The 132987-nt window shown below is 36.5% G+C and overlaps 10 protein-coding genes and 3 pseudogenes across 13 annotated transcripts in view; 2 read left to right on the forward strand and 11 right to left on the reverse strand.

The window, feature by feature from the left end:
* Positions 1-3722: 3722 nt before the first annotated feature.
* LOC109047180 lies at positions 3723-9195 on the reverse strand (annotated as a pseudogene).
* Positions 9196-12838: 3643 nt separating this feature from the next.
* Positions 12839-21758, reverse strand: LOC122141635 (annotated as a pseudogene).
* Positions 21759-28402: 6644 nt separating this feature from the next.
* On the reverse strand, positions 28403-41308 carry LOC109047179 (annotated as a pseudogene).
* A 1380-nt stretch (positions 41309-42688) lies between these two features.
* On the reverse strand, positions 42689-43980 carry LOC109047177 (protein BTG1-like). The gene is made up of 3 exons (XM_019064885.2): positions 43811-43980; positions 43513-43649; positions 42689-43281 (listed from the first exon to the last, which is right to left on the reverse strand). The coding sequence occupies exons 2-3, from the start codon at positions 43628-43630 to the stop codon at positions 42944-42946; spliced, it is 456 nt and encodes a 151-aa protein (XP_018920430.1). The 5' UTR covers positions 43631-43649; positions 43811-43980; the 3' UTR covers positions 42689-42943.
* Positions 43981-44542: 562 nt separating this feature from the next.
* On the forward strand, positions 44543-56184 carry LOC109047457 (ATR-interacting protein-like). The gene is given in 16 exon segments (XM_042749072.1): positions 44543-44787; positions 46234-46531; positions 46664-46743; positions 46954-47033; positions 47035-47122; positions 47206-47321; positions 50176-50295; positions 50389-50438; positions 50527-50615; positions 50618-50655; positions 51879-52511; positions 53552-53694; positions 53771-53862; positions 55381-55467; positions 55668-55926; positions 56084-56184. Coding segments are annotated over 15 exon segments (2235 nt in total). The 5' UTR covers positions 44543-44787; positions 46234-46245; the 3' UTR covers positions 56158-56184.
* Positions 56185-59351: 3167 nt separating this feature from the next.
* On the reverse strand, positions 59352-66959 carry LOC109092827 (protein shisa-5-like). Of its 2 annotated transcripts, XM_042749277.1 has the most exons (5): positions 66580-66950; positions 65472-65631; positions 64998-65122; positions 62759-62968; positions 59352-59764 (listed from the first exon to the last, which is right to left on the reverse strand). In XM_042749277.1, the coding sequence occupies exons 1-5, from the start codon at positions 66638-66640 to the stop codon at positions 59643-59645; spliced, it is 678 nt and encodes a 225-aa protein (XP_042605211.1). In that variant the 5' UTR covers positions 66641-66950; the 3' UTR covers positions 59352-59642. The 2 variants fall into 2 exon arrangements, with proteins under 2 accessions (XP_042605211.1, XP_042605212.1); XM_042749278.1 differs by lacking the exons at positions 59352-59764; positions 62759-62968 and adding an exon at positions 64190-64627 and having other exon boundaries at positions 66580-66959.
* Positions 66960-71462: 4503 nt separating this feature from the next.
* Positions 71463-110086, reverse strand: LOC122134670 (protein shisa-5-like). The gene is made up of 9 exons (XM_042749788.1): positions 109492-110086; positions 108123-108263; positions 78041-78205; positions 75970-76103; positions 74974-75158; positions 74583-74739; positions 73579-73700; positions 71956-72147; positions 71463-71877 (listed from the first exon to the last, which is right to left on the reverse strand). Exons 5-9 carry the CDS (start codon positions 75032-75034, stop codon positions 71714-71716), a joined length of 696 nt encoding a protein of 231 aa, XP_042605722.1. The 5' UTR covers positions 75035-75158; positions 75970-76103; positions 78041-78205; positions 108123-108263; positions 109492-110086; the 3' UTR covers positions 71463-71713.
* Positions 81937-86723, reverse strand: LOC109083530 (protein shisa-5-like). Its single transcript, XM_042749787.1, has 5 exons — positions 86609-86723; positions 83616-83760; positions 82914-83074; positions 82667-82828; positions 81937-82585 (listed from the first exon to the last, which is right to left on the reverse strand). The coding sequence occupies exons 1-5, from the start codon at positions 86667-86669 to the stop codon at positions 82428-82430; spliced, it is 687 nt and encodes a 228-aa protein (XP_042605721.1). The 5' UTR covers positions 86670-86723; the 3' UTR covers positions 81937-82427.
* Positions 90777-97739, reverse strand: LOC122134365 (protein shisa-5-like). 2 transcript variants are annotated; one of them, XM_042749790.1, is made up of 5 exons: positions 97603-97739; positions 97259-97418; positions 95035-95138; positions 91681-91872; positions 90777-91601 (listed from the first exon to the last, which is right to left on the reverse strand). In XM_042749790.1, the coding sequence occupies exons 1-5, from the start codon at positions 97661-97663 to the stop codon at positions 91438-91440; spliced, it is 681 nt and encodes a 226-aa protein (XP_042605724.1). In that variant the 5' UTR covers positions 97664-97739; the 3' UTR covers positions 90777-91437. The 2 variants fall into 2 exon arrangements, with proteins under 2 accessions (XP_042605724.1, XP_042605723.1); XM_042749789.1 differs by having other exon boundaries at positions 95035-95141.
* LOC109083533 (protein shisa-5-like) lies at positions 99359-101195 on the reverse strand. 2 transcript variants are annotated; one of them, XM_042749793.1, is made up of 3 exons: positions 100543-101195; positions 100298-100462; positions 99359-99646 (listed from the first exon to the last, which is right to left on the reverse strand). In XM_042749793.1, exons 1-3 carry the CDS (start codon positions 100649-100651, stop codon positions 99492-99494), a joined length of 429 nt encoding a protein of 142 aa, XP_042605727.1. In that variant the 5' UTR covers positions 100652-101195; the 3' UTR covers positions 99359-99491. The 2 variants fall into 2 exon arrangements, with proteins under 2 accessions (XP_042605727.1, XP_042605726.1); XM_042749792.1 differs by having other exon boundaries at positions 99359-99649; positions 100543-100792.
* On the reverse strand, positions 101993-112740 carry LOC122134363 (protein shisa-5-like). Its single transcript, XM_042749791.1, has 7 exons — positions 112599-112740; positions 112288-112430; positions 111192-111339; positions 110487-110641; positions 110240-110401; positions 110116-110156; positions 101993-102261 (listed from the first exon to the last, which is right to left on the reverse strand). Exons 2-7 carry the CDS (start codon positions 112346-112348, stop codon positions 102154-102156), a joined length of 675 nt encoding a protein of 224 aa, XP_042605725.1. The 5' UTR covers positions 112349-112430; positions 112599-112740; the 3' UTR covers positions 101993-102153.
* On the reverse strand, positions 112475-121653 carry LOC109083527 (ubiquitin carboxyl-terminal hydrolase BAP1-like). Its single transcript, XM_042749794.1, has 17 exons — positions 121431-121653; positions 121147-121176; positions 120992-121059; positions 119741-119875; positions 119531-119650; positions 118441-118502; positions 118180-118322; positions 118019-118097; positions 116650-116788; positions 115969-116113; positions 115722-115885; positions 115514-115641; positions 114513-115009; positions 114201-114421; positions 114020-114112; positions 113841-113913; positions 112475-113463 (listed from the first exon to the last, which is right to left on the reverse strand). The coding sequence occupies exons 1-17, from the start codon at positions 121465-121467 to the stop codon at positions 113330-113332; spliced, it is 2268 nt and encodes a 755-aa protein (XP_042605728.1). The 5' UTR covers positions 121468-121653; the 3' UTR covers positions 112475-113329.
* A 5488-nt stretch (positions 121654-127141) lies between these two features.
* The window catches only part of LOC109046883 (helicase ARIP4-like), a 15388-nt gene continuing 9542 nt past the window's right edge, over positions 127142-132987 (forward strand). Inside the window, 9 exon segments of the mRNA XM_042749941.1 lie at positions 127142-127297; positions 127491-127746; positions 129515-129627; positions 129715-129828; positions 130746-130981; positions 131064-131246; positions 131335-131489; positions 131768-131964; positions 132054-132396. Of these exon segments, the coding sequence (XP_042605875.1) occupies positions 127180-127297; positions 127491-127746; positions 129515-129627; positions 129715-129828; positions 130746-130981; positions 131064-131246; positions 131335-131489; positions 131768-131964; positions 132054-132396 (1715 nt within the window). The 5' untranslated portion in view covers positions 127142-127179.

Below are 132987 nucleotides of genomic sequence, written 5' to 3' on the forward strand. Positions count from 1 at the left end.
AAAACTGAGTGAAATAAAAGCTTTATTGTGTTGGCAAGCCGTATTTTTCAGTCTCTGATAAACTTCAGCCTGGCTTATTGGTTGTAAATATGTGAGTTTATAATAACATCAAGGCTTGGGAAAGATGAGCAATTGCGTGCAATCTACACAAGCATGGGCAACGCTCTTTAGCAATATGCAAATATTAGAATGGCTATTGCTTCTGGGAAAAATGCAAATGCACATATGCATTGCATTTTTATTGTAACACTTGTGCTTTCTTGACTAGGAATTGCAAATATATGTTTGCAATCACATTTGAGTTTTTACTGCATTGCTTCAATGCCTGTTAATCTTAATGATGGGTGTTTGTTAATACTATAGTTGATTCTAATTAGTTGTATCTAAACTTAGCTAATATAGTTGAAGCATTGAAGAAAGAGTCTTAGGGTGCTTTCACATTAGCGCTTTTGGTGCACACGCGTAAACCGTACCCGAGTCCACTTAAAAAGGGTGGTCTGGGGTACGGTTCAAATGAACTCCAATACGGTTCGCTGCTGATGTGAACGCAATCGTACCAAATCGCAGAAGTGAGCCGCTATTAATGATGTGTTATTTGATAAAAATATGTGTTTGTGTTTGAAAAGCGTGACTAATGCGCTGCTATGTGAGCTGTATATCTCATTTCTGTTAACCTTCAGCATTCTTTAGAGCATTTGCAGTACATTTGTAAGACAGATGTAAGTGCCGTTATGTACTGAGGATTTGGAAACAAAACAAACGGTTCAAAAACATAAATATATAAAAAAAGAAGTGAGCACCTATGCATTTTTCTGCCTTACTCCTCGTTACTAAGCATCGGATTAAACAGCTGCTGGTTTGATGACGCAAACGAACTGCGGTTTGGACCCAAATAAAATAATATGTACACAGTCCAGCGGGGGCAGGGGGAGTGGGGAGCAATCGGACTCGGGTTCGGATCAGGCAGGCGAACCAAGTGTGAAAGCGCCCTTAACTTAATGACTTGACATTATATAAGTTCGATGTGGTGAATATGGGATATTTTTCCAGCTTAAATGAGTGTCTCAATCCTGATAGACGCAAAAAGTAGTCTTGGTGTAAACACCATTTGTTATAGTGCAAGTACCATGAGTTATATTTTATGAATCATTTGAAACTTTAAAAAACCCTGAATCCACAAATGTGTGACTGAACAAAACTGAAGTGTTTTATAGATATTAAATGGAAAATGTTCCGGAGGAGGTAAGTCATCTGGTGGCCCTCTTGAAGTGGGCTGATAAAAACAAGCTGGGTGGTTGTTTTCTGTCTTAGTTCAAAGGTATTTACTCTGAAGGGAAATTGACTGGGAGGGAAAGCATGAGGTGTGTTTAAGAAAGATCTAAACTAGACCTAGATTCAGTTCTTCATAGTTCAGACTTCACACAAGTTGACTTCACGTTTGCAAGAGTTCATCCTCACGTACTGTTTGAGACCCCAAGACCAATAACTAGCTCCAAATAAATGAAAAACTAAAAAACATAAGTTTGATTAATCTGATGGATCAAACTATAATAATGTCTGATAACATCACATATGTAATAATGACTGATTGATCACAGAAGTGGAAACTGTGCAGAATTGTTCACAACTGAGGGTTTACGCTAATTGTGATGTATTGGGGTAGCTTTAAAGCGTTTCAAATCTGTGTGTCCGAATCCCTCAGGTGTTTTCTGGGGCTCAGAGATCTAAATGATCCAAACCTGTTGTGAGTTTTTTGGAGACGCCGGTATGCAAGACGTGGCAGCAGTAGATCAGGCCAACCTGAAGATTTGTTCCATATGTTTCCTGAGCAGAGCCTCTCTCTCTAGCCTCCACCCCTCTATGTTGTTTTTTCCCCCACTTCTTAACCCGTTCAGACCCAAATCAAATTCCAGGGATACAAAACAACAAGAAAAAATGTTATTAAATAATATAAATTATGTAATATTACCCCACTATTTACACTACTATTTATTACTCCACTTGTCTGTTTGTGCGTTTGTACCTTTGTTGTTATACCAGTAGGTGGCAGCAAGTAACTGTCTTTATGAGTGAATCATTAAGTATGCTTACATGTACAGTTACAGTTGTAGGGCCTTATGATTTCCGCAGTGCAGAAAACGCAGAGCAAATCAGGGAATCCAGTCATAAAAACAGAATTTACTGTATAATGGGGAATGTCACTGACTATGCCAAATTTTGGCTGGAGACATGAAAAGTAGGTCAGTACACTTAAATCAAAACTCAATATGGACTAGTGTCTGAATATTAAGCTGCAGATATACTATTTAAATATAAATCCTGCATTTTCTGTGTCTTTGTGTGAATGAATACTGCAAATTGAAGAAAATTTTCATTTACTACACACATACTGAAGTGCCCATGATGCTCGCTGTGTTTTCAGCCTGACAGTACATGAACACATGAACATAATCTCTAGAACTGCTCTGAGAGTCTCTTCTTGAGCATTTTACCATTTCTTTTGAGAAAAAGTATCATCATATCATATACAAACAAAAACTTACAGATCTTCACAGCAAACTTTCAAAATAAAAGTTTTGTTGAACTTGAAGAAATTGTGACAGAAATATATTACTTAATATAATGATACTACTACTGCTACTAATAATAAAGTTATTATTAAAAATAGTTTTATAAGGAATATTTACTAGAAAAATAGAAATACGCAACTGTGTATTTTCTTTAAAAAAGAAAGAAATCAAATAATAATACATTCTTTTTTATAAAATCAATTATTTAGAGATGCATTTGGTTATTAAAATTTAATGAAACCATTATAATTGAATCTAGAAAATTAATAGAAAACAGAATTTGGTTAAAAAATTTAAACGTAAAAGAGTTTTATGATTTCAATTTATTAGACATGCTTTCTGATTGATTCACTTTAACTGAACTATTAAAATAGAAAAAATGGAATCCAGAAAAATGAAAACAGAAAAAATAAATTTTGAAAAAAAAAAAAAATTTTTGAAAAAAATGAAATTTGGGGAATAAAATAACACAGGGCCCTACAGTTGAGCCACAGCAGATTTTTATGTAGTTGAGCTATAGTCTCAATGCGAAATTAAATAATTAATAAGGAGTGATTGTATACTTTGCTTGTGTTGCATTCGCTGTGCATGTTCTTTGTTTTTAGTGTGAGTGCACCATGCAATTTGTAGTATGATTATGAAAATTGAGCTACAATTACATTATCCAGGACTGGTTCGATTTCTGTAGGATTAAAGAGTTGACAGGTTGCCATGCTTTATTCAGTTGTATACCTTTGTATACCTGTATAGTTATATAACATAATGATGTAACTTGATTTCAACAAGACATCACTATTGCCTGCCTACATTAAGCCCAATATCCTTCCATGGAGTCATTATTTTCCTGGCTTTATTGAATTATCCAGTTGCTGCAGTGTTTTTCCCCCAGTCCTTACACAAGTCTCCATCTGCTGGTATTTTGTCTTATTGCTGGACAGATGTACCACATTCTGAGGCCAACCAGATGTACGGTTTTATTTGTTCTTTATTCTAATAAAAAAACAACAACATAATAATAAAAAAAAAACAAAACACCACCGCCTAATAAAAAAATCACTCACTCGCCGCAAGTACAGTTTTGCAAATGTCAGGGACGCTGTTGTGTAAACTGTAACGGTGGTCCATACAGATCAGTTTTTCAGAATTTCTGAGATCTGACGAGAATGTCTATGTCCAATATTTCAGAGAAAACACTGGCAATGAATAAAAAGTTATATAAAGAAAATTTAGCATGCAATATTAGATTTGTTATCACTAAAACTGTTAATAAGCACCAATGAATAATGCCCGTTCTCTAAAATACAAGAAGTAGAACAATAAACAAGCTGGCCTTGTAAATTTTATTTATTTTTCTTAGGTTCTAGACAGTCGTTCCTTTTAAGCAAAAAAATTAGAGACCTTCAATACATGGGGACAAATTTATTTAGCACCTGATCTGAATTAAACGGTTTCTTCGGTCATTATAAAGTCGAAAAGGTTTCAGTGTAAACATTAATAATGAAAGCCTATGTAACTATTGCACACAATGTAGTTGATTCTGTCTTTACTGGAATTCAAAGTCTTCGAAATCCTCACCAAATTCAAGTAACGAGTCTGTAGCCACTGCGCATACTCTTGGATTTTGGATAAATTACCTTCTGTACATCACCATGAGGACATGAAACGATCTTTTATTACATTAGGATGAAGTTCTTGACTAGTTATAATGCTGCTCTCTAGTGGTGCGCATTGGTAGTGCTTCACTCACTTTCTGTGGTTACCTAGTTGCACTGAATTGTGGCTGGAAACACACCGAAAAGTAGGTGGCTGAATCTCCCAGTATTTCACTGGGTTTGCATATAAACTGATCCTAGTGTAGAGGGATTTCTTAACCCGGGTTCTCAAAGGGCAAAAGTCATTTACTCCAACATAACCGATGCTGTTGGCATGTAAGTACACCACCTAAAAGAGGAAGTGAAGTTGATTAAATCTCCATGCACATCATGTGCACTCCATGTTCCAGTTGCATGCATATTTGTGTTTTACCTGCAGATATTTCAGGGTGTTCAAGCCTGGGGGAACTTTCTTCAGTTTATTGTTATCCAAATGAATTTCTCTGACTTTGGAAATGGCAGCGAGGCTTCCGTTCTCCACGTTCTTGATTTGGTTGAAGTCAAGCCACAGCCTGTAGAAGACACAGCTTCTTTAAGTCGTGCTCTCTTTTTGACCACAAGGTGGAGTTTGTTTACCTTACCTTTGTAGACGTTTTAAACGCAAAAAATCCTCCGACTCTATTTTGGCAATCTTGTTATAGTCCAAGTGAAGTTCAGTGAGGGAGGATGGCAGATCTGTGGGATTTAGATTAATAAACATCTCTATTATGAGACTTGTAACGGTGTGTAGAAACCGTTTTTACTCAGAAATGGCAATTTAACATTTAGTTTTGAAGAAGAAAGGCATGTTACATCAACAAATTTGAAAGCACTTTTTAAGACTTTTTTTTTATATTTTTATAAAAGATTTAAATGCATACCTTTAGGGATAGCTGTAAGCCTCGCTTCAGCTATTCTCAAGTAGAGAGTCGCCATGTCGTCAAAAGCCTCTGGGTCAATCCCGCTGTTTGCAATTGGATTTGCACTCAGTTCTAGAGATGCAAGGAAAGGGAACCACTTGTTTTTCTAAGCAAATAGTCATTTACATTGAAAATGTGACTCTGTGTTGGGTTTGAACCAGAACCCTTATGGTTGCCAGTCGTATTTTTAACTATAATCTATTCAAATATAATCTGTAAATGCAGATCATAATATAGTAGACAGCAGAGGGCAGAGTTTTCTTTAACTGTAAGTCACCTGAGATCAGTTGATTTGAATTGAGCTTGTTCTTGTCAGACATAAATAGTGCACAAGATCATTCATCTCATTATATAACCAGATTTAACGAGGTCATGACGATCATCTCAATGCGTTGAAGCATGTGCGCTAACTGCTTAGCATGACTCAGACCGTGTTTATTTAAGGTCGTCACTTAGGAGACCTACCTAAAACATTTAGGTCTTGCATTCCTCTAAATGCTCCTTTTGGAAGTCGGCTGATCTTGTTGTCGTGCAGTCGCAGGGACTGAATGCTCGTGGGAAGGTTCTCGGGCATTTGTGTCAGCAGGTTGTATGACAGATGGAGAATCTTGAGTTTGTTCATGTTGCGAAAGGCCTTTGGGTGAATTTTTGATATCTGGTTGTTGAGCAGAAACAGGGCCTGCAAATACAGAAAGGGAATAATAGAGGTATATAACCACAAAACTTCATATCTGCCGTTTTTAAAAACAGAATTCCTCAATCAGTCAATCAGAATTGTACATTTTTGATGACTTTGAACTTAAACATTTCTGTCTTTCTACCTGGCTACGTTTCTGAGGAAGTTCCAGCTATTATTGCACATTAAATATCATTATTTGAAGTATTTTTGGTAGATGACATAACCATAACAATACTAATAGTTTAAAATATGTTGATAAAAATGGTTTTCTGGTTGAACCATTAAAATATTACCAGAGAAGTAAAATTCTGAACTCTTGGACTGACCAATCATTAAAAAATAAATAAATTTATATATATATATATATATATATATATATATATATATATATATATATATATATACGTATATATATATGTGTATATATATAAAATTATTTATTTTTTTTAATGATTGGTCAGTATATATATATATATATATATATATATATATATATATATATATTTTATCATTGAATAATCGGTTCTGAATATTCTGTAATTTTCTGGAAAAGTCTGAAAAGAATTTTGTCTTCTTGTTTGCAAGATGTGGGCTCTGTTTTTTATATTCTTGGTATTTTATTCCCTTTCTAGCTTTCTTGCTTAGCAAGGACATTTAACCATTTTACCACTAATCATGAGCAAATATTTACCACAAGTATGAAACAGTCCCCAGTAAATGCAAATATCAATAACACTCAAATATGTGTCCAGAATTCCACATGATCCCGCTACCACTGCACGTCTCCAGATGTCCTTGTGTGAACCCAGTAAAAAAACACACAGCTCTTAAAATGCCCTAAAAGCATTTGACGAGGGTGTTTACTGCTCACATAGAGATATCCAAGCCGTTGAAATCATCTTCCTTGATTTCCGTGATGTCATTGTTTTGGAGATCGACGAGCAACGTGTTTGCAGGAATGTTCTTTGGTACCTTGGTCAGACCTGTAAAGACAGAAAGAAAATGAAATATAAATAAAAAATGAGACTGGTATAAAATGTTCAATTACCTCAATCAGGCTGTTCTTCTTGAATGATTCATGTGAGATTTTATACACAAGAAATTCTTTATTATAAACTCTTTATTATAGTGATGTGCAAAACTGCACATGTTTGTGGGTTGCCTGAGATACTAGCTGATAAATGAGTCTTAAGAAAACCCTAAGTAATTATAATCCAGTTCAGATGTGTTTTTTTCTAAGACATGTTCTTGCATTCAAAATCAACAAGACAGAGCAGAATGGGACCTAACACAACATAAATGTCTTGAGATGTTTTTTTTTTTTTTTTTTTTGTAATACATGTGCCACTTTCTTATGGAAGTTTGTTTTTGCCTCGGGTACAAAAAAAAAATAAGAATAAAAAAAAAAAAAATTATATATATATATATATATATATATATATATATATATATATATATATATATATATATAGTATATATATATATAAATTAAGATAATTTAAATTTTAATCTTAATTCTAAATCCTGACAATTCTGATTCTTTTTTCGCTCTTAATTCTGAGTTTACATCTTGGAATTCTGAAAAAAAAAATGTTTATTTGTGATTCTGACTTTTTCTTGCAACTGCGAGTTTATATCTAACAAATAATACATATCTCACAAAAATTAGGAGTTCAGAATTGCGAGATTAACTTTTTTATTTATTTATTTTTATTCACGCGGCCGAAACAAGCTTCCATACTTTCTTAACACATCTTAAAGCGTCTGTCTTAATATGCATTGACACAAACCGTCTAACAGCTAAAATACAGTATGCTGTTAGTCCATTAAATAAAACATAAAAACTAAAACCAACTAAATCGTAGCTATGTAATACAAGTCGACCTCCTAAAATGACGGGTTGGACTCATACCGTCTTTGTTGTTTAAAGTAGTTTCATGAAGTTCTTACCCTGATCTGAACACTGCAGAACTTTCTTTGAGCACCGACACCCTTCGGGACAGTCCGAAATAAAGTTATCATCATAGTTGTCGTAGTCGTCACCGTCGTCGTCATCATCGTCATCAAAATCACCCGCGTCTTGTTGCATGATGTCATGATCCTTGATGAAATCCATGACGTTGATAGGTGTGTATGGTTTGGCGTGACATAACGTCAGCAGGGTGAGTAGTAAAAGTAACTTCATGGTGCAGCTTTAGTCATAAATGCTTTAGCCCTGCGAACATGAGCACAAGCGCTTTGTCAAATTGTTCACATTTTGGCATGCAAATGTTACATTGTTTTGTATGTTTCACAGGATGAAAAAAAAGTGAATTGGATCCCAAGGCTCCTGATTGGATTAGTTAGCATCACAATGAAATGAGCCAATAGTAATTGATCACAGATTAGAGATATATTCTTACTAAATGACTTACATATCACTTTACAGTAACTATCGCTACCCTCAGAGTTGTGTAATATTTTGGGCATTGTTTAATTGTTTTTCATTTTTTTTCTCTAGCTGCACAATGTTTGAATCCGATTCAGTTCAGTAGCATTAATAATTAAGAGGGCAAACTGTTAGTGACTGCTGTAATTGTTTGCAAAAGAAGTTAAAATGAACCAGCTGCACTTGAACAATTGTTTATAGAGCGATCTAGTTTATGGACGCCTTTAGGCATCAACGAATGAGAAGGTTGCTCACAGTTTATAGATATTTCTGACGCCATCCACATGTCATTTAATGGCAAATCTAACTCATCATTTGTTGTATTTGGTATGATTTTTATATTTTAAAACCATTTTATTATTTAAAATAGAAAAGAAACTCCTTTAGTAATAAATAAGAAAAACTTAAATATTTGTTTTAAAACAATTTACAGATAAATTCTTTCATCATTTATGATGCAGAGCAGCCCAAGTACTTGCAACTTTGTTTCTCATATGTTCAGAGAAAGTTGCATGTTATTGCTCAGCATCATAAATGATGAAGAATTGATCTGTAAATGTTTCACCGCAGCACTTTTAAATTCATTTCTACACCCCCAATTAGTATAATAATATGTTTTCTGGTTTATTCAAACATTTTATAAAATGGAGCCAACTTAATGAGGTGAAATCACTGTTCCGAAATCTAGAATCAGATAAAAGCAACTTACCTGATGAATCTGTGTAATCCTGCTTCAAGTAAGCCTCCAGGGTGAGATCAGTTTTGCCGTGAGGATTTGTTGAGGCACAGGTTCTTAAATGCAGCGTGCATGAAAGCCCGAAAGGTGGAGATCACACTCGTCAAAGCATGAGATCCTTGAATGAATGGGGATGGAAAAGATGCTGCTGGATCAAGGAGCAGATTGGGAATAAGGGGTAGGAACTCCACGCAGCTCTGCTGGATGCTTAACTAGCACTGAACACTCATTGTTACCAGCCGTATGTTTCTCATCAGTGCTTGAAACCGAATTGCTTTTGTACGCCTAAATTTTCAATGGCCAGTCTGGGATATTCTCACTCTTTACATTGCCAGTGGGTGGACTTTTGACATATTGAAATATTTTAGAGTGTATGATATTGCATAATTTGTGGGGCTATTTCTGAGTTTCTATCTTTAGATTAAAACACTAAATCTTGTGATGTAATGGCTTGGTTGTGATATAAAATGCCAGATGAAAATGGGTTTTTAGTGAGAAATATAAATAAAAAACCCTTAACCTTAAATTGTTAGGCATTAAAAATAATTCTGCTTTACTTGAGATGAATCCCATCAGATTATTTAGAATGATTGATTGATTGATTGATTCAAGAACTGCCAGAAAGAGCAATAATTCACAAAACGACATCATTCACTTTTTAGGACTGGAAATGCATGTTATCGTGACTAAATCATTCTTGAATCAGTGTAAAATCTTGTAATTCCCCAAGTCATGGGGGGCTTTAATCTCAACCTAAATGTTGGATAATAACTTTTCCCAGACTTGATGGTTCTGTTTGCTTACAGCAGCACAAATTGCAACCCCTCTCTATTCACAGGGCAGTACTGGTGGCGCCACATATGCTTGGTTTTGGCTGGGGGTTTTGAGATGATGGAAGTTCCTATGTCTCATGGTTTCTCCGTTCTGAGTCTCACTGGCCCGGCATTCCTTCCGAAATGATAACCAACCTCAAAACAAATAAATGTTTGTGGTACTGTATGTCAAGTTGGTGCCGTAAATTAAAAGGATGTAGATACTATTACATATGCAACATGTGAGGGTGAACCAGTTCAGGAAAGTTTCAGAAAAAGTGATTAAATTCCAATAATTTGGCTCAGTCGATCTCTAATTATTAGTCTTTCACACCCTCAGTCTTATTTGTTGTAATGTTATGACTTGCAGAACCATGTTGGAAATATCTCAACCTTGCAAACACTTGTGCAGCCTTGAGATATGTTGGCGGTTTTCACAGATTTGCTATTTAATGTTTCCTTTTCTTACGCTACTGGAAATGTGTTTTTTATTGGTATCTGCTTTTTTGGGGGGCAGTGTAGCTGTGTGTCTATGGCTTATTTTATCTAGTTCAAGGAGGATGAAATACTAATAATTTCCCTCAATCTTTCACTAATTCTTTTGTCATTCACGCCTTCAATCATATTTGTTGTAATGTGTGGGGATCTCGTTGGTAATGTCTCAACCTTGCAAATACTCGAGATATGTTGGCGGTTTTTCCACAGATTTGCTTGTCCTCTAAATATAGAGCAAGATCTAACAGTACCCAGACACTAGGAGGGGGTGGTTCAGCTGTTGATTATTTACCCCTCAAAATAAGATTGAATAAAAAACCATGTGACTAGTACTTGAGTCATGGACAGCTTCATGGAAAGCTTCTGAGATGATTCCCCTTCCAGGTTTTTTTGTTGTTTATTCTTTCCCCCTCTTTTCAGTCGTAGCCTAAAATCAGTGAAACCCCAATTCAACCTCAGAGGCATTTTTCAGCAATCGTCCCCATTACACTGGCGATGATGGAGCGAGAACTCTGAATCTTAGAAGAATCTCGGAAGGAGCGGAAGACTATGAGGTCATAGTCAGATCATTTACAGGGGTCATTAATGTGTTTCGGTCCGCAGAGATTCCATTAGCACAGGATTTCTGTTGAGCACAGATGTTTTATACTGGGATATTTTGAGAAAGAAATACAATAGGCATTTTAGGAAATCTATTTATGTGATAGTTTAATTTAACACTCACATCTGGGTAAAATAAGTGATTACGTGAAAAGCAAACTACATACAGTAGGAAAATGTTTCATCGAAGCTGTATTGGTTTTCCCACTCAATTCTAAACTTGAACCATGTAGATATCTTTCAATTATGCATCACAGTTCTCTCAGTAGTAAACGTCCTTTATTGGTCCTGTCTTAGTAAAAAAAAAAAACATTATGTAAGCATGTTGATTTTGGCTGCTTTCTTTTATAAACGCTTAAGAAAAGCCATGCATTCAGTTTTTCTTCGCTATGACAGACGAACTTAATACTGTTATGACAAGAATAAGATACAGCCCAACATAGAATACAAAGTTATAGTCTGCTACTTTTTTCCTCTTGAACTATTATACAGTTGATTCATGCATCTTACAAAGACACGTCTAGACAGGAGTGAACAACGACAGCGTTCTGCTATGAGCCTCGAGGTGATGATCATGTTCAGTCTTATCTGACTTATAAATGGAAGTTTATAAAACAAGACTGAAAATAAGCATACCAATTAGAGATTCAATGACATTTTTGGGACAATTTCTCTTTTTTGGGACAAAAGAGTTATATTTTCATGATAACTGCATGTTTCACAGGAATCAACTTTAGTTTTATATTTACGGTCTTTAGTGGTTTATAATAGTAGAACACAAGATTGTAGTTACTTGATCCTCTGAGGCTTTAAAACAACACTAGAGTAGGAGCGGACGCAGGAGAAAGCCGTGGGTGGGATTTTCCCGGGGGTCAAGGAAATTGTTCTCGAGGCGAAGGGCAACTAGATGAGAGTCATCCTTATTCATGGGGTCACAGATGGCATCTTCTGATATGTGCCTGTTGGACAAAAAAACACACAGGGATCTCAAAGATTTTCATACATCACAAAAAAAAAAAAATTCTATATTTTGCAGAAAATGTATCTTGAACTGGGGAGCATCAATACAAAATTTCTGCGCTGATACCGATTGTTTAGAATAACATCTGCTGATACTGATAGTTTGGTGCTTCTGCTTTTTGATACCTTGTTTCAAATTAAATGATAATTAATTGGATAATTTTGAATGTAATTCCAATCATTTGATTCAGATCGGGACTTCAAAGCATGTATCGCAAATCATTTGATTTAGATTGAGACGTCGGAATGGGTTCATGGGATGTTTTTGGGGAGCATATCGCACCCTGGTCATATGTGTGTTCACGAGAGAGTGATGTCCAGTGGATGATGTAGGATGAAGGTGTAGTGCAAGCTCTGGTGAGAGGTTACAAATGCGGAAGCGAAGAGGAGAGAGCAAAACAAAACAAAAAGTCACGAATTACCAAACAAGGATTTGTTAACAAAAATATTGGAGGATTTCAATATAATCCAAGAGGAGACTTTTTCCTTTGCTGTAAACAAAACTTGCTTCTCATGATTAGTGTATTCTCACCGGAGCTTTAGGTATGCCTACATCATCTGCTGGACTCGCTGAACACAAGTATGATAGTTAGCGGAAGCTAGAGATTATGGTTTATTAAGTTTAAATATAGATATTTTTCTTACACAAACGCATCAATTTGCTTCAGGAGGTCTTTTATTCACCCCCGAGGCACTTTTTTGGATGGATGCACTTTATTAGATTTCTTTTGGACTAATAAAAAAAAAAACACCCATTCACATCATTTGGCAACTGGAAAGGAAAATAAACTTATTTTTCAAGATAAATTGTGTGAAGTTGCTTTGAAGCTTTGTTATTTGTGTCAAGTGTTATATAAATCTAAGGTAGTACTAAATGGTGATAGACCATTGCTTCAACAGGAATTATGACAAACTCATACTCCTTTGCAGGAGGCAAGCAGTGTACCTTATTTTGTTGTTGTTAGGTCGTAGGAAATGTAATGTTTGTCATTCTCATTAATTCCCATCGGAATAGATGTAAGCTGGTTATGGTCTAGACAGAGTTCGGTCATAGTGTTGAAGGTGCCAAAGAAGGACTCTGGCTCAAATAGCATCACCGTCCAGCTTGTTGGTAAGAGAGGTAGAGGTACTCCAGGCCAGGCTCCAGTGTTGCAAACCACGTATCCTGGAATGCGTTCAATCTGATTCCCGAGCCAGCACCCAGGTGAACCAGCGACTTTGGAAGGAGGATGGAACCAGGTAGAAGTTGTTGTGCGAGAGATCCACAGATTCCAGGTTCCTTTTAGATACAGTGAGAAAGGGCTAAGTGTTAATTTTTTTAATAAAGGAGGAAACCCAGAAAGGTTTTTTTTTTACTTTTGTAAAATGCACCACCTTTCAGTTCTTCCGAAGGGCTATTGCGCTAAACGTTTGCACTACTTTAGCATGTAATCTTTCAGTGCAAAAAACATATTTACTAACACCCAACAATTCATTGGAACAAAATGTCTGCTATTTTCATTTTCCATTCTTTATGCACAATAAACTTTTTATGAAACAAAAGTGAGCCATTTTTGCTTAAACAATGGTTTCATTGTTAACCTTTTTGAGAACACACACCTGTGATTAATCCAGGCTAAAGGTGCAATGCTTGACCTCATCAAATTTCTAGTTTTTGTCGTAGCACAACGACGTTGATGTTTGTGGTGTGGTTGAATGCTGTTTCAGAGATATCTTCAATCCCAGATTGTTCTCGAGGTACAACTCCTGAATGTCAAAGAGAGTATGAAGTAAATTGTACAGTTTGCTTCATTGAATAAAATATACAGAAACCGTTGTTACTTGACAATGCAATTAAATTGGACTTGAGCAGCTTCAAATTACTTTGTGGTAAAGTTATAGGGTTGTTTTGCCATAATTGCTGATTAAGTGCCACTGATTTCCCACAGGTACTGTAAAACTAGTGCTGCTTTATAGCCTACAAACTTGCAGTTAAATGAACAAGATTGTTTGACATCTTGATTTCTTGATGTTCCTTGACTCCAGAAGTAGTTCTCCATTTCGAAAACTCACCAGTAGAGAGGCAGGGTAGGGCCCTGGAGGAATGGTACGGAAATGGTTTCTGCCAAGGCGAAGGTAAGTCAGCTCTTTGAGGGGGCTTGTAAAGGCCTGTGGATGCACGTTACCTCACTGAGCAAGTTCCCCTCCATTTCCCAAAATAACCAGACTGCTGAGACCCTTCCAGGAATTATGGAGTTATTGAAAATATTGTGGTTTCATAGTACAACATTAGGTAAGGAACATTTCAGGCTAGTATTAGTTGATTAAATGTCAGCATTTTATATATAGATTTTTAATTATGCTAACCTAATACATAGCAATTTTGCGTAACTGTTTTACTTTCAAAGTTGTTGTCCTTCTCAATTTCTTTTAGATTGTTCTCATTTATCTTGAGCTCCTGGAGTGTTGATGGGAAGCTCAGAGGGAATTTGTTGTCCAGAAGGTTTCCATCCATGTATAGGCGAGACAGGAATTTAAGACTCTTAAAAGAAGTTTACATAAAAATCACGTTCATTAATCGTTAGGTGGAAAAATAAAAGGTCATATACAATATGCTTTCGAATCCTTCAGTGAAAATTTTCCACTTTCTGCCAATGCTTTGGATACTTGTCTTTTGTTAGTGACATGTATCCAAATGCCGAATCTATGTCCGTATCTATTGTATATCTGATCGTAACTCCAATCTTTCTGATGAATTAACACATATTCTGGGTTTAAAAAATTGTAATAAATATTACATTTGTTCAGATGATGGGCATATTTCTACTGGTTAGAGCCCAGCGAAAATAGGAAAGACTAGCATAGCATACCCTCTGTTGTTTCTCTTGAACACATGCCATGGAATTTTGTTTTTATATGAACGTCTGTGCAAAAAAAGCATGACTACAAGTGTCAGGTACAAGTGGGTATAGTGTATTAGAGTAGGATTTGTGACTCCTGTAAAAGCCATATGGCTACGAACAGAGCGAACTGTTGGAGCTCAGCACTGTTAGGTTTGCAGATGGTACTGTTTTTGCATGCTCCAAAACCATTATGGAAGAAACATTTGCTTCTTTGATTCACCTAAAGTTCAGCTGGAAGACATGAAGTAATTCATATGAATTCTGAACAAAAGGGCAGCATCGGAAGGCACATTATCTCAATTGCCAGAATGCTGCATGATCTTTAAAAAAATCTATGTACATGTCAGTGTAATTGAGCAAATTTACACTCAGAATGGGTCCATTTCATGTCAACAGTCAGATTATTTACATTTCTTATCTGTCTACATTAAGCAGACTTTTAAGAATTCCAAAAACAATGCAACAAGATTTCGGCAGCCTTGCAGATCACACAAAGACATCATTCACATGTTTTGGGGGCCTTTAAGATCTTTTCACACAAAGTCTGATGCAATTAAACTGGCATGACCACATACAGTATCTACACCATTTTTTGCACCACAGCCATTCAGTATGGCACTACATGTGTGGCATTTAAAAAAAATAAAACAAACTTTCAAAGGGTGATTGTTTGGCCATCTGAGCAATTGCAAATTTGGCTAAAAAAAAACAAACAAGAAAATTGCAGTTGGATCATTTGGGTGGTCACAGTGTTTCTCTTGCCGGAAGGATGTTTATGTGTTTGTTATTTTGCAGTATGTGGTAAACTAGCATTTTGAACTTACTTTAAATGTTTGTGGGTCTATGCCAGATGACACGATCTTGTTTTTCCCCAAGTCTATCCACTCTAAGTTGGGAATGCCATTGAAGCTCCAGCAGGGATGGTTTTGTGATTTCATTGCCTGTAATTTCATAATGCATGACAAGTTATCAAAATTAGCCTCACTGGGATCTGTATACATGGACGTGGGACTGTGTAAATACTGGCGTATGCACTGATTTAGACTTAATTTTTTGCAATGTGTCTTAGGTAAGTGATCTAAGTTCCATTGCAGTGCCTGTATCTCCTTACAACCTGTGAAGGGGTTATACAGGGATGCAGCCTTACTCACCCTGTAGGCTGAGTGATTTGAGCTCAGGGATGGACAGTGGAGGTATACCCGTCAGTTTAGCATTTTCACAGGTGACAGTGACGTCAGAGATCGAACAACCTGGAGGCAGCAATGTGGTTACCATCTCAGATTCCTCCTCGACTACACCTGTTTCGTCTTCGGCCGGTTCATGGGTCCTCCCCCTCGCCCGGTTCGGTTGGCTCTTGAAGAGCTAAGAGAGAAGGAGAATTTGCTGCTCTCGTTGGTGGCACTGGTGGCATTTGGAAAACGTCCCCCCTCAACCAAACCATGTCCTCGTCTTCAGTGGCCTCGTCTCCGCGGAGTCCTTCCTTGGCGCGTTCAGCTGCTTCTTCTAGAGCTCTTATCATCTCTCTTTGCTCCATCTCCAGCCTACGAGCCCTGTCCTCCTCAACCCTCCGCTGTTCTTCCATCCTTCTTTTCCTCTCTTCCGCCGCTGCTCTCTCCTCTTGCTCCTCTCGTAGCCTCCTTAGCTCCTCCTCTTTTTCTCTGGCTTCTTTCGCCTCTTTTAACTTCCTCTGTCTCTCAGCTTCTTCTTTCTTCTGCTTCTTCCTTTGCTTGCGTTCAGCGTCTTTTTTTCGAATCCGTTCCTCTTCATCCTTTTTTAGTTTTTCTTTCTTATCTCTCTGGCTTTGTGATATTTCAGTATAGGGATCGCCGAGATCGATGGGAAAAGGAGGGTCACCGGAAAAGTCAGGGGCGTCGACAACTGAGAATGTGACAATTTTGAGTTTATAAGACAAGGAGAAATTAAACATCATAATTTATATATAAAATACACTGGCAGTTTCTAATGCCATGCTTTGGTATAATTTAAAATTGTTTTTTTTTTTTTTACGAACCTGGGTCAATGCAAATTGGGCAACACTGTCCGATTGGTTGAAATTTGAGTTGGCAATGCAAGGCGGGACACAGTATTCGGTCGCAGACCACCTCACCGCTGGAACACAGGCAATTCACACATGGCTTTGGCGACCACACTGTTTTATCGTACATGGTGATGCCTCGAAATACACAGTGCTCTGATTTTGCTGGAATAATTATACAAAAAAGAAGGAAATGTAGAAATGTGATCAATATACAACCTTTCAGGAACATAAAATTAGCTTTGCTTAAAGTGATAATTCACCCAACAATGTCATTAATTTCTCACCCTCATGTCGTTCCAAACCCATAAGACCTTTGTTCATCTTCAGAAAACAAATTAAGATATTTTTGATTAAATCCGAGGGCTTTCTGAGCCTGCATAGACAGTGACGCAACTACCACATTTAAGGCCCACAAAGGTAGCAAGGACATTGTTGTGACATCAGTGGTTCAACCGAAATTTTACGAAGCTACGAGAATACTTTTTCGAAAAAATACAGTTGAACCAGTGATGCCAATTGGACTATTTGAATGATGTCCTTGCTTCATCTCTGGGCCTTGAACATGATAGTTGTGTTGCTGTCTATGCAGGTTCAGAAAGCTCTCAGACTTAAAAATAGTATGGAAGCCAATGGTTACCATTGACTTTGTGGTTACCAACATTCTTCAAAATATCTTCTTTTGTGTTCAAAAGACGAAAAAACTTATATAGGTTTGGAGCATCCTGAGGGTGAGCAAATAATGACAATTTAAATTTTGGGGTGAAATTGAGTTTAAATTGAGTGAAGTTTGGGAAATGTTGCAACTAAATCATTACGAAGAATCAGTTCAGAGCAATGAATGGTTTAATGGTTTAATTACAATACCTTGAAAATGTCTCAAGGCTGCAACTTTCTATGTTGATTTGATTCATTATTTTTCAAATAATGATTAAAACTTAAAAAATTGGCACTGATTGACAACAGAAGCTGCATTTTGTGTTTACAGGGCTATTAGACGATTTTGTAAACCAACTCCTGTTAATGACAAGCTGGCTTTGTTGTTATCCAGTACGATAATCAGGCTGTTAAAATGGCTATGTAGATCAGTTTATCGCAACATTGTTTTCCACTTGGCATATAGAGTAGTAGCTTTTCTACATCTACATTCTCATGGAGGGAGATCTTAGTAGTCAATGGTCTACACATGCTAGCAATACAGTAGTAAAATGAGTCTGCTGGGAAGTAGTGTTTCTTTCTATTGTTTTCTGGGTTCTTGCTGACCACATATGTGCTTTTTTTCACTCACACTTCTTTGGCTAAGAATTACAGATCTGTTATTGACTCTAATGCTAAAGACACTTAAAGTGTATTGTTTTCTACCAGTGATATCTGGTGGCACCATCTGTGTTTTTCACTGTGTGGTGCAAGCAGATGTTTGTTTTTTAGAGAATTGCAGGTTCACACTGTCACATGTTGCCAGTGTATAATCATGTGGTCAGTGTTCAGAACCTTGGGCAGAATGGTCATGTACTATATCATATAAACTAACCAATATGGTCCTAAGCTATAAGGCAATTTGAAGACTCTCAATGTATACTTGAATTTGTATTACTTTTTTCAACCTGTAGAAGGAATGAACATGCTTTCACAACATCTACTGTATTTAAAAAAAAAAAAAAAAAGATCTTGTATACAAAAAACTCTTCGCTTATAATAGACTTCATTGACATTTTCCATCATCTATACTGATGAATATAATAGCGCTGGTTGAATGCTAGGTGGTGCTTTTGGTGATTTTTGTTGTTCAGTTGCACAATATATATTAAGGCAAGTCAGTTCAATTTCAATAGATATACACAATGGATATTTTATGTTGATTTTTATGTTTAAAAAGTCTGTTTTAGCAATAAAAGATACATCAGCTACTCATTATTCAACTTTTTGTAGAATGGTCCGATTTAAATTATGAATTAGTTTCTAAATTGGCAAATGACTGTAACTTTCTTTACACTGACCTGCAGTCACTTCGTAGTTTGGCTTTTGCTCCTTTGAATTCTTGTAAGACTCAGCGAAAATAGATCCATCTTGTCCATTGCTTTCTGCTGTTCTTTCCCCTGCTGCAAGGCGGTATTAGATGTCTGTTTTCTTGCTCGTTTTGGTCCAACGCCTCGTCTTCTACCTCGTGCCAAGGGACGTCTCTGATCATTTGCGAGGCTGAAGGTCAGACAGGCGAGGAATGACAGTGCCAGAATCAGGTTTAGTCTCATGGCTGAAACCTGTGGGATAAAACAGAGGCATTTCAGCCCTACGTGTTCCTCATATAACTCTGTTAATGTATACTGTCAGCGTACATATTTCCATAATGATAAGTTACGGCATCACAGGTGATCCAGCCTTTAACAGCTTGACCCTGGAGAGCCAGACAGCTTTGATGGAATAGTAGCCTTTAACACCTTTACTGTAAGAGTAAAGAGTAAAACTGTTATTTGGGTGTGTGACGGGGTGGTGTTTTAGAGGACTGCAGGATGCTTTTAAGTGTTATGTTCAAATGTAACAATCATAGCACAACTTTTAGTAAGAACAGACTTGGTCTTGATGACATTCAAACTCTCAGGTTGTAGCGATGGGAACTACAGCTCATTTGTGCAAATTTCTTTTTTAGAAAGGTTTGTATAAATGTTTGGATCCGCATCATTGACTCCAGATATTCCAATGTGCCATATTAAATGATCTAAAACGTTCCAATGAAGCCATATGTGCGCACATATCGCTGTTCATTAGGTTGTTTCAAGTTTTATTAATAGTGTTTATGGTCAATTCAGTTCAGTTTGTTGCAGCCACAATTCAGCTCATAAAAACAGTCATTAAGAACTTAAATATGATTTGCAAGACTTGGCTGAAAAAGGTTTTGGATAATGTAGCAACATTCAAATCATCATTAAAATCCTATATGCGTCAGTTCTTTCAGTCAAACGTCTGAAAGGGATGTTTCTTGGTTCAGTGAATCGAGTTTGAGATATTAACCTGGATCATTACATTTCAATATGCAGAATGGTAATGGAATCTCTTTATGGTGTTTTTTAAAACGTTAAACCTGGTAGCAGTTTCTGAGTTGTGATCAAAGTATTAATTTAAATGTAAATTACTATTGGAGTGGTTATTTAAGGTAAAAATTTAATTATTATCAGAATAGTAACAAACTCTTCATGCTGCGCTTAAAACTTTAAATCTGGTAGCAGTTTCCAAATTAAAAACATTTAAATTATTAGTGGAATGGTTATTAATTTAAGTTTAAATTTCAATTATTAGTAGAATAGTAATAGGAACTCTTTACATTGTGTTCAAAACAAAAAGCTGGTAGCAGTGTCTGAATTGCAGACACATTTTACATTTAAATTATTAGTGGAAGGGTAATGGAATTGTTGTTAGTTTAAATTATTTTTTTTTTAATTTAAACTTATGACCTCCAAACAAATTATTACATTTAAAGGGATAGTTCACCCAAAAATAAAAATTCCATCATTAATTACTCACCCTCATGTCGTTTTAAACCCGTAAGGCCTTCGTTCATCTTCGGAACACAAATTAAGATATTTGTGATGAAATCCGAGAGCTTTCTGACCCTCCATAGACAGCAACACAACTGAAACGTTCAAGACCCAGAAACATTGGTAAAATAGTCCATGTAACATCAGTGGCTCAACTTTAATTTTATGAAGCAACGAGAATATTTTTTGTGCGCAAAGAAAAAAAAATATAGCTTTATTCCAACAATTTTTTTCTATTTCTTCAAAAATATTTTAATTTACATTCCAAAGATAAAAAAGGTCTTGCAGGTTTGGAACGACACAATGGTAAGTAATTAATGACAGAATTTTCATTTTTGGGTGAATTATCCTTTTAAATTATTGGTTATTAGTTTAAGTTTAAATTTAATGGAAAGTCTTTACATTGTTTTCACATGGTAAGAAATTATTAATTAAAATCTGATTATTTGGGTGAATAGATTTTTTGTCAGTTCACAAGACAAAAACTAATAATTTGTTCGTAATTCAGAAATACAGGTTTGAAGTTTTAAACAGCAAAGAGTTTGTTACCATTCAACTGTATTTTATTTGAAAATATATCAGTGCATCATGCCTCCTGCTTTAAAGATTTTAAGCCTACATGCTGAAGAATCTATGTTTTTGTACAGATCTGTTACTTGCATCACAAAGTTTAAATATCTTGCAGAAAAATCAAAGCCAGACGAGGAAAAGATGACGACACCGGTTACCCTGACTTACAGTAATGGGAAACGAGAATAAAATCAACAGCTGAGCAATGCTGATATGAGTGCAGGGGGCGTCTACAAGCGTCAGTCCGACCCTGAGGCAAAGTCATACGGTTAGCATTAAATCAGAACTGCGGTGAGATGAAGAAAAGAAAAAAACGAGGGGGAAAACGTTTTAATTAAGCTCTTTAGGATGACCAGGCTCAGATGGAAAGAATCTATAAAACCTACAGCTTAGACAGAGAACGAGAGGGCTGAAATATACTGCCATGAGTAAAAACATCCTAGCGGGGCGTGCATGATATGGGGTCCCCCTCTCTCAACACTGTAATGGAAACCAGGTACAGTAAAGCAATAAGCACTTTTACAGTCCTGCAGCTGTACGCTAGTGCTCCAGCGATGAGACAGACCTATTTCCGAAGACATTTGTCGTCACTCCATCTGCAAGCGTCTCAATGTTTAGCGAAGAAGTTCCCAAACTGCATGCAATGAGAAGTTTTAATCTGTAAACCCGTAAAAATTAAAAATGCACCACACACACACCGAAAAAGCAAAAAACAAATCAATTACAAAAGAACAAAAAAGTGTTTTACGACATTACTGAGGGTGAGAGCTGAAAGAGAGGAGAGATTGGTTTGTACGTTACCACTGGTTTCGGGCGGTTTTGTGAGGCCAAATATTTCCGCTCTTTCCCCAAAAGCCAGCAACGCAAGAAGTGTGTCAACAACTGCTCCTACCACCACCCCGCAGCAAGAACGCTGATAAATGTCAAAAACAGACAGGGGCTGCTCTAGCGTTTAGTCGGGACTTGCTCGAGCAGAACTTCTCCAGTTCTGTCTCTGAAAGTTTCAGTCAAATGAGGGTCGTGACAGGACACTGCCTCTCTCAGGCGAAAGAACTTGGTGATTTTGTGACCTAATTACTAGGCTAGGAAGGGTACTGTACTCAAACAAAGAGGTGGCATCTGGCTTGTCATTAACGTCTCTGTAAAAACATTGTGTAAGTGCAGAAAATGGGCTGTAAATGCACACAGTGTTGCTTGAATAAGATGATCAGAGGACGTCTGAACTGGTTTTCGAGCTTTTCTGGATGGGTCTTCAAGTCAGCCCCCTACTGCCCAATAAGACGGCCCCATCTCCCATTTCAGAGGGTGAGCCGAGAAGAAAGATCTCAGCTTTCTCGTCTTTCAGTTTTGTATACGGAGGGGTTGTGGTCAAGCAGCCGTTTGCTATAATTAGATTGGTATGCTCAAAGGTTTTCTTCTGTGGTCCATTATTTCTCATAATGCCTCAAAAGAAACCAAACTCTTGAAGGATATATTAAGGCAATTAGTATCTGTATAATATATGATAGAAACAGAAGCTGATAACAAACCAACTTAAGTTTTAGACAAAATCTGGCCAATTAGTTTTTGTATCTTTCCTCTGCCAATGACAATGTTTCCAAGGGAAGCTAATCATGCTTTGCGTGACCTACCTGTTGTGTAATAAGATTTATGAATATAAGATTTAAGTGAAGATTGTGTTCCGGACTAGGTAGTGTATTTTTACTGTTAGAAATATTAGAAGGTTTGATTCATTGTCTGTAGACAAATACGTTCAACTCAAGTTGTGCAGTTTAACAGCAATTCGTTATGAAGATTTGTCGAATCAGACAGCCAATTAAATTTAACTCGATGTTTATGAATGAAAGTATTAAAAAGTTTAAAACAGTAGTGCAAATACACAATACACACTATAAAACTTTAAATTTTGAAAATAAAAAAAAGCTTATATAAAAAATAAATACATTTTCTCTTTTTCTCGGGTTAAGTGCGGAAAAGCTAGCTGGTGAACAGATGAGTTTTAGACATTTTCCAGAGCTGTCAGAACTAAACAACCTCCAGATTTTTGGAGATGCTAAATTGCAAACACATCCAGCCTTCGATTAAAGCTTATATCCCTCTTTACACGACCGAAAGTGTTGTCGTTCCTTGCGACATCTCATCCAGTGTAAGTAACCTACGAGTTGTAATGTGTATGTTAGCGACAGAACTATAAATAGATGAGTTTTATGAGACGTAGATCAAAAGAGAGTTGAACTGTAGTGTGAAATGAATGGTGTAAGATGTTTCAGCATCGTAGGATGTTTTGACTTGCCATCAGGTAATGACCGGAGCTCAGTGACTCAACCAGCTGGAATGAACAGCTGCGACTGTTCTTTATACTTGAACTTTCTTTATACATTTTCCTTGTCTTAATTGCGCATGATTCATTAGTGTATTTGAATCCAAAGGAAAATACCATCTTCAAACAAATGTACTTGCTCCGCCTCTGAAATGGTTTTCCTTTTCAGATGACGCTAGCAAGTCAATCCCACCCTTTTAAACTACCTGTCCTACAGAAACCACTTTTCGACATCGAGTCCCTCCCTATCTACTTTTTTTCATGTCCGTAAAATGGTTCTTAAATGGAATCCTCATGCATTTCCACACTTACTGTTCACATCTGGTTGAGTTACGAGGATTGGACGTTCTTCTAGTTCTGTTTTGTTGTAGACCCAACCAACATGACGTTCTTTTTGTGAAGAAACTCACCAGAGGATGTTGAATTTAGGATGTCTTTAAAAAATATCACTCTTTCCACACATGAATCTCATTGGTTAGAATAGTCTGTATAATATCAAGGACCATTTGAGATGTACTCAGAAGACTATTTCACACACATGCCTTGCACCATGATAATGTTTTTTCGTCGCGTTCAGACATCTCTTTCCACTGCGGTAATGTCGGTTTGCTTCAGCATCTGGTTCAGTATATTTCCTTATGGAACTTTTAACATAATGGATGATTTAATGTTGTGCCAGAGAGCTAAAGCACTCAGCAGTGGCATGTGTGTAGTCAGCGGTTTTGTATTTCTTTCCTTTTTGCAGGGTACCTCGAAATCACCCTCGAGGCATTTCGATTAACAATTCAATTTTGGGTCATCCTCTGTTAACAAGCCTTGGTGTAAATTAAATAATGATTGAATATGCAACTCCAGTGTTTCCGAAAATGTACTTAGGATCGCAGCTTTTCTGATTTCTCTGGTGAAGTTTTTAAACAATCCAGTTTTGGCCTCTGAACAAGCCCAGAGACTCTGGTTGTCCTGTCTGGTGTTTTAATAACTGTTGACAGAGATCCGTGGGGAGTATAACATGTCGCTCCAGGATCAGACAATAGAGGTATAGAGTTCAAATAATGGTTGGGTTGTGTAACGGATCCTAAATTAATGGCTTAGTTCAAGGAAGCCTTGAAGCCTTTGGTCAGGCCTCTGTCACGTTTACTGAAAATAGTGGTGTCTTTTAAATTACTGTTAAATGTTTTAGGTTAACACGTTGACAGAAAATGCTTCATGAAGTTATATACAGTATTTATGGGGGGTGGGGGTTGAAAGTCTTGGCAAAGGCTTTAACGATATGCTAGTTTTCCCAAACAGATTCAAAATCTTTCATGTAAAAAGTAAACAAAAATAAAATTTGTAAAAGCATACAACAACAATAAAAAGTTTTGCATAAGAGCCCATTTATAACTACATATTTGAACAAAATCAAAATTAATCATCGAAAAAATTGTGAATAAAAAAAAATTACTGTGAACAAATAATCGACTGACCTGAATCAATGTGAAAACAATCAAAATTATAAACGTGTAAAATTAAACATTTGCAAAAAAGTCAATGTCTCGCTCTAAGAACATAACAGTGTTTAGTCTTCACAAGGCCATGAGGAACATCACAATCACAAATTCAGACAGGTTTCCAGATATTCTTTTAGAGAAAGTCTCAGTGTTTACCAGAGGAAACATCAAGTTAATGGTGTAACTGACAGCATTTCCCAAATGTGTAATGTGGGAATTAGGAAAAAATTCTGGAAAGTCTGATGGGTTTGTCTAAGGGATTTGTGACGTCTTTATTGGTTGATTGTGGAAACACGGTGTGAATTATCATATGTTTTTAATTACCTAGTTGAAATGCAGACAAATGAGGAGTTAAATTTAAGAGCAGTTTAACTAGATGTCGTAATTACTTATTAAAACATACTAAGTATCTTTACATGTTTTAATATGTAATTAAGGGACAGGGTAAGTAAGGGTATAATTTCTAACTGTATTTAGTGGTTTCTACCAAAGACAGAGAGATGGAAACATTTTTCTTCTTTTATTTTATTATTTACTGTCAGTATTAAATGGTTCTGTGTATTCAATCTTCTCTTCTGCGGTTTAGAGTCCTGAAGGCATGCCTAACAATTGGTGAATTAAAGGAATAGTTCACCTTAAATGTCTGTGTATTTCTGTGGAATATTCAGGATTGAGTTAGATCTGCAGTGAAAAATTATCAATGAATAATGAAATTTGTTCAATGCATTCACTGCAGTCAAAAATTTATCAATGAATAATGGAATTCGGGTTCTGTTTTCTTACATAAAAAGTATTATTATATTACTTCAGAAGACTTTAGAATTTACATGTATGCATGTAGCAGGCGCTTTTATCCATGGCCACTTATAAAAGAGGAACAAAAGCAATTTGTCAAGAGATTTTGTGACCTTTATGTTGCTCTTTAGTGTAGTAGCTCTTGTCCTAGTTCACTTTGACTGTATTTGAATATTTCATTATGAAGCAGCCAGGACATTCTTGAAGAATTCTTATTTTGTGTCACATGAAAGAAAGTCAAAACCCTTGACATGGCGGGAATAAATCATAACGTTTTTGAGTCATCTATTCCTGTGAGACATCAAAGCACTGTGCAGACAGTCTCAGACTGTGACTTCAGTGTATTCTTGCCTTGTTATGGAGCAAATTCCACTTACAATTACGCAGATCTCTAATATGTAAATTTCTCCACATATTTTGTTCATATGTTGTTTCGTTATGGGCCGGTGTTTTGAAACCAGGTTGCTGTGGGTCAGATGGAATCTGTCGGGATTTTGATCCCTTTAACAAACAAGTGGTTTGTTTGGCAGGAGACGTACCAAGATGTGGTCAGCCTTCCAGAGGGATGCCGATCCGAACTCATGATTATAAGAAGTCCTCAACTTTCAGGGTAGATTGCATCAGCTAAGAAAGTGAAATGGAAACTGTGGTACGTAACTTCTGCTGTTTTCCATCTTTTGATGGCCCATGAAACATATTATGTGACTATTAGTTCCTGTGTCTTTCTATGGTGACCACGACGGATACATCCAGATTACATGCTTGAAATACAGTACAGGTCAAAAGTTTGGAAACATTACTATTTTTAATGTTTTTGAAAGAAGTTTCTTCTGCTCATCAAGCCTGCATTTATTTGATCAAAAATACAGGAAAAAAAATTGTAATATTGTGATATATTATTACAATTTAAAATAATTGTTTTTAAATTTATTATACTTTAAATTATAATTTATTTCTGTGATGCAAAGCTGAATTTTTAGGATCATCACATGGTCCTTTAGAAATCATTCTAATATGATGATTCATTATCAAAGTTGGAAACAGTTCTGCTGCTTAATATTTTTTCAGAACATGTGATACTTTTTTAGGATACTTTGATGAATAAAAAAAAAAAAAAAAAAAAAGCTATGTTTTTTCTTTAAAAAATATAAATATTTTGTAATAACAATATACACTACTGGTCAGTAATTTGGGGTCAGTAATTTTTTTTCTTTCTTTTTTTAAATAAATAAAATCAATACTTTTATTCAGCAAGGATGTGTTAAATTGATAAAAAGTGATAGTAAAGAAAATATATTATTAGAATATATATTATTAGAATTTTTTTATTATTATTATTTTGAATTAAATGCAGTTCTTTTTAACCTTTTATTCATCAAATATATTAGACAGCAGAACTGTTTCCAACACTCATAATAAATCAGAATATTAGAATGATTTCTAAAGGATCATGTGATAGACTGGATGTTACATGTGACACTGAAGGCTGGAGTAATGATGCTGAAAATTCAGCTTTGCATCACAGGAATTTTTTTTTTTATTTTTTTTTTTTAAGTATATTCAAATAGAAAACTATTATTTTAAGTTGTAATAATATTTCACAATATTACTGTTTTTTCTGTTTTTTCTATATTTTTGATCAAATAAATGCAGGCTTGATGAACAGAAGAGACTTCTTTCAAAAACATTAAAAATAGTAATGTTTCCAAACTTTTGACCTGTACTGTATAGAAAAGAGTCAATGGCTGTATGTTTCTCAGGATCTCCATGACCATATTCTGGAAGATCGATGTGTCCATGGAAGGAGTGGTAAAGCCATCGCTTGAGCTCCTGCTGAAAATGCCAGACCAGGGTAAGATTAACTGTGTGAAGAGTGAAAAATACATTATGTAAGGGATAATATTGCATCAGGGTTAACCAGCTTATTAAATAGATTAAATAGGCCATTTTTACTAGACTCATAAACTAGACATTTTTTGATTAGCATGATGCCATCAATTAGCTACTCTAGAAGAGAAACATGAAAATAGTCACGGGAATGGTTAAAATATCAAGGAAGTCCTAAGAGGCCATGGAATTTTTTTTTTTTTCTTGTTTTCTCCTGATCTCTAACTGAAGTTATTATCTTAAAGTTACACAACTGAAACACTAGTTGGCAGTAAATATAACTGATGGGATATAAGTTTGTCGAGATCACAAGAAAATTAAATTATGATCACAGGATAACTTTTATGCTGATATCACGAAAAAAGTCTGAAAGTTCAGTCACGATAACGAGAAAACAACTTTTGTTAATTTGAGATGAGAATATAAAAAAACAATTAGTAAACATGAGAAAACTTTTATGTCAAGATTGCGAGAAAATTAAGTTGTGATTGAGAAAACTTTTATATCAACACATTATGTGATCACAAGTCGTGACAATGAGAAAACAACTTTTAAAAAAAAATTGTGATTACGAGAAAACTTTCGTTATGTTGAGACCACTAGAAAATAAAGTCATAATCATGAAAACAGCTATTATGTTGATCACAAGAAAATTAAGTCATGATCACAAGAAAACAAGAATGAAAATTAATCCTTGTCCTCATAAGGCTTCTGTATAATATACAATTTTGTGGTGGTAATACAAAATTGACACGATTGACCCATCAGAATCAAGTATTTTATTATTTTACATGTGTACAATTCATAATAGTGACTTAGAATGTGGTACAATGATCTAAAGTGTTTTATTTTGTTTTCAATTTGGGAGTTTGACACTAAAAAAAGTGATGGAGAATGGCTGGGATTACTTTCAGAGCCTCCTGCGGGTTCTTGGGGTGGAAGCATCTATCGATAACTTGATAAAAACTATGTGTTTGTGAGAAGTCAAAAAACAAGCCAAAGTTCACGTCGTGGGAGCTTCGTATCTAATCTTTTTATTCGATATAAACACCTGTACAATCACCCGTTAGGAACTACATATTGATGCCACCTGTACGTGTCAATCATCTTTACGCATGATATGCCCACACTGTATGGAAATATACATCATTAGACAAGAGCTAGAAAAATAAATAATTTTAAATACAAAATGTTTGACAGCAAAATCCACTTTGTATTTTCAAATAGTTACATTTTAACATTAGATTCCATCACAGAAATGGTGATCTTCCTTTCTTTTCTTGCTTAATAACAGAATTAATGTCCATTCCTACCTACATAGTGATTACAGATCTTTATTTTATTAGAATAACACAATGTCACCACCTCAGACTCATAATATCTCTGGTTCAAAAGGAGAAAGATGTTGTTAAAACAAAGGCAAATACAGCAATGTCTGTTGTGGAGAAACTGCACTTTTCAATCAGTCACAAAAAAACATGACAGTCAAACAAACGCCATCAGTTCCACAATCAAAGTGTTTTCGCTCACAGGTAAAAGGGGTATTAATACTTCTTTTGACACCAGTTCACATTAAGACAAAGGGGAGTGTGAACACAGTTTGGCAATGTTAAATGTTCATCCATGTAAAATGCAAACATTGTTCGCCTGATGGGAACTGCATTGACGACTTTGAGTTAAGCAAGCCGACGCAGTTTGCATCACACTAAAAGAGGTAAAACAGAAGCGCGAGCATCACTCACGCCACAGTACATTGTAACAGTAATATTCCCGCATAACAGAGAAAGGCGCCCATGAGGTGCCATCTTTAGTGTTAGTTACACCATAAAATCTGCGCAAACCGTCTAACTGTGGTTTTTACGATAAAAGACGCCAAACTTGCAACTCGTGTAACGTTAACTCAACACTACCATTTCTGTGGCCTATACGGCTTCTCTGAAAAAAAAAAATCACTGTTGGAAAAAACTGCTGGATCATGCTTTTTATTGTGCTGACAAAAACTGGCGTGCTGTCCATCTTTGGTCGACTTCTGAAATATGTCTGGCTCTGCAACCAATTACAGCCATTAAAACCAAAGCCAAATGTAACCGTAGTAGTGTTCAAGCTGCTGGGGATGGATTCCTCTGGTTGTTTTCTGCTCTGAGATTTCAAAACAGATCACAACTAAGCATATCAGTGTCAAATTCAGAGACAAAGCCATCGTTGATGGACAGACGCACACGAGTTTTCATTTTAAAGCAGTTTTTCTGGGGAAACGGTGGTGTTTTATGTTTGAGATGATGGCCTAGCTTTAAAGTAGTAGTTCAACTAAAAATTTGCACAACATCATGTCTATACTGATGTTTTCCAAATGTTTTTCCAAACTTTTAAAAGAATGGTTACGTAACTTTTGCCATGCAACAACCGTTGTGACCAAAGGCTGTAAAGCTCCAAATAAAGCACCATAGGACTTGGGCACTGTATTTCATGTCTTCTAAAGTCATACAAATTTCAGTCGTTATTCACTTATGATTGTTCAAAAATGTTGCATTCTTTCACAATACTTGGTCAGAATGAACTGACGAGCTGCGTAACGATTTTTTTTGCGATGACATGAAGGTTAGTAAACAATGGACTTTTTTTTTATTATTATTATTGTGAACTACTCTTTAATAAGACACTTCGATGTGTATATAGCGGTTACGCCAGCTGAGCGTACGTTACAAAAATAAAATTTCAACAGCGAGTAATATCATTAGGCTTATCGTCTAATTTATAAAATCTATCTTACGGGTAGTGACGGTGTTATTGCGACCTCATTCGCTAGCATGCAACAGGTCTGTGCTTGTCAGTATTACTCCCGCTACTGTAGCTCGCCGAGGGTCAGAGGTTTGAGGAGCTCTAGGGATGAAGCCGCGCTAAAAACTCAAGTACTTGTCTGTTTTTGAATTCCAAACTGCCTGTACAGCGACTGCAGACACGGCCAAGCTGATGCGCGGTGAAACGTTCATTAGGGAAAATCGCTGTAAGCCACTTTTGGCACTTGGAAACCACAGGAGCGCCGCTGCGTGCTAGAATCACCCAACACACACACCCTCCATGTCCTCCCTTTTTACAGCCAATGACTGACTCATTCAGGTATTCTGTGCTTTAGGAGACCAGCCCCTCAAAAAGAAAAACAATTGTGAACGCCAACTTCATGTGGCAGAACGCTGTGGGAGGGCAAACAACTAGACAGACCAGCAAACAGAAAGAACAAAATTAAATCACTATTTCAGCTTCACTTCTAGGCATTTCCCAAGCAGCACTTGTAGAGGTGTCTCATACAGCATGGAAGAGCAGCGTGCACTCCTGCCTCTCCTTATATAGGCTGGAGGGGGGCGGAGCTTGCGTGCTCCGCAGGTAGTAGTTGACGATTTTGGTGTCCAGCTTGTGCTGGTGAGGGATGCCTTCATACGGTTTGGGGTCCAGATCCAGGATGGAGACTGAATACGTGAAACGAGGCTTCTCCAAATTCAACTGGTGTCTGGAAACAAAGCAAAAGAGAATTAAAATGATGGCAAATGTCAAGGAAGATCATTCGACCAGGGTGAAAACTAACTTACTCCTCATTTTCCTCACAAGGTGCAAACGTGATCATGATTGAGCAGTCTTTGGCAGTCATTGCGACTCTATACTGATGAACCTGGAAAGTAACATCTGAGAGTTAATCTTTACCTTTTTTTTTCTTTTTTTTTGGAAAACGATTCTTAATTGCAACCAAAATACATTCAAAATTAAACTTCTCAGCATCACACGTGCACGGCTTTACCTTCCCAACTGCATATTCTACAGAGCCGTCATCTTCAGCAGGACAGTTTTTCACAGTGTCCATGAAACTCTCATTATAAGGCCCATCTATCTGCAATCGGTTTCTGGAGATACAACAAGTGTTGATTGGATGTTAGTTTATTCATAAAGATGATGTGGCTTTGCATGGAAATCACCTACACCCACATGAGGCCGCAGTGCCTCATGACTTGAACTACTTATATTCACAAATGTGTCTTTTGCACCACCTAGTGTCTGTTCAGTCTTTCAGGGAAAGTAACAAGTCTTACAAATATACAATGGAGTATATTATAACTGGTTAGGATTCATATACTGTTCTGTATTTTTTAAAAATGCTTTCAGTACATGTGAGCGCTGCATAGATCTGAAGTATTTGCCCAGCAGGAACACTGGAGTACTGATCTGATAGATGAGTAACGTAGCACTCAATATCAGTCAATATCCCCGATTAAAAATTCACCTTTCTCTTGGGAACTCTTCTAGATACTGCTCCACGCGTTTGTACAGAGGGTAGATTCCTTCAATATCCAGGTTATCCAGCATCTGGACTTGGAGGATTTTTGCGAGGACACTGTCTTTAGGGAGGCCGTGGTTACCTGTGAACACATGAAAATGAGCTGAACATGTTCTACTGGTAACAGATTTATGACTACCATTATTTCTGTGCCACAATAATCCGACCTTTTATACACCCCTTAACGTGTCATTTAAAATGCAGTTTATTTTCTTAAACTGTGTCCAGCACTTTTGCTCCAGTTCACTCCTACGCATATATCCTGACTCATCAGTGAAGTGATTTCCATTGCACTTGTTTAGCAATATTTTAAAGGAGATAAAACCATGTATTCCCAGCTATCCAGGGTCACTGGTAAAGTGCTCACCATTGCGGAGCAGGTCTCTTGGGAAGGGGCTGGCTTCACAGTGCGGCTTGCTCTCGGACAGATGCACCTTCCTGGGCTCTCCCGAGCGATTCGAGTCCCCGCCGCTGAGCAGAGCGGAGCAGATCACCTGAATGAACTCGTTCAGGACAGCTTTGCCAGGCTGGTGGCCGTTATAAAGGCCGTTACTATGAGGGAAATAAGGCCGAAGGTGCTGAATGAGATCGTTCAATTCGAGTTGCTGCTTGGCATCATCTTTACAGCTAAATATCAACTCTCCGCCCTGAGAAAAAAGAAAAAAAAAAGATGTGAGAAACAACAAATTAATGCAACTTTTCTATTTATCAACCATTTCTAATGGATTAAACCAATATATATATATGTAGCAGCTAGAGTTTAAATATTTGATCTTTTTTCCCCGCTGGTTTGCTGGTCTTTGGTGGTTTGAGCTAGTCACAAATCCAGGTTAAGCTGGTGATCAGCTGGTCAGCAAAGCTAGTTTCCAGCTAAAAACTAGCCAAAATCCCTCTAAAAGCAGCCTGACTGGGCTAGGAGACTAGTTAAGACCAGTAAACCAGTTTAAACTTTTGTTTATTAGTACTATGATAGTAGTACTTCCAAGTTAAAGAAATGTTCTAGGATAAATAAAAAAGTAAGGCCCATTTGCACCAAGGATAAGTATAATGATAAATGTTTTAATAATTGTTCTAACTCTAGAATGGGGAAGTTCACACCACAACAATAACGTTATTGTTGGAATCACTTTCAGAACGATTTATTCCAACGAATGAATGATAAAAACACTGACAGCCAATCAGAATTCACTCAACTTTAAAAATTAAATCAATCAAACATACAAGGCAGCAGACGTCAAAAAAACAAAATTTTACACTCCACTGGACTCTAATATAATATATTCACCGTCTGTTTCACTGTCAGTTACATTTCGAATGCTGAGCATTCTATCAACGGAAGTCGAGGGAAGATTTTCAAACTTTTATCTGAAGTGTAAAGTTCCAAAAATAGACATTTGTTTTCAAGACGTTAAACGATTCGGGACTGAATTAATTACAGAAACTCATATTTACCTTAAAGATTTTCAAGTTGTTTTGTGGTTCCTCTAACAGATTCTTCAATGCAACATACATTCGCTGTTTGCTCCTGGAATAAAAGATATTGCATAAGATTTAGGTGTGTAAAATTAGTTCACTTTTGGAATTAAATTCTTTGAATCTCATTTTAGACATTACAAACAACTAAATTAGAGATTTTTAGCATTTCTGTGACTTGAGCAGCAGTACAAAACCTTCATGCATTACAGATTGTAGAGCTGGTCTCACAGTGGAAAGGTGAGTCACAACTTTTGGGAAAATGTTGATTATACTCCTTTTTCGAGTGAAAAATTCCTTTAACACAGGCCAGTGACGCAACCAGCTTGGTGAATGTCTTTCTCAGTTTGTTAAGAATGCTGGCTAAAGGTCATACTATCAGTGAAAGATATAAATCCAGCTCTGATTTCCTGCATTGAGCGACTGAAGCAGTAACTCACCCTGAGAAGAGATCCAGAGGGCAGTATCTGCTCAATCGCTTCCACTTCCCATTGGCTAACTGTAAAGATCAAAACATGTTACTATAAACTTTACAAACAGTGTCGCTTCATGATGAAACTTTGGGATTCTTGTATTTTCAGCAACATAAGCTCATCTTCTGTAGCCGAGCCTTACAAAGAATTGATTATATGATAAGGTAGAGTACAGACGGCAGGATGTTTACACTACACCATCCTCTTTTCTTTTTTTTTCCTCTTTTTTTAAAGCAGAAGTTAGCTTTAATAAATCTGGCTTCACTTCTTTAAAAGTTTGGCAATGACTAGATTTTTAATTGGTACTTGCCTTGTAATGCTGATGCATGCAGAATCTACAAACTTTGCGCTTGCATTCCTTGGTTATGTTCCTTGAAAAGGGTAGAAATCCACATTTTGGCTGGGGGGGAAAAGGAGAAATATGTAATTGTATCTTTGCATCTCAAGATACACAATGAAGTGTTGTGAATAAGCTTTATATAAAGAAGTTTAGTTGTTTTTATGAACACAAACAAGCCTTTCAGATCAGGTTCACACCACCTCCCTCTGTTTGACTGACCATGTGATTAAAATCCACACAAATAGATTTAACGAGTCATCCAGCTACTTCCCCAAGAACAGACATTCACACTAACTCCTAAAAAACAGTTCAGACTCAGATCTCGCAGTTTAACAACTGACACTAATCCAACCCAACAGTGTTTACACTCTAACACCATGAAGATACAGAAAAACTTATTAACACTGTCAGCAAGTTTAATAAACAGACATGCTTAGACATGTAACACCCAAGTCAACACATTCAAGGCGAGGTTCTTGGCACACTTGCATACAGTTTCGAAAGTCAATGTTTTGGAAACGTGGGTATAACAATTCTGTCACTATCATAACTTTGAGAAAAACTATGTAAATTAGGCTTATTATAGTTCATGCCTTATTTACAATGAGATTTAATATAGATTTGTCTTGTGTTCATGGCAGCAGTTATTCATTGAATGATCAAATGATGGAGAAGAAGGCTGAAGGAATAATTTGCTCAAAAATTAGCTGGAAATTTACTTAGTAATGGGCCATCAAAGATATAAATGATTTATTTTTTTTTTTTATCTGAACAGATTTGGAGAAATGTAGCATTGCATTACTTGCTTAACAATGGGTCCTCTGCAGTGAATGGGTGCCGTGAGAATAGGTGCCTTCGCACTGGAGGAACCTTTTCAGAGTTCCTAGAACTACTGACAGAAGTTACAGCTTTTAGGCGTGTTCGCACCACATGATATAGGAATGGTTTTAGTTCTAGGAACTCCATTTAGGGGAACTAGTTTAGCTCTTTCTTCAGAGTAGGGTTGTATAGGAAATACCAGTGAGGTAAGTGTACGCTGATTTGCCAAATGCAAATGAAACCTGGCATTTTTTAAAAGCCGAGTAAAAATATTCACTCCACGAACATGAAAACGGTGATAACGGCATTTACCTGCTGTCTGCAGCATTATGTTCTTTTCTCAGCCTCGGTGATAACACTACAAGTTGTCATAGATGTAGTCAGATTTTCATGGTCTTTCAATCCTGTAAACTACACGTTTACATAACACCCTCCTTTATTATGAAAACCCACGACACACAACAAAAACAGCTCCAAGCACGGCGTCCTCCATTGGGGAGCAAAATGGTTGCTTCTGGCTAAAGTATGAGTCTTCTATTCATAAAACTCAGTTTCAAAACAAGTATTTTGGTGGATTTTGACATTGCTTTTTCAATGGAGGAAGCGTTATGGATTATAGGCTGGTATTTTGGCGAGAAATGACAGTTTAAAGTTAAAACGTCTTAATGATCTGTTTCTCACACAGCTTTTCACTTCACAAAATGTTAATTGATGGACTGTGGATTATTGTAATTATTTTATCAGCTGTTTGGACTCCCATTCTGACGGCACCCATTCACTGCAGAGGATCCATTGCGGAGCAAGTGATGTAATGCTACATTTCTTTCTGATAAAGAAACAAACTCTTCTACATCTTGAATGGCCTTGTGTTTTCAGCATATTTTCAGTTTTTGGTCATTCATTTAGACATGCATCTAAACAACATATGGTTGAGCGTTTAAATGTCGCACAACCTTGCGCTCAAAACCAATGAATAAATGGTAAACATCACAACTGCATGTGCAAATTCCCCCACCAACACGATCGCACCAGAAGAGATGTGTTGAGACCATGTCGAACCGAACATGGAGTTCACCTTAATCTCAACGCAGATTGGAGGTCTGTGGTCTCTGAGGTGGTGGAGGGGAAGTTGGGTCAGGTTGGGAAGGCATAAACCACACCCGCTGAATGTGTCCATGACCTTATCACAGCGCAGTTCTGAGTAAAGGAAGGATCAGAACACATCACGCAACATCAGAATTAAACCATTTTTCCTATAAATTGTAATTACCATAATGGACCATGTTTTACTTTTGTGGTTTTTAGTAATATCCATTCATCTCAATGTTGAAATTACTGCGATACAAGGATTTCGCTATCAAAAAATTATCATAACACTGTTGGTTTTTGGGGGGCATTACAATGTCACTGCAAAAAAAAAACTTAATTGAAGCAAAAAAAAAAAACATTCGTACCAGGTCGTTCTTGTTGGACCTTTAGCGACAGCTGTCTCACAAAGTCCAGCGGTAGTTTAACAACCTCCTGTGAACATTCAAGCCATTATTTTCATCTCATGGCTTGTGTTAAAGCACCACAATGTAATAATGTACATAAACTGTGACTTACTCCACTGTGAACGTATTTCTCCCCCAGTAAAGGCTTCATGACATATTTACTATAATCCACGATGTTGGGGATGTGTCGAAAAGCTTGTTCTGCGGTCTGGCAGGAAAGAAGTAGGAAAATGAGCTGACACTACGCTGTATCTCAAAACAAACAGACCAAGACCAAACAATTGAAGCAGATTTGCATTTACACTCTTGCAGATACTCTTCATACCAAGAGAAGCACATAACTTCTAAGAAAACACACAGAAATATTTTGTTTAACCTTAAACATTGTGGAAATTGTTGACCAAACGATGCTAAAATTGAAAGTAACTATTTACGTCAATGAAACTTGATAGAACAATCGTTTGTGCATCAATACTTGAGTTACATTGATAGAAATATGTCAAATCATACAATAGTGAGTCATAAACACAATCCATTTTTCCAAGTAATGGAAATATTTATCCATCTGTAGACTTAATGAAAGTCTTTCGCGCCATGTTTTTTAAATTTTGGTCACAATATGCATCCAATAAATCTTTGTCGGAGGTTAAGTCTGTAGCCAGTTCTCTCGCTGGCTTCTAATAGCATGGTATCTTTCACAGTTTGATAAAAGTTACCTTATAGAGTGCACATTGGGGAAGTCATTTGGGAAGTAATAATGTTCAGTGGTGTTGATTTGGGGAAGTTTTACCTGTCGTGTATGTGCGGAGTCTTCGGAGGGAAACTTCAGCAGACGAAGAACCCGACAGTGCTGTAATAGGAAGTGATGTGTTTAAAACCACAGAAATCAAACGAGTCATTTCACGCAGACTTTGAAAGCTGTATGTATCCTTGTCTTATTTTTGTTCAAAAGGGAATTCTTTGAGAAGGGTTTGCCTGTGTGTACAACAAATACTACATCCACTCAGCTGTAAACTGAATACACATTACGTTTTTCCCAGAATGCTCTTAGACATAAATAAGTCCATGAAGGTAAAGGTGACATCACTGCAGTGTCTGGTGGTTTGTTTTATGAAGTGATGCAACCGACGGCCGCTTAAACGCAAATGCAGTTTCTAAACGCACTTGCTCAACGCTTACAAACCCTACTTCTGCCTCACAAAATGTTAATCATAAAGGGATGAAGCTCATAAGTAAATGAATTCACATCAAATATATAAAGAAAATAAATGATTGTACACATCAATAAAACAAAAAATCACAAAATCAAAAAATAAAAAAAAAACCCAAACAATAATCCAATATTTTTAATAATTTTAATCAATATATATAAAAAAATCTTTCAATATATATATATCTTTCATTTTAGCTTTAGTAACTTTGTTGTGTTTTTGTTATTTTTAGTAGTTTTTGTAAAATGTCTATATAGTTTATATTCATTTTGACTCCAGTTTTAGTTATTTTAGTACTTACATTTTAATTAAAAGAAAATTAGAAATGTTAGCTAGCAACAAGCTGAAATAAGCTTAAAAATAAACTTAAAGAGGTCATATGATGCAATTTCAGATTTTCCTTTCTCTTTGGAGTGTTACAAGCTCTTGGTGAATAAAGAAGATCTGTGAAGTTACAAAGACTAAAGTCTCAAATTCAAAGAGATATTCTTTATCAAAGTTAAGACTTGTCCACACCACCCTGAAACGGCTCGTTCTAACACGCCCCCACATCTCTACGTCAGTATGTGGGAAGATTTGCGTAATGCCGGTTAAATGTTCACGCAAAGAAAGAAGGCGTGCTTTCAGCAGTTATTGTGGAAGCAGCTGTCAGGGAGATGCTGTGTGTATCTTGGCGAAAGCAAAAGCACTTTATTTGGCCTTCCGTGAGTAGATGCATTTAGGAATCTTTAAGATTACTTACAACAGAACAGCAATGCATTTTATGGACGGCCGTTTCGTGAACCTAGGAGAGGAGCTAATTCTGACTCTGCTACGACAATCTGGCGCTACTGAATCAGCTTCTGTATGTTTTGTTATTAGTTTAACTATTTAATATTGACTGTTCAAATCATCGTGTGTGTGTGTGTGTATGTGTGTGTGTGTGTGTGAGAGAGAGAGAGAGACAAAGTCACACAGTGGAGTCTGCTGTCTTAACCGTCAGTGGCTTGTGTACTGCAAACACATAGGAGCTTCATCACTGTGTCTGTCACGCGACTATGTTCCCCTTTCTGGCTTGAACTGGGTGTTCGGCCAATCACAATGCACTGGGTCAGTTGGCCAATCAGAGCAGACTGCTCTTGTCAGAAGGAGGGACTTTGTAGAAAACGATGCGTTTGAGAGAGGCGGAGCATAGAGGACCTACAATAATGTACAGTATTTGAAAAATAATGTGTTTTTTGAACATTAAAGCATGTCAACATACTACACGTTACACCAAATACACAAAATAGCGATCTTTAAAAAAGCATCATATGACCCCTTTAAAGTCCATGTGAAGTCAATATTAATTGCCTGTTCTGAGTTCATCACACCACAGGAAAAGTGTTATTAACCACCAGGCAAATTTGAATGCTTAAAAAAAACACCAAGTGAGTAAAATAAGCGATCGAAATCTTGAAAAAATAAGCAGTATTCTCTGTTCTCAAATGCTGTCAACGCTTACACTGGTACTGCTGAAACCACGCCCACTCGCAGAAAAGCTGCGTCTCTCTCTGGTCTTCCTCTACAGCCTATTTAAGTGAGGATACCAAGCTGTTTTGTAAATTATTGCAACCTGGAATTATGCATTTACGTGCGTAGAGGCAGAAATGCGACAGCCGTGTCCGAATGTCACGTGCAGTGGAAAGATAGCTTTAAAGTGTTAGGGGAGGGGCCATGCGACTCCGTTTCGTCATCAAGTCATGATTTTAGCCCCACCCAAAAAAATCCTGAACACGAAAATGGTGAAAACCTGTTTACCTCCACAATTAAGTACTACATAGTTCACAGTCTTTGTAACATGTTTCCGCAATGCATTTCAGACATTTATGTGTTTAGAAAAAATTCTCAGAATTGATTTCACATGGACTTTAAGTCTTCCATTTATTATTATTGGAGTTAAAGTTTATTTAAAACAGCACTATATATATATATATATATATATATATATATATATATATATATATATAATATATATATATATATATAATAACCCAACTATAATACAACAATGAAAACCATCCTGTCCAGACAATTATTTTTGTGATAATAAAACTTGTTAATTTTTTTTTTTTAAATACAATTAGAAAATATTACTTGTATACAACTTAAATATTTTACATAAATATTTATATTACAATAGCGAATTTTATTATTCCAGCAAGAACTTCTAGGGGGAAAAGTGTTTAATTGTCATGAAAAAAAATTCAAGAATTTCTTTCATATGTCATTGTGCATCCGAAATGCCTTTTTACAAATAGTTTTACAAGATACCTAACTCTTTCGGGCTGATTTGATCAAGACGACGTGGTCCAGCTCGTACTCCAAGAATGTAAAACCAGACCAGGCAACAAGACAAAAATCCACACGAGAGTGTGGGAGCGTGAAAGAATGTCAGTAAACAGCACATAGAGACGGACAAGCCCTTGCAGGACTCTAAAACTGGCTGGAAAACTGCATCAAAGCTTCACCCGTTTTCCCCACACCCAGTTTTGACACGATTACATGAACATATTGGCCAGTGTTTTCTCAGGCAGCTTCCTGTGATTGGACGCACAATTCCGTGTTGTAATCGGTAATATATATCCAGCATGTTTTATGACTCCACCACGCGTTTTTTCTGGCAGCTTGTTCTCAGTTTATTTATCGTATGATGGTACAGATGATCCCAAATGAACTGGAAGATCAGACAAAGGTTAATCCGTTTGCATATCCTTGATCTTAACAAAACAGGACCTTGATATTGCCATCCTAGTGACCAAAGGAGTCAACTACATGATAAAACCAACTGATAAATGAATCATTTACATATAGTTTCCATTACTTAGAATACCTAAGACATAAATTATGACTCAGATCTTATATGCAATATATTTAGAATTTCTCTCCTTTGTCCAAATATAGGAGAGTTTCAGACAAGAGTGCTTAGACCAAGTTCTAGCAAAGTAAAACAACCTTAAAACAATATAACATTGTTAAAAATTCAGACGTTTTGGTCTCTAATCGTGCTTTTTATCCCCAAAGAAAGTGATAAACTTCTATATTCCCTTCCATCATGATGGTCTAAAACCGGTCTAGACCAGCATTATCTTTCACCCAATGAAGGGGGAACTGTTAAAAGTTTCAATCTGAACTTTGAAGCCTGGATGAGGAAGATGTTAAGTGTATGTAATCACAGAAACCCAATTTTAGATGCTCAGAATCATCCAGAAACTGAAACATCTCCACTGACCATTCATTCAAATGGCTCTCAGCATTAACTTACATATCCTATTTTTGCCACTGAAATAGTTTATTAAACTTTCGAGCTCATAAAGTGGGTGTGGCATGGGTAACGCGCATGTAGTACATTGACTTTATCAATGAATCCTGGTTTAGCCTGCTAGGTGGCTATTAGCTTTGAAGCCCTGACAATACCCTTTTAAGAAAGGGAAGAGGGTTATTTCCGTCTAGTGATGGTATAAAGCGACCAGACTTTGTGTTTAGGTCCTTTCCGAGAAGTTTGATTCGAGTTCCTGTTGACTGGCTCCGATTTGATTGAGTTTAAATTATTCTCGGCTAAGCTAAAAGCTAGTAACTATTGAACACTTACCTGCAAATGAGACACGACCAGACTCTTATTGCCCTCGCCGTGATATTTCCAGTCGTTTTTTCGTCCATTTTAGCCAGTTCCATAACCTAGAGCAACCGTAAGCTGATGGGGGTTTTGGCGAGGATTTGATACTCCGGGCGAGAGGACCGTGGTCAGGCTCAAAACTTCTGAAGGGTCCTCGTCTGACACACCGGACGGGTGTAGCGCCACTACCCGCTTTCGCGAGGACACGCCCCCTCTGCGCTCTCATTGGCCAAGAGCAGGGATCGCAGTTTCTCATTGGCCAGAAGTCTTTGCCATTGTTAAATTCGTCCGCTGATTGGATGTTGAAAGTGACAATCAAATGGTCGTTCTCTACTGAAAGCAGTTGATGATGTCATGAACGCATGATTGCTGTTTTCCTTCCCTTTTCTGTTCGCTTGCACATGATTTGCTCAGAAAAACTTGAGATTTATAAGTATAAATGTATTAATCCAATAGTAAAATGATATATGTAAATGTATATACAATTTTCGGAATTACTGAAAATAATTTACGTTTCATTTTACCAGAATACTTTTCAAAACGTATATGTTATATGAAAAATTATAGACTACTATATCTATAAAATTATGTCGTGAACACGATTGCTTTTTTTCTTTTCTTTTATGGTCGCTTGCACATGATTTGCTCAGAAAAATTATATTTTTGTTTTCATAAGTTATAAATAATGCGAATAAATAAATATTTATTTTAACCTGAATACATTTTAATTGTGTACCTTGTGAGTATTAGTAGTAGTAGTAGTTATTGTTGTATATAATTTGCATTTAAAGAACTTTAAAAAAAAAATAATAATAATAGGTTGGGATTGTAGGGGTTTTCTGTACTGGCAAACAATTAGAAAATGCTTAAATTAGGTAAAAATCCAAAACTAAAAACAAGAAATATGTGAGAGACATTTTTAGAGCCCTAAGTTTGTTGTATTTGGTCAAGTAAGACAATAAAACCTTTTTAAATAATTAAGTGACTACTAAAATAATACATTTATGACTATGCATGATTTCAAATGTTTATGTAAATATAAGGAGACTAAGAAAATGAAATGAAAAGGCCTTATAAATATTTAAATACAAAGAAAATTAAATGTATCTCATTTAAGATCATCCATAAAAAGTATTGCCAGACAAAAAGTTATAATATTGATACATTTTATTTTGTGATTCACATCCAGAAATTTCATTCTTTGTTCTGGACTTTTTTTTATTTTTTATTATTCAGTTAAGAACATGTGACTTAAATATGTAATGTTTGATGTCCATTTCATCGTAATTAATATTCATTTATTATTTAATTTAATCCCATATACATAAAACTTTAGGAAAAAATCGTTTTTATAGATTTTAAGAAAGATGCAAAATCTGTAGCTTGTCTAACTATAGTAAAGTGCTTGCTTGTTAAGTATTAAAAATGAACATTGTAGGTATGAAAAGTCCTTTGTATGGCTTATGTTTTGATCAAATCGATGTATCAAATATAGTTTCATGGAATAACCACAAAAGGCCATTTATTTTTTTTAAGAAATTCATAGAAAACTTTTAATAGAAATTTAAAAAAAAAAAAACATGACTGTACAGGGAGCTTAAAAGACATTTAATCAAAATACATCTGTTTTCAGCATGAGGTCAATAAGATGAAGAGTTCACCGTTGATTTAAAAAAAAAAAATCTCTTAAAAATACAAGGTTTAAAAAGAAATCGAACGTGAGCAATGCCTGATTTACTGTGCTCACGAGAGAAGCTAAATACACAACATCGCTCTTCAGCTGGAGCAGGTCATCATGCCGTAGGATTTGGACGGACTCGCCCGTCCGATCCTCAGTTCATCTTTGCAGCTGTCTGCCTGGTTTGTGTCCGACGGAGGCGCGGACTCATAGAGGACGCATATGGACCCGTCCTCTCCGATCCGGTAGGACACTTCATAAGGGTCGACCCACATGGTGAGCTCGCTTGGCAGCAGTGAAAAGAGTTGCTCTTTCGTGAGTCCGATCGTACAGGCCGCTTTGCCGATCAAAGGGTCCATCTTGTGGTTGATCCGGATGCACCTGTAACCCGAACCTCGGTAGGGTGCATTTGGGAACCAGTGGTGCTGATAATGATCTGCAATGAAAAAAGAAAAAATTAGGTTTTGGTGCAATGAAATATGGCATTTGCAATTCTTTGCCAAAGTCTCTGGTGCTTTAAGCCACAAAAATGGTTCAAGTTTCAATAAACCTTCATCTGCTTTGTTTCCAAACAATGTTCAATTTGATCATAAACTACTTAATTTGTGCCATGATGCGGTTGAATTACTTCTAAACAATGGAAAGCTCACGTCCGATCCTTTCTTACCCCCCAAAGCTTCTTCCAAAGAGGATCTGAACTGTTGCAGCTGTTCTTCTGAAAGCAGCCGTGTTCCTCTCAACAGACGGGTGACAAAGTTAGCAGCAGTAGAGACTTCGGTTTTCATCGTGAAGTTTTCGCATGAGCTGAAAGGGGAAACGCACGGAAACCGTGAAATACAACCAAAAGTGAAAAACAAACGAGTTTCTTCAGATCAATTAGCTGAACTCAACAGGCCCAGCTGCTGTCTTTGGCACGTTCCTTTGTTCAAAACAACACGAAAAATCGCCACGTAAACGCCACCGACCTGTTCCAGTGATTCAGAGTAGGGGCACAGAGTGTTCCTGCAGCTGCTGTGAGTGCTTTTATCGACACAGTAGTGAAAACGAACAAATAAATCTGTATTTTCGACCACGAACTTCCTCCTTCGTCGGTGGCTCGCGCTAGTACGTGCAGCTCCAGTTCTGAGCTCTGATGGTAAACACTGCGGCCACGCGCCTCAGCCAATCAGAGCGCGACCTCGCCGTGACGTCACCGACCAGCTCTCTCACATCAAAACAAGTGAAATGCAGTTGTTACATTTAGTACTTTTATATACTTGTTTATAGAGTGTGTTGCATATAGTTTATTATATGAGCAATTTATATATGTATATTTATTTCAGTTTCCTCCTGTGTGTCTCGGTAGCTTGAATTGTTTCGTACTGAACAAGTTCACGTACTCGACTTGATTGTACTGATTGTAAATGTTTTGAGATCAAAGAGACCGCGCAGAGGAAATTACGGATACCTTTTTAAGTGGCCCTTCAAACTCCAAAGCAACAAAAAAAAGTGTGTACTTAATGTTTTTATACTTTGGCAAACTTGATGAGATAACTTTTAAATCACTACTTTGAGTTGTTTACTAAACGAAGTCGTTCGAAGCGCGTTTGTGTACGACACTTGTCTCACGAGCGATTCCGTATTACGTGCGCTGTTCAGTAGACCAATCAGAGCGCGCTGTAACGCACCAGGTCGCTTTTCAGCCAATCAGGTGAGGTTTTACTACCGTATGCGGTTTCGGCTGGCCGCGTGGACCCTCCTCCTCACCGAATGAGAGGCAAAGCTCGGAAATGCTTCTAACTTCACAAGTTTTCTGTTATTTATTTGTTTAGTATTTTATGTTTCTGTTAATAGTTCAGAGTGGCACTTTATTTGGAGTGTGTACAGTTTGTTGCTGCATGCGGAGAGTTTGACGAGCCGCGGCAGTTCATGCAGGAGTCTGAGAGAGACACTGGAGCAGCAGGTAACTGATCACCCTGAGCACTGTACCACAATCTTACCATGGTAAACTCAGTGTGTGATGTTCAGACGACCGTTCAGTGTAGGCTAGGTATTATTGTTTACCTGTGGTAGGAAAATAATTGAATTATTTACTTTGACCAGTAATATCAGCATTATGATGTTGTCAGTTGGGTCTTTGGTTTATACTACTGATGTTAGTTTCTTTTTCAAATGGCTAGTTTGCCCAACATTCAATTGTGTGTGTGTGTGTGTGTGTGTGTGTGTGTGTGTGTGTGTGTGTGTGTGTGTGTGTGTGTGTGTGTGTGTGTGTGTCTGTCTGTGTCTTTTCTCTATTATAGATCAGTGGCCAAATCTCAAAATTGTCCTTTGGTGTGACTGTCCCAAGCATGGTTCGATAAACTTTTAGAAATTTAAAAGAAAAAACATAAAAATGTTAATAAATACCTCTGGCATAATTGTACAAGTGTCTATTTTAATAAATGCTAATCTTTTTTTTTTTCATCATATATTTCTGAAAACGTAGGAATTTGATACATGTTGTCTCTGAAAACCATGTCCTCTGGAGTGACACCATCTCCTGATTTTAAATCGGCCAATCCCAGAGAAAACTGTACTTAGCTGAAGGACTCAATTCATGATCGTGTTACAGAAGCCCATGACAGTTTTCTCTCAGAACTGTTCAAATATTTAATTCATTTGGTAACACTACAAAAGTGTTATGTTTTGTTGTCCTTTGGTGTGACACCCTGAAATTATATTTTTTAATTAAAAACTATGTTAAACTACGTAATCATGGAAAATAATGCAAATGTGTCTTCCTGACCTATAATGACAGGTTAGCTCAGAGTAGCAAGGTCATTAATTGACAGAAAAATGCTGAAACGTACTCCGGAGTCACACCACAGGACAAAGACATCACACCAGAGGACAAGCTCTCTTTAAAAAGCATTTTAAATGAAATAAGAATCGTTTACTCCTTGTCATTGTTTTTTGATCATTTCCACTGTTCTTAAATGCAATACTTACATTAATTAAACTCTTTTCTGATGTTTTTGCAGAAAACTTGTACTGTTATAAAGTGTCATGAAAATAAGTGATCCTTTGTTTTTGAGACGGAAAGAATTGAGTGAGAGAAATCAGTGCAAGAAAGAGGACACGGTATATATATATATATATATATATATATATATAGAGAGAGAGAGAGAGAGAGAAAATGAACAGTGATCCACGCAGACACTTCCTACTGATGCACTAAAGCAAAAGACAGAAATAACTGACTTAAAACCATTTTTAGCTGCTGAAAATACTATTTATCTTGGCCAGCACTGTGTGTATGTATGTATTTATTAAAAAATATGAACACACATACTCATTCTTGATCATGACTACTTTCATATTAAATATCTACTGAACATTAATGGATAATGCTTTATTTATTTCCCAAAAGCACCTGGTTGACATGAACTTCCCGCCAAGCAAGAGACTGAAGGGCCATCAGGTACCAGCTGAACCCGACCCGTTCGACGATGACATCGGTTTCACCCAGGACGACCTGGAGCAGATTGACATCATCGCGTCGCAGGCCGTCCCCGGAGACGGCAGGTCGAAGAGAACGTTTGCTTCTGTATTCGCTTGCGCTGATGAGGAAAGCAAAGCACCTGTGAAATCCGGCCGGAAAACATTTGCCATCGGAGACGGCTGCAGCCCGAACAACAATAAAGAAGTGCAAAGAAAAGATGTGTTCGGTTAGTAGAAGACCTTTTGGATGCTCCTTTCTCAAACGCTTCCCTGTCTGATTTCGGACCAGCCATTTTTGTAATATGGGTTAAACTAGAAATTGAGTTGAAGTTTTACGTGTAATTTTGTGTCTCTCACAGCGGACGGACGTTCCAGTAAAGATGGAGAAGATCTGTTCTATAAGCAGTTAGAGCAACAGCAAGCAGACCTGAAGAAAAAGGTGCGTTCTTCAACACAACATGCAGCTCATTTGATTGGTTCTTTGTAGTTTGCAGAAAATTTCTTTATTTGTGCTCATAGGTGCTCCGTTATACAGTTTACTCCTAAATTTCGGTCAAGGTTGGGTCACCAAAACTGCTGTTGTTTAGTTTTTCATGACTCGAGATTTAAAAACCAGTTCTCATCTCTCTGCATTTCTGTTGACACTCAGCTGAAGGAGGTGGAGGAGGAGATCCTGATGAAGAACGGAGAGATCCGAGTGCTGCGTGACTCCCTGAAACAGATCAATCAGGAGGGAGCAGCAGCAGCAGACCCAGCTCGCCCTGGAGAAAGGGAAAGCTCGCGCTCGGAGCGAAAGCGAGAAGGAGCTGTCCAGGAAGGTACGGCACGCGAGTTTGACTGACAGCCTCACAGAGCCACCCAAACATTCATGACATCCAGCTAAATGCTTGTTTCGCTGCAGATGCAGTCGCTGCAGTCAGAGTTGCACTTTAAAGAAGCCGAGATGAATGAAATGAAAGAGAAACTTCAGAGCGCTGAGCGCGGAGGAAAGAAGCCCGGCACACCTGCACCAAACATGTAACGCAGCTTCCTTTTGTTTGTCTTCTAGAGAAAATGGCAATGAGAGACAGCTGTTCTGTGGTCTGCACTGTCTGTTACAACATTGTGTTCATTTAGGCATTTCTTTTTGTTCATATTCGTATGCTCTCTCGATATCACGTTTGAGTTCATGAGTTCGCCCACCAATGTGTGAGAGGAACACAGCTTTCACTCTCAACCAAACTTGCATTACTAGCCCCAATCAGATATTTTTGCTCTTATAAACACGAGATGCGTCATATCTGATGAATGGAAAAGAAGCCTTGGGTCTCAAGTGCGACATGTTGAAAAAGCTGCGAGGCGCAATGGTCAAAGATTTCCATATTGCGTCATATTTACATAGAAAAGCAGCAGAGCTTTGTAAACCGCTCAGAGTAATCACGTCATCTCCAAAAGAACAAAATGATTGCCAGAACGAATTTACCGGGATTTCTGAAAGAGTCATTTTCAGAGTCATGATACCATAAAAGAAACTTCCCGGTAATTTACCAGTAAAGACTGTATGTGTGAAAGGAGCTGAACTCTTCCTCTGCATATGTGGTGAGTTTGGGTTGCTTAATTAACGTTCATCTGGGAAAACTCACTTGTTTTGTAACATAAATCATTCAAACCTATGCCAACACAGGAGAATACATCAACATATTTCTAAATATGTGATTTATTGTACATGCAATTTCAAAATAAAAGTTTCTGACTTTGCATGTGGCCAAATATTAAAATTAAATGGGGTTGAATCACATGAAACATCACCAGGCCGTTGGCGCCCTCTGCAGGTATTTGTTATAATGTGTACTTGGTTTTGATACTTTATAACAGTGTTGTTCAATAAAACCATGTACTTGGTTTTGATACTTTATTATTGCCTCATGCCTCATATATATATATATATATATTTTATATATAATATATATATATATTATATATATATTATATAAGTTATATACCCTAACCCTAACTAAAAAATATATCAGATTACTTGATTCGCAAAATAATCATTAGTTAAGCACTAGATTATGTAAAACCCTTCAAAATACAACTGCATTGTTTTATTTTTTGTGATTTTAAAAAAACAACTTTTTTGTCATTTGAAAAGTTCTTAAGTATTAAAACACTGTCTCGTTCTAGTGAACCAAGTATCTGCATTTTGTCTCACCTTGTGAGCTAAGTGTATTGTCACGCCCCTAGTGTCTATGAGTGTGATAAAGCTCAGAATTTTCCAAGCGTATGATACAGCTTTCATTCTTCAGGTCAATCATATATTCATGAAAATATATTCAGTTTGAATAAGGAAAGCTTTAACTTTGCCATAGTATCCTTTCATATGTTAAAGTTGCCACAGTCATTGCAATTATTTTAGTTTAATTTGAAAGATAATAACAATATTGATTTATTAGTTTTATTTGCTTAGTTTAATTGATTAATAAGTGAGGTCTGATTTTAGTCCTTGAAAACCAAAAAAGTAGTGCAAGTCCTTGAAAGTCCTGGAATTTTATTTTGCAGTATCTGTACGAAACCTGATTAAGTTACCAGTTCTTGGACCATTTTAATGTTTTTGTCATTGTTAATTGAACTGAACTGTAGTTTTCTGTAGTAAACTGTCTTTGCATATTTCCTATTTTATATTAATTTCCTAGTATTCAATTGACCATTATTTCTTTTGAACAAAACAGTTTCAGAAATGTCATGTTTTAGATTGTAGGTCGTCATGTACCCGGTCAAGGAGAAAGCTAACCAGCAAAATTTGATATCAAAAGCATCCTAAATGTTTGTGTGTTTGCACTGTTTGTAGTGAGTAACCTTTCTAGGTATTGCTGTTTCTAATATCCCACCATAATCTGTAGTCTGAACCTGTCATGGACTAATGGCTGATACGTTACTAATTAGTTTCAAGGAAAATCGTTTTCTTTTTTTGTTGTCCACCCCCGGTTCAGGAATTTTTTTTTTTTGCTTTAACCCCTGAGATTGTAAAAATATTGGTTATAATTATCAATTATATATATATATAAGCAAATCTATATATTATTATATATATGTATATATATATAATATAATATATATAGTATATGTATATAGAATATATCTATATTTATATATATTTTGCATAGTAACTAAAGTAAAACACTTTTTATTTTTTTGATTTAATAATATAATAATAACAATGTTATTAGTAACATTAATTAGTAACATTAATAGTCATAACTATATTATTTCATTATAAAAGTAATAATTGTTATTTGGAATGTTATTGTATCGTTATTATTGGTGTGTACATGTAATTTTTTTTATTATTATTATTATATTAATTATTAGTATTATAAGTGATAGTAATACTATTATTATTAAATAAGTAAACAATTATTTAATAATTGTTGTTATTATTAAATCTAATAATTTACTATTAATGAAAATGATTAATAATAATAGTAGTAATAATTATTCTTATTGTATTAACTACTATTATTATTAAATAAGTAAACAGTAATAACATTATTGTTTTTTGTTTAATATTTTTTATTGTTTTTTTGTTATTGTTAAACAGTGTAATATTAAAGTAAGTGTTATTAAAAAAATAATATTAATAAAAATTGATTGTTTATTAAAAGTAAGGTATTACTGTATTAATAAGTAAAGTATATATATATACATATATAATATATATATATTTTATAATATATATATATATATATTCTTTTTATACTATTAGTATTATAATACAGTGTTCACTCTCCTGCGAGTCATTTTTTAATTTATTGACAGAGTAAAAGGTTACCTAAAATCTGATCTAGACAAATATGAGTTTATTTTATGTGGTGTTTTTGTTGTGTTAACACAGTGTTCACTCTCCTGCGAGTCAAGCGTTCATGACTAAAGAAAACTTCTCAGCCAAATTCTCCAAGAAAACATCTCCTGTCAAAAAAGGCCATTTATTAGAGCACATTTCCTGTCTGCTGACATATTTCCATTCTCACATTTTCAAACTCTATCAGACGGTAAACCAGCTCTCCATCAGACGGTAAAACCAGCTCAGTCCAAACGTTTCCCTCACAGAAGAGCCACGATTGGACCGAACCCTTGGCTCCGATCACCAACCAGAAGGTAGCCGCTGATCAGATGTCTTGCACTGATCTTCTTGTTTCTGTTTTCTCAGTGTGTTGCAGTGATGCTGTGGTTTGTTCTTCTGTAGGCTGTGTGTTACTGAAGCTGCTGCTGCAGCAGCCGCTGGATCCGAGCGCTTTGGGTCTGTGTCACCTGCTGTCCATCAGCCCGGACGCTCTCTGCCAAACATCCCGTCACAGCACGGATACATCAGCCTGTAAGCCACTGGGACCCAGCATCCGAATTAAACACATCACACTTCTGAGTGTATTTGTGCGTGTCCTGAAACATGAGAAAACTACTATAAACATCAGTTTCCATTACATGCAGCTGTTTGTGTTGGGAAATCTTCGGCCCACTTTTACAACATTCATCATACAATGCTGTAAGGATGGAAATTTCCATTGCATCATTTGTTTGGTGGTATTTTCCAGTGGAAAGTTTGAACAATGTCAACTGTTTAAACACTGATCAAATATACTTTATAGTCACATGAGCAGAGATGCATATGGTTCATTAACAAAGCCATACAGAACACGTCACTTTACTGCTTCACATTCATTTCAGAAATTATCAGTATTTTTTAAGACATTTTACAGACATTTTTATATTACTATTAATATTGTTATTATTATTATTACATTATTATTATTATTTTTATTAAAATTGCATTTGTAGTATGTACTAATTAAACTAAATAGAACAGAATACTGTACTTTGATAACAGTAACTAGTATTATTATTATTGCTAGTTGTAGTCATAGCAGTCGTTTTTTACATCATATTTGCTTTGTGCATTTTTAAACATTAAAATATTATTATTTGTTGTATTTTATTATTAAACTAAATATAGAATATTGTTAACAATAATTATTATTAATGATAATATTTTAGATCACATTTACTTTTTTCAATAATAAAAATATTATGATTTGTTGTATTTTATCAAATTATATTTAGAATATTGTATTAATAACAATAACTATTATAATATTGTATATATTGATCATCATTTTTACATCATGGCATTTGCTTTTTTTGCATTTATTAAAACATTTTGTTATTAGAATTGTATTTTATTATTTATGTTAAATATATTTTATTAATTACAATAACTTTTGTTATTATTGCTAGTAGTAGCAGTACTATCATGACGTTTGAAATATAACTTTTGAATTTCTTAAAGTATTATTTGTTGTTTTATTATTTATTACATTAAATATTATAAAAAAAGTACTAATACTAATAATTTATTATTTATTTCTGAAAGTAAAAAAAACAACAACAGGAAGAGCTTAAAATATAGTGGGAAAAATCTTAAATTGGCTGATCTTCAGGCCTAGAAAACTTGTGTGCAATTAAATGTTTATAGTATCTTTAAATATCTGCTTGAAAAGGTTGGACTGTAGTGAATTTCTTTCTTCTTCCCTCTTTCTTCAGGGGATCTTTGGCAACTTCCAGCTCGTCCTCCACAGAATTCAGATCGTTTCACCGTCCTCAAGCTCAGTTCCACCAGCTGCAGAGTCTGGCTGCGTCTGCTCTGTCCGCGTTAGCTCTCCATCACCCCCATAGTGTCCCACATAACCCAGACGCTGCTCTCCAAATCACCCAGCGCTCCTGTCCGTCCGCGGTGCACTTCCTGCCCCTGCTCAGCTTCCACATCAGCACATACTGTCAGTCGCTGGAGAGCTCAGCGAGGGCCTCGCTCCACGGCAGCTCTCCGTCGGGATCGTCTGACTCCAGTCTGGAGGAGTCTCTCAGCGGACAGGAGGAGCTCGCCCTGGCCGCCCTGAAAGCGCTCTGTCATATAGTGTGCTACAGCAGCGAGGCTCTGGAGGGGGTTTTGTGTCATCAGGAGGACGTGAACCAGCCACAGGGTTCGAAAAATCTCCTCAGCGCCTATGAACATCTGAACGGGGAGACGCAGACACAGCTGCCTCTTCTCAGGAGGATCCTACAGCTGGCAGATCCGGCCTTCATTACCTCCGCTGGCCAGAGGCAGGCGCTAGTGAGCGCTAGTTTGAAGACGCTTCGTTTGCTGGCTGAGAGAGCGCAGGACAACCAGCTCTTGAGGTTTAGCATCATTCATATACTGTTAATAGTTTTTGTTCATATTTTGAATTAGATTTTATTTTCCTATTTTCTGTTTGAAATTTATTTTAGTTAAAGTTTTAATAATGTTGATTGTTTTTTTTTTTTTGTCATTTTTATTAGTTATTTTTTGCTTTATAGTTTTTATTTTTTAGTATTATTATTATATTTTATTTACTATTTATTAGTTTTAGTTTATTTCGTGTTTGGACTGCTTAAAATTAAACTAAACAAAAATGAGAAATATTGCTAACTAGCTAAAACTAAATATATATTTTTAAGATTTTATATTATTACAATTAATACTTATATTAAGTAACAAAAGTTTTTTTATTGTTTCCATTTTAGTTTACTATAATAATCCTTTTAAGTGCCCATGTGAGTGTCATCTATCTATCTATCTATCGATCTATCTATATAAAAACAAAATATCCAATGAGAAATAATGTATAATAGCACTAGATTTTATTTCAGTTCTTTGGTTTTAGCTTGAATTGGCTACTACAATGCAGCGTTCTCAACATCTGTCAATTTTTATTATGACTAATAAAATTAACAATTTGTACCATTTTTGCATAGAGTGCGTAATATTAGACAGAATTCGATTGAATATAAATGGAATACTTTTTTTATGCAGTAAATTAAATAAGCAATGTAGTGAGGTCGTGTGAGTAACTATTTCACATGATACTTTGAATGTTGCATACTATATACTGTATTCATGTTGCATACTGTATTCTATTTCACATGATACTTTGAAGAACATCAGTTTTTAGGAGCACAACAGTTAATTTTATAATGATTACTTCAGAAAATTAGACATCCTCAGTGCTGTATGAGACCAGCAGATGTGACCTCTGGAGGGACAGCTTGTATATACTAGTATGTAGTATGTAGTGCAGTAGTTTCAAACAAAGCCCTTTTTAAAAAAATAGTATTATTTGTTTATTTTTAAATATTATTTTAGTAAATCGTAATAATGACAAAACTTATTAAACTGCTGTCTTATTTCTCAAATGTAGACTCCAGGTGGTGATGTCAAGTCAAGTGTTGTCTAAATGTCTGACTCTGGAGACGTCCTACAGAACTGTCCATCTGTGTGTGAGATTTCTGTCGTTTATCATCTATAATGAAGAGATGGCCACTAAACTCTGCTCACATGAATGTAAGTGTCTTTTAGTGCTCCATTAAGCGTCTTGTGTTGGCATGATTTAAGAGGATTAACCTCCCTCTTCCCTTAGATCCATGTACTTTCCTCAAAATGTTCCAGTACATCACCTCTAGACCGGATAAATCCGCTTCTGAGGATGAGTGGTCTCGTTTAGAACTAGAGGTTATTATCTTGTACAAACCTGATTCCAAAAAAGTTGGGACACTGTACAAATTGTGAGTAAAAAAGGAATGGTATAATTTACTTATCTCATAAACTTATATTTTATTCACAATAGAATATAGATAACATATCAAATGTTGAAAGTGAGACATTTTGAAATGTCATGCCAAATATTGGCTCATTTTGGATTTCATAAGAGCTACACATTCCAAAAAAGAGAATAACCAGTTCCCCCAATGCTGTGGCTAAAATAGTGGAGCAATATCAGAAAGGAGTTTCTCAGAGAAAATTCGCAAAGAGTTTGAAGTTATCATCATCTACAGTGCATAATATCATCCAAAGATTCAGAAAATCTGGAACAATCTCTGTGCGTAAGGATCAAGGCCGGAAAACCACACTGGATGCCTGTGATCTTCATGCCCTTAGACGGTACTGCATCACATACAGGAATGCTACTGTAATGGAAATCACAACATGGGCTCAGGAATACTTCCAGTAAAACATTGTCGGTGAACACAATCCACCGTGCCATTCGCCGTTGCCTGCTAAAACTCTATAGGTCAAAAAAGAAGCCATATCTAAACATGATCCAGAAGCGCATGGATTTTCTCTGGGCCAAGGCTCATTTAAAATGGACTGTGGCAAAGAGGAAAAACTGTTCTGACTAATCAAAATGTGAAGTTCTTTTTGGAAAACTGGGACTCCATGTCATCTGTACTAAAGAGGACAAGGATAACCCCAAGTTGTTATCAGCGCTCAGTTCAGAAGCCTGCATCTCTGATGGTATGGGGTTGCATGAGTGCGTGTGGCATGGGCAGCTTACACTTCTGGAAAGGCACCATCAATGCTGAAAGGTATATCCAAGTTCTAGAACAACATATGCTCCCATCCAGACGTCGTCTCTTTCAGGGAAGACCTTGCATTTTCCAACATGACAATGCCAGACCACATACTGCATCAATTACAACTTCATTGCTGTGTAGAAGAAGGATCCGGGTACTGAAATGGCCAGCCTGCAGTCCAGATCTTTCACCCATAGAAAACATTTGGTGCATCATAAAGAGGAAGATGCGACAAAGAAGACCTAAGACAGTTGAGCAACTAGAAGCCTGTATTAGACAAGGATGGGACAACATTCCTATTCCTAAACTTGAGCAACTTGTCTCCTCAGTCCCCAGACGTTTGCAGACTGTTATAAAAAGAAGAGGGGATGCCACACCAGTGGTAAACATGGCCTTGTCCCAACTTTTTTGAGATGTGTTGATGCCATGAAATTAAAAATCAACTTATTTTTCCCTTAAAATGATTATGTTGTATTCTGAATAAAATATTGAAATTTCATCTATGTTGTATTCTGAATAAAATATTGAAATTTGAAACTTCTACATCATTGCATTCTGTTTTTATTCACAATTTGTACAGTGTCCCAACTTTTTTGGAATCCGGTTTGTATTATTGAATTTGAAATGTATTACTTGCATAGAAGTGGTATTAAAAATCTAATTCCTTTGTCAACAGTTCATCCGGTTATTAACCAAACTGTTCACACAGAAGACAGGAACATGGGCGGCTCTGTGTGAATCATCCTGCCAGTGTATTAATGAGGTATGATTCAGACATAAACACCTTTTTCCCCCTCAAAATCTGTTCGTTTGGAAGTGAAACCACCAAAAATATCATTTATTTTTAACAAATAATAAGACAAAAAAATAGAGAAACACAATGGGAAATTATTATTGTTTATAGGGCATTCAAAACAATTGCTATTGAAATCTCTGGTACTGACCACATTTTCTCCTCCTCAGGTGGTGCGGACAGTTGTTGTGGTTTTACACAAACAATGGCTGAAAACAAAAGGCAGAGGAAGTCACACAGTGGGTAATCGGAGCTGGACGAGTCCTGGATTGCAGGTACTGCGAGAAGCTCTGATGTTACTGCACTGGCTATTGTTGAAGGACTCGTCTTTTTCCGAACACTGTCTGGACGTCCTGCACATGTACGATCAGGTTATTCCTGCCATCAGAGACACGTTCCGTCTGGTCCCAGATCTGTCTGAGAGCGAAGGTGGGTTCGTGTCTCTACATTCAATTATAGTCATTGATGCCAACGTCATTTTGATTAGCTTGAACATTTGTTATAGCACATTTAACATCCTTTATATAAGACATTTATCTTGAAATTAGTCCGTTGCAGTGCATTAAACTGCATTATATCGTCATAGAACTGGCTCTGGAGGAGATCTGCAGATCTGAAACGGAGTATGTTGAAGACATGGATATGGAAACAGGGTCATAATGATCAAACACAAAGTCAATTTTCCCTCCCGAAACATTGTGCTCGTCTCGTGTCCTCAGATTTTTGTTATTCTTTTAAAAACTGATCACCAATGATCCGAATTAAAGAATTAATTCTATTGAACCAGTTTCATTATTAATAATTGTGTGGATTAATGCTATGCGGAAATGGATCCTCATGAACTGTAGTAATTTGCATGGCTATTTGCACGCTCAAAAAAATAGTTACGCGGACATGTATTTTGATTTTAGGTAAAATAATTTTATAATTTCACCTGTATATTATCCTAAAACAAAACAAACAAAAAAACTGATTTTAATGTACAAAACAATCAGCATTAGCAACAAGTCGAATACTAGGACAATATTACAGGAATATTAATAGCGAAGTCATCTGAGGTAAGGCAAAATGGTGCCAAAATGTGTTTTGTATTTAAAGGCAAGGCAAGTTTATTTATATAGAAAATTTCATACACAATGGTAATTCAAAGTGCTTTATAAAAGGAAGTAAAATAATCATAAAAAATATAATCACAACAATAAAAACAAAGAATTTAAAATGTTTAAAATGACTTAAAACAGTTAAGAATAGAAAAATGATTATACATAAAAACACTGCGGTCAGTTCGGACGTAGCACAGTGCCCATTCAGTAAATTCACAGCTAAACAGATGAGTTTTGAGTCTAGATTTAAATCTGGCTATTGTTATAGCACATCTGACTTGATCCTTTGATCTGAGTGGTCTGTTAGGTTTATATTCAGTGAGCATATCTGCAGTGTATTTAGGTACTAGTCCATTGAGTGATTTATAAAGGAGTAAAAGTACTTTAAAATCAATCCTAAATGTAACTGGAAGCTAGTGTAAGGACCTGAGGACTGGTGTGATATGTTCAGATTTTCTGGTTCTAGTCAGAATTCTGGCAGCAGGGTTTCTGGATGAGCTGCAGCTGTCTAATGGTCTTTTTGGGAAGGCCGGTAAGAAGACCATTACAATAGTCCACCCTGCTGGTGATACAGTCATGAACACGTTTCTCCAAGTCTTGACTGGAAACAAAAACAATCTAATTCTGACTTGATTTTTTTAGATGACAGTATGCTGATTGAGTTACTGCTTTGACATGACTACTGAAACTAAGGTCTGTCTCCAGAATCACACCAAGATTCCTGACTTGATTTTTAGTTGTTAGACTCCTAGAGTCAAGGTATGCATTCACCTTGAAAACATCATCTTTGTTTCCAAATGCAATGACTTCAGTTTTCTCCTTGTTTAACTGAAGAAAGTTCTGGCTCATCCAGCTGTTAATTTCATCAATACATTGGCAGAGGGAGTCAATGGGGCTGTAGTCATTTGGCGATAAGGCTAGGTAAATCTGTGTATCATCAGCATAGCTGTGAATTTGGTGATTTGGTTCTTTCTCATTATTTGACTTAGTGGGAGCATATACAGGCTAAACAAGAGCGGTGCAAGAATTGAGCCTTGTGGGACTCCGCATGTCATGGACGTCCACTTAGACTTAGACCCTCCTATACTCACATAATAGCCTCTCCCTTCTAAGTATGACCTGAACCACTTGAGTACCATCCCAGAAAGCCCAAAGATCTAGCTACCAGTCTCTGTAGAAATATGTTATGATCGACAGTGTCAAACGCAGCACTGAGATCTAGTAATACCAGCACTGATATTTTTCCAGAATCAGAATTTAAGCGAATATCATTTATTATCTTTGAGCGCTGTCTCTGTGCTGTGATGCGGTCGGAAACCAGATTGAAGATTGTCCAGGTATCCATTTGAGTTTAAGTAGTAGTTAAGCTGATTAAAAACAACCTTTTCAATAATCTTGCTTATAAAAGAAAGATTTGATATTGGTCTATAATTGCTCAATATGGTGTTATCAAGATTGCTCTTTTTCAGGAGGGTCTTTACAACTGCAGTTTTCAGGAAGTTTGAGAACGACTGCAATGCTGCGGAGTGATAATACAGACTTGAATGTAGCATCGGCTTCAGCAAAGACATTGAAAGGGACTTTGTTTTTCAGCTCAGGGTACTGATTAACGGCATTGCTATTAAAAATTGGGAAATGGCTGAATCCTGCTATTGACCAATCAGAATCATCAAGAGCGCTGCATAGTAAAATAAGGTAATGAATTTACAAATTTAAGACGTCTGCGGTTTCAAGAAGCTACATGGAGTGTTGTGTACTTTCTCAAGATGACCAAAGTATCTTGAAGCGAAAATAGTTTTTAATTAGAATTATTCAACAACACGAGTATGCTCACTTCCTCTAAACCCTTTAACTTCCTGTGTAGGTAAACAAATGTTCTGCCTAATATGTGAAATGAGAATGTCTGACAATTTAACAGTGATTCCAGCACAATTTATTTTTATTTGCGGTTGCAAACATGGAGATGCTTGAATACATAGAACATTTTAACGTAAAACAAAGATCAGTTTTAACATACAATACAGTTAATAAACCAAGAATATCTCAAAAATGTGACCTGACACACCCAACAGGAATCTGTAGAAGATTGTACCTATGACCCTAACTTCATAACATGGAAGAACATGTCGCAGCATTTTCCAGAGAACCAAAACAAAGCAGCCAAACATCTTACAATTTCACCCTCTTTCTGACCTTCAGTGGCTTTTACTAAATGTTTAAAAACAAGTGTTTCACATTATTTAAAGTCATTTGGCTTCCAGTCAGGACCGTATTACGGCCATGCTTTCCTCACACAGCAATATTCAAATCCTTTTCAGACCCTCAAGGAAAGAGTTCACAAGGGAAACATACAAAATGTGTTGACGCCTCCCTTCATAAACATGGAATTTCTACAACATCCAAAACCCAAATAACATAAAATTATCCGAAACACACAGTGGGAACGTTGTGTTTAAGGGGTCCACATGTAATTTGGCCTGCAAAAGCTGCATTAAATAAGGCATATTCTGGATCTCTGAGCATGAGGACACTGTTACAAACATTCACAAATTCATAAACCTGAATGCTACGTGAATCGTGAAAACATCTAAACAGCATGCTGGCGTTATTCAAATGCACCAACTGATAAAGTGTCGACGTTTTGTGCAAATTCCCAGGATAAAATAAAGCTGGTGATATTTAAGGCATTTCAAGACGTATCATATTGTCAGTTCTGAGGCTGATAAAACATATTCCCTTTTGCTTGGTGGACAAAAAAGCATTATATGGCTTGGAGTCATGCACAATGGCTGGAGTAAATAAAAATATATTTATATAAAATTAAGTGTAGAGAAAACAATGATAGCACCACAAGCACACAATGATAGCGAACGCTGATCATTTAATTCCTGACCCAGATTTATTAGAGGATGCCGTCAACAGTAGATGTACACTGCGCAATTGTAGGATAAAACTACGTAACAATCAACAATCCAGGTTGTGGTTTAGTAGCCGGTCTTTGGTTGCTCCATGTAGGCGGGGTTGTAAGCCGGTTGAGTCGAGCTAGTCTGTTGGTGGGGGTGGTGTGTGAGCGAAGCCGGGCTGAACTGGTGGTTGTATGGGGTACGCAGCCTGCCCACCATCATACGCAGCCTGGCTGTAGGAAACAGGATATCCTGGGCCTCCTGGAAACACATGCAGAATTACAGCTTCACTATAAGTCGATGAAACCTCTATCCCACACACCCTTTTTTTTTCAATTTCAATGTAGAGCGAAACTTTATAATGAAAACCATGCAATTATTTTTAGATTCTAGCAAGCAAATTGAACCCTAAATCAGTTATACTTGTTATTTTAATGCTATGATTCAAAAGTTTGGGGTTATGGGTTTTAAGAAATGAATACTTATATTCAGCAAGGATCCATTAAATTTATCAAAAGTAAGAGTAAATATTTCCTTTAGAATGTTACAAAAGATTTGTTTTTCAAATAAATGCTGTTCTTTTAAACTTTCTATTTATCAAAAGAATCCTGAAAAAAAAATCTGTTTCACAAAAATATTAACTGTTTCAACATTAATATTAATAAAAACCATTTCTTGCGCAGTAAATCATCATATTAGAATCAATAATAAACAAACTATTAACATAACAATCTCAAACTTTATAATCAAAAACAATAACAAAAAAAATACAAAAATAAATCATAACGAGGACAACATTTTCAACATTTTAAAACAAATATCTTAATCAAGATAAATGCAGGCTTGGCAAGCATAAGACACTTCTTTCAAACACAAAAAATCTTACCAACCCCAAACTTTAGTGTAAAAAAACTGCTACGAAATGGTTTAATTTTTTTTTTTTTTTCTTTTCATTTTAACAAAATTTTCATACAGAATATTAAAAACAAAAAATACAAAAACAAAAAAAAAATAAAATTCAAAAATAAAAAAAAACAATTTTACAAAATGTCAAAAGGGCATCTCTATAAAGCAAAATTCACTTGATAGATGTGGGAGATAATGCCACCCATTTAAAGAAAAAGTAGAAACACAAACAACTTTTCAGTGCTTCAGGTCTCATCAGTGACAGAAAGTGATGATAGATGTGGGAGATAATGCCACCCATTTAAAGAAAAAGTAGGTACAGTAACAGTTGACGCAAGATTTATGGACATTTTTATATGAAAAATGTTATTTTTAAACAATTTAATGTTGTAAAATAATTGACTCTTTGGGGCTTTTATAAATAAAATGAACATCACACTTTACCAGCCCCCACCCACGATTGGTGACAGACACTGCCGTATTTTCAGCTAACCCCCCCCCCCCCCCGAGTGAGCCGCACACTATCCGCTATGTTTATCTTCAGCTAGGAGCATTTCAAAGCAGCATTCATGTAAGAAATGTCATCTTATTACAGCGATAGAAGTTGTTGAGTCCAGAGGAGTGAGTGACTATCTGCTTTTATTTTATTGTTTGGGTCATATTAACAGCGTAGACAGCACTATAGGGAATTTTTTTTTTTTGTAATATTATTTATAGAGCACTTTTCAGGCTCCTGTACTGTGTATTACGCTGCTGTCGCGTAATACGTAGATCTAATATAAAAATGCGATGTCTTTCCCAGCTGTTTACGTTCACAGACATAACAGACTGTGTTTGTAACTTGTGTATGTTTTTAACAAACTTGTGTGAAAGACTTTGTTGAATGTTCCTGGGGGCACGATTTTATTTAAACAACTAATTATACATTTTTAAACCAAAATATAAGTATGGAACTAAGTCGAATCTACTTAAAAAGTTTTTTTTTTTTTTGCACAACAAAAAAGGCCGTTTTTTGTACATTTTTAAAGTAAATTAAGTATGAAACTAAGTCAAATCTACTTAAACTAAGTTCTGTAAAATTAGCGAAGAAAATAAGACATTAACATGGCCAGTTACAGTTCGATGAGTAATTTCTACTTAATTATGTTATGTTAACTCAAGTAAATTTCACACAGTCACAGGCTACTCAAACAATATAGCACTGAAGAAAAAAAACATCAAGCTATTAAAGCATGTGGTTCACTTACAAACATCTAAGTAAGCAAGTAGACAGCTTGCGATCCTTTTTAAGATAATGTCTACTCAATAGAGTTATTACCTAAATAAACAGAGACCTTTGTACATGATACACAATGACAGCACAATATAAGCTTATTAATTATTCATGCCCCAGTGCATGATGGGAACAACAGGATCATAACTTTGATATTTACTTAAAGAATCCTTGTAAACATAAACAAATGTGTACCAATAAAGTCCAAGTAAAATATACTTAAGTTCAAATTTTAATTTCTACAAGCTTAAATTGTGTACCAATATAGAAATTAATCTTTTTTAAAATTCTTGCCTGAACTAAATTATTTAATGTAGAAATGACATTTGTTTTTACCTTAATTTTAAAAGACGATGTCTCTATTTTTTTGTTCAGTGTAGACATTAAACTACCTTAATTTTAAAAGACGATGTCTCTGTCGTAACTTTGCAGATATGGTTTGTGCTCAAACATAACTACGAAGAACCTTTGTTTTGTATACACAAGACAGAACTATCTAAGCAGTAAAATCACTTAATGCCAAGTGCATGACTACAAACAGTATAAAAACATGTAAACCAAGTACATTACCAATAACAAGTAAAAGATATCCACCACCCCTTTTGTGAAAGTATAGAATTTATGCTCTAGTATTCGCATATGCCCAACAACCAACATTTTTTTCAGTGCCAACACAAAGATCACCGTAAGACATTGACCTTAACAAGAAAGACATGTCTCTGTCGTAACTTCACAGATATGGTTTTGTGCTCAAACAGCCAGGGCACAATAACAAAGTTAAAAGAAAAAAGTACATCACCGTAAATGTTCACAAGCAAACATTTTTCTGAACAAGAACACAGAATGAATCATCCAATCAAGTCACAATATCTGGAATTCAATACTTGAATATGATTCTTAACAAGTGTCATACTCAGAACACAAGTCATTGAGACAATGAAGGATTGCTAAACTACGTGATGACAGATCATTGCCAAATAAAAACTTGCAACATTCACAGCATTTACAGCAAAATCATCATGCATTTTTGTATATACTGCCCAGCTGACCTGAACTTTCCTCTTGTGCGATCTTACCGGTCTGCTGATATGGGGGTGGTGGTCCCGCTTGATATGGCTGGCCCTGATATGGTCCTGTAGGCATGGGTTGTCCTCCATAAGCTGGCGTGCCGGCGTACCCGGCCTGAGACGGTATGGGCTGGTACGGCGGGTACTGACCTCCCTGCACAACAGGCTGCTGAGGTACTGTGGTGTTTACGACTGTAGTGGTCGTTGCTCCCATAACAGCTGTAGAAACAATCAAAGGCAAACAAACATGAATACAGTAATTATACAATACCACTTAAAAAATTCTATTATTATCACCAATCAAAAATTCTTAAATAATACCATAAATAAAAACAATTCTAAATTATCATAAATAAATCCTATATTTGACCAAAAAATAAATGTATTTGCCAAGAGATAATAGTAAAAACAGTACTATTATGAAATATTATCAATTTAATTGTTTTAGTTTTAAAATATTTTAAAAATGATTTATTCCTGTGATTCAAAGCTGAATTTCCAGCATCATTACTCCAGTATCACATGATCCTTCAGAACTCCTTAACATTAGAGAACCTCAAATATAAAACTTTACCACTTTTTTATGTGTATATATATATATATACATACATATATATATATATTATGTAGGCCAGATAATGTCTGCAACCACAATTACAGCTGTAGTTCCTCTTTGTCTTTTTTTTAACCAAATAAAGAAGGGCGGCCAAATAAATGTATGAAACAACAACAACAGCAGTACCTCCTCTTCGCCGTTAAATGGTGAAATTAGAAATGCACATATATAAGTGAATAAGTGTAGGACTGCTGAGTAGTCGGATCGTCCATCCCTTGGACAAACTGTATAAATGAGTGTGCAGACGCAGACTCGGGGACAGTCTCTAAGCTTCATTATCTTTGATCTTCTGGGATCAAAACCTCAAGACTTCTAGAGTGATTTCTCACAGAAGCAGCAGAAGCCACACCATTATGTTATATAAATATTGGTATTATATTAGCCACCCTGCTACAGATATCAGCACTGGCTATATCATGTAGCTCTGTTAAAAAAAGGTAAACTATATCACAATTGTAAATTGTAAACTTTACAACAACCCTAAAGAATATCGTTCATGTTAACTGAAAATAAAACCAATCCACCCTGTGAAGAAATGCTGTTCTGCAACCTCACATACAACCAACAACATATTTCCAGCCAGGGTTACTGTAGTTAACCACAGTGTTAAAAAAAAAATAAAAACTTTATTTATAAAAAAAAAAATAAAATATTTTTAATATAAAAAAAAAAAAATCTAATTTTCATTTAGTTTAACTTGATGTGCTAAAATAACTAAAACTGAATAAAATCTGTATAAACATTAAAAACTAATAAAAATGAAACACAAGAAAAAAAGTATAAAAACTACTTCAAAATATTAATGAAAAACTATAGCCTAATAGTATCTCAGTGATACTAAAATAACAAACAGGTTGAAAATTTCAGCAGGTCAGTGAATTTACCAGCGAGTCTTTTATATGATGAACACACTTTTAAGAACTTAAAAGAAAGGGTGCACTGTCGCTTTAAGAAGGGTACTTTCATTGCTAGTTCCCAGAGTGGGAAGCCAAAACACTTCGAAGTTCTTTCCCCTACGTAACTTAATGTTTAAAACAGACATTCTGAAGGTGAGACGCCAGCTGTCATGTGAGCATCTTGTGACACACAATCATTAACAGTGACTACAGACACTGTAGGCCTCTTCCTGTAGCACATGGGCGCTTCCTCCCGCTTGTGGTTGCTGTGCACACAGTGAGTCAGACTGGGTGGGGAATCCCAGCATGCTCCAATACTCAGTTTTTCCACTCTCAGAAGAAACATTCCAGCATTTGCAGCATAGGCTACAAGGTCAGAGAAAGTCTAAACTTGTGGTAAAAAGTGTCTTACACATGGGTCAGTCGGACAAAACATGCCCAGGTCATATTTTGACCCAATAGTTAATATATTATGCATAAAAACATTCTCACTGTAACACGTTCAGACCTTTTGACTTTCATTTGGTTTAAAATATTAGAGACTTTTACTATATTTTACATGGAAATAATGCTGCAATTAACATGGATTTAGTGAGATTCAGTTTGAGAAACTGCCAAATATTTTCCATTGGCTTCACATTTAAACATAGAACACGACCCCCCGTCCAATTATAGCATGTCTCAAATTTTAAAAAAAGAACAAGAATGGATGCAATCTGCAATGGCAGACACTTACGTCTGGGTGTTCGGCACATTTTGTAGAGGCAGCAGCAGGGGCAGACGCAGCAGACGATGAACATAATGATTAAGATCACGATCCCCGCTACTGTCACACCGACAGCAATAGACTTATAATCATTGCTTTAGGACAGAATATGAAAAAAGACACGTTAGAAACACACTTCAATGGTTCATATATGACCTAATCACAATCTTATTAAAAAACGCAGACGCAATCCCTTTAAAAACACAAACAAAACTCTAAACATCCCGAATATCGCAGCACTGGGACTTGAACTCAACCAACGGCATCACAATCTATTTATCCAGTCAAACAAAAATGGGGATTGTGTTTAGGAAGTCATTATTTCCAAAACCTAGTTTGGTGATGCAAGCGACACAGAAAGAGTAAGCAGCAGCTGGTGCACTCTTGTCCGTATGAAACTATGAAATACATTTTTTCTAACATGAGAGAAGTAAAACTGCTCACAAAAAACAGTCCTCTTGAGCATCTTCGGATAACTTCCTCAATGGATTGGAGCAGCAGGATCGATCATCACACGTCCCACAACAGAATTCAAAATACCCACATTTAATGGAGGGCTTCAGCACACCAGTGCTGGTAATGTAGCTTTTGCAGTCATCGTCGGCTAAACAGAAGCAAAAAGACAAGAAATAAATGACATTTTGTCCAAACATATATTATAGGGGTTGTTTAACCACAAATTAAAATCTTGCTATCTTTTATTCGATGTCAGGTCACTCAAACCCAAGTAGTTGGAATATGACTTAGAATATAGTCATTTAGATTATTTTAATGCTACTTTTATGGCTTTTAAGGGTTTGATAGAGTAAATAACTATCTGTTTTTCTTGTATGTAAATGAGCAGCACAGATTTCTGCAAAACGTCCTCTTGTGTTTTACGCAAGAAAATAATAAGAATTGGAACAACATAATTACATTTATTAAGTAATTCCTGAAAGCTGTATTGCATCACTTGTTGTGAGCTGATTTTAGACTCTTGTGGTATGGGGAAATGCATCACATTTCAGATGTTTTCAAATACACGGAAACTTCGTAAGACTTCATAATGATCAGACATTTCATATAGCCTACACAAAACTCATGCAAAAATTTGCACTGGATACTTAAACAGATTACAAACAATATCCATATATTAACTACACTGAAAAACTCGGTGTAGAAATAAAAAATAAATAAATAATTGCAAGCACACTGAATTACGTGTGAAATTTGTAAGTAGAAAGGCTCAAACATTTTTAGTAAAACGTACTCCAATAATCTTTTTGTTTACTTCGAAAAATAATTTTTAGAATACCACACACACACACACACACACACACACACACAAAAATAATAATAATAATAAAAAAAAATTATTACAAATGGCACAGAAAAGTCATGCTTTAGCACATAGCAGAACAACAGAATACGTGCCAGCGCTTTTCATGTCGTTTGTTTTCTCAGGACAGATCCAGCTGTATACTTAGCAGAGGTCGGTTTACCCGGACACATCGTCAACAAGAACAAGTTTGAACGCTAAGAGGCCGTTTCTTTGGGTATTTTAGACACTTACCGAATGTCGCCGTGAATAAAACCGCAGACAGGAGCAGGAGAACCGGGACGGTGGACGCCATGGCACAGCTCTTCCGCTTCAATGGCTCGTTCAGCGCGGATGTGGGAATTTGAGAAGACGCCTACAGGTCTTACGAGCCCTGCTGTAGGCACAGTTAAGACCAGTTCCGCTTATTTTACAGGTTTAACTGTTAACCACGAGGCTGCTAAGCCTGTGACGTCTAGAGCGTAAACACGGGATGAATGATTAATGTTTTCGAGTGTAATATCACGAAATAACACGACGCACAACACACGACGTTGCTCTCACAGCAATGAGAATCAGTGTCTGAATAACGGACAGCAGTTCTGTCTCAATCTGGATCTCACAATCAATACATACCCCTCCCATACTGGAGCCGTTATGGATAAGACTAAAACTAAAGTCTGCTAATACATTTTAAAACTGTAGGTCTGGTCGTAAGCTGGTTTTGGGGACTAGAAAACAGCTACCTGGGGCCCCAGTCTCCTATTTATTTTTGTTTTCTTTGCTTCACCGTTTATTTTCTTTATTGCAAATGTCGGAACTAAAAATACACACACTGTTTGTATGCCAAAGCTTAAAGACTTTAATAATTTCTGTGATGAATTGCATGTGAAATCACCAATACTTCAGTCTCCGGTACACTTAAAGTTGGCATTAGATGAAAAATCACCCTGTTTATTTTCAATTGCACATTTTTGTGAATGATTCACTGATGTAGGCTATATTTACTTTTTTTTACCGTGCAATTTTGAATTAAAATCTAAAAACTTTATCTTCTAATAAAGTGTCTATCAGGTGCATACTTCAGAATCTTACCAGAAGTAGGTCAGGTACTTTGTAGATAGATACTGTGAAACATACTGTTTTTGGCCTACTATATAGTAGGAAAGTATGCAATTTTGGATGCAGCCAATCAACAACCAACTTTAATCCTTTGGCTTAATTCTATTAAAGTCATTTACAGTTAATATGCATCATTTGCAAGTAACCCTAATGACCCAAGGAGCATTTCATTGTCCGATCATGCCTTAATTTGGACATTTCTGTCGTGTTGCGTCCTTCTTGTGGGCATATCCTAATTTTGGACTTTTCAGTGTCTATTTAATCTTTTGAATAAATGAATCATACTTTCGATCTTATTCATTTCAATGAACGTGTTCACATATGCTAATCTGAGATGTGAAAGTAGACAAGATTAGGCGGCTACAGTGAGGGAAGGAGTGAAAAGTTCAGTGAAGACAGTTCCCACGTTTCATAGTGAATCAGCCACCTACGAGACATTGCGTCATTCACACTCATGTGCTGTGTTACTAATAAAATCAAAGTTATTTACAGTGCACCGCATAAATGAGTACACCCCCTCTGAATAAATGTAAAAGATATATTTTCTTAATGATCACTGATATATTTCATGGAAAGATGGCAAAATTGAAAAATATTAAACATATGCTTAATAAAAACAACAAAATACAAACAAATACTTTAATGTAAAATAAAAAAATCAAACAATTTTGAAATAAATGAATGAATAAAGAAATTACAACACAGATTTAATTCAGAAACTGTATAATATTCTAGTACTTAGCATGTCCTCCAGAACTTAAAGTATGCTGCTCGGACCCTTCTTGGCACTGAGTGTACAAGATCATGACAAATTTTCACATCTGTCCTGTTTAACTCCTGGACGACGTCCTTAAATGCTCTGGTCTTTAATGGGGAGTTTTGCTCATCTCGTCTCTACAGAATCCCCCAAAGCTGCTCAAGAGCGTTAAGATTGAGTGAAATACATGTCCACTGAAGGATTTTCACCTCAGGAGAATGAATATCTTCATTGTCATGCTGAAAAAATGCCCAATAATGCAGGGAATGAGGGGAGGGTAGCATCTTCTGTTTCGAGGACTGGAGCACTGAACGTCACTGACACTGTGGGTACCAAGCACTTCTCACTGTACTCCTCCTCTAGCAACACCAGAACATTTTGGATGCTTTTGAATCCGAAATGATTGACTTGGTCTCTTGAGACCAGAATATGGATTCCTAGAAGTCTCTGTTTTGGGCCTTGGAAGAGGTTAAATGAGTTTATTGTGCTTTGGCTGCAGTCGGTAGTTCTGGTGTGGATAAACAAGCATGCATGTCACTTCTGCAGGCTACGTCTTACTCTGTGAGATGAAGTGTCACTCTTTTCATAGCTTTTGCCGGCTCTGAGACACTTGCATGTTATTCCTCCTGCTCTTTTTCTATCAAAAATTCACTCGTCACTAAATGAAAACTTAAAGTGAAGACCTGAGTATTTCAGGAGCCTTATCACAAGTCCATAGTTTTTGAATGGTGGTGTTACTTATGTTACATTTTCACACTTAAAACAATAATTTGGTATTCCTCTTGCACCATTGTCCTCTTTTGTGCTAAGAAATAAGTCACCTGTCAGTTCTCTCCCAAGTGCTTCCACTGCTGCCAGCATTAAGTCTGAGTATGAGTGGGCTATACTACACTTTTAATTTGTCAGGAAATTACTTGTCTTTAAACGTTTTGGTCAAATATACCTACCTGTTGATCAAAAATAACCTTAAACCTATACATTTTGTTTTTTATTATTTAGTAACTTTCAGGAGGGTGTACTCATTTTTGCAACACAACATTTTATCACTTTCATAAGAAAATCGTATTTTGCTGAATAATTTTGGCATTCTTCTTTGGTAATTGATCAAGCAGGCTTGTTGGAACATTATATCTCCAAAGAACCCTAACATGTGTCCTAAGTAAAGAGTAATTGCTGAATTTGTTAAGTTTTAGAGGGGGTGTACTCATTTATGCTGTGTGCTATACATTCTGTTGCTTTATCATGGAAATAAATATGAGGGACAAGACACCCAAAGCTCCGGTTATTTAAATTTTTCTGGCTGATGTTTGGAGACGTCTGGCATATGTCACCAGAGAGATGTCATTTTCACTGGAAGGTCCTGTTATGGCATTTTTATTAAATATTACAAGAAAAAAAAATAATGAAACATGCTGTATTTATGGATGAATTGTTTACAATAAGATTGGGTACATTTTCAATGTATGCTGCATTTAATTCTGTTTGAGGATAAGGAATAGCATTATTGCAGAGTTTAAATATATATTTTAAAGTTGAATGAGGTAAGCAGTTTTTGAAATGTCAGGATTTCCCCTTTCTGGTAGATATGAGTTGGTTTTTGATGCCTAAAATAACTGCCCAGAGGCGTCGCAAATATGCCCACGTATAATGAACAGAGAGTATTTCCAGTGCAAGTTAAATTAATATTTCATATAATTTAGTTGTAAATAGTAAAGTGCTACACATTTTATTGCTGCAGTGCATTTTGTAAAACATCTGCAACTGCTGACTTAATCACTTAATTGCCACAATTATCCCACTTGTCATTTGTTAATTAGGGACTGAAGATCAGACATTTAAGGGAATGCAAATTATTGAAAATCAAAATGTGTAAATGAAGCTTTGTGTGAACTAGTACTTTAACAACACTGTAACTGTGTCCCGTAAGGAAATCAGAAATTCTACACACACTTGTGGTTTCGACGCTTCATCAAACACTTGAGCCAAATAAAGGAAATATGTCATGTAATACAAGTACTCAAGAGGAAAGACTACAAGTATGGGTTTTAAGACGAAGAGAAGCGAAGCAACTAACCCTTGTTGGTCAGTAAGGTCACATAACAGTGACAACGTGGTGAATGTAGTATGTCTGTATTACGTTTATATTTTATTTATTTTATTAGGCTATATTACGCTTTTAACGGTTGCAAAGTAATTTCTTACAAGTACCTCCTCAGATACGACTTTGTATCAAGTATGGCTGAGCATTTTTAAACATTTTTAAAGCATACTTAGCATCAAATTCAAAACAACAATCTACTAATCTATGAAAATAAGAGTAAAAAGCATATACACAAAATGTTAAAATATTTAAACACATAAATAAAAAGACATAAATAAAAACGCTAGAGCTTGTTTATTTTATATCACCAGTAGGTGGCGCCATATACATTAAAGTGCTGCAAGTGCACCAAATATTGCATAAAAGACAGTCCAAACTCTCAAGTTTAGCAAGTTTGACATTTCATATATATATATATATATATATATCACAGCTTTCCCACAATAAAAACATATAAAACACCAGTTAAACATTTACAAAATGTATAGCCATTAAACAGGCTGCATCTCAATAAACAATGTCACCTGAAACAATAGAATACAACCTTAAAAAGGAACTGCGAATGACAGTGGGTTCCCCTAATGCTTTAACAAAGGTTGCTTTATCAGAAATGTATCCCTTCATACATTGACAGCCATTCTGCGGTTAAAAGCAAGCATGTGCATTTAAACTTGCTTCGGAAAGTCAGTGGGACTCGTGACAATTGTGGAAATAATTTCACTCATTGTTATTCAAATGCGGTTGCATTTTAGACCCTCAAAGGAAAAAACTCAAAATAGAAAAATTGTTGACACTTTCTTTAAATAGAATCACCGTCACCGCCTTTGAAATGTAAAACCCAATTCAATTATATTTGTGTGAGTTACACTGTTAATGAAAATATGAAAACTCAATAACAGAATTACATAAACTGAAACGAAAGAACATTAACTAACAGAAATTAAATAAAAATAATGAGTTATATTTTATATTTTAGTCTGTTTAGTATATTACATTTTATATTGTGCAACAGTACATTTCAGTGCTAAAATATTAATATAATAATTATAACTGAAAGTAGAAAAAATAATAAAAAACTAAAACTGCATTAAAACAATTCACTCATTGCTTGTAGAAAGTAGAAAGCAGAAAGACTGAAATGGTATTTTCTTGACAAACTTACTATTAATCTTTGCTTTATTAACAATTCCTAAAATCATTTTTCCAGTTTGCCACAGAGTGAAAGCTAAACTGAAAGAAATTGAAAGTAATAAAACAAAATAACTAAAATTAAAACCAGGAATAACCTGACTCTAACACACACACTGTTCTTGTATAATCCACATTAAATTGGGTAAATTCTTACTGCCTCGCAAAAGTGCGTCAACCTCCACAATCCAGCCATGACTGATCTGACAGACGGTTGCGGTTTAGTAACCTAAGTTTGGTGGCTGCACGTAGGCGGGGTTGTAGGCCGGCTGATTCGATGTCTCTGAAGGCATACACGCGACACCCGGCTGGGCAGGCGGCTGCATGGGGTACATGGCCTGGCCTCCGTCATACGCACTCAGACTAGTGGGATATCCAGGACTCGCTGGAAACAGAAAAAATAGTTACTTTCACAGAAAGACTACTACATGGTTTCAGTTCGTCAAGTACAAGGTGTTCTTACTGGCCACGTGATATGAGGGTGGGGGTCCTGGTGCATATGGCTGTCCCTGATATGGTCCCATCTGCACTGGTTGACCGTAACCCGGTTGAGTCAGCACTGGTTGGTATTGTGGGCACTGGCCCCCCTGCATTACAGGCTGCTGCTGAATGAAATGTGCATTTGTGACTGTAGTTACATGAGCTCCTGCCACAGCTGAGGGGAAAAAACAAGACAGAAATCAATTTATAATTCAATTTTACCAGCCCCTAAATAATGTATAATCCCCAATAATGAAACAGTTCACCCAAAAAATTAAAATGTGCTGAACATTTGTTCACCATCGGGCTGTCTGAGATGTAGATGAATTAGTTTCTTCATCAGAACAGATTTGTAGAAATGTAGCATTACATCACTTGCTCGCCAATGGATCGTCTGCAGTGAATGGGTGCCGTCAGAATGAGAGTCCAAACAGCTGATAAAAACATCACAATAATCCACAAGCAATCCACACCACTCCAGTCCCTCAATTAACATCTAGTGAAGCAAAAAGCTACATGTTTGCAGGAAACTAGTCTCAGCCTCAGACGTCACACCCACGGACCGTTGGCTGAACGTCTGATGCATATGGGACACAAAAGTGGAAACACTTCAGGAGTGTCGAAGTCGTCATCGGATTGTCCGGGAGACGTAAGTATCGCATTCAAAAAATTAACCTCATTAAACAAAGACCCCACCGCAAAAAAACACCCCACGAAACAAAAAACCCTCAGAAATAACAAAGCCACAACGATTACAACTGTGACAACGAGCGCTTATCAGGATCAGCAAAATGCTGGATTTTCAAAAGTATGTGAAATATTAAAGATTTGCGGCATAGAATCTATAAAATACATCCGAGAGTTTTACACACCGTCTGTTATTATGGCGACATTTCCACGCCTCGAAACGTGATGCTGAATGAAACTGGCTACGCGAGATTAAGGTGAATGTGACGTATGTACGGATGTCCTGCAAGCAAAGTCCATGTTGGACTGCTGCTAGGGACTGGGCACCGGGCGAAAGAGTGAATCTGCTGTGGGAATTAGTGGGAAACAGATCCATTTACATTAAAAGTATACTTCAAATCCAAATTCCTCTCACATCAAAATAAAAAAACAAAATAACACATAACTTCATAACCTACATCAAAATCCATATTTAAAATAACATTTTTGTTCAGAACTGTTTTTGCTTGTAAGCGGTGCCTGATCTGCGCGAATTTCTCTCCTGATTCAGAAAAGACCATTTTTTACTGGAGAAAGCAATATTATGGGTATTTTGACCAAAAGTGACGGTTTGAAGTTAAAAATGCCTTAATGACGAATTTGTTCTTACAAACACAGCTTTTGCTTCGCAAGGCATTAATTGATGGACTGGAGATGTGTGGATTGCTTGTGGATCATTGTGATGTTTTTATCAGCTGTTTGGACTCTGATTCTGACGGCACCCATTCACTGCAGAGGATCCTTTGGTGAACAAGTGATGTAATGCTACGTTTCTCCAAATCTGTTCCCATTAAGAAACAAACCCATCTACATCTTGGATGGCCTGAGGATGAGCACATTTTCAGTTTTTGGCGAACTATTCCTGCACTAAAACACTTACGTCTGGGTTTTCTACACATTTTATAGATACAGCAGGAGGGGCAGCAGCAGCAGGTGATGAACACAGTGACAAGGACCGCAACCCCCAATATTAATGAGCCAGTGGCAATATTATTGTTTCTGCTGTTGGACAGATAAAAACATGAAGCAACAATCATTAGAAAAGCTCTTTAGCATCTTCTAGTATAATCTTTAAAATCTTATTAACATTTAAATTGTATTATTTATTAATTTAATTAAACCACACTGGTTTAATGAAAACACACTGGTTCCTGCTGTGGTTAGTTTGATTTGTGCTTGGATTATTAAAAATACACAATATCAAATCAGGATTCAAACCAGGGCCCTAATCGCAAACTATGCCACTAAGAAAAGTGGAAAACATTTGTTTGTATAAAATATTTGTTACAAATTTTTTTTTTTATCCTCCTTTGGTCATGCTCTGTCTTGCCTATAGGCCACCATGTTAACCCCCTCAAAAATGTTTGTTCTTTAAATAACAAAGTGACAGTAAAAAGCGTAACGCGCCAATCTGTAGGATGCATTTTGCAAAATGCATCACAAAAAGATCACAACCTCTGAAGGAAATGGTGGGAGGGATAAGAGAATGTAAAGATAGAACCACAACTAACACAAAGCGGAAGCCATAGATAAGTAAATTACAAGATAAAGCTTTAAGCTTGATTAGGTTCATGATTAGGATCAAAAACAGATATTCACAGTATTACACAAGAGAAATCTCTGGATTGTACAGTACCTCAGTTTACAGAATTATCAGCAGATCACAGTTATGCTTGATGAGGGAAATTAAACCATTAACTGACCCAGTTATGAAATTTGTCAATTTTGAGGATTCAAACAGTCACGTTGTTCTTCGAAAATTGTCATTTGTGTTCAGAAAGTGAAAGATAAACATCGCCTACGACATGAGGGTGTATAAAAAAAAGCAACTTTTGGGTCTAACGGACATTTATATTAAAGATGGATTCACTTAAAAGTCCTTACAGAGTGCAGATGTTTAGATCATGATCGGATAACTTCACATTTTCACTGAGGCAGCAGTATCTGTAATCGCAGGTTCCACAGCAGTGCTGCCAATAACCGCAGGTAATCCTAGACTTGTACTGGTTATTGCTGGTATAGTAGCTCTTACAGTCATCACCTAAAACCAAACAAAAGAACAGAAGAAATGCGACACATTTTATAAAAGACCATACGATGACATTATAAATTCTAAGACAATCAAGAGAATGGACTTAACAATAACATCGTGAAGCAGTACCGTTAAATCAAGCGCTGGATAAATGTTTTTGTACTTGGCAGCCATCGGTAAACCTCCCAGAAACAAGTTTAAAGTGTTTCTTTTAGTTTTTTTTGTAACAGTTGCCTAACTTACCTGCTTGTACCGTGAATAAAGCTGCAGACAGGAGCAGAAGAACTGCTAAGGTGGACGCCATCGCGCAGCTCTTCCTCTTTATTTACCTCTGTACCTTCTTTTGGTGCCTGCAGTACGCCCTCGTGGACGTCTGAAGAACCAATGACACTTTTTTACTGTTTTCGGTCATCAGATGCACGCAAACACTGAGGAGAAACGAAAGTGAAAGGGAAAAAACAAACGGTTTAAGTCAAACTTGTTAAATATGTAAATTGAAACATTGACCAATATAATCAAAATTTGTTCGTGATTTGTGCCAATAAATATATCACAAATCTTTTTAAGAATAAAAGTTTTATATAACATACACTGCACTGCCGTTCAGGCTATTTCTGTGACGCAGCGCTGCATTTCCATCAGCCATCATTATACAGTCTTCAGTGTCACGATCCTTCAGAAATCATTCAGATATGCTGATTTAATATCAGTGTTTAAACTGTTGTGCTGCTTTGTTTATTTATTTTATTCAAAAGAGAAATCTTTTCTAACGATATAAATCTTTACTGTCACTTTTTATCCATTTAACACATGCTTGCTGAATAAAAGTATTAATTTCTTTTTTTTTTTTTTTTTTTTAAAAAGAAGAAATAATTTACTGACCCCAAACTTTTGAATAGTAGTGTGTATTGTAACACAAACTTTCTATTTTGAATTAACACTGTTCTTTTAAACTTTTTATCTATTTATCTAAGAACCCTGAACAAAAATAACACAGGTCCCCCCCAAAAAATATTAGGCATATTAGAATGATTTCTGAAGGATCATGTGACAGTGAAGTCTGGAGAAATGATGCTGGAAGTTCAGCTTTGCTTCACAGGAATAAATTACATTTTAAAGTATATTAAAATATTTAAAATTGCAATAATATTTCACTTTTTTTCTGTATTTTTGATCAAATAAATGCAGCCTTGATGAGCATAAGAAACTTCTTTAAAAACATTAAAAATCTCCACCCACATACGCAGGGTTGTTTGGTGCTTGAGGTGAGGTGTAGTCTGTGGGAAGCGCTGGTTGAACCGGTGCTTGTAGAGGATACATGATCTGACCACCGTCATATGCAGCCTGGCTGACGGGAGCAGGAAACAGACCTGCTGGAAAACAAAAACCAGCAAAGAAAAATTTGGCTGTTTGGTAATTAAAGATAGAATTGATCTTTTTCCCCCTTAATTTTTCAAATGTAAAGTTTCTTTACAAAACCTCACAAATTCTTGGAATGTTAACAAGCAAAGCATATTTGGTGTCACTGGGCATGAGTTTCTTGTTTCGCGACTCTGTAAATATTACACCATATCAAAAAGATTGGTGTCTGAGATATTTGGTGTCACTGGGCATGAGTTTCTTGTTTCGCGACTCTGTAAATATTAGTGCATTGTCACTGGATCACAAAAGATTTTCAAAAAGGTATGTTTCAGCGTAGAATGACATTATAAATAGAGTATAATTGTTAATATGCTAAATAATTTATAGATTGTGTCATGGTTAGTGATTGTCCTAATGATTTACCTGAGGTGCATGCTCCAAGTAAATGAGCCTACAACTATTAAGCATTTTTAATATTCTTATTTCACCTTGAGATTCCCTAAAATGTGTCGTTTAATAACTTTGCCAAAATGTAGCCTATCTGTTGTCCCATAATAAAGTTTGTTATGATGATTATTCTGTGCCATTCCTAATCGTTTGCTCAATTATTCAAAAAAGTTTTTAATAAAGCGCAAACTGAATGTTTTTTACACACATTAATTTTTATTATTATTATTTTTTTTTAGACAAAAGGATACATTTAGTGGACAAAATGTAATGGGAACATATTGTTTATACTCATTGCAGAATAAGCCATTAAAGAATGATCCACATGTTTTTAATATTAGTATACTAATATTAATATTCTATAGAATATCCACCAATATGTTCTTTTTTCCAAAACCCTTCATCCATGAAACATGTTTTATTAGGTCAGGCTTGGTTTGATTACCTTTGATTATCTTGATTTCAAAAGTGTGGATTTCAGGAACAGAATGTAGTTAAACTTCAAAACTGGTCAAATAATACAACATTTGTATCATGTAGTATTTGATTTGTTTCACTACTACAGTGATAAAGTACACATTCTGTCGGCCATCATACACACAATCCACCGTCCCCTGCATCGAATTAAAAAAAACAAAATCAAAACAAAAGTTATTTCTGAGAACGTTTACCCATGTCTTCATGTATGTGTGCAACAGTGGCCTCATTTATATTTGTAACAGATACATTAATTGCAAACAAACAGCTTCTCCACATGAACCGCAGTCTGGTTGTAGGCACTTCCATGTGACACCTTTTTTAAGAACAAAAACAAAATGTTAAAAAGTTGTTACTTCCTAACAGTCTTTATATTGTTCCTTATTCCTCACTTTACAGTTTTACAATACAGTGAGCAAGTTTTATTATGCCACCATATATAGGCTACACACTTAGAACGATATACTTATCAAACAACATGCTTTTAATAGCAAAACAGAGGAATAAGAAAATATTTAAGAGCTGTTGGCCCATTTAAAAAAAAAAGTGACATGTGACGTGACATACAGCCAAGTATGGTGACCCATACTCAGAATTCGTGATTAAACATATAACACAGGAAACAATTTATAACATTTTGTGCAGAAATGAACAATTATATCCTAAGCTTGTTTAACTTTGTTCGAAGCTGTGAAACTACCTTGTTAAAAACGCACTAATATTTTCAGAGTCGCTATACACAAAACTCATGAATATTCGTGTTTACTCCACCCAGTGACACCAAATATCTCAGACCCAGAACACACACTCGAAGGCGGGTCTTAATAATTACAATAGCCTAGGCTATAGTAAATTTGTTGAACTTCTTGTTACAGACTTACAACAATAAAAGTTCAACAAACATTTTTGTCTTGTAAAATGCACTAGACTTTATTCTTCCCAAAACCGTTAAAAATAGGCAGATATAAAAAGCAGGTAAATTAATAGCCCCTCTACCTTTCAAGTAGATGTTTGCAGATCTTACCAGCCTCCTGATATGTGGGTGGTGGTCCCAGGACATAAGTTTGCTGACATGGTCCAGTCAGAATGGGATGCCCCCCATAAGTTGGCTGTAGGTTATTAGCCAGAGGCTGGTGATGAGAGTATTGTGGGTGATGTGTAGTTGTGACTGTAGTTCTTGACTGCACATCTACAAAAAGATGATTTGAAAGCATTTAGTATGTTCAAAATCCACATGCAGCTCTTTGTACACACATATTGACACCTACGCTGCGCATATCTCCTTACAGTTTTTTTCAATTGCTTACACACTAAAATTAAAACTTTCCCACAATTAGCAAAACCTTACACTCAAGGAGCAAAACACCGGCCTAGATTTGCACAACTGTAAGCACATTGTCAGCTTCACACTTTTTGCAAAACAAATCACTCAGTGATTTGCAAAACACTAAACACACTTGTATGCATTTGACACAGAAATTTATCATGATGTCATTTCCTTGCAATTTCAAAGCAAAGGCTTTCCCATGAACCAATTGGTTAAACACAGCCACCAGGTGTGCACACACACTGCTGCTTAACTGTAGACACACCAATCAGGTTTAAGCACTATAAGAAGGCAACAGGTAAGTTCACCTGTCTTCAACAAAAATGGACAGTGTCAGAGGAAGAGTGCGGATGAGAGGGGGAATCCAGAGAGAACAAAGTGGAGGAAGAGGAAGAGGGAGAGGAAGACCTGGAGGAGGGGTAGGACATGCACAAACAAGAATCCAACCAAATTTGTGTAACGAAATTCGTGCTACAATTGTTGACCATGTAATAAACCATGGATAACACTGAGGGAGGCTGGACTGAGTGTACAGCCTAACCTAAGCAGGTACACGGTGGCATCAATTGTTCGGACATTTCATCAAGAGCACAGGTGAGAAACCTGTCTTCTGTCGACAGAAAATCCATAGCTTACTGCATGTACTATATCAACAGTTTTGGTATCTATTCGTGTATCATTTTACAGTAAGCTACATGTATTTTGTTTGGCCAACATGGGATTGAACGTCGAGAACACCAAAGAGGGAGGGGCCCCATATTCACACAGGAGCGAGAGAGAGATCATAAACCTCGTTTTGGCCAATAATGCAATCAGACTTAGAGAAATTCAAGCCCATATTGTCAATGATCACCCAATTTTCAATAATGTCCAACAGGTCTCTCTGTCAATAATAGGCCGTATCCTTAAAAAAAAATCAAGTTCTGATGAAACAACTGTATAAAGTGCCATTTGAAAGAAATTCAGACAGGGTGAAAGTCCTGCGGCGTGAATATGTGGTGGTACGTTTTTTTCACTCACTGTAGTATTGTGTACTGCACACATAACCTTTTTACTGTACATGTAATTTTACTGTATAACAGACCTACAGTAAATTGAGGTCATATACAGACCTACAGTATATGACCTCATTCTTACATTTTTAGACAGATTACACAATATTATCACAGCAGCAAACCAAACATTGTCGTCTGGAACAATGTAGCTTCCCATCGTTCTGCTCTGGTCCAAAACTGGTTTCATCAACACCCACAATTTACAGTTCAATACCTTCCCCCTTCCTAAACCCCATCGAGGAGTTCTTCTCGGCATGGCTGTGGAAGGTTTATGATCTCCGGCCCTTTGTCCAGATGGCCCTCATTCAAGCTAAGGAGGAAGCATGTGATCAAATTAAAGCAACATCCATACAAGGATGGATTCGTCACTCCAAACGATTCTTCCCATGTTGCCTTGCAAATGAAAATATAGCCTGTGATATTGACGAGACCCTGTGGCCAGATCCAGCTAGGCGGAGAGATGTTTAGGTTTTTATTTTTTTATTCAGTACTGAACTGGATATGTAATTTGTTACAGTATTATTGTAAGCTTACAGTACAATGGTGTTCAGAAATACTGTATGAAAACTGGAAAATGTTTTATGAATGTTTTGTTGAAATGTTCAGTATTGACTGACTTGAGTACATGAAAAGAAATGAATATTTTCATTAGTCTGCACAATTGGTGTCATGTGGTGTTGGTGAATTTAATTTTACACTTTCTCTGTGCAAATGCTAAAAGTGTTTTAAGTTGAGCAGATGAGTGTTTAACTGATTTAAACAGAATCATACCATATGATGGTTTTGTTTATGTTATAATGAGGTTTTTATAAGACATTGTATAGTTTTGACAAAAGTGTTCCATTTTGCAAATTATCTGAGGTGTTGTGCTACTTTGGTGTATAGTGTTGTGGAAATTGTGTGAAAGGGTTTTTAAAACCGTTTTCAAAATTAAGCAATTGAAAAAAACGAATCTTTTCACCAGGCAGTAGAAGATGATCTACGCAGAAATGGCTACTGCAAAAAAACACTATTGTTACGTTTGATAAGGATCACACCGACACAGGGAGTAACATCAACTTATCGTATCTTTTACTTAACTTCTCTGTCTTCAGACACCAGTAGTCGAACACATACATTGGTCAGGCAACAGAATGCTTTCACACTGCAAACTCGAATCACTGAACACTAACTCATTGCATTAATCAAACTACACTTGGCACAATATCATGGGCACAATGTCTTCCATTGGATGCAATGACTTGAATAATTTAATTTAAATTAATTTTTAAATATAAAAATTGTCAGAATACTACTAGAGTTACAGCTAGTGAGAGTTGTCCTTAATATTGATAAAACTAAAAAATAAAATAATGTTGTTCCTTACAAAAAATAATAATAATAATAATAATAATAACTTTGTGCATCCTCGGCTAATTTTTGTAAAAAGTGCAAAGAAAAAAAATCTGAACATACAGGGGATTTGACTCACTTCTCTGATAGCACATGTACTTCACAGAGTCATCTGCAATACATCTATAAGACGTTTCCAATCAGATGTCAAATACACATTTAGAAAATGTCTTTAAGATGTTTATGCTTATGACATTTATTAGAATATACATAATTTACATTTAGCCTACATTTAACAGTACTACAAGTCTTGATTCTGACATTTGAGAAGGTTCTTGAGTTGGATTTATGAACAAATTATTCAGAATAATTTTGTCACCCAGATAGCACACGTACGTCTGCAAGATGTCTGTTAAAGATCGTTTGATCTGGAAAGCACCTGTTGTATACAAACATCTTACAGAGGTCTGTAAGATGTCAGTTTTACATACATTCTAAATCATAAACATCTTAAAGACATCTAATAAACGTCTATTTGACACCTAATAGGAAACGTCCTACAGACCTATTGCAGATGAGCAAACACTCTTCCAGATGTAAATGCAGATGTCAAATAGATGTCTCCGTGATGTATGTGTCCTAGATCAGCCAGTTGGACTGTTACATTGAAAAGATTTGACCAAAAGATTCCTTCAGGAATAACAACCAAGGAGTAGATTTTTAAAGTTCACGCTTCATGTCTTTATAATTTGTAAGTATTTTCATCCAATATTTAAGGGTTTAGGAATTAAAACGGCCATTATACACATGCAATACTTGCACATCCATGCTGTAGGTTACTCGTACTCTAGAAACACTCAAGTAACATCCATAAAATAGGATACAATGTGCTATCCGTATTGTACTTTTCAGGTGTTTTAGTTGTATTTTGAATTACATCATAGTTGTGTTTTAGAGTGTCCATAAATTAACGGATTAATTTCCTGACAGAAAATGATCAGTACCTTTTCTGTTTTCTACAGATTTTTCTTACAGAGTTTGATCAAACAAACAATTAGACACTTACCTAATGTTACCGTGAATAAAACTGCAGAAAAGAGCAGAAGAATCGTATTGTTGTAGCCACAGCGCTGCTCATCCTCTCAATCGCTCGTTTCGTGCTAATGGTGTATTTCCGGAGACTGCAGGACCAATTAAACCATGTTTTTCTTCCTGATAAGTGGCTATAATGTCCCTCCCATGCAAGAAACTTTCAACAAAACCAAAACGCACCAGTGTAATGTGTGAAGCATTTTGATTTTAAATACACAATCCTGTTAATACAAACAGACAGAACATGTCTGAGACAGTATCCACTTCTGAAAACTAGATACAAACAATTTCTTCTTTAACTCTGAACTCTGATAGTCAGCTTGACTCTTGCTTCATTTGATTGGCATGAAATGAACTTAACAAATTTACAATCACAAAATGTACCAATCTAGGATCCAAAATAACTAGACAAGGGATAGATCTTTGGTTAAAATTGAGAGAAAGAAACAAATTCAAGTATTTAAAGCAAGTGTAAACATAATGGCGAACAATAGAGTATAAATACGGCAATATTAATGGAGAACAACGATAGTGTCCACAGTAGCTGCACAATTCACAACAGCAGAGTAGAAATATGTAATCCTCCAGAAGGCAGCGGTTTGGGTTTAGTTACTGGTCTTGACTGAACTGGTGCAGCTGGTGTAAGCAGGGTTGTACGCTGGTTGAGGTGAGGTGTAGTCTGTGGGCAGCAATGACTGTAGAGGATACGTGGCCTGACCACCATCAAACGCAACCTGGATGGGAACAGGACACCCTGGACCTACTGGAAAATCAAAGACAAATCATTTTGATGGTTCGCCATCTTGGCTCAAATAGCGTTGGTCATCTCGTCTGCAGATCTTACCAGCCTCCTGATATGAGGGTGGTGATCCAGCTGGAATCGGTTGGCCTCCATAAGGTGGGATATTTGGCCGAGCCTGGTAGGGAAGGTACTGACTGCCCTGAATGACGGCTGAAGGCTGGGGAAGGTATTGTGTCGTGACGACCGTAGCTGTCGTAATCACAGCTGAGTGAAGAATCAAAGGTGGAAACAACGCTGAAATGACGTTCTAAAAACATCCGGCCATTCTGACGTACAAACATTGACTTACGTCTAGGACTTCTGAACCTCTTATAGAGATAGCAGCGTGGACAGACCCAGCAGATGAGGAACAGAATGATGAAAGCTACAAGTCCTATTATTGAGGCACTGACAGCAATAGAAACAGTGTCGCTTTGAGGAGAATATTCAGGTGAAATCTTGTGGTCTTTGCTTTTGAACAGATAATGGAGAAGAAATGCAATAATAGGTTACACATGGAGATAATAGCAGCCATGATCTGTTTCAGCCATCCACTTGTGAGTAAACGGAGCCTAAGATTCAGTTGTGATTGTATTGGAAACATTCACTCGACAAATCCTTTGTTGTCTTGGGACTTGTCTTTCTCTGAATCTCACAGAATGGCAGCTCTGTCCAAAACTTAGCATCTTTGGCACTCTATTATGTTCTAATCTACTTGCTTGTACCAAACTTTAACCATTTATACAAACATTTTCATATAAATAACAGAAGACTAATTCGCTATTGGTTACCTATGGAATTTCTCATACATTTTTAAAATGGAACTTTATTTTATTTTTATTCAGAATTAGTATTTAGTATTTACAAACTTAACAGTCTGGTTGGAAATGTATATATTATAAATTATCACAAAATTATCAGAATAAATACCAAGTGGTAACAGCTGGTGAGGGAGAAGTGTTAAACAATTAGTTCTGATTTATATAAAGAATAGAAAAAAGTCATTCCTTACAAAGAACAGTCACTTTGTGCCTCCCAGGTAAATATTTTTTTCGGGTCGGAGCAGCAGTAGTTGTCATCACAGGTCCCACAGCAGAACTCAGATCTCCACGACCTACAGATCACAGATTCTCTCTGTATTCTACAAGACTTATATCCTAAAGAAAAGTAGAAATGTGACCTGTTTTAATAAGGCAAAATAATTCAATTACTGTTATATCACTGTTCAGATTAAATGTCTCAAAGACATCCTAGAAACAGCCTTTAATCACTTTTAAATTAGGCTATAATTTTGCTAAATTCAAATTTATTCTTTAGTCAGTTGTTGGTTTGCATAAATTACTCCACTTTTTGCGGCAACTATTCAGTGTCGAGAAAAACAACAAAAATCTTGCACAAAATGTATAAGCATTTCAATAAGAAAAACATCAAATGTGTGAAGACAAATACTGTGTAAACAAAATCTGCCTCATTAAACAACTCTAAAATTTAATACTTATGTTATATTCACTGTTGTAGCTAGAAGGGATACAGCTACAGGAAACCAACAATAAATCATTTTTTCTACCTATTAGATTGTGTTATCAAAGTCTACACCTATCCTAACCCTACCCTTACAGTAATGCACACAGAGTGAATTGCCCTGATGTGGGACATTTTTTTGCATTTCAGATTTATGTGACATATTGCGATGTGTAGCCAAAACATTAAATCCACACCTAATACCATTTCAATAACCCCAAGATGTATCCTAAATAAATCAAAAGTGACAATGCATATAACACATTCATAAAAGAAATGATAGAGATATTAGTGCTCTTAGTGCAAGTCGTCTGAGAAAATCTCCAGCTTCCTAATGTGGGACAGATGTGTTCCTAATGTGGGACACTAATAAGTCTATGATAAAAGGCCAAAATCACCTTTCAAGTAGAATAGTCCAATCTTAAAAGTTAGTATTTCTCTTGGTTATGGATGGATAAAATAATCAAACATCATCAGACAAAGAATACAATATGATAGTTTTGATGCATTTATTAAGACATTAAGCATTATCATAGACCAGTGTTATGTTATGTACAGTAGATAGAATTCCTGACTGTTCTCTAGTTCAACAAACACATACAACCACAGCAGGCATAACATAGGCCTATTTGAAGGCAAAATATAAAACCACAGTTGAGGCTTTATGTTAAGTTTAACTTTAGGCTAGATCAACCTTGATTCAGAATTCATGAACGTGCAGTGAACTGCTGTTAAAAACATTTAAGACCAATTTGCATAATTCTTTCTCTTTTACTAAACAAACACACAATCATAACTGTCTTTTTGAAAACCTCTAGCAGCTAGCCTGCACAAACCTTGAGAACTACCTGAATAAAAACAACATACAGAGGTTAACTCATTACATCTCTGAAAACAAGCAGTCCTTCGCATGTCAAGACACCACCATCATCATCATCTATAATCCCATCTGCTGTAACAGCATTCTAATATTGCATAATAACCTGTAAATAATCATTTTTGCCCCACAAACCATGCCCCTCCACACATTTTTGACTGACTGAAGTACTGTCCCACATTAGGCTAATCATACTGTTCCACTTTACGAAACCATATTTCCTAAAGTGGGACAGTAGGAAATGTGATTAAAATATAAAATACTTAGTTTATACATACAATGTTGTACTTTTTTATGGACAAACATTTAATAAGCACATTAGGCCAAAAAGTAGCAGGATTGTTTTCTTTAAAATGAATTTATACTCCTTAATATCAAGTTTGTCAAAACTGACCTTTGGGGGGTCTTCACACAATGTGCTTTCAGTCTGATGATTCCTCCACCCTCATTTATGACTGTACATTTGAGAGGTGATGTGATTTTTATCATATGACACCACAGCTTTGGTAACCCAGAGTTTCACTGGAATTAATGTATTTATGGGGGAGCTACAAAACAAGAAACCTTATGTGTCCCACATTAGGCAGTGTCCCACTTTAGGGCAATTCACCCTACATTAATGCTGCCTTCACGTGCTATCGGTATTATCGTATATGAGTTTCCTCATCGGAAATTAGACTTGAACGCCTAAGTCGTGTTTACTACTGGGAAATTCGGAAATAATTTTGATACCAGAGTTTCCGAGTTGGGCGGGTCATAATCACTAAACGGTGGAGGGGACAACCATTGCTGCTGTCAATGCAATTACATCCCTTTGTCTTGTCGCTAAAGTATTTTATTTATAGGCTAGATATGAACGATCATTCGAAGCATATTGTATGTTTTATAAGCAGTGAAATAAGCGTGTATTTGACCGAAATTGCATGTGTAGCACGGTGAATGTCTATGATAGTCAATCAATGGGATACTACATTTTATTCTTTCCGACATTAAAGCACTTGAATACGACAAGCTCGTAATCACGACTTCATAAGTGGGAAATAGGAAATTGTATTCACGTGAAGGCAGCATAAATAGTGTTGTTCAGCATGAAGAAAAGGACGCGACATTGATGTGCGCATGCGCAGTAAACCCTGGCAGGACAATCTAACGGGCAGGATAAAATGTCAGGACTGATTCATTGAAAATATCCGACTGAAAAGAAAACTTTGTTCAAGAATCCGACATCTCTGTTTGAAATATTACTGATCATATTATTGTTTAAGCACCATAAACAATTTGATGCGTCTTTATGACATTAGGGAAACATAATTTCAACAAGTGTTCCTTGCACACACAACTATCTCCAAGTGCAAAAAACGTGCCTTTGCTGGCGTTTTCGCAGCGAAAAAAAAAAAAACAGTGTTAGGAAAATATGACAAATGGCTCAAAATTTGGAAACACATAAAACATAAATGATAGTAATTGAGGAATAACTTGCAATATATATATAACGAGCAGCCTCCTACATACTTCCAAACAAACATGACATCCGTCCTGTATTCGTAGTTTAAAAACATTGATTTATTTGAAAACAATTTATTAGAAACGTTTTCATAGACACGTACCGACTGTAGTCGTGAATAATCCCGCGGACAGGAGAAGAAGAGCCGGGATGTTTGAAGCCATAGCGATGCTCTCAACTTCAGTGAGGAGAGGAGAGGGTGTGTCGGGCGGATCCTGTTCTTCCCGCTGCTCCTGCGAAGATTTCCAAGCAAGACAACACCAAACCAAGACCACCAGTGTAATAAGATACATTTATTTCATTTCTAGATGTTTGGACATCAGATAGTACACAAAAACAGATGTAAAAAACAATCAGAAAACCCACTGGGCTCTGCCTTATACAGAAAAAACAAATCTTCAAGAAAATTTTAAAGAACAAGTAAGAACAACTTCAACCAAAAAGATTTATCTTGTGGTGATGATTTGTATGAAATGAACCATACATATTTACAAACCATCTCAAGTTTACAGTCTTAAAACATGACAGTGACAGTACAAATCTTGGATCCTTTTTGTCTATAGAGCTTGGGAAAGTCACTGCGCATTGCATTCTGGGTAGCTGGCGCTATGTAGGACACGCTCGTCAGCCATCAGGGTATTAGCGACAATAAACAACAGGAACAACGATGGACCGAACGTTGCTTATAAGATTCCATATCAAGAAAAACTGAACAAGGAAGCAAAGTTGCGGTAGGCCTACTTCAAAAAAATCAAGATAATCAATAACTCGATCAGTACAAACCTTGTTTGTGGTGTCAGTGCATACACATTTGAGCAGTTTAAAAATTATAAATCTTTTGAGGCCCACCTGCAATTCACAAACAGATGGGTGCAGGACCTTCAGATTTTCTGTGTCAATGAGCAGAAAACGGTTGTTCGCACTAAGGTATGTATCAAACACACACCTCTCTACTCTTAACTTAAAGCTGCAGTCCGTAAGTTTTGCCTCTTTGTCGCCATCTCTGTTTGAAAACATGCAATGCAGCTGTGTGCCGAATTATCTTCCTTGCGTGGGTTGTGCGTCGGCGTGGCTCCAGCGCGGATGAAATCTAATTGAGTTTGTGTGGCTGTGCTTCAGAATCACAGATTGTAGCCTACGTCTTGGAATATAGGACACAAATAAGAATATTGTCATCTGAATGAGTGAGTAACAACTCCCACACTTTTTCTCACAAAAACAGAAAAAAAAAACAACAAAAAAAATCGCTACAAAAATTGATAACACGTAAAAATATCTTATATCACATAAAACCACAAAACATACAATTTATTATTATTGTTAAACTTTATTCTCAAATTCTTAATGTCAACAACATCAGCATTGCGTGATGTGTAGTGTGTATCAGCATGTCATTTCAGTTTCTAAATAGTCTAATCTCTAATTGTCATACTATTCAAATTTCATATTAAGAAATTATTTTAACCCAAAAAGCTAATTATGCTCCCTTCGAACTGATTGTTTTTAAAATACAGATCTTAGGCTATCTGTAATCAGAAGCACATTTGAAACTGGAATAAAATGTAATTTAATTCACGTGTTTCATAAACACATAATCGCTTCTGGATTACAATCCGCCATCAAAATGATAAAATGAATTATTCTAGCTGCATTCTCATCTGCACCTACCAAACCACACAAATTAAAAAACATTACTATAAACCTACCAATCTAAATAGACTGCAGCTTTAATTCTCATCTGCACCTATCTATCTATATCATTTTATATACAAGTAAAAATATCCATCAATCTAACAAAAACAAGACAATTTACATTTACTTTTTCAATTATTATCTGTGTTGATACTTGAAGGTTACACAGCTGTTACATTCAAAATTAAGTGAGCTTTTGCTTGAAACAAGCAAAATAATACAAGACAATTTACATTTAACCTTTCAATTATTATCTGTGTTGATACTTGAAGGTTACACAGCTGTTACATCTCATTTACTTTTTCAATTATTATCTGTGTTGATACTTGAAGGTTACACAGCTGTTACATCTTGGTCACCCTAGTCTATGTGGTAATAGTACATCGGGCAGGACATCCAAATGCTCCAGGTACGTGCAGAGGGGGGTGCTTAAGCACCTGCCCCTTTTCCCCTTCATGCCCAAAGTCCCCCTTTGTCAAGGCAATTTTGTAATTAAACGCTTCTGTGAAGCCAGGACTGTGCAATCTAACTATTAGTAAATTTAATTAATAATAATTTAGCTGTAAATAAAATGATTCACATGAAGACCTTTTACCTGACGATCTCACGTTAGTAATTGCCAGATGCCTTCAATAACGTCTGTGGCTGCCGGTAAGTAGAGTTCTCAGCAGAGCGGTGTGCTTATTATTAAATTATTATTATTATACAAGAAAGAGCATGTACAGCTGTTATTCATATTGCTGTGTGTAGCCTGTAGAAGTAAGTTAGCTGCAGCAAGGGGCTATAATATTTTTGTTCAACATTTCCCTAATGACAATTTTATGATTGATTTGTAAAGGCTACTACAAACACCCTTTTCTAATTTTTATCACAGAATAAGGCAGGAAATATATTTTTAGTTTCTATACTAAATATGTCAATCAGTACTGCATTATTCATATAGTTTAGTTATTTATTACCTGGAGATAACTTGAAAAACACACGTAAACTATAAATTTTGTAATCGTGTGTTTGTCTCCACGTTTCATCAGTAAAAACATTTCTGCTTTTTATTCACCTCATCTAAAGCAATAGCCTGATGCTTTAGTCCGTATTAGGGATTCCCTACACCTCACAATTTACTACATCTATTATTAAACTCTCCATATATGCTCGAGAGCTTCCAACTCAAATATAGTGAATGAAACATACACTGCATGAGAGAGTTCAGTGCTCCATGATAGTCGCATCTCCTCATTTTGGATACGAATAAAATGTCAGGTCATGCATAGATTTGATACTGTCTCTTTGAATTTAAATCTATATTTAAATCTAAAAACCTCTGTGTGAACACACCTGCCCTAATAAAGTCCAGGGGACAAATGTACATTTTATTAAAATTTAAAAAAATTATGTTATCATGACTAAAAACTTTTCATACTTTGAAACTTAAAATGGTCATTTCTGTTCTGTTTTTCTTTTTCAAAACTGCGTCACGGCATTTGCTGCTGTATACAGAAGCAGTAGGGGCGGGGCTTCGCTTAACAGTATACTTAGCACTTTTTTTTTTTTTTTTTTTTGCTTATTTTGTTTTTATAATAAATGAAAAGAAAACAAGTACACTGTAAAAACTAATGGAGGAAGGGGGAAACCCATACACATAGTAATGCAATGTCTATCCCTCATCTCAGGGAATCAAAAAAATGTGAGTAACTGAGAGCGTTTTGCTACAGTAACCATAGTTTAACCATGGTATTTAACTGTGGTTGTACAAATTGTGGTCAATACACCAAAAAACACTTCCTATAAAACCATGGTTAACTTTTGTAAGGGTTGGTGTATACTATGGTAAATGAATAAGGCATTCATTCCGTTTATCAAAATTACTGTAAGAGTAAAATATGTTTACTGGGATCATATTTAAAACATGCTAAGCATCCTATTCAAAACAATAAAAAGAATCTGTCTCTACTATGAAAATAAGCTAAAAAGCATCTACGCAAAACTTTTAAATATTTAAATACATAAATAAAAAGACTAAAATATATAAAGAACTCTGTTACAATTAGATGATTGGTAACAATACAAACGTTAGAGATTTTTTATTTTTTTATTTCACCAGTAGGTGGCGCCATATACATTAAAGTGCTACAAGTGCACCAAACATTGCATAAAAGACAGTCCAAACTCTTTAGCAAGTTTGACATTTATAATATATATATATATATATATATATATATATATATAAAACATTTACATATATATATATATATATATATATATATATTCACATCTTTCCAACATAAAAACATATAAAACACCAGTTAAACATTTACAAAATGTATAGCCATTAAACAGGCTGCATCTAAATAAACAATGTCACCTGAAACAATAGAATACAACCTTTAAAAGGAACTGCGAATGACAGTGGGTTCCCCTAATGCGTTAACAAAGGTTGCTTTATCAGAACTGTATCCCTTCATACATTGACAGCCATTCTGCGGTTAAAAGCAAGCATGTGCATTTAAACTTGCTTCGGAAAGTCAGTGGGACTCGTGACAATTGTGGAAATAATTTCACTCATTGTTATTCAAATGCAGTTGCATTTTAGACCCTCAAAGGAAAAAACTCAAAATAGAAAAATTGTTGACACTTTCTTTAAATAGAATCACCGTCACCGCCTTTGAAATGTAAAACCCAATTCAATTATATTTGTGTGAGTTACACTGTTAATGAAAATATGAAAACTCAATAACAGAATTACATATACCCAAAACTAAAGAATATCAACCAACAAAAACAAAATAATAATGACAGGTTATATTTTTGATGGGTTTTTTTCTGTTTGTTTGTTTGTATATTTACTTTGTATATCAGTACAGTTCAGTACTAAAACAATAGTATAATAATGTACTGAAAATAGCAAACACTAGCAAAAACTAAAGCTTAAGGAAAAATTTTCACTCATTGCTTGTAGAAAGACTGAAACTATATTTTTCTTGTAAAACTTACTATAGTATTCTTTATTTTATATACAATTAATAAAATAATTTTTCCAGTGTGTCATAGCGCCAAAACTAAACTGAAAGAAATTGAAAGTAATAAAACAAAATAACTAAAATTAAAGCCAGTAATAACCTGACTCTAACACACACACTGTTCTTGTATAATCCACATTAAATTGGGCACATTCTTACTGCCTCTCAAAAGTGCGTCAACCTCCACAATCCAGCCATGACTGATCTGACAGACGGTTGCGGTTTAGTAACCGAAGTTTGGTGGCTGCACGTAGGCGGGGTTGTAGGCCGGCTGATTCGATGTCTCTGAAGGCATACACGCGACACCCGGCTGGGCAGGCGGCTGCATGGGGTACATGGCCTGGCCTCCGTCATACGCACTCAGACTAGTGGGATATCCAGGACTCGCTGGAAACAGAAAAAATAGTTACTTTCACAGAAGAGACTACTACATGGTTTCAGTCCGTCAAGTACTAGGTGTTCTTACTGGCCACGTGATATGAGGGCGGGGGTCCTGGTGCATATGGCTGTCCCTGATATGGTCCCATCTGCACTGGTTGACCGTAACCCGGTTGAGTCAGCACTGGTTGGTATTGTGGGCACTGGCCCCCCTGCATTACAGGCTGCTGCTGAATGAAATGTGCATTTGTGACTGTAGTTACATGAGCTCCTGCCACAGCTGAGGGGAAAACACAAGACAGAAATCAATTCATAATTCAATTTTACCAGCCCCTAAATAATGTATAATACCCATAATGCAGTGGTTCCCAATCCTGGTCCTGGAGAACCCCCAACACTGCACATTTTAGATGTCTCCCTGTTCAAACACACCTGATTCAACTCATCAGTGAAGACTCCAAGACCTCCGTCCGCGCTCATCTGCAGTGGAGTATACTTTTGAAAGCTGTTTTGACGCGAGACGGAAAGGAACGCTGAATGTGAAGTGTACCCGGGCCTTAAGTTTTGCCATCCTACACACACGTGACTGACCGCTCGCTCACACCAACAGGAGGAGGAGGGGTCAGTGTTACTCTCTACACTGCACTCAGTCTGAGGGATTCCTACTCATTCAGTCTTTGAGGAGACATGGAAAACAGCGCATACCGCAGGAATGGTATAATGGAAAATATTAGTGGTTTTGAAACCGTGAAATCGCGGTATACCTTGAAACCGGTAATCGGCCCATGCCTACACCCAAAAATGAAAATTTTATGTTTATCTGCTTAGCCCCAGGGCATCCAAGATTTAGGTGACTTTGTTTCTTCAGTAGAACACAAACAAAGATTTTTGACACAAACCGTTGCTGTCTGTCAGTCTTATGATGGAAGTGGATGGGAATCACGGCTAAAACATACAATAAAATTAAAACAATAAATAAATAAACAAAACCAAATTAAACCCTGCGGCTTGTGACAATACATTGATTGGTCTGTGCAAGATTCTGAACAGTATTTATATCGTTTTTTTTACCTCTGATTCACGCAATGTCCGAACTGTTAGATGTGACCTGAGCGTGTCCTCCTGAGCACGTCCTCTTGTGCGTCTTCTTCCTTTATAGCGGTCTTTACACATTAATGTATCGTCACGAGCCACAGGGTTTTAATTTGGGTTTTGTTTGTGTATGTTTTTCCATCCACTTCCATTAAAAGACTGACAGACTGCAATGGTTTGTGTTAAAAATCTTCATTTGTGTTCTCAAGAAACAAAGTCACCTACATCTTGGATGCCCTGGGGGTAAGCAGATAACATCAAATTTTCATTTTTGGGTGAACTATCCCTTTAAACTTTCGCCATGGCATTAGAGCTGGTACATGGTTGTCGCTTGCGAAATCAAAATTAATTTGGATGGAAACATACAGATTAAGGGACGGTAATATTATAATGAGATCCCTTTGCAACATCACTGGGGGAGCGAAATCAGATGCGCTTGTTTTTTACGCCTGTTTCACACAAACTCCGTACCAAAAACAAAGTTACTGGATTAATCTTTTTAACTTTTCCTTGGTTGGTAGATGCACCGGGTACCTGATTATAGCATTTCAAACCTGGGAAAGTCAAATTTTCAGCCCAGAACTGCTTTTCGACTGATATGACACAAACAGTGTTAATTTGTACATTCTCTAACACATATATTTTAGATTCACAATTCATTAAAAAGCCTCTGGTGTAAAAATAGTAAATATCATCATGTCATCCAGTTTTTTTTTACCCTAATAAAAGTTATAGGAGCATTAAATAGTTAATAAAGAAACTTGATTCTAATGCTCATTATATTAGCATTAGCCGTGCTTATGCTAACGATTAACGATTAATCTAATAAAAGCGTTCATTTCAATCCTACATTCAAATTAAAATATTTCATAGTATTCATAACAGAAGTGGTGTTTCCCACAGCTGCATATGCAAATTCATTCTCTGCCAGCAGGAGGTGCTTGTAGAGAGCAATAGAGAGAGGTTTCCCCGGTAACGGCTGTAATCAAATAAGCGCTGAGCCTGCGCTCACAAACACTGCTCAGGCATTACAGGCAAGATTAAATGAAAAGGACATCCATAATTTCCTGAAGACAGTCGGTTTTCTTCAGAAATACAGTGATATAAAAACACCCGCACCGGGTTTAGACTTGGACACGTGCAGTGCTTATGTTTATTCAACGAAGTCAACACCTTTTGGAAAATCAGTTTGTTGAGGTCAGTTTTGATATTTCCCAATGTATGGGAAACACTGTGAAACTTACCTGCTTGAACTCTTTAATTTGATCTGGGTGTCTATCTTTAAAGCGTTTTGTTAGTTTGGTGTGTTTCCTCCTTTTGATGTTGCCTCATCGCAGTGCTTTTATGAAGACAGTGCATCTGCGCACCTTTCGGATAGCGCACCAAGAACCGGGTTGACCGGGTACTCCGTACCACCAGTACTTAAAAAAAACTGGTACCGTAACATTTTAGTTTTTTTAGTACCGACTTGGTACCGTAGTACCGGGTCTTTTGACAACACTAGAACCTACCTAAGAAAGTACTGGTAGCTTAAGGTAACTACATGGGGTAGGGTTAGGTTCAGGGTTAGTACCTGGTTATTACCTAGTTATTGTAATTACTATAATAAGTACATAGTATGTACATGAGTAACAGGACTGTAAAATAAAGTGCTACCAATTTTCTCCTACCAATTCAGACAAGACTGTTTTTTTAACTGGAGAAAGCAGTATTATGGATATTTTGACCAAAAGTGACGTTAAAAATGCCTTGATGGATTTGTTTCTTACAAACACAGTGTAAGAAATTCCTGAACTTCTCTAGACTTCTCTAGACTCGCCTGTTCTCTGTCTGCCCTGAACTATATTTCCTGTCTTTGATTATCCCATTGTCTTGCCATTTCGGACTATGTTTGCTTCTTGCCTGAACTATTGCCTGTGTTTGTGGATTCCCTGTTTGCCTCGCCCCCTGGCCGTTGATTGACCCATGCCTGTTTACTGGACTACTCTTTTGTCTTGCCCATACCTGTTTGCCATTGTCTGACCCTTGCCTGTTTTGACCACGTCTTTAAATAAAGCTTTGCATATGGATCTGCATGCCTCTCGTTTCAGTCGCTCCATAATACATAATTTTTTTTTTTAAAAAACAAACAACTTTTTTTCACAAGGTGTTAATTGATCAATTGGAGTGGTGTGGATTACTTGTGAGATATTGTTATGGTTTCCATTCACTGCAGAGGATCCATTGGTGAGCAAGTGATGTAATGCTAAATTTGATCAAATCTGTTCCCATGAAGAAACAAACTCGTCTACGTTTTGAACGGCCTGAGAGTTAGTACATTTTCAGTTTTTTTGTAAACTAAAACACTTACGTCTGGGTTTTCTGCACATTTTATAGATGCAGCAGCAGGGGCAGCAGCAGCAGATGATGATCACAATAATGTGGAACACAACCCCCACTACTATCAAGGTAATTCTGCTGTTAGACAGATAAAAATATGAAGCAACAAGCATTAGAAACACTCTTTAGCATATAGTATATATAAAATCTTATTTATATATTAAAATGTTATTAATTATCACTTCATTTATTCAAATATTTGTACTTATTAATTTAATGAAAACAGACTGGTTACTGCTGTGGTTAATTTGCTTTGTTATTTTATTATATAAAATACACAACATCAAATCACGATTCAAACCAGGGCCCTTATTGCAAACTATGTCATATGATGCGATTTCAACTTTCTTTTCTCTTTGGAGTGTTACAAGCTCTTGGTGCATAAAGAAGATCTGTAAAGTTGCAAAGACTAAAGTCTCTAATCCAAAGAGATATTCTTTATAAAAGTCAACCACACCCCCCTAAATGGCTCGTTCTAACACATGCCCCCACGTCTACATCACGATGTGGATAGATTTGCATAACGCTGCCCAGAGTTTGCACAAAGTAAGAAGGCGTAACTTTTATTCTCTCTGTTGCCACCGCTGCCATGTCGCGGAGTTCCATATTGTGTTTGGTCTTCCAAAAGAGGACACGACTAGAAATCAGTGGTTAAGTTGTATTTCAACACTGTTCCAGAACAGTTCAACCCAAATATTCAGATGTGTGCTGCGCATTTTATGAAGGATGAGGATGGTTTCCTGAACCAGTAGCCTGCAATGCGTCTGTGCCACAGCGGCTGTTTCTATAAAGTTGGGCAGTTCAATCTTTGCAAGGACAGTCTGGCGCTTCTGACTCACAGTCTGTAAGTACGTTTTTATATTTAAATAAAGATGATTCAAATACTATTTATCAGCAGAATAGCACCTCTTGTTGTTTGTTGTTTCTCAGATCACAAATGCATACATGGTTTTATGTTTATGCAGCGCGAAAACACAGTATAAGTCATTATAATCAGTAATTATGTCCCCATTGGATGCAACAAATGCCTCGTTTGTAATGGATTTTATTAGTTTTGTCTCATCTAGTGATGTCCGGATCGCGAACAAATCTTTCTATTTAACCGGATCTTCTTAGTGGACCAGTCGAACCAGTTCACCAAATCGAACTGAATCGTTAGAAACAGTTCGAGTCTCCAGTACGCACTAATCCACAAATAACTTAAGTTATTCGGTTTATAAATGTGCCTTACACTCCCTCTGAAGCGAAATAAACCAGTATCCCGAGTTATTCAGTTACTCCTAACAGTACATTGACTGGACTGCTAAAAGAGAACCGATGATGGGATGTGCACGAGCAGAGCAGCTGGACTGAGTCTCGTGATGCTACTCGCCTGGGAGACGGCATAGTATGTTAAGGGGCATAATGTTTCCGTCACACGCTTGAGGTATTCAGCCAGTCACAACACACTGAATAGCTAGCCAATCAGAGCACACCTCGCTTTTTAGAACGATGTGCTATCAAAGAATCAACAAATTACAGAATGCGGGGCATAAAGGAGAAAAAATAATGTACAGTATGTGGAAAATAATGTGTTTTTTTTTTAACCTTAAACCACATAAAAAATTTCATTACACCAAATACATCAAATAATGTTCTTTTTAGCAGCATCATATGATACCTTTAAACTAAAACACATAATTTGAAAAATTTGCATTGTGCCTCTAAATTTTTCAACTTTGGGAAAAAGGGTAAGCGTCAAGCCCTGTTTACATAACAAAGTGACATTTAAAAGAGTAATGCACATCAGTCTTGGGGATGCATTTTGCAAACTGCTTTTCAGAGAAAAAAAATACCACAACCTCGCTCTGTAGGAAATGGTGGGTTGTGCAAGAAAAGCGAAAGACAACCTCAAATAACAGTTGTTAGAAAAGAAAGGGTTTCAAGAAAAAAAAAAACATTAACAAAATTAAGATCAAAAAAGATGTAAGATTAAGATCAAAAAAGATCTAAATATAAATCACTGAATTTTACTTTACTGAACTATCAATAGATCACAGTTATGGATGTTAAGCCAAAATAAAGCATTAACCGAATTATGAAAATTGTCATTTTGGAAGACAAAATTGTTCAGGATTGAAAGATAATCATAAGACGTGTATAAAAACATCTAACGGACCCTTTTATTAAGAAAGAAATTACATAAAATTCCTTACATAGCGCAGAAGCTTTGAACAGACTCGGTTAACTTGAAATATTCACTGGAGCAGCAGTATCTGTTATCACAGTTTCCACAGCAGTGCTGAAAAAAGCACGTAAACCCAGGCTTGTACTCGTTATAGATGGTGTAGTAGCTCTTACATTCCTCACCAAAACCTGAAACAACAGTACAAATGTGACACAGAATAGACCATCCAATGATTCAAGAGAAAGGACTTTATAACATTAACATGGTGATTTTTCTCAGGTGCTGAATAAATGATTTTCAGCCATCGGTAAACCACCCAAAACTAAGTTTAAAGCGTTTCTTTAGATTTTTGTAACAGGGTGCCTAACTTACTGGCTTTTACCATGAATAAACCTGCAGACAGGAGCAGAAGAACTGCTAAGGTAGACGCCATCGCACTGCTCTTCCTGTTTATATCTCACCTTCTCATGATGTCTACACTATTACCAAATCGGCTCGTGCACGTCTGAAGACCCAACCACCACTATTTCCTGTTTACGTTTATCAACTGCATGCAAACACTGGGGAGAAGCGAAAACGAAAGGGGGAAAAAAAACACAACGTTGAAGTCAAACTTGTTAAATGTATAGATCTAAATTTATTCAATACAATTAGAATTTGTTTGTGATTTGTAGCACAGTTTTTATAACATACACTGCCATTCAAAAGTTTGGGATCAGATTTTTTTAATGTTTTTTTTGTTGTTGTTGTTGTTGTTGTTGTTTTTTAATATTCTCTTATGCTCATCAAGGCTGTATTTATTTGATCAAAAATATAGAAGAAAAAACAGTAGTATTGTGAAATATTATGGAAATTTCGAATATTGGTTTCCTATTTTAATGTACTTTAAAATATAATTTATTTCTGTGACGCAGAGCTGAATTTCTCCAGTCTTCAATGTCACATGAACCTTCAGAAAATCATTGTAACATTCTGATTTATTGTCAGTGTTGAAAACAGTTATGTGTGTTGGAAATGTGTGTAAAACATCCATCCAATAATGATAATAATCCACCCAGTGGTTTTTTTAAGATCCCCTTTCTCAAATCAGGCTGTTCTGAGATTCCTGTCAGAACGATGCAGTTCTGCACAGGCCCCTCCCACAATATTTGATTGACTATTGTGAATATAGTTATCTTAGTTACCTATAGTACCCTATTAGTATCTATAATTACCTGCCCTGAGTGAGCTGAGAGCCATTATGTCGACTCCGGTGCAGGGGAAGACAAGAATGTCTCCGATTAAGCGATTGAGGTGTTTTGTTGTTTGATGTAGTAATGAAAATAGCAGTCATCATTTACTCCCGACATCTGAGCCACTGAAGATGCAGATAAACGTAACGTTACTTTCGTTTTTGAACTACCAATGTTTTAAATCATTCTAAAACAAACTAGCCTTCTTATGCAGCAAATCATTTGTGATCAAGCTTCATCTACAAAAGAAGTGAGTATAAGTTTTTTTTTCTATCTTTCTAATATTTGCAAATCGCCTTTCCTAGTATGTGCTAGTTAGCAAGTTCCACGGCTAAAGTAAACAGTACTGCTCGTCACCCCAGAGAAGAGAGGGGCAGGTTGAGCAGAGCTCATTAGCATTTAAAGCAACATGGACTAGAATGGCTTGCTAAAAACAGAGCTCATTTTGACAGGGTAAAAAAGGTGTTTTTTACACTACCATTGAGAAATTTTAACCAAAGTATGTTATAGACTTTTCATTAAGCCCCTAAAGTATCATATCAACTTGTGGAAAATGGGCATCCGATGACCCCTTTTAGATTTCTACTATTTATTCACCATAAGTCTGAAGTCAGCTCAGTAACTGGTTGATTTGCTTGATAGAATAATTCAAAAACCACAATAAAAGTGTACAAAGGATTGTTTTCACATGTAGAGATGATACATTAACTTTTGAAAATTAAAAAAATTGTTTAAGATGCCATTTATTAACCATTAAACAAAATGCCATATTAGGTTAAAATGAACTTCGGTAAAAATGAAGAGAAACAAACCAACAATGGGTCATGACTGGAATAAATAAAAAACAAGTTCACAAAGCAAGTATTAACTTAGAAATGGCAAACGCACATGGATGACAGTAATACTTTTATTCTCAACACAGTCTTATCAGAGTCTGTAGTAGTTGCACAGTTCACAAAGGCAAAGCAGTGTGGAAACTAACAATTCTCTGTGATCCCGCATTGATAGCTGGGCATTTTGGGGGCGTGGCTAACTGGTCTTGGGTGATTCCACATAAGCAGGGTTGTGTGGTGCTTGAGGTGAGGTGTAGTCTGTGGGAAGCGCTGGTTGAACCGGTGCTTGTAGAGGATACATGATCTGACCACCGTCATATGCAGCCTGGCTGACGGGAGCAGGAAACAGACCTGCTGGAAAACAAAACCAGCAAAGAAAAATTTGGCTGTTTAGTAATTAAAGATAGGATTGCTCTTTTTTCCCTTCATTTTTCAAATGTAAAGTTTCTTGTTTTCAGTGTCTGGGTCAATCGCACCATTGCGAAATCATTCTCCTCGCCCACTGTCTCCACAATCCTGTTCTCAAAACCTCACACTATAGTTGCGCAAGAGTTTATTCTTTGCATGTGAACAAACAGTTCTGCGCTTTTTTCCCCACAAAACAGAAAAAAGTAGTTTAGGTGTTTTTGAGCTTCCACAAACTTTGGCTCTCTGCTTCCACACACATTTTAATTGGCTGCTAGTTGCTGTCTTGCTTGTTGGAGCCGGAGCACACACTCGAAGGTGAGTCTTAATAATTACAAGTATAGCAAATTTGTTCAACTTTTTGTTACAGACTTAAAACAATAAAAGTTCAACAACATCTGGTCTTGTAAAATGAACTAGATCTTTCCAAAGCTATTAAAATAGGCAGATATAAAAGCAGATAAATTAATAGCCCCCACATCATTTTACCTATCATTTAGTTCTACACAAAAATAAAATAAAAATAAACAAAACTCAGTGCCTGTATGTTTATTATTATTGTTGTAAAGCTTTCAAGTAGATGTTTGCAGATCTTACCAGCCTCCTGATATGTGGGTGGTGGTCCCGGGACATACGTTTGCTGATATGGTCCAGTCAGAATGTGATGCCCCCCATAAGCTGGCTGTAGATTATTAGCCAGAGGCTGGTGATGAGAGTATTGTGGGTGATGTGTAGTCGTGACTGTAGTTCTTGATTGCACATCTATAAAAAGATGATTTGAAAGCATTAAGTATGTACAAAACCCACAAGCAGCTCTTTGTACAAAACATATTGACACTTACGCTGTGCATGTCTCATTAATCTTTTCACCAGGCAGTAGAAGATGATCAACGCAAAAACAGCTACTGCGAAAAACACTATCATGGGCACAATGTCTTCCATTGGATGCATGACTTGAATATTTCAAGGTTTTGCTTCTGGACAGATTAGGGAAAATAATCATTAGAAACTTTAGAAATTGCATGTTTAAGCTTTTGAATAACTTCAGTCTTTGAATAACAAGCTAAGCACTGGACCAATTTGCACTCCTGGAAGTGTTGGTTTACCAGAATTTATTTGGCGTCTTCATTTAGATCTGCGAGACGTATTCATTAGAGTTTTTGCTCATCTACAATATATTAATAGAATGTTTCCAATCAAGTAGACATTTAGAAAATGTCTTTAAGATGTTTATGATTTAAAACTTATGTAAAACTGACTTTTAACAGATGTTTGTACACAGCAGATGCTTTCCAGATCAAGTGATCTTTAACAGACATCTTGCAGATATAGGCCTGTGTGTGCTATCGTCAATCAGTTCTTACAAAGAATACACATAATTTACATTTAGCCTTATTTTATTAGTACTTCAAGTCTCGATTCTGACATTGGAGATGGTTCTTGAATCAGATTTATGAACAAATCATTCAGATCAATTTTGTCAGCTAGTTTGACTGATTCATGGAAAAGATCTGACTGGAAATATTCATTCAGGAATAGAAACGTAGCCGAGGAGTAGATGTTAAAGTTCACAATTCATGTCTTTATGATTTGTAAGTATTTACATGCAATACGTAAGGGATTTTAGGAATTTAAACAGCATTATACACGTGCAATACTTGTGTATATGAAAAAACAATGCGACAAATGGAGCTTTGAAAACATCTAAAGCACATTACCAGTACCTTTTGCCATCATCTACAGATTTTTCTTACAGTGTTTGATTAAACAAACAATAAGACACTTACCTACTGTCACCCACACAATAAAACTGCAGAAGAATCGTATTGTTGTAGGCACAGCGCTGCTCATCCCCTCAATCGCTCGTTTCGTGCTAATGGTGTATTTCCGGAGACTGCAGGACCAATTAAACCATGTTTTTCTTCCTGATAAGTGGCTATAATGTCCCTCCCATGCAAGAAACTTTCAACAAAACCAAAACGCACCAGTGTAATGTGTGAAGCATTTTGATTTTAAATACACAATCCTAGAAATACAAACAGACAGAACATGTCTGAGACCGTATCCACTTCTGAAAACTAGATACAAACAATTTCTTCTTTAACTCTGAACTCTGATAGTCAGCTTGACTCTTGCTTCATTTGATTGGCATGAAATGAATCGATAAACACAACGTAACATTTACAGTTGCAAAATATCTGTACCAATCTAGGAACCAAAATAAATAGAAAATGAATAGATTTCTGGTTAAAATAGAGAGACAAAAGAAACAAATTCAAGTGTTTAAACAAGTGTGTACTTAATGGTGAACAGTAGAGCATAAATACGGCAATATTAACGGAGAACAATACTTGTATTCTCAAACTCCGTTGTACGATAGTATCCACAGTAGCTGCACAATTCACAACAGCAGAGCAGAAATATGTAACCCTCCAGAATGCATTGGTTTGGGTTTAGTTACTGGTCTTGACTGAACTGGTGCAGCTGGTGTAAGCAGGGTTGTACACTGGTTGAGGTGAAGTGTAGTCTGTGGGCAGCAGTAACTGTAGAGGATACGTGGCCTGAGCACCATCATGGATGGGAAAAGTATACCCTGGACCTCCTGGAAAACCAAAGACCGAAATCGAATCATTTTGATGGTTCGCCATCTTGGCTCAAATAGCGTTGGTCATCTCGTCTGCAGATCTTACCAGCCTCCTGATATGAGGGTGGTGATCCAGTTAACATGGGTTGGGCCTCCACAAGGTGGGTTATGGACGCTGCAGATGATGAACAACGATGATACCCTGTGTAACTTCCTTCAAGCAGGGGTGACCACAAAAAAAAAAAAAAAAAAAAAAAAAAAAATTCAAAAATGTGTTATATTAATCATACAAATAAACCAATATAAAAACACATACAAAATACATTATATAAATTAATTTCTCAAATTAGGATGTTAATAGCCAGCCAACCCTCCATAAACCCCAATACAATCCCAGCTTCACCGCACAAAGTAATCCAAGAAAGAAAAAGGTAATTACATAAACACCCTTCAGTTCCTACTGTATGTAAAAACACACCTCAATCAAAAGCACTCCAAATCAATTAATTTTATTGCAAACATAACCCTCGTGCAAAAAAAATCATTCATGTGGTTGAAGCACCAAAAATGCATAAGGGTACAAAGGTTGGCTGGCAACATGAGGCGGAGAAGTACAGACACAAAAAAAAAAAAAAAACCCACACACCAAAATGCTCTGCTAGCCAGTCCTGTTCACAACAATAATCAAATCTTAATTGCACTGTAGGCATACACAAGGACCAGCTAGCTGAGGAAATGCAACAAACACTGGAGGAACAGCGATCAACTAAAAACTGAAAAACAAAAACAAAACACAATATTCAAAGAAAATAACCCCAATACTTTATTTTAATCCCATTAATATAATAAATGCAACACCTTAACAAACCCTATATAAAAACCTCTGCAACATCTCCATCAATCCCAAACTACTTTCCAAAGGTTTTCTCAGATCAAAGAAGAACGAGTGTGACCAACGGCAAACAAATCCATGATGCTTACATCTACCTTAAAACCAAACACCCTACTTTAATAAAACAAGGCTTTTTTAGCAAAACAACCAATGTTCGTTCAGCCTACCTACTCATACTAGACCATGTGCAGAGGTATCACATGTACAAAAGGGACAGCACAATGGGTGTCTGCATTAAAAACAGAATAACCTAATTTAATAAAAAGCTTTGTGAGTATGATGCCAAACAATCAACATTCACTTAGCCTACCTACTCATCCAAACCATGTCCATGCACACACAAACATACATGGAAGCACTACCAAACAGCGCACTTCCACACAAAAAGAGATCAAACACCATCTACAGGCCGCCTTTCAGTGCCTGCTTATAAACTCAAACCAATTACATGGCCACGCCCTCTACTACTAGCCACCTCCCCAGCTACAACCACATTGTTTGAGTAAATCTGAAACGCCATTATCTTTGGTAGCACATTGACTATATATTTGGGATTTCTGGAGATTAAGAAATCTTTGTAATTTAGAGCCTAAATCAGTCCAGTCCAATATTCAGTCATGATACTCATCTTCCCAAGTCTGGAAAGTCTAAAGTCGGCTCAGTGACTGGTTGATTTGTTTGATAGAATAATGTTTAAAAACTACAATAAAATTGTACAAAGGAGTGTTTTCACTAGGGATATGCTGGTATCAAATGTTCATGCTTCGATTAATTGCTAATGCTTGTATCACGGTATACGGTATTATTTTAAAAAAAGTGTTCATGTCCCACTTTATATTAAGTGGCCTTAACTACTATGTACTTACATTTTAATTAATCATTTGGTACAATGCACTTATTGGTGTACATACATGTTTTTACATTGTACTTATATTTAAAAAATACCTGCATGTAATTACATCTGTAATTAATTTATGTAATTACATTTATAATTACACTATTGACCCATCCCTTACACCTTAACCCACCCTTAATCCTACCCATACCACCAAACCTGTCCCTAACCTTACCCATATCCCAACTCAATAGCAGCAAAAGTGTTTTGCAATATAATATGAACACAATAAGTACATTGTACTTATTTTTTTGATGTAAGTACATAGTAGTTAAGGCCACTTAATATAAAGTGGGACCCGAATTTAGTTTTAAAAAAAGTGTTCATAATACAGTATAACAGGTTTAATAACTTTTTTCTTATAACAAAAAGAACTGAACATGTAAATACAATAAAGCAATACAGAAAAAATATATAAAGTTAAAAGTTTTACACAGATTAAAGTGCAAAAGAACTATAAAGATCAATAGTTATCACTTTACAATAAGACTTCATTAGTTAAACTTAGTTAATGCATTAACATTCACAATGAGCAACAGCTACATTTGCTACAGAATCTTTGTAAAAAAATACAAGTCTTAGTTCATGTGAGCTCATTAAATAACACAGTTGCAACATTCGAAACTAACAATTTTAAAAACATGTTAAAAAATATTAAAACACAAAATAAAAAAAAATTCACAAAAAAATTTCACATTCACATTATATTAAAAAAAAAAAACCAATAAAAAAAATTAATAATTATTAATAAAGAATCAAAACACTTTCAAACAATATCTAGGGCATGTTGTAGTCCAGATTAAAATGAAAAAAAAGGTTTGAAAATAAATATCCTATTAAGTCTAAATATTTAAGTATTTGGCTCTGCGGTGAACACCATAGCAAATCCACAAATCTGAATTGCTATTTAAAATTATTTAAATATGTTTTAGAAAGTAGCAGCTGCTTTATTTATGGGGGTTTTCTGCATTTTCTGCAGTTAAGTGCCATCTGCTGTCAGAGAGTGAATGTGCTTTCATTCAGCGGGTCTCTCAGGTGTTCCCCATGTGCTTCTCATGTGTGCTTGTTTACATCAGAGCACACAGGAGTCTTTCAAGCAGCATACAGCTTGATTGTTGTTCATTTTGACCAGTTGATGGGAAAAGTATTCTTAAAATGTATTCCAAATTCTAAATAAGTTGTAATATAATAATTATTTGCGGTTTTTAGAAGTGTCCACAATAACAATATCGTGCATATTCATTACCATGATATATTGCATTACCGAATACCAGCACATCTAATTTTCACACGTAGAGATCATACATCAACTTTTGACCATTAAAAAAAATTAATTTAAGATGCCATTTATTGACCATTAAACAAAACGCCATATTAGGTTAAAATGAAATTAGACTAAAATTAAGAAAAACAAACAATGGGTCATAACTGGAGTAAATAAAAAGCAAGTTCACAAAGCAAGTATTAAAGGGATACTCCACCCCAAAATGAAAATTTTGTCATTAATCACTTACCCCCATGTCAAATTGTTGAATAAAGTAATTATTTTTGTTTTCTTCACGTACAACAAGTATTCTCGTCGCTTCATAACGTTACGGTTGAAACACTGATGGCAGATGGACTATTCTGACGATGTCTTTCATACTTTTCTGGACCTTCACTGTTACTTTCTGGGCAGTCAATAGCCGCGTTTCCACCGCTGTAACTTTACCCAGGAACTAGGGACTTTGGGCTGGTACTCGGTGAGTTTCCACCGCAGGAACCAAATAAGGATCTAAACACAGCAGGATCTAAATAAAGTTCTGGGTAAAAAAAATGCCCCTCAGAAAGTCTCTGCTCGCGAGGTAGTACTTTTTCAAAGGTCTGGAACTTTCGGGGGCGGGACTTGGGCACTAAACATGCTGATTGGTTGAGTTCACGCAGCATTGTGGTTTCAACCACCATTTATTCTGATCATTTTCAAAATATTGCTGTTATTGTATCATGAAATGTAGTTTTAAAAGTATTTCAGACAAGAATGTAGTTGTTTAAAACTCAAATATGCGGTTTATTTATAAAGACAGCGGCTATTTAAAAATGTGTTTAGCCGATTTCGGAGATGATCAGCTCCACGCGATCAGTGGGAGTTTAGTGCTCATGTATCCGCCGAGAGCAGTCTTACCTCAGCTAGACCTTCTGACATTTGCCGCTGGCTCTGATGTCTCTTTAGCGGTTAAACAAAAAATAATTCGTTTTGGGTAATTCTAACAGGTAATTTTTGGTCTTTATTCAATTTGTCTATATGTTAAAATGAAAATAAAAAGAGGCAATTGATATAATATCTTGTTTCATTGTAATGTAGGCTGTATATATATATACACATTTCCCTGAAGTAAGTACATTTCTGCGGCTATTATTATGTATAAATGAAAACGAAAGGAGGCAGTGGTGTTTAATATTATATTTCATCTTATTGTAAATATACAGTGAGGAAAATTGCAGTAGTCAAGGTGAGCTGACTGATGTTAACGAGTACGCTGCTGTTTGCAGAATTACCGGACAAGTCCGAAATTTGTGTTGTATTGAAAAACGCGCACAGACCTACGTCACCAGACTATTTGCCTACGGTACTTTAGACCTCGGTGGAAACGCAGAAAGCAACAGGTCTGGGGTGAAAAAAAGTTCCTGGTACAATTGTTCTGGGTAATTTCAGTGGAATCCTGGCAAATGGGACAGTTACAAGCCTCCCGGATTTCATCCAAAATATCTGAAATTGTGTTCCAAAGATGAACAAAGCTTTTACGGGTTTGGATTGACATGGTGGTAAGTGATTAATGACAAAATTAATTTTGGGGTGGAGTATCCCTTTAACTTAGAAATGGCAAACGCACATGAATGTCAGTAATACTTTTATTCTCAACACAGTCTTATCAGAGTCTGTAGTAGTTGCACAGTTCACAAAGGCAAACTAACAGTTCTCTGTGATCCAGCATTGATAGCTGGCCATTTTGGGGGCGTGGCTAACTGGTCTTGGGTGATTCCACATAAGCAGGGTTGTGTGGTGCTTGAGGTGAGGTGTAGTCTGTGGGAAGCGCTGGTTGAACCGGTGCTTGTAGAGGATACATGATCTGACCACCGTCATATGCAGCCTGGCTGACGGGAGCAGGAAACAGACCTGCTGGAAAACAAAAACCAGCAAGTAACTTATTTGGTTGTTTGGTAATAACAGATAGGATTGATCTTTTTTCCCTTAATTTCTCAAATGTAAAGTTTCTTGTTTTTAGTTGTCTGTGTCAATCGCGCCATTGCGAAATCATTCTTGTTGCCGATGTCGCCACAATCCTGTTCTCAAAACCTCACACTATACTTATGCAAGAGTTTTTTCTTGCAATGTGAACAAGTTGTTCTGCAGCTGTTTTCGCACAAAACAGAAAAAAGTAGTTTAGGTGTTTTTGAGCTTCCACAGACTTTGGCTCTCTGCTTCCACACACATTTTAATTGGCTGCTAGTTGCCTGTCTTGCTTGTTGGAGCCGGAGCACACACTCGAAGGTGAGTCTTAATAATTACAAGTATAGCAAATTTGTTCAACTTTTTGTTACAGACTTAAAACAATAAAAGTTCAACAACATCTGGTCTTGTAAAATGAAGTAGACTTTTTTCTTTCCAAAACTATTAAAATAGGCAGATATAAAAGCAGATAAATTAATAGCCCCCACATTATATTACCTATCATTTAACACAAAAATAAAATAAAATAAACAAAACTCAGTGCCTGTATGTTTATTATTATTGTTGTAAAGCTTTCAAGTAGATGTTTGCAGATCTTACCAGCCTCCTGATATGTGGGTGGTGGTCCCGGGACATACGTTTGCTGATATGGTCCAGTCAGAATGTGATGCCCCCCATAAGCTGGCTGTAGATTATTAGCCAGAGGCTGGTGATGAGAGTATTGTGGGTGATGTGTAGTCGTGACTGTAGTTCTTGATTGCACATCTACAAAAGATGATTTGAAAGCATTAAGTATGTACAAAACCCACATGCAGCTGTTTGTACAAACATATTGACACTTACGCTGTGCATGTTTCATTAATCTTTTCACCAGGCAGTAGAAGATGATCAACACACAAACGGCTACTGCGAAAAACACTATCATGGGCACAATGGATGGGCCTTCCATGACTTGAATATTTTAAGGTTTTGTTTCTGGACAGACTAGGGGAAATAAGCATAAAAAAAAACCTTAGAAATTGAGTGTTTCAGCTCTTGAACAACTGATTCAGTCTTTAAATAACAAGCTAAGCATTAGCCCAATTTGTACTCCTGAAAGTGTTGGTACATCAGAATAAAATTTCAGAATTTATTGCATTTTTATGTTATTATTCTGTTAATTAAAAATGGTCAGAATTACAACTAGAGTTACAGCTAGTGAGATTTGCTATTGGTTCTTACAAAGAATATAAATAATTTATCTTTAGCCTACATTGAACAGAACTAAAAGTATTGAGCCTTACGTTTATGAAACGGTTCATCAGTCGGAATTATGAACAAATCATTCGGATCAAATTTGTTGACCAGTTCAACTGATTCACTGAAAAGATCTGACTAGAAAAGATTCATTTGGCAATCGAACATAGCTGTTTGGAGTAGATATAATCATGTCTTTATAATTTGTAAGAATTTGCCTGCGTAATTATTATTATTATTATTATTATTTTTGAATGAGAAATCAGATAAATCACAATAGTGATGTATATGATTCAAGGAAGTGTCAGCTGACCCAAACTGCACTGTGAACGTTTTCACAAATCAGAACAGTGATAGCTACTGACCCAGGGAAGGGTTCACTGATCAAAATTGCACTGTGAAATTTTTCTTCAATCATAATTGTCAAGTTAAGGGCTCGGGAAAGGGTTAACTGACAAGAACTACACTGTGAAACCTTTTGCAAATCAGAACATTTAAGTTAAGGACTCAAGGAAGGGTACAACAACCACTACTTTGTGAAAGATTACACACCACAATAGTCTATTAGAGACGTGTATAAGATGATTTAGCTAATGGCTTGGAGCACCATTATGACACTCTCTAACAAGAAAAGAAGAGGACACTGGTTTCAGTCTTCTAAGTGTCCAACTTTTGCAGCTATAGCCTATAGGCATTATAAAATTGAGTCACAAACTTCGAGAATGAAATCAGATAAAAATAAAATTGAGTCACTGGTTTCGGCAAGGAGGACAGAGTCAATTGAATTAACAAATCTTGGAGAATGACATTTGGTAAGTTATTTGTGGTAAGCTATTATTTGTGTGGCTATGACAGCGCCTTCATATTCATAGTATTCATACCATTCTGTAATCATAGCCAAAATCTTAATATCATACCCGAAAACTCTCTTTACTGCGGTTTACCGGTTTGATTAAACAAACAATTAGACACTTACCTGCTGTCACCGTGAATATAACTGTAGGAAAGAGCAGAAGTACCCTTCTATAGCTCGTTGATGTGCTTATGGCGTATTTCCTGATTAGTGGCTGTAGTTCCTCTTCCATGCAATAAACTCTCAACAAAACCAAAAACCACCAGTGTAACGAGTGAATCATGTTGATTTAAAAATACACAACTCTAAAAACACACACACACACCCTTCTGTAAACTAGATGCAAAATTTATTCTTCAACTCTGATAGTCAGCTTGACCCTTGCTTCATTTGTTTGGCATGAAATGATTCGATAGACACATTCACAACGTAACATTTACAATCACAAAATATCTCTACCAATCTAGGATCCAAAATAACTACGATGGACATATCTTTGGTTAGAATAGAGACAAAGAAACACATTCAAGTGCTTAAAGCAAGTGTAAACAATGGCGAACAGTACTGTGTCAACAGTAGCTGCACAATTCACAACAGCAGAGCAGAAATATGTAACCCTCCAGAATGCATTGGTTTGGGTTTAGTTACTGGTCTTGACGTGCAGCTGGTGTAAGCAGGGTTGTACGCTGGTTGAGGTGAGGTGTAGTCTGTGGGCAGCAGTGACGATGCCTGTAGAGGATACGTGGCCTGACCACCATCATGGATGGGAAAAGTATACACTGGACCTACTGGAAAACCAAAGACAAAAATCATTTTGATGGTTCACCATCTTGGTTCAAATAGCGTTGGTCATCTCGTCTGCAGATCTTACCAGCCTCCTGATATGAGGGTGGTGATCCAGCTGGAATCGGTTGGCCTCCATAAGGTGGGATATTTGGCCGAGCCTGGTAGGGAAGGTACTGACTGCCCTGAATGACGGCTGAAGGCTGGGGAAGGTATTGTGTCGTGACGACCGTAGCTGTCGTAATCACAGCTGAGTGAAGAATCAAAGGTGGAAACAACGCTGAAATGACGTTCTAAAAACATCCGGCCACTTTGACGTACAAACATTGACTTACGTCTAGGACTTCTGAACCTCTTATAGAGATAGCAGCGTGGACAGACCCAGCAGATGAGGAACAAAATGATGAAAGCTACAAGGCCTATTATGGAGGCACTGACAGCAATAGAAACAGCGTCGCTTTGAGGAGAATATTTAGGCCTGAGGTCTTTGCTTTTGAACAGATAATGGAGAATAAACACATTAATAGGTTACAAATGGAGATAACATTTCAGACATCCACTTGTGAGTGAACAGAGCCTAAGATTCAGTTGTGATTGTATGTGACACGTTCACTTGACAAATCCTCTGTCGTCTAGGGACTGAAGAGGGAAATGATGACAGGAAGGTATTTCCTCTAGGGTTCTTGTTCTCTTAATCTCACAGAGTAATGGCAGCTCTGTCCAAAACTTAGTTTCAGTGGTGCTCTATTATGTTTAAATCTACTTGCTCATACCAAAAACGAACCTTTTATACAAACATTTTCATATAAATGACAGGTTTCCCTATGGAATTTTCCATTTATTTTTTGTATTTAGTATTTACAAACTAAATTAACTAATAAACTGAAGATTGTTAGAATCGCACACAACCAATCTAGTTAGAAAATCATATAAATTATCACAAAATTATCAGAATTAACACAGATGTAACCGCTGGTGAGGGAGAAATATTAAACATTTAACTCTGATTCATATTAAGAAAGAAAAAAGTAATTCCTTACAAATGACAGTGACTTTGTGCTCTAATAGTAAATTTTTTTTGTGGATCAGCGCAGCAGTAGCTTTCATCACAGGTCCCACAGCAGAACTCAGATCTCCAAAAATCACAGACTACAGAGTCTTTCTCATACATGCCGCATCTCACAAAGCCTAAACAGATAAAAAAAAAGAAAGAAGAGGAAATGTGAGCCATTTGTGAATCACTTGTTTGGGAGTTTGGAGTAAAGCATCACTGTTCATGATAAATGTTTCAGAGACACTCTAGAAACACCCTTTAATCACGGTAAAATTAGACTAATAATTGTTTTGAGCAATATTTTGCCAATATTAAAACTTTAGTGTTTAGTCAGTGATTGGTTGTGTAAGTGACTCCGCAGTCATTCAGTATTTTATTAACGAGAAAAACAACAAAAGTCTTGCACGCAGCATATTAGCATTTTAATGATAAAAACTATGTGGAAAAAAAAAATCTGACACGTTTTCTTCAATCGGTTCTTTCAAAGATTGGCATTTAAATTAAACAACACTAAAATTCAATACTAGTATTCATTCATTCATGAGTCTGACGTGTCCAAATGAGATTCAGTAAAAGAACTGGAATCGTTCAGAACAAACCCCATTATTTTGCGAATCGGTTCAATTGATTCATTAAAAAGATTAGACTAAAATGAACACTTCCTTCCTTCAGGGATCTAACATCTTTACTTGTTTGGAGTTTTACTGCTCATATTACAGTTAAAGCACCATAAACAATTGTATAGTTTTAACATCTTTATAACAACAGGGAAACATTTAACCCTAACATAATTTCAACAAGTGTACTTCATCTCCACGTGGAAAAAGAAACATGCTTTCGCTGGCGTGCCAAACGCGCAAAAACAGTGTTTAAGAAAATATGACAAATAATTAACAAACTAGAAACACGTAACACATAAAAGAGGACAATATCGAAATAATTTGAAAATATCATGAAAACGAGCGCAGCCTCGCACATACCTCCAAACAAACATGACATCCGTCGTGTATTCGTAGTTCAAAAACTTTATTCACTCGAAAAGCATGTTTAAAACGTTTAGAAACGTTTCCTTAGACACTTACCGACTGTAGTCGTGACTAATGCCGCGGACAGGAGAAGAAGAGCCGGGATGTTTGAGGCCATAGCACTACTCCTCACCTTCAATGAGAGGGTGTGTCGGGCGGATCCTGTTCTTCCCGCTGCTGACTACATGTGAAGACTAGTCCTGTGCAAGCCAGATGCTTTTAAAAACGAAATCACGACCACCAGTGTAATTCGAAACATTTATTTCAATGTCTAGATCTGACAGTCCTGCGTGGACATCAGATAATACACAAATACATATGTACAAACAGAACATGTCTGAGACAAAACCCACTGGCCTATTCCTTACCAATAAAAACAGTCTTCAAGAAGATTGAGAAGAGCTTCAACCAAAACCATTGTCTTGTTTAACTCTTGCTGAGATGATTTGTATGAAATGAACCAATACACATTCACAAACCAACCCAAGTTTACAGTCTTAAAACTTCTTGGATTCTTTTGGTCTAATAATCTTATGAACAAAACGGCTGTGGACTTTGAAAGGCGTATCTCTAGAATCCCATCCAGATTGGCGATTGGTCCATTTGTTAACAACAGACATACCCTGCTCTGTTTGAGCGAATTTGGAGCGCCATTATCTTTGGTTGCACCTTGACTAGATATTTGGGAGTTCTGGAGATTAATATTTCTTGGGATCTTTGTCATTTAGAGGCTAAATCAGTCCAGCCCAATACTCAGTCAAGATACTCAGTCATCTTCCCAATATGGTGCTCCAATGATTGTTGGTTTTATGATTAGCTTGATACAGTACATGAAGTAATGGCAACATGAAACATGGTTCAGTATCTCTAAACATCTTGTGAGCATCACCAATTTGCTTTGGGAGTGGTGATGTAATTGTACATGGGCAGTTTATCATATGAAACAAAGCTGGATTTAAAAAATAATAATATTTTAATCAATATCTAACACTGTCAATGAGGTGTTTTGGTATCGTTGTTCATCTTCAGAAATGTCTCTGGACAATGTTACAGAAAGATTGAGTTGTCGAGTTGCTGCCGTTCGGTTCTTTTTTAGCATTTATTGGCGCTTGGCTTTGTATGGTCGTGAACGTTTCCGCCGGTCGGGTTTGCGTTGTTTGTGGAGCCGGCCAATGCTTACGCCCTGTCTGCGACGCACGGAGATGTTCTGCTCCACCAGACTCGCTAACATACCTACAAAACACCAAAAGGACATTTGATCAAAACAGTGGTTCCTACCCATGTTCCTGAAGCCCTCCCAACACTGCACATTTTGAATGTCTCCTTTGTTTGACACACCCTTTTCAGGTCTTGGCGTGTCTGTTAATGAGCTGATGACCTGAATCAAGTACGTTTGATTAAGAAAATCACGTGCAATGTTTAAACATGGTTGGGAACCGCTGGATTAAAGGAATAGCTCCCTGATGTTGCAGCCCATGAGACTTACTTTCTTATGTGGAACACAAAAGGAGATGTTTAGCAGAACGTTCGCACTACCATTTTTGTGGCATATGAAGATTCTCAAAAATATCTTATTTTGCATTCTACAGACAAAAAATTTTTTTGTTTACCTTCTTGTGCCAGCATTGATATGAAGGTGCAGATGAATTCATCATAGTTATGAGTCCTCCTTTGGTCATCGATCTGAAAATGGACAAAAAGCATCATTACAGCTTCTCTTGAAATCATTCTGGAAAGTCATGCGAGATTACGTTTCTTGTTCACTGGAAACCTTAAGTCATACACTTACCTTATACTTTTTCCTTTTCTCCACTTCTTCTTTCAAACACACTTCATGGTTGGTAATGTCAGCTTCCACGTACTTCAACAAGGCCAACAACTCCTGTGCAACACAAACCGTTAAGTTCATGGAAAGTTGCATCACTAACATCACTACATTGCAGCCTGAAAACCAATTTCTGGTGTCTTACTTTAGGGGTGTATTTTTCTCCTGGAGGTTTGGTGCTGGTTTCTGCATTGGTGGATGGCAGGTTCTCCTTGTCTGGTTTGACGTCCACTGACTCTTTGACGTCTTCCTGTTTCATCTCCACCGATGGTCCTTCCTTCACCTCCTCCTCTCCTCCTGGACCAGTCATCTCTTCTTTCTCTTTCTTCTCCACACCACCTGCTTTCTTTAACCCTTCCAAGATTTCTGTCAAATGAGATCGAGGTTATCCAAAAAAGTATTCCACAAAAGAAATTTAAATTGTTAAAACCTCATTGTTTTGAATGTGAACACGTACCTGTAGCTGGCAAGGCGTACATGACGCCATCCTCTTGCAGTCGCAGCATCGTGGAGCTCACTAGCGCCCCCAAGTCCCGGACAGCTCGATTGTGTCGGGCATCTAACCTAGGCAGCCCCTCCTCTTCTCCAAACAGCACACGACTCAAGTGGGGCACCACAGGGCTGGAGGGCCGCGTAGCTGCTTGCGATCTCGCAGGCGAGCGAAGTGGTGAGTTGAACGCGCTGCCGATTTCCGAGGCTGTATCCGTGCTTTCGTTACTGGGCGTGGGCGACGGCTGGCAGGCCGAGGTGATGCTGATCCCACCCGTGCGACCCTCGGTGCGTACATTCAGAGGTGTGGGACCTGTTGTAGCCATGGAGTCCTTCCTTTGGGCTTCCTTCTTCAGTTTCTCAGCTAAAACACTGAGTGCTAGTTGACCCTCCATTGCTGCAACCGCACCGACTCCACTTCGGCCTTTGGTACGTGCACGCAGACCAACCTTTCTTCGGACCCTGCTGATCACACAGACAACCAATAAAGGTCCAAAACATACGTGCAAATACATCATCGCGTTCCAAGGGCCACTACTGTGGGCTTTTGCCCAATTTTTTTCTTACTACAGTAATTTTTCTACTATTTAAGCCGCCTTTCCACTGTCGCCGACAAACAACTTACTTAAAGTCATCCTTTTCCAATGAAGAGTAGAGCGGGAGCTGCGTGGAGTTACGATCATATGCGTATGCGGAAATTTTTGTATCTGATTTGAGCTTCAAATGCATTCAAATATTTGAACTTCAGTGGCTAGACCCTATGCAACCACCCAACCGGATGTGATGTATTCTATAAAAAACTATGAGCGCAAGGTTAGAATTACCAATTTCTTGTTCACATTAACATTATTTTTTAAACACTATTTCTGTAGGAAGGAACTCTATCGCCCTCTTGAGTACTGGAGGTTTGTTACCACTGCAAGAACACATTAAATATGTTCAAATTTGAATGCTATCATAGTTGTATACCTGCTTGTGGCACCTGCAGTGCTGCACTCCTCTTCATCATTATAGTCATCCTCATCATCAGAATAAGGGGGCTGAGGGGGGCCAGGTAGGCGTGAGCGACCCACACCTGCAGCAAGATCCTCCTCTTCCTGTCAATCATCAAGCATACTGAATGAAAGCACACATCAGGCTAACTATTTCAGATATCCTGAAACGCAACCGATCTTACCTGCATGGGGGACTTGGCATAGTTGTGGTTGTCCAGGAAGGCTGGCAGACGCTGGACGATGGGACTGGGAACAGGTAGAGGGGTTGTTGGTAAGGTGGCAGGTTTAGTCATGGGTCTGACTTTTCCAGCAGGACTTGGGAGAGCAGCGGCACCTTCCTGAGTTTCTAAAGTGTCATGGGACATGTTTTAGGTTCTAATTTTAAATAAATTTAAGACATTCAAATTAAGTTAAATTCAAATATGATACCTGTGGGTGTGGCCTGCTCTGTACACAAAGGTATCGGCGTATCTTGCCCCTCCTCCTTTTTCACAGCAGGAGGCGTGTCTTCTGAGGAGGAGGAGTCTTGTTGCTTTCGATCCTGGCCTGAGCCTTGTTGGGTCATCCGAATTACCTGTAGCATGTACATAGGTGTACAAAACATTCACAACTGACCTAGATTTGACCACATATGACGCTTTTCCACTGTGTGGTACGGCTCAGCTCAGCTCACTTTACTTTGGCTCGGTTTGCTCTTCCACTGCAGTTTAGTAACGCAGTACTGATTAAAGTTGTGCTGCTACCCCGTCTACTGACCACGATACAGCCATTTTATTTTTTTTAAGTTGTGTGCGCCGGTTGTTTAAAGCAAGTTGTTTAAAAAAAGTTTAAATCTAGCGTTTTTGGTGTCTCGTGTTACAAATCCAATGAATCTGCTGTGTTTACACGTCACATTTAAGTATTGGTACAGCCCGCTTGGAACCTCAACTGAGGTGGTACTAAAAACAGAGTACCAGGTACTACGTACTGTACACAGTCAAAAAACCCCAAAAGTGAGCCGTACCGAGCCGTGCCATGGAAAAGTGCCAATGGAGAAATCCTTCACAGAATGTTTGAGACTCCAAAATTTGGAATTTTATTTACACACACACACAAAAAAAAAACACTCACTTTTTTCTCCCTAACCTGCTGGAGCCCTTCCAGAATGATCTGCTTGTTCCGTTTCAAGATCTCCAGCTTAGACTCGTATTTTATCCTGCGATCTGTAACCACCGCCATAAGATTGAACCGGATGTCATGGTAAGGCTCTCTGAGGAACATTAGAATACATTAGAAAGAAAACATTAGTTTTAATATTATTTAAATTATATTAAATACATTTATATCCCTTGAATTCATATTAAAATATAAATAAACACATCTCAAATAAAAATAAAAATAAAGGAACACAGAGTATAGCATCAAGTCAATTAAACTCCTGGGATACTGACCTGGTCAGTTAAGTAGCAGAGGGGGTTGCTAATCAGTTTCAGCTGCTTTGGTGTTAATGAAATTAACAATAGGTGCACTAGATGGGCAACAATGAGAAGACCCCCAAAACAGGAATGGTTTTTGGTGGAGGCCATAGACATTATTTCCTCTACTCATCTTTTCTGACTATTTTTCACAGGTTTTGCATTTGGCTAGAGTCAGTGTCACTACTGGTAGCATGAGGCGACACTTGGGCACTACAGAGACCTCTAGAGGCTACACAATGGCACCCTGACTGCCATTAGGTATCGGGATGGAATCCTTGGACCCGTTGTCAGACCCTACGCTGGTGCATTGGGTCCTTGTTCCTCCTGGTGCACGACAATGCCCGGCCTCATGTTGTGAGAGTATGCAGACAGTTCCTGGAGGATGAAGGAATTGATACCACTGAATGGCCCCCATGCTCGCCTGACCTAAATCCAACAGAACACCTCTGGGACATTATGTTTCGGTCCATCTGATGCCAGGTTGCACCTCAGACTGTCCAGGAGCTCAGTGATGGTCCAGATCTGGGAGGAAATACCCCAGGACACCATCCGTCGTCTCATTAGGAGCATGACTCAACATTGTCAGGCATGCATGATACAAGCACGTGGGGGCCATACAAACTACTGAGTGCCATTCTGAGTTGCTGCAATGAAATTTGGACTAGCTTGCTGCATAATATTTTCACTTTGATTTTCGGGGTGTCTTTGAATTCAGCCCACTGTAGGTTGATCATTTTCATTTCCATCAAAGGATGTGACATCCTTTTGTTCCTAACACATTACCCAGTCCATATCAGTATAGATATCCAGCATGATATCTTTCCCCGTTGAGATCTGATGTTTTCAAAGCGGTCCTTTAATTTTTTTCAGCAGTGTGTGTGTGTGTGTATATATATATATATATATATATAGATATATGTGTGTGTGTGTGTGTGTGTGTGTGTGTGTGTGTGTGTTCTATATATCACTTTCCTCAAATCCTGGTGGCCAAAGATGTGAATATTGATCAGTTTAGCTCTTACCCAGCAGTGGCCAGTCCTATTCGCTCCATTATGACCCGTCTGGCTTTATCCGTCCAATCTTCATCCTCACCCCACGGGCCTGAGGAAAACAGACAGATTCATGTAATCTACTCTTCTCCTTAAACTCACAAAAGACAGTTTTATTGACATTATGTTCTCACCATGGTCGATGGGATATGCCTTTAGACCGTCGAGCTCAAACAGCCGGTCTTTGATTGGCACATAACTGACGAAGTGAAATGCCTCCATTGTCCGCACGGCACTGATTCCGTTCTGTTTCTCCGGCAGGTGCCGCGGCTCCGGTCTACATGGAAAACAAGACAAAAACAATGACTACAAAACAGCAGATTTAGATCGGTTTGTGTAAATCTACTTATTCTATGTTAATGGGGAAGACGTGTAATATTAAAGCTTGACTCTACCTGGCATGGCTGTTGTGGGCTTTTGCCAGCTCAGGAGCGTTCCCAATGGCGTAACCTTTACTCTGAGAAGTCAAACAATAAAGACTTGTTTTAAAACAGGCAGAGAGAATATGTAAGTGTGCTAATGCTACTTTGTTGACATTCAGATTTTTAAACATGACTTAAAGTGATAAAGGTAACCAAACAGTAAAAGGGATAGTTCACCCAAAAATGAAAATTCTGTCATTAATTACTCACCCTCATGTTGTTCCAAACCCGTAAGAGCTCCATTCATATTCAGAACACAAATTAAGATATTTCTGATGAAATCCGAGAGCTTTCTGACCCTGAATAGACAGCAACACAACTGCAATGTTCCCAGGTCCAGAAACGTAGCAAGGACATCGGTAAAGTAGTCCATGTGACATCAGGGGTTCAACCATAATCAGTTTTGTTTACGTTTAGTAGAAAGCATGCGCATGCTGAATGTAACAACATTGATTACGTTGATTACGTTCTGGGGTACTCTTCAACATGGTGAAAGACGGTAACCCGGAGACAAGAATTGTTGAATAAATGATGTTATTATTGTTTTCTTTGTGCACAAAAATGTATTCTCACTGCTTTGTAAAATTACGGTTGAACCCCTGATATCACATGGACTAGTTTACCGATGTGCTACGTTTCTGGACCTGGGAACATTTCAGTTGTATTGGAGGGTCTGTGCAGTCTATGGAGGGTCTGATAGCTCTCGGATTTCATCAAAAATATCTTAATTTGTGTTCTGAAGATGAACGGAGGTCTTACAGGGTTTGGAACAACAATTAGGTTACCAATATTCTTAAAAATATTTCATTTTTGGGTGAACTAACCCTTTAACGGCAGCCATTGATTTCCATAGTATTTTTTTTCCATACTATAGAACTCAATGGCTACCATCAACAATTAGGTTACCAATATTCTTAAAAATATCTTCTTTCGTGTTCAACAGCAGAAAGTATGTTATACGGGTTTGGAACAACTTGAGGGTGAGTAATGATAACAGAATTTTCATTTTTGGGTGAACTATTCCTTTAAGTGTCCAAAAATGATCTTTATGTGTGTAACTGACCTCAGGACTGAAGCCCTTGGTGAAAGCCTTCATACGGCTCAGAGTCGTTCCCAGCTCCACGCCTCTGCAGTTCAGAAGCACACTCAGAAGAGCGTGAGTGGCACAGGAGTTCGGTATCAACTGCACACAACATTCGACAATACAGTCTAAAGAAAAGGAGGATAAATAACTGCAGATTTATGTTGCAGTGCAAAAACAGTTGGGACTAACTTGGTGAGCAAAAAACATATCATTAACGATCTCGTCATCGATAACTGAGGTTTCATCCACCAGCGTGGAGACTTTACGCCGAGATCTTCGCTCCTCGATCCACTTGAAGAGGATGAGAAGACAAAAAAAGAGATACTGAGAAACACAAAAAAAAAATCCCTGAGAGATGACAGCTTTAGAACTAATAATAATAAAAAAAAGTTTTTATTAATAGATAGATAGATAGATAGATAGAGATGATAGATGATAGAAATCAATATTTAAATTTATATTTTTTTAACAAAATGTATATTTTATTAATTGTTATTGTATAAACATAAATGCTTAAAATAGTAAGTGGTAAAAGAGGTAAATTGTTTGATGAAATAACCAATACAATATTACATATTTATATATAGATAAATAGATAGAACAAATTATAAAATAAAATAAAAATAAAGGTTACCTAAAATCCAAAATAACATTATAATTAATATTTAAATTATTATATCTTTAGGAAACCAACATCACTTATATAACAATATTATAACATTAATAATATTAATATATGTATGTATACATACAACATTTAAATGATTAATATTTAATATATGTATGTATACATACAACATTTAAATGATTAATATTGTTAACAAATTAATATTAGTTTATAAATATTAAAGGGATACTCCACCCCAAAATGAAAATTTTGTCATTAATCACTTACCCCCATGTCGGCGTCGTTCATCTTCGCATTTAGTTCGTCTTCAGAACATAATTTAAGATATTTTGGATGAAAAGCGGGAGGCTTGTGACTGTCCCACTGACTGCCAAGTAAAAAACACTGTCAAAGTCCAGAAAAGTATGAAAGACATCGTCAGAATTGTTCATCTGCCATCAGTGATTCAACCATAACGTTATGAAGCGACGAGAATACTTTTTGTACTCAAATAAAACACAAAATAACGACTTTAATTAACAGTACGTCTCCTCTGTGTCTCACCGCATCACCGTAGCGACATTTTTAAGAATATCTGCTGAACGCAGGCAGTGAACGCTCTCCTTGACAGTGTAATATACTTGGCAGTCTATTGGACAGTCTCAAGCCTCCCGGTTTTCATCCAAAATATCTTAAATTGTGTTCCGAAGATGAACAAAGCTTTTACGGGTTTGGAACGACATGGGGGTAAGTGATTAATGACAACATTTTCATTTTGGGGTGGAGTAACCCTTTAACATACAGTCTTAAAAAATGACAAAAAGTGAAAGTGCGCGATTAATCCACCTTTGACATTTGCTCTGAAGATCATAGATCTCCTCCACCTGAACGCCCTTCACACCTGAGTCCAAACATAAACATTATATATCGTGCTCTCCATATGTAATAGATTGATAAAAGCACGTCTGTGCCAAACAGATCAACTCACCAAAGTCTTCCACCAAGAGTGTGAACAACCCTGAAAAAGAACGCAACATCACTAAACAGACAGTATTAGAAAAAGAGTAGAAGTTTTATATGATAAAGTATTATATTATGAGATAAACCAGAAATGAGTACGAGTGCGTTGACTTGTATGCATTTTAGTCAAATTAATAAACTACAAGCTCAAAATACTATATTGGGAGATGATATGTTAACCTACAGAATAAAAATATCATTATTGATTATTATATAATGAGATTATGCCTAAATGTTTATTTAGAGACTCACCCGGGTCACTTTCTAACTCCAGCCAACCTTTGTTCATTTTCGCAGAAGTCTCTCCGCTAAACCATCGACCAGTCCATAATATTATAAAACACTACATCAGTCATTTCCTAATACATATTTGATCCATCTTTGGACGATCTGGACGGATGGTAAACACAATAAAGAGCCGCGCCGTCGACTGTAGTTGACGTCATTCCGCTGCGCCGTGCGTCATGACGCAATACAGGGAAGAAGCGCTGGATGGCGCTGCGTCTGCTGCTGTGTGAAGTTCAAGACGGATGAGTGTCACGATAAAACGGGTTTCGTAACAGTTCATTTATTCGCTTATTGCTTTTTTTGGTGTAACGTTAGCTGTATGTGGTTGTCCTGTATCTCTATCTAAACCGTTTATGTGGGACATCCTGTGTGCATAAATATCACTTTACATGTAATAAAAAGTGATTTGTAGTTACTGAATGCAAAAATCACATAAATAAAATTAATATAAAAACAAATAAAAATAAAAAGCAAAAATATTAATATAATAAAAATAAAAATAAATAATAAAAAAAATATAATAATAATAATAATAATAATAAACAAATTAATTATTATAAAGGCATGATACTGGTACTGTCTTTTTTCCTTTCTTTTGTTTATTTAATTTTTTTTTTTTGTCCTAAACTACATTTAAAAAGTTTTCTAGTTTGATTATTCTTGGGTCTTAGACAGTAAGAAACTTTTTTTAAAAAAAAAAACAACTGCTGTTTTTTTAACATGCCATAAAATGCTTCCTAATTATATAATAAGTTACATAACATGAATAAATTTTATTTTTAAAATATTGTTATATTTAAATAATTGCTAATGCTTTAAAATATTAGAATTTACTATTTTCAGATACTATATTTTCTAAAAATATATATTTAATATTCAAAAACAATAAAAATCATAAAGATATATGCTTAAAGTAAAAAGGCTTTGTATACAAAGTATGAAAATTAATAAAAGTACATATTACTACATTATAAATTATAAGGTACTACAATATTGCAATAATATAGTCTAAAAAAAGATAAATACAGGCTTGTATAGAAAAATACAATACATTAATCAATGCCTATATTATTATCTTCTAGACGCTATAGTTATATAAAATAATATTTATAATCAAATAAAAAGTGAAAGTCCTCTAAATGGATGTATTTACACAACCTTTTCTTGAACTTTGTTGTTTTATAACATGCTATAAACTGCTTCTAACTATATAATAAATTATATAACATACAATAAATAAATTTATTTGAACGCAATAACATATTTTACACATATCTCATAAAAAAATTATATTTTAAATTCTCTTATAAAATTTTAATTCAACAAATTAAACTGATATGTAGCCTACTAATATACTTTAATGAATGTATATATTATTACAAAAATTGTAAAACCAAACTCGAACATTTTTGCCATTTTAACAACCTTTCCATAAACACGGCTGTTTCGTAACATCTAACACAGCCTATAATGAAATGTATGTTTATTATGTAATGAATTACACAATACTGCATGTAGCTTCACCTATCATAAATGCAAAACATGTCACAGAGAGGCTACTATTTTATATGCATGCACTAATTCATCATAATACTTAAAACATCAAAATGCACGCATAACATAAAGGTAGCTACATCCCAAAACGAACAAAAACAGGCTTCCTGATTGAAACGATGTATGCCTTTGTACTCGTCTTGTCTTGGACTTCCTTTTGTAAGTCATCTGTCCGGATTATTCCAGGCTTTTACACAACACTCCACCGTGTTGTATTTACTTTTATGCAACGCTGCGTGATTATGAAACCCTCAGAGTGACACTCAGGCCCCCGGACCGTAAGAAGAGCGGAACCTTCAGAGCGAGTGTGTGCGCCTCGGGGGCGTCTGAGGTCGCGGCTTCGGCTCAATTGATAGATAAAATAAAAGAACCGGAGTACTGCATAAATTAATATTAATACTTTGACGAGTCACAGCGCAGCCGGGGGATCCTAACAGGGGTGTAAAAAGGTAAGACGCCGGTTTACCGCCGCACACGCTTGTTTCAGCGGCGATCGTGTGTTTTATTAGTCACATCTGAGCGCAGTTAGCGCGGAAGCTAACGTCAACAAAAGAGAGCATCGCACGCCCGTGCTAACGCGCTAACAGCTAGCACCCCGAGAGGCTTCAAATGATGGTGTGTTTTGTGCACAGCGCATATAAGACAGTGCAAAACAGCGGCGTGTGTGTGTTTAAAGTGGTTTGGGGGTCGTATCGCGGATCTTAGGTGAGTTTTCCGGTTTTCTGGTTGTTCTTCTGTTAGCGGCGCTGCTGGTCACCAAGTACAGTTATGTAAATGTACCTCATTCAGTTCAGTCCGCAGAAGCGCTTTAAAACACCTTTATGTGATACGGGATACCAAACTAGGGTGATGTGCTTCTAGTTTATCGATGTTTGATGGGGGTTTGTGTTTTTGTTTGTGGCGCGCGCAGGTGCGGAGTAACTAATCTACCTGAGCTTCAGACACATTTTACACAATGGAAAAAAGATGAGATTTATTGAGGTTTAACATGTTTCTGGTCTCCTTTTCTGTGTCAATTACGATGTTGGAGTCGAGGTCAGTGGGTTTGTATTCAACATCTGGTTTGATTGAAAGTCATTGATATCTGCTGTTTTTGTTGGAAGAGCTGTAAAATAATAGAAAGATTTACCTTAAACTAATAGTTCACCCAAACTACAAATCTTTTACTGTCCTTCATGACATTTCCAAACTGTCTTTGTCATATATGATATATACATACACACACACATATATATGTATGTATGTATCTTTATATATATATATATATATATATATATATATATATTAGTGATATATATATATATATAATATTTGTGTGTATATATATATATATGTATGTGTGATATTTAGTGTGTGTATATATATATATCTATATATGTATATATATATATATATATATATATAATATTTTCTTCCATATATGCGTGTGTAAAAAAGTTAAATTTTATTTTACTGTGTAATTAAAACTATAACTATGTAGAATCATAAAATTACCACACACACACACACACACACATATATATATTGCATTTACATTTAGCCATTTAGCAGACTTTTATCCAAAGCAACTTACAAATGGGGACAATAGAAGCGATCAAAATCAACAAAAGAGCAAATAAATTAGTATGTAAAATAAATGATGCGTGTATATTTATGTGTATACATTTATATAAAGTTATGGCCTGTGCATTATAAAGTTCTGTATATATTATATAAACGACACATACAGAAAATACATAACAAAAATAGTCTGTATAACTGAATCTGAAGACTTAGACTATATATATGTTTTTGTAATAGAAAGTGTATAATTCTGTTATTTTATCGTATAATAGTGCTATATATGTTATGAATCAAGCATATACAGAAAACATGTTTTAAAAATTGTCTGTATGACCTGACGAGTGAGGGCCTGAGTCATGTAGGCCACTTTTATGATTTATTTATGGTGCTTTTTTGTCATTTTTGGTGCTTGACAGCATCCAGCCTCATTCGCTTTCATTGTACGGATAAAATCTTCCAGGACAGCGGCATAATTATAATCACGGGAGACTGAAACATGATACGGGTTTATGAAGACAGCCGGAGATCTTGCTTAAAATTTCCATCTGTACCAAAAAAGATAAGCAGACGCGGGCTGATGAGGCAGGTGCGGGGTGGAGCGGATGAGTGTGTGTTGTGGAACAGGCTGTGCTGTACTGTGTGAATGTGTCAGTGTGTCACGGGCAGCGTGGCCTACATTCACACCGTCACTGCCTGCCAAGCGCTCGCTGCCTTCTTATATAACCCGCTCTTATGTAAGAAGCCTGAATCTCTTGCTCCCTGTCCTCCCTCTTCTGTTTTTTTCTTCTTCTAGTTCTTTCTGTTTCTTCTCTTTTTTTCTTACACAACTCAAAATTCTTTTAACACAATACTTAATTATTTAAAATTTTTAGTTTTTTATTTACAATTATATGAAAACTAAAAACCCTCTTAGCTGAAAAGTAAACATAGTAGCCAGTATGTTTTTTTTGTTGTTGTTGTTGTTGTTTTTGGGCTTATGCTGATATAAATTCATAAGTTTGGGGCCAGTTCTCTATCGCCACTAAAATATTTGCATACATTGATCTTGGTATGTTCATTTTTTATGTATTTAATTAGTTTGTTTTCTGTGGTGTATTATACGTTTTTTACATTTCATAATGTATTTTGTAGCTTCCTCTTCCATTCACTGTTTTGCCCAATATGTCATAATTTTCCAGCAGAAGCGTGTTTATGATTTGTTTGGAATTACCTCATAGTTTTATAATTTCTAGCTTGTTGAGCTGAGCTGAATTTTCAGCATCATAACTTCAGCATCATATCAGAAATCTTTCTAATTAGAGACGGACCAGTTGCAATTTTCTTGAACGATTCAGATTTCTGATATTTGTGTGACCTGCCGATACCAATTTTTGCTGATTCCGATTTTCTTTCTAAAAACTATAATTGACAGCATATACGAACAAATATGTATATTTTTAATGCAAAAAAAACATTAGTATACCCCCAATTTGGACAAAGTTACAGATGTTCTCTCACTTAAACAACTCTCTGTGACTAGAAAAGAGGTAGAAATATTTAACTGAAAAGGAGTTGCTGTATATAACTAAACAGATGGCATTTCTCACTATGTTTCTTAAATTGTAATTTTTTATATATTTTATATATTTTTATATTTTTTATTATATGTGTCATCTTTCACATCAAAATCTTACCTTGTTTCACTTAATTCAGTTGGAATAATAAGAAAGTGTAGAGCTGTTACCGTTCAGATGAAATCAGTGTCAGTCAACAAACTCCATCTTTCCACTGCAGGAAACACAGAATTACCACGATTCTATTTACACAGACTGTGTGATGAAGCCGAGGTGCCGTAAATGCATTTACACTGCAAAATTTCAAAAGTATAAAGAATTTTATAAGAATAATGTTTACATTTTTTTTTTAAATATACAAATAAGAAATGTTGGGAAAAATGCAATGGTAATTTTAAATATGAAACCAAACCAGTAGTTGGCGGCAAATGATTGTTTGTATGAGTGAGGCATTTAGTCCAATATTTAACAGATTCAAACCGTTCAAACAAAAAAAACACAAACAACTAAAGTCACTACTAACTTTATAAATAGTCAACTAATTCACTTAATCACTTGATTTTTTCAAAAACGTGGATTTACTCAGTAAAGAAACACCGTTATGTTGCTCGGAGACACAAAACAGTTCTGCTGTGGCCTTGTTTGGAACTTTTTTCCAAACATATAACTGTCAATACTGGGTCTAAAATGTAAGTCCCTTAATTTTAACTTTTTCTTTATTGAACTACTATTGTATAAAATCACATAGCAACTCATTTGTTTTGATTTCTGCACGAGTCTCTCTCATACTCACTCAGCCTAAATAAGTTTGTGTGTGTGCTGTTGCACTCATTTGTTTTGATTTCTGCACGAGTCTCTCTCATACTCACTCAGCCTAAGCAAGCCTTATCTGGTACAACGAATACATTCATTGCTAAAAAAATAAATAATATTCTTCTCCTAAAATTTTTTGCCAGCCCTGATCTTTCTGTTCACTGTGTTTGTTCTTCAGGTGGTTTGAATGAAGATGTGTAAGTAATGCTCTTGGAGACCCAGGCGACGCCATGTCAGAAGAGGCGATCTCAGGGAGCGACCTGGAGCCCAGCCTTAACAGCGAGGAGGAAGAGGAGATGGAGGAGGAAGAGGATGTAGAGAACGATGGGGATGATGAAGAAGACGCAGGTCAGCACCGTTTTCAGTTCACACCACCATCTTTCCCAACCAAACAGCTGTTTGAGTTTGTAGTTGCATTGAATAAGACATGTTAACATGAGGATAAAAGCATCATGCCTCTGTCTGGTGTTGTCACTAATGTGTGCACTCTGCTTTCAGTCTGTCAATCAATTATTGATCGCCTGGTATTTCCTATCAACAGACCCGCTTGAGAGCCTGGAGGCCGAGGATCAAAGAGATCTGAGCAGCCCGGCACCTACCTCACCGATGTCTAGAGACTCCAGCCCCGAGCCCGCCTCCCGGCCGCCCTCCCAGCCCTCGTCCAACTCACGGACATCATCACGGCATGGCTCTCAACCCCCATCCAGCCCAGACAGCCACAGCAACACGTCTGCCAACAGCAACACCAAGAAGAAGTCCAAAACCTCTAAACCTGCTCACTTGAGGAGGAACATCCGGTATGGAGCTTCGTTTAATGATAATACGGATCCGGCGTTTTGGGAGAGTGAAACCAATATTTTTTAAAACCGGGTCCCAGAGTGGATAAATTTGAAAACGCCGCCTTTGTGTTTTCGTGTGGACAGCGAATCCGTATATTTTCTGAAACGATGACGTCATCAGCCCACGTCTCGCCCCTTGTCAGACACCACTACGTCACGTAACAGTAGGGCTGTAGTAACAGCAACAAAAACATGAACAAACACTTAATGATTGTCTTTTTATTAACTAACATTAACACAGATTAATAAATGTATTGTTCCATGTTCATTTGTATACCAAGGTTTCTGCGCATAGTCCAAATCATCTTCACCGGTTTTAGTGTAACGGTGTAGCAGAATTACAGCGCCACATGCTGGTCTGGCATCTATACTACATGTTTTGTGTGTGGACGCAGATATTTCTTGTGGACGTAGCTTTAATGTGGGGAAAAAACTACAATCCCATGAAGCACCTAAAATTAAAATTGAAAAAAAACTACAATCCCAAAAAAAAAAACAAATGACAATTGAATTAAAGTCAATGGTGAAATAAAAAAACTACTCGTGTAAAGTTTTTTTTAAAGAATTTTATCCGTAGAAACAATATATTTTCAGACCAGACACTACAGACAAAACATTGATATTTTTTTTTTTTCATTTTTGAGTTCAACATTTGAGTTTTTGGGTTATTTGGCTTTTCATAAAGCACGTGTAGTTTCAGAGTGGTGGAAAGAAAACTTTTCTAAATACACGTAGCACTTACATAAAAAAAAAAAAAAATTATTACACATAAACTGTGTCTGTATCAATTACAATGCATATATTTAAAGGGCATTTTATCTTAAAAATAAAAAAAGTTTTTCCAACACTTCAGTAGCACTTACATAAACCAAACTTTACAGTTTTATTCCCATCTATATTCTGAAGGATTTTACTGTGGGGTTTGCTCATATAACACATACTTTGTTTTTTATAATATTTTATTCCTAAAAACATGGTTAAAATGTATTTTTTTCTAGCAGTTAACAGTATTTTGTGATTTATGGAGTGATAAAAGGAGATATCCGAAATCCCCTCTATAAAAACCTTTGACTCCAGTATGTCAACCAAATTAAACAAAAATTTTAAATCTGGATTTATCCGGTGTTCTGGAGAATATATCCAAATGAGTGCATATTCAATTAGTTATTGCTTAATTTGTGTATTTAAATGTAACATTTCAGAAAAGCTGTAATACAAAACATGCTTGGAATTCTCAATCTGATCAATTAACTGCAAAATTCAACTACAATATTGCAAAATACGCATATGCGTGCAAATATTTAAGTTTCTGATTGGTGGAATTTTCTGTATAGAAAATTATGGGTAATGTGGTTTTTCACCACAAATTCAGCTGTTAATCATGATTTTAAAAATAAGCTGAATTAATACAAATAGATGGCTTCAACAAAAGCATGTTAATTAACAACCTCAAAACTTACAAGTCTGTCTGTAAAAAAATACAAAAAAAAAAAAAAAAAACAAAAAAAAATTCCCAGTAAGAAGTTTTTACTTCCGACTTGTCTTCTTAATGCTAACCAGACACAATAAGCATCTCACAACAGGAAGTGTTGTTTCTCATGGTTTCTGTTTTGGTCATAATTGCCCACACTAGACCCTTATTGGTCCAAAACTTGCTCTGCAAAACTGCTTACAATTAAAATCATTTGTCTCCCTGCTTATTGCATATCTCCTCTCCGACATGCAGGAAGGTCCTTAAGGAGCACCAGCTGGAAGCGGGAACCAAAGCCGCCCAGCAGGAGGAGCTCGAGCGACGGCGGCGTCTCGAACAGCAGCGGAAAGACTTCCCCCTTCACGCAGGTGAGACTCGCCTCTACCGCCCAGTGCTCTTCTGCAGAATTGTTGGTATTGTAATTAGTTAATTTGTTGCGCTGTCGCCGTTGTCAGATCTATCCACTGCAGTGCCAGGTCCCAAACAAGAAGTGATCTGTCTGGACAGCAGCGGAGACGAGGGCGAGGCTAAAGAAGCTCCGCCCCCTCAGCTGCCTGCCCACAGAGATGGTAAAGTCAAGTATTAGTTCTAGTACAGTATTATTTATTTACATTATTGCATTTAATTATATACGTATTATTAAATATTTCTTATTATTTGCATATATGTTTTATTATTAAATTATATATGTTAGAAACTATTTTTTGGGGGGGTGGGGGGAGTCTTATATATATATATATATATATATATAAATTAAACAATTATTTAAAAAATTATTTTTGGTAAACTTTTATTATTATTTGCATATACCATAATTATTTAATATTTAATAATAAATGTTTAACAGTAACAATAACATTGTCTGTAAATAATAAAATATTTTATTGTTTTTAGTAAACATTTTTAAACATTTTAAACATTTTTATTTACATATATTTTTAATATTAACAATAACTAAATGTATGTAAATAATTAAATTTTTATATATTAATTTTATTGTATTTTTTTTTCTGTTCAGTTTTATGTCTGTGTGTAAAAATATAATGTGATACATTGTCAAAATAAAATAATTATTTATAAATCTAATACTTAATAAATAACATTTATTATTAACATATTTTAAATGTAGTTTATATATATATATATATATATATATATATATATATATATATATATATTATATATAATTATAATTTATAGAAATTATTATTTTTATATTATTATTATTCATACATATGTATTAAAAAAAAATATATATTTTTTTATATGTGTGTATAGGTATGTGTGTATGAAATTTAAGAATATTTATTATACTTTAAAAAAAAAAAAATATATATATATATATATATAGCATATTTTTAAGAAGCAAGTTGTGGTTTAGATATATATATATACACACACACACACAAATATGTATATAAGCAAGCATATTTTTAAGAAGCAAGTTGTGGTTTAGGTATCTTGATGTTTATTTGTGTTTCTCCAGATGTGATCGAGTTGAGTTCAGGTGATGAAGACGCCCTGCGGATAAGCAGTGAGGAAGACAACAACGAGGATCGCTCTGTCACTCCCGGCACAGAGGAGAGCAGCGGGTCGCATGTGAACGACAGCCTCAATCAACCAGACGCCCAGGGACGAGTGCTGGTCAATATCAACCACCCAGGAGACGAGGAGGACCTGTTCCTCGCCCCACAGCTCGCCCGCGCCGTTAAACCACACCAGGTACACACATTTCCGCTATGAAATTAGCTTTTTTCTATTTCACTTGGACATGGAACCTCTTTGTCAACTTCTCTGCTTCCAGATTGGTGGAATTCGGTTCCTGTATGATAACCTGGTGGAGTCTCTAGAACGCTATAAGAGCAGCAGTGGCTTCGGCTGTATTCTGGCTCACAGTATGGGCCTGGGCAAAACCCTACAGGTCATCTCCTTCATCGACGTCCTGCTGCGGCACACTGGAGCCAAAACTGTCCTCGCCATTGTACCTGTGAGTGTCCGAGAGCCAGAGACGGCCTGGGATCGTGTTGGTCGCTCTGTCAGAGAGGTTTGAGTCTCATGTCTCCTCTCGTCTCCAGGTGAATACACTACAGAACTGGCTGGCTGAGTTTAATCTCTGGCTGCCTGCTGCTGAGTCCCTTCCCCCCGACACGGATCCAGCCCAGCTTTGTGCAGTCCACGATCCAGCCCAGACTTTACCTCGAATAGTTCACATCCTCAATGATGAGCACAAGTATGAACGCTTCACCACCTCTTATGTGCAATCCAAATGTTAATATGGTGACATGTGTAGGTCATATTGCATCCCAAAATCAAAAGAAAGAAGTTTTTATGTTTTATATTGTGACATGTATTTATTGATAATTAAGCACATTTCTGTCCTCAGATTTGAGATTTTTGGGATCTTTGTTGTTAAAGTGTTTATGTTGGTAATGATATGTGTGTTAATCGGTAGTTCAGTCGCTTGTAGCATCTGCTGAAACATCAATGTATTTCTTTTATTTGGACCAGAACCACAGTGGCCCGGGCCAAGGTGGTGGAGGACTGGACTCGTGACGGCGGGGTGCTGCTAATGGGGTACGAGATGTACCGGCTGCTGTCTCTCAAAAAGAGCTTTGTAACTGGCCGCAAGAGGAAGTCCAAGAAACCCGCGGGACCTGTAATTATTGACCTGGACGAGGAGGACCGTCAGCAGGAGCTCATGAAAGGTCTGTCGGGGGTTGCGGGTGGAAAATGTACCGCGTTTACTCTGGTTATGTTCTGTAATGAGATTGTGCGTGTCCTCTGTGGTGTTCAGGGATTGAGAGAGCGCTGTCGCGGCCCGGGCCGGATGTCGTGATATGTGACGAGGGCCACCGTATCAAAAACTGCCATGCCAGCACCTCGCAGACCCTGAAGAACATCCGGTCCCGGCGGCGGGTGGTTCTGACCGGATACCCGCTGCAAAACAACCTGATCGAGTACTGGTGCATGGTGGATTTCGTCCGGCCCGATTTCCTCGGTACTCGGCAGGAGTTTAGTAACATGTTCGAGCGGCCCATTCTGAACGGTCAGTGTATAGACAGCACACCGCAGGACGTCCAGCTCATGAGATACAGGAGTCACGTCCTGCACAGTCTGCTGGAGGGCTTCGTGCAGAGGTGGGCTATTATTATTAAATATTTATTATTGTTTATTTTAGTTCATTAAAAAAAATCGACCATGTACAATTTAACATAATTTTTTCAGTCTCAAGCATTGTGCTTATGATTATTTTTATCATTATTATTATTAATATATATTCTGAAATATTATATTTAAATATTTATTATTGTTAATATAATAATATTTTGTGTCTATTAATATATCATTACATATTAGTATAATTTGTTCAGATTTATAGTAATTTAAATAAAAAATTTATTGTATTATAGTGCATAAGTCATTACAGGTATAAATATTATTGTTTATTTATTATTGAATATTTATCTTTTACATGTTTATTATTAAATATTTATTTTATCACCATTATTAGTAGTAATAGTATTGTTGTTGATATCATTATGAAATATTCTTATTGCTTACATTAATTATCTATTACTTTTATTATTTGTGGTAGTAGTAATGAATATTTATTTTTACATGTTTGTTATTGTTGTTATTATTATTATTATTATCTTTATATAACATATTATTGTTTTTTTAGTTATTTGTAAATTATTAATTTACTATTTAGGTTTTTGTTGTTATTT

The sequence above is a fragment of the Cyprinus carpio genome, chromosome B22 (assembly GCF_018340385.1).
Source record: "Cyprinus carpio isolate SPL01 chromosome B22, ASM1834038v1, whole genome shotgun sequence".
In the NCBI taxonomy this organism is placed as follows: domain Eukaryota; kingdom Metazoa; phylum Chordata; class Actinopteri; order Cypriniformes; family Cyprinidae; genus Cyprinus; species Cyprinus carpio.

Excerpts from the sequence above, each read along its gene's own strand:
- LOC109047177 (XM_019064885.2), bottom strand. The coding sequence starts at position 43,630 with ATGAAAACCGAAGTCTCTACTGCTGCTAACTTTGTCACCCGTCTGTTG. Across the intron at positions 43,282-43,512 it reads TTTGGAAGAAGCTTTGGGGG|ATCATTATCAGCACCACTGG; the intron begins GTAAGAAAGGAT and ends TTTTCATTGCAG.
- LOC109092827 (XM_042749277.1), bottom strand. The coding sequence starts at position 66,640 with ATGGCGTCCACCGTCCCGGTTCTCCTGCTCCTGTCTGCGGTTTTATTC. Across the intron at positions 65,123-65,471 it reads GCTCAAGAGGACTGTTTTTT|CAATGATTATAAGTCTATTG; the intron begins GTGAGCAGTTTT and ends TCTGTCCTAAAG. Across the intron at positions 62,969-64,997 it reads AATGTGCCGAACACCCAGAC|CTGTTATGGGAGCAACGACC; the intron begins GTAAGTGTCTGC and ends TTGTTTCTACAG.
- LOC122134670 (XM_042749788.1), bottom strand. The coding sequence starts at position 75,034 with ATGGCGTCCACCTTAGCAGTTCTTCTGCTCCTGTCTGCAGCTTTATTC. Across the intron at positions 74,740-74,973 it reads TTTATTCACGGTACAAGCAG|GTGATGACTGTAAGAGCTAC; the intron begins GTAAGTTAGGCA and ends GTTTGGTTTTAG. Across the intron at positions 72,148-73,578 it reads AATGTGTAGAAAACCCAGAC|CTGTGGCAGGAGCTCATGTA; the intron begins GTAAGTGTTTTA and ends TTTTCCCCTCAG.
- LOC109083530 (XM_042749787.1), bottom strand. The coding sequence starts at position 86,669 with ATGGCTTCAAACATCCCGGCTCTTCTTCTCCTGTCCGCGGGATTATTC. Across the intron at positions 82,829-82,913 it reads GAGGTTCAGAAGTCCTAGAC|CTGTGATTACGACAGCTACG; the intron begins GTAAGTCAATGT and ends TTCTTCACTCAG. Across the intron at positions 82,586-82,666 it reads ACCCTCATATCAGGAGGCTG|TAGGTCCAGGGTGTCCTGTT; the intron begins GTAAGATCTGCA and ends TTGATTTTCCAG.
- LOC122134365 (XM_042749789.1), bottom strand. The coding sequence starts at position 97,663 with ATGGCGTCTACCTTAGCAGTTCTTCTGCTCCTGTCTGCAGGTTTATTC. Across the intron at positions 91,873-95,034 it reads AATGTGCAGAAAACCCAGAC|CTGTGGCAGGAGCTCATGTA; the intron begins GTAAGTGTTTTA and ends TTTTCCCCTCAG. Across the intron at positions 91,602-91,680 it reads GCCCTCATATCACGTGGCCA|CGAGTCCTGGATATCCCACT; the intron begins GTAAGAACACCT and ends TTCTGTTTCCAG.
- LOC109083533 (XM_042749792.1), bottom strand. The coding sequence starts at position 100,651 with ATGCATCCAATGGAAGACATTGTGCCCATGATAGTGTTTTTCGCAGTA. Across the intron at positions 100,463-100,542 it reads ATTAATGAGACATGCACAGC|ATGTGCAATCAAGAACTACA; the intron begins GTAAGTGTCAAT and ends ATCTTTTTATAG. Across the intron at positions 99,650-100,297 it reads ACCCACATATCAGGAGGCTG|CAGGTCTGTTTCCTGCTCCC; the intron begins GTAAGATCTGCA and ends TTTGTTTTCCAG.
- LOC122134363 (XM_042749791.1), bottom strand. The coding sequence starts at position 112,348 with ATGGCCTCAAACATCCCGGCTCTTCTTCTCCTGTCCGCGGCATTAGTC. Across the intron at positions 111,340-112,287 it reads ATTAGTCACGACTACAGTCG|GCTTTGTGAGATGCGGCATG; the intron begins GTAAGTGTCTAA and ends TTATCTGTTTAG. Across the intron at positions 102,262-110,115 it reads CCATCCATGATGGTGGTCAG|GCCACGTATCCTCTACAGTT; the intron begins GCCACGTATCCT and ends GATGGTGCTCAG.
- LOC109083527 (XM_042749794.1), bottom strand. The coding sequence starts at position 121,467 with ATGAACAAAGGTTGGCTGGAGTTAGAAAGTGACCCGG. Across the intron at positions 121,177-121,430 it reads GGAGTTAGAAAGTGACCCGG|GGTTGTTCACACTCTTGGTG; the intron begins GTGAGTCTCTAA and ends GTTCTTTTTCAG. Across the intron at positions 114,422-114,512 it reads GTACGCCTTGCCAGCTACAG|AAATCTTGGAAGGGTTAAAG; the intron begins GTACGTGTTCAC and ends CTCATTTGACAG.